We start from the raw sequence: 144,179 nt of genomic DNA on the forward strand, positions 1-144,179 counted from the left end.
TCTACTGAATTTCCTTTGGTTTGTGTCATAGGCCCGAAAAATTAAAAGATTTTTAAAGTGCAACCTTCTTTATCGACGTTGGAAAACCGTCAGATTTTTCGGTTACGCGTCACATTTTTCCGTTACGCGCCTTATCTTAATCAATCTATTTCATATTCAGATACCATACGCAATAAATTACAAAAATATATTATATATATTTGTAACGATTGCAATTAATGAAATTCTATAATAATCTTAGTAGTAATAAGGTAAAATGAAATAATTGTATTATTTGTATACGTATTTCTATCTTAATAAAAGTCTTTTGTTAAATTTTATCTAATTTAACTTTATTTAACCAATTTCTGTAATGTTGCATGTAGAAGATAATTTTTCGAAAAATAAGGTTATTAAAAATTTTCACTTCTTATGTGTGTACAACTAGTACACGCACACATTTTAATTTATTTGGTTACAGATAGTAACGGGAGAATTCGGTGCTAATATTCAAAAGGATAGTCGAAGTGTAAGTTAAATCAAATTTCTCTAAATCAATTTTGTCTTTGAGTTATTGAAACACATTTAGCTTTTGCAATCCTGTTCAGAGACTAGTTAATAATTAACTCCCATATGAATTCGCGCGTTCTTTCAATTCATACTAAATTATACATGGTACTAGCGGACACGACAAACGTATTCCTTTATAATATTTCAAGAATCAAGATATAAAACAAAGTATGAAATGAAAATACTGAATGCAGCGCCATCTGCCGGGCTGATTTGTGAATCTAAACCGTCCAGGGCTCCATCCAAATGCATCGAAAAAATCATTCAAATCGGTCCAGTCGTTTATGTGGAGTTCAGAGATAGAGACATGTACAGTAGATATAATTTTATATATGTAACCTATCTTATCTTTCTTAGACCAAACACAAGGTGTGCAAATTTGATTGAAAACGGTTAAGTAGTTTAGGAGTCCATAGCCGACAAACAATGTGACAGTTTTCCTGTCGCCCAAATGAATTGAAGTGAAGGTTATGTTGATGTCTCATCTCTATTCCAAAGACACTAGATCCGTCTTTCCGTTCGATCTATTATAAAGAAGATGAAACGCGCCATCTAGTTGTCTTTGCATGAGCCAAGGAAATTTATTATTAGTTTCGATTCACAGCATTTACTCTACAAGAAATATTCCGAGGACAAAACGTCTACAAAGTATGACAGTCTAGACAATAATGATATCTATCATATGGATACAAGCAATGCCTTTTCAGGTAATTCTCCAATCCCATAACTTATCTTACACCGGAACCTGTTTTATCCACAATCTCAAATAGAAAACAATCCGAGATTGTGGATTGTCAGACCGTGACAGTCGATCGATCTCCTATCTGCATCCAAATAACCAAACCCTACGAAGACAATCCATTTTTGGCGACATGAAAAAAAAGGTCGGATATTATATGCTCAGTTGCAATGTCATTTTCAAACAAAGATCCACAAATACCGATCCGACACCTACCATGGATAGATTGTATCGACAAATGGCTATCACAATGCGTCAATTGATTATTGGCACATTAATTATATTAATATTATTGGTTGCATTTTGTATATAATAACATTTAAATAATGTTAAATTAATAAATAATCTTTAGTACTATTTCTTTATTTATTATTTATTTATAGCCTTAATAATAATAATAATAATAATTTATTCATTGCACGAATATGGTACAAAATGTCAAGGTGGTACAATTGTCAGTCGTTCGCATATTCTGCCACACACAGTGGCGCGCAAATTTATCTTAGTTCGTACTAGTACGTATTCGTAGTAGTACCTTATATTAGAAATACAAAATACATTATTGTCTTTATTCATCATCAGCCCACCTATTAAATTGCCTAACTCTGTTCCTTGCCAACTCCTTATAGTATGTCCAGCCCATTTCCACTTTAGCCATTTCATTTTATAGGTAACGTCAGCAACCCCCGTGTTATTTCTTAAATTCTTGTTATTTATTTCGTCAATTCTACTTTTTTTTTATAATACTTATTTCCATGGTTCTCTGGGTTATGCTTAAAATTTCACAAACTGCATTTGTAAGTGCCCATGTTTGGCAGCCATATGTAAGAATTAATAGGAAATTGGTAGCCACATATATAGTTATTATATATTCAAACATATATGTAAATCATAAAATCTGTTTTCATTTCAGATGACATTGCACAAATGTCATATTTCGAAAATACCGAACACCAGTCTTTGATACCGGACAAAAGCAAAATATTGTCTCGAGACGGCATAGAATCGAATCAAAATGGGAAAAACAAAAGAAATAATTTAACACACGACGATCAATATGTTTTATATGAAATTGGAAACGCTGAACTTTGGTATAAATCTCAAATAGAAGTTTACGAGAAGATGACGTTGGAAGGGAAAATAATGTGGAATGATTTAACTAAACGCGAAATAGCAAGGTAATTTTTAATTAGCAATTGATGGAGACACTATCTCCACACTTGCAGTACAATAGCTGTCGAGCGACTAATTGATTTTTCTATCTACGTGTTTTCCTTCTTCGCTTTTCGCACGTAGATAGAAAAATCTAGTATACGCCCATGAAATAATCCCTAGAATCTTGAATTCAGATCACAAAATGGGAGTGGTACTTGTAAAATAAAACATTTGTTTCAGTGTTAGCACTTTATATCCTTCATGGAGAAACAATGATCTGAGTGTACGTTATCTCACCAAGGATGTCGTGAAAAGAGAAGATTTCGACTTGCCCTCAAGTGGACTGTGTTTGGTCCTACCATTAAACTATGCACGAGAAAATTTACTTCCAAAAGATATAAATATCAGTAAGTGACAAATTTCAATCCGTTAGTACGGTTTTTTTTTATAGAACGGGGCAAACGGGCAGGAATCTCACCTGATGTTAAGTGATACCGCCGCCCATGGACTCTTAATGCCAGAGGGCTCGCGAGTCCGTTGCCGGCCTTTTAAGAATTGGTAAATTAATTCATTTCTTTTTTACGGTTACATAGATCATTTTGAAAGCACGAGATAGAATCATTAATATTACCGCGTTAACCAATTTTGAGTTATCATGTTTTAAACTATTGCACATAGTCACTCCTATCACCTCCTGACGGAATACGTCGAAATACCAATTATCCTGTATAATATATTTTGCATCTCAGAAGACAAAGCCAGTGTGTGCGTCTGTAAATAAATTGTTGATATTACAGATAATAATGGCGAATTCATAATAGTACCAATCAGTGATGTTATAGTTGTCAAATCAAAACAAGACGGTTTGAAAGATTTAAATCTCACAGATATTAAAAGAAAACAGGTAATCTTACACATCTATGAGCAATCCTATCCTGCTTAATCCTAACTTCTGTAATTGTTATATTTTTTATTTTTATGTACCTAGGTAACACTAAAAATGTTTAGAATGAAAAACGGCTTAATGTAGAAAGATGCCAATACTTTTTTTTATTTATTAATTTTCTTTTCTTTTATTGTTTTTCGATGTAATCTCCGTTCATCACTGAGAATAGGGCCCATTCTTCCTTAGGAGTCTCTTCTATGGCATTTTCGAATGCCTTCACCGCATCTTGATGGCTCGTAAAGCGAATACCTCGAATTTTATCTTTAGTTCCTAGGAGTAAATGAAAGTCGCAGGCCGCCAGGTCAGGACTGTATGACTCATTATCCCGACACCTGCCATAGTCAAATATTCAACGGACCCTTTGCGGAGTGTGCTGAAGCATTGTTATGGTGCTGCTGCTCTCGATTTTTTCCCAAGACAACAGGCAAATAGCGATTGACTTACCAGTCTGCAGTAACTGTCCTTCTATCTTCTAGCACAACTGTCGCGAAATGACCCTCCCGACCAAAGAAGAGGCAATAATCTTTTTTCTTGACTTCTTCCGTTCTTTACCTTAGTTGGCCGATCGTTGAGCTGATTTTAGCTTTGTTTTTACTTAAGCCCACAACAAAAGTCATAATAAATCATTGACCAAAATTTTTTTGTGGTAGGTTCATTTTCACGTGTAACTAGTTTTAGATTAGCGGCCAATTCACACAAAAAAATGTATATACAACTACTAATTTAATATATAAAAACTATTTTTGGTGTAAAATGCTTTCAAGTTAATATTTTTAGCGTCACGTGGTTATAGAAACCGCGAGATCATTGATGATTGGCAATATGGCGGATCTTAATATAATGCAGCATGGAAATGAAAGATTTTTGAAATTACCACTAAAAACCGGTCATTGCACGCAAATGGATTTGGAAGTCAAGGCCGATGACAACAAACTTATAATTCCAGGGTTTGTATGCAGTGTTAAATTTGTAGTCTAAGATCCAATTCACAACAATGAAGTGCGAATACCGGAATTGTAATAATAGCTTTGGCATGTACGTAATTAATGTGTAGTTACGGTAACAAACCATCGTGATGAAAGCAGCATGTCACAACAACAACAGCTATGAAGAAAGCTGCAGCTCAGTTTCATCATCGGACGTCAAGGCAGAATACAGAATACCATCCGTATCTTATATATATATATATCTTGACGTCCGTCGTTCCACAACTAAGCGATACTTAAGACAATTTCTGCCATGCACCACCACGATGTGGAACCAATTTGAATTGAGGTCCTTCAAGAAAAGAGCGTACCGTAGCCTCCTGCTTGTCTGCCTCTTGTAACATAAAAAAAAGCTGATAAAGATCTATCTATACGTAAATTCAATCATAAAGCTTGCTATTTATATGCATATCTAATTTAAAGTTGTGAAGTAATTTAAAAAATATTTTCGTGTATATGTCAATGAAGTCCTCTTAAACGATTGGACAGATTGCAATGGATTTATTTATATGGGTTTGGGTATATAGAAAAATCTTTTTTGCATGTGTTCGTAATTGAACTTCTAAACGGCTAGACAGATTTTGATGAAATGTTTTGTGTGTTCAAGTGTCGATAATGCATTATTAGATTTTATTGCATGTAAGACATGCGTACACGACGTCTGTCGGATTCGCTAGTATTATATAATTTGCATGCGTTCTTGCGACGATTGACATTAGGTAATTTAGTCATAAAAATAATATTATAGATAAATTTCAATGGTAAAAAATTATAGGTCTTCCGCAAGATTGACATCTATTGTATCTGATACACGTGATGTGCGATCTGTCATTAACCTGCAAGTGACAAATACAGGATTAGCTGCAGCTTTTTTCAGGTGATTTTTGCCCCTCATTGTATTAAGTATATGAGGACACATTGCAAAAATAAAAAATGAAAATGAAATCACATTGACACAAAATTTTAGTCAAGTGTTACTATCAAATGCTTGACGTTTGATAGTTGACAAATGCTATTTTGAATTATTCACACATAGTGATCAATAGCGTCGCAAATTACGCATCAAAACACATTTCATTGATTCAATTATTAGATTAATATATTTTTTTAAATAAATGTATGTTCTTTATCCTTTTCATTTTGCAAGATTGTCTTTGTCCGGATTTTCTATTTCATGTGCATTTTCTATATGTTTGATAAGATTAGATAAATATTTCTTTTTTATTATATTTCTATAAGTGTCGTACCCCGTGAATGCACGCCGCGCATATCAGAAGGGTTTGAAGAGTCATCTAATACCAAAAAAACTTTAATCCCACCAATGCATACAAATATCTTCATTATGGAACTACCCTTAGAGATATCTCATGACGACTATCGTTGTTCAAGTAAGAAATTAATTTGTTTCTGTAACTGCATTAACAATTCCGATTTCAACATCGTTGTCAAACGATATTAGAAATGGCGTTTTGTTAAAGTCGATTTCATTTTTTTTTTCATTTTAATTAGGTACATTTTCTTTTCTAAGTGTTATTGAAAGTTGTCATACAGCTTAATTAAGTAATATTAACATTATTTGGCTTGGACAAATATTACCATTCATGAGGTCGTGTAGTTTGACAAAAAAAATTCGAATTCCTCAGCAATGGACATTTCAGTCAATTTACCCAGTGGCTGATTTACCAGCAGGCTGAGCAGGCAGGAGCCCAGGGTAGCATTTATGGGGCGTCAAGTTTGGAAACCGAAATTTTTCATTCGGTGTTGCTAAATCGCCGCTTCCCATACAAGAATATGCTTTTAAACATATTTAATATTATTTGTGCGGTTTTATTTACTTTATTTGGTTTATATTAATTATCAAATATTGTTGTTCATATTGATTTCAATCTAAGATTGTGGATTTGTTATTGGGTTCGGGCGTTATACATCGGTCCTGGTTGGAGGCTGCGAACTGCATTGTTTGTGCAATTTCATTAAAATTGTTGGATTGTAAAAATAATCCGTCATAATGTCATGTCCTAGCATGACATGTAGCGGCAAAATCTTCACAGCACCTTGAAAATATGTAATCCGCCACTGAATTTACTTAATAACCTTTCAATAACACTGTCTATTTATGTCATCGGTGTACCATGTGTTGTTAAATTTTAGTGGCATTACTCAATGGAGACGAAGTAGCCGTCGCAACAAGAGATGTGGCTGTTAAGAAAAATGATCGCTGTTTTTGTGTTTGGCATTGCGATTGCGTTTGTTTAGGTAATTATATTAAGCCATCCTTGCGAGATAAAATTATTAATATATATAATTAACTGTCTAGACTCTAGAGATTCAATCAACTGTCTGATTTAACTACTTTACTGCGACATATAGGTATAATACTGACTCTATAAACAGTGTTTGTGTGCTTCAATCAATTTAAATTTCTATGCAGATTATGGAAGAAGCTAAAAAACTTACACGTATTATATTAAACTGAAGAATTTATTTTGATGAATTAGAATTACTTACAATATACATTATAGGTTTAATCTATAACGTTATCAAAAAACATTTGAGTTATAATGTGATGATAAAAAAGTTAAATGAAAACGACAAATTTATTTTTTTGTGACATAGTGGGAAATTAAATTAAAATGTAAAAATGTTTTTGTTAAACATTTAATGACATGAAAACTAGAATTATATTACTTATTTAAAACAATTATTGATTGATTTTTGTGAATTGGAATATATGCTCTCAGGTGATGATCCAAAATTAATATGCCGAGACATGTCTCAAGTGGATGTTTTAGCAGCTGGTTTTTCTCCTCATGAAGGGAAAAGACACGTGCGGTCGGCCTGTTATCCCGATGATGTGACACTTAACATGTTTATTATTATTATTGGAGTTTTGTCTCTATTACTTCTGTTTGGTACGTTTCTAATAAGGGAGCGTTCACGTATTACGTAATGAATGTGGGAGGGGAACTGGGGGGGGTTATAATATTATTTTTGACTTTCCGATACTTTACTCCACATAAATGGCTTCAAGGAGTAATAAGTACCTGGGTGGTAACGAAACATTTAACTATTTGGTACAGAAGAATGTTACGACGCGTTACATGGGGGGGAGTCAAGAATCTCCAAAAATTTCGTGACGTAATATTTGAATGCTCCCTAATAGATTTCATTTTTTGTTACCATGGTAACGATGTTATGTCAAATATACAGTAAGCGTATTAACAGACACGGCACAGCCTTTTATATTCTATTTATTTATAAGGCTCTCCGAGCAGTATTTCATTATTATATGATTTATGACATTTTGAATTGTCAATTATTTAAAAAAAGAATTTGGTTTAATATAAAGAGGTTTTGTTTAAACTCGCGTATATCAAAGACAATAGACTAGAGCTTCTTTACAGGGTTATTAAAGGCTTGTGTTGGTATAATCCTGCCATGTGTTGGCTTAATGGGAATGGAGTATATACTAAAGATACCACGAAAGCTGGATCAGTACTATGAAAGTTCTTTGAGAGTTCGACCTGTGGTTTATGATAAGGAGGGGTGGCCTGTTCATCCAGACACCAAAAAGAGAACAGTGCGTCTTGTGAGCAAGTATGTTTATAAAAAGAGAGAAACTCTTCTTTTGGCATAAGATTTCTATTTACGTTATTACAAGATATTCTTTTTGGCTATAATTTACCTAGTATAATGGTAATACTGCTTTTTTTGGAAGATGCGACCCAAGTATATAATAATTCGAAGGAATATATACTATATTAAAAGAGTATTGACAATATTCTTAGTAGTTTAATGATGTGCCTATTGTATCTATACTTTAACTTTATATATTTATTAACATTTCGGTGCAAGTATACATAATTAAAATAATTAAATAAAAAGGAGAGAGTCCTGCCTGCGGAATTTAGATGGTGTCCAACCAAAGACTAGTCATAATAATAATTTCTCTCAATAGTTTTTCACTTATTCTAACAAAATCTAATTAATTGATATAAAAATGTTTATCGATATAAAGTAACCTTTGTAAGCCGTATCGCTAAACTTCTATTATTTTTCTTTATATAGGGGGTAAATGAGCCTACGGGACGCCCAAAAGGGGCAGTCATGGACACCCATTAAAGTGGGTGCATTTTTACATACGCGACTGAGTTGAGACTCCTGAATCATTAAGTTACGTTGTAAGCTCGCTGAGACGGAGATTTTAAATTAATTCTATTTCAGACCAATGGAGTTCATATTAAACGTAATAATGTTTATTACATTGCCGTGTATACTCTTATGGGACGCAGTAATGCAAATGATAAATAAATGTAAGACAGAGCAAAAATTTCGAGCTAAGTTCCAGAATACAAAGAAATGTTTTAGCAGTAGAGATATGCAGGTCAGTTTATCATTAGGATTACTCAATAGATTGGCTTGTGTTAAATTATTTTATTATATATATACGTGCACGAAACTCCAGGGAAAGGCAGTTGGCACAATCTTAAAAAATCCTTTTATAAATTCACTTGACAAAATATATTTGTATTGCTTGTTTTATTGGTTATACTTTTGGCACGATGGAGAAAAATGATGAGAGTGAATTTTTATGATGCGCGCGCACACCAACACCTAAATTCGACATCGTAAAGTTAGGTCTAGGTTATGGAAATCGATAACTGTGTTCAAGTTGTATATTCTAGTATTTTTATGTTTAGAACACGTGTTTCATAACAGTACAATTAAACAGTGTGAATAAATAAATATTATTTTGGTGTTTTTAAATCACTTTCATATACTATACAATATTTATTTAAATAAAATCTTTTTCATTAATTTTAGTATTTATCGTTAATCACTACTGCATTTTAGTTATTTTTTTCCATACGTTAAAGAAGTATAACTTCTAACGCGTGTACATAAGTACACACACTCTTTTTATTGTCCAGACAAGATTATATAGAAGTTTTCACTTGCTTTATGCTTTTCCGAACCTCTGAACCTACTTCTACTGACTTCCTCATTAAGAAGGATTCCAAATGTTCTAGAACATGGAGCCAAGATGGCGGAGACGTAAGGGTGACATGAGGAAATGGATGACACCTCAGGCTGAAGCACTAAGTGCAGACATATGGGATTACGGTCTATCTCCAACGGGCGAGAAGAATTGCGATTGTGTAAAATATTTCTTATACTAATTCGTATAGATTAAGTATTTATTAAATACACCAGTTGTTACCCAAAATTTATTTATGAATGTATCGCGTTCGCTAAAACGATATTTGTTAAATGTCATTTAACAGTCACAAATCCAATCCGTTAAAACGAAGGATGAAATTGACTCGACGATTCCTTTGAAGGAAACAAGAATCTTTCTTTCTTTTTTTTATCACTTAACATGGTGAGCCTCTTGCCTGTTTGCCTCCAATAGGTTTTCATTTATTTAACGTTATTGAATTATTACATATATAACAAAAGGTTAATTTAAGATTAGTCTAAGTGTAAGATTCTAAATTATTTTACAGAGAAAACCACTCCTCAACGACATCACCAGGAACAAGGAGAAGCAGCAAATACTCCACGATTCCGAACAAGACGACACTGCTTATGTCTTAACACAAATACAGAAGAGTAAAGAGTCATTGAGAAATTAGCTTAATTTTTAAAAATAAATGTTCTACACATATTTTGTTTTACTACAATAATTTTGAAGGGAAATGTTGACGAAGTAGATATTTAAGAACTACATATTTAAATTTTGAAACAGATACTTTTTGTCGCTTAAAGTCGGTCCTCAGGTGTACTCAGTTCTAGTTGGAATAGCAGGCCATCGCTATACTAAGTCTGTACGGAAAAAATCGTGGAATTTGAAGTATTGCTAAATTTTTAATTTGTCTAACATGCATATTATCTTTAGATATATTTGCAACAATCGAAAACCGTTATAATAATGAGTAATAAATTATTTAAAAACTCAAAATTAATTCATATAGGTAGTAATCGACAGAAAAGATGTTTAATTGATTCTAAATTTACATTAACTACCAGTTCGCAAGTCAAAGGCGCAGAGCGGGTAAAAAGAACCGGCAAAAAACTTTCCGCCACTCTTTTTAATCGCTAAGTTTTTAATACAAATTGTTTGAACTGGAGAAAATCAATCCCAAGGATTAGAATCATTTATCTATTCGTTACATTTATAAAAAAACCGGCTATTTGAAGTACCACCTAGTAAAATACGAACACGTGTTTTCATATATTTTATTCAGTTTACAAAACTAATAAGTTATCTATCGAACATTTTGTGATTTATAAAATTTGAACGCGTTGACGCAAGCTCTTATTGGCACACACAGAACGACACCAATAAGTGGCGCCAGGGCAAGATACATGAAGACCTGTGGCATCTCCGCTGAAGTTAATGCCGTGGCTTTCATCACCAACACCACCTGGAAATATATAAATAAAGCTACAGAATTCTGTGACAAAGCGTCGTTCAAGCACCAACTTCTGTTCAGGGTAAAAATGTTTTTTTATAAACTTTTTAATCTCCCTGAAGCTTCAGCACCGAGATCTTGATATACACATATGAATTTGCAAATGTCTATAGTGTCGAAGACAGCACAGCATTCAATAACCATTTTCTACTACTATTTTCTTGTGTAGCCAATTCCACATTTCAAGGATCGTCATGCTCACTTAAATGTCATTGCTTGTGGCGGCGTTTATGCGTCGGGTTGTCTCTCTCCCTAAAATATGGTAAGGCGGCCGATGGCTGGCCATGCGTCATACTCATGAACGGGTGCTACTTGTGGTGACTGGTCATACTTAGAATTCGTGTATGCGATGATATTAGTTGTTTCTAAAACGTATTTGCGTGTTGTTCTCACGAGTATGTAAGTGCATGCTCCTATTTCACCATGCCTCCTGCTGATAGTGGACAAATCTTTGTTTTTAATTTATTTTATTGTTCTTTATTACTCAAGATGTCATATGGAACATGGTGTAATGGTTGCAGCTCCTTACAAACGTTGTGTAAAAGAAAACACTTGGCGATTAAAAAGAGTGGCGGAGAGTTTATTGCCAGTTCTTCTCTTCCGCCACGTAAAATTAGAAGCTTTTAATGTTTTTTTTAATTGATTGCACCGTTATTTCAAATGTTGCAAGATTTTATTGTCAAAGATAATGTTAATAAAAACATGCATCTCCTAGCATTGGACCACTTCGATACCGGAATTCAAGAAATGAAATCGTAATGTTAGCAGTACATTGTGGATTCTATACTAAAGATACTTACAAACGTAATAAATGGTATAATTTGCCATTGGGCGTCGATTCTATTGGAACACACGTTCTCTTCAGTTGCAATATTCACATCCGATATGAAATCATGGCTCCGATACACATAGAGCATTGCAACTAACTCGAATAAACAAATCAGTGGCATCGTTAATCCAGTCATAATTGAATCTACACTTTCCAGTAGCGCTATGCCACCCTAGAAATAATTATTATGTTTAAAGAACTTTATTTCTCATTACAAATTATTACATTAAAATCTCAAACGAGCAACTTTGGGAGCGCTGCCGAGAAACCCATATCAAACCAGACCAAACCCGATGGAGACTCACTGTGGACGCCCTCTGCCCCATCTGGGGGTTATAGGATATTAACTAATTTCTCATTACAAAAGTATTTTATTTACATGAGAAACTTAATATGTAGGAGCGAGATACGGTCAAGTGGAAGGAGTTGGTACTGGGGAGCACCCGCCCAAAGGTGGGAACAGTACTCCATGTGGGGCCGAATTTGCACTTTATATAGTTGCAAGCGGTGGCCCGGAGTGAAGTACCGTCTGTCCTTGCTGAGCACACCGAGCTTTTTGAAGGCTAAATTAGCCTTTCCCTCCAAGTGACCGCGAAATTGAACGTCGTTCGATATGTCAACGCCAAGTATTCCACTGCTGGCTGCGGCTTTAAGAAGAGTTATTTCGAAGATATTTTCGATTATTACTATACTTTTAATCTCACATACTGGTACTTTTATTAAAATTCAAATCAATCTCTTAAAAGAGTACGGAGAGTTTTTTACGCCGCCTTTTTCTCTCGGCCAACACCCTCTGTCTTCTTTGCGAATGAGTAGGGATGCCAACAGGTTCGAATTTAATGACGTGGAATAATTGATACCTTGATGATCTTATGTTTCAAATAAACGTATTTCATTTCTTGAAATGTGTGTGTTTTAACTCACCGTGGTAGCATACAACAAGCTAAGACTCATACAACACAAAATTAGCGCAGCTACAACCACTTGCTCAGCAAACCTGTAAATTTTATTAAATTACATTAAAGTAATAATTGTTCTTACACTACTTACTACTTACACTTTTTGTGTGCCTAGTCTTAAGAAGAATACTTACACCAATTTCACTTTATATTCAAAGATTGTATGCAGAGCTGTTTTAAGTGATAAGTAGGCAACAGTCATATATGAAATTGCAAGACCACAAAATACCACCGTTGACCTAAAACAGAATCTAGTTATAAAAACTTCTAACAGTTATACAATCACTATGTATATGTGAAGTTGTGTGTCTGTGGGCACATGTTGCACTACGATGTACTTAAAAAAAATATGCACTATGGCCAGGAGTGGATTTAGGCTTTTTGGGCTGCAGCCCAGGGCCCCATGGATACAAAGGGCCTTGTTTTTTTTTTTTGGAATCTCGCTGTTGGCCTTAAGGGCCTTTACAGCTCAGTTCGGGCTGTTTGGCGAGCTTAGCTCAGCCGGTAAGGGTGGGACTCGCGCAAGTGCGTCTTCATAAAAAAATCTAATCATAAGGTTGGTATTCCTGAGATCAATCTGTTTGATGCACGTCTATCGAGCGAAACGGAGAATTCTCCATCGCATGTTTTCGGTTTTTTTTTGACGTGTGCGTCACAAATTCGCAATGTTCGTAATAGACGCACACACCCACAGCCCCTCAAATTCACGATCCACCCATGATCATGGCTATCATACTATTCAATCACCTTCCTAGACGGTATAGACAACTGCCCTTCAATAGAAAGGTGATGACATTTTTAAAGGCAATGCCTTTATAACGTGGAATAGTAAATTTTGACCATTATAAATAACTTAACTCTTCTTATTATTAAGACATTTGCATTTCTTTTTTAATATAGCTGATTGTGCGGTTTTAATAAAACTGAATCTGTCTTTGCAAATAAACGATTTATTATTATCATTAATAAAATAAAAGAAAGCATTTTATAACCTGAAATTCAGTGTTTACAATCGTCTCGAACTCCTATCCTTACATGACGACCCTGCCTATTTTTCGTGCGCGCGTGTGTCATCAAAGAAAAAAAATCGAAAATGCAATAAACAATTTAAGGAAAAAAATTAGAATGAAAAACGCTACAACACAACGCCAGAAAACTCCGACAATATTAAATTGGGTTCAAACAAAACCAATATTTTAATTGGTTCTTGATAATTATACAAAGCCCTATAATTATTACAGCCCTGCTAGCTATATTTTTCGTAGTGCGAAATCCTCCAATCCTTACAGTTAGTTAATCAGAAGATTTAGAGATTAACTTACATGAAATGCGAATAGTTATTAATTGATACGCATTTGGAATACATTGGTATTATCCATAAAGTGCCTGCAAAGAAAATTCTAATTAAGTCTTTGCGGTGCCGAAGTAGCTAGAGTAGCAAATGCTTCGGGCCCGCGAATTTAATGGCCCAATGCCTGTCTGACTATATGTGGGTATAATACATACGGGAAACGTTGGTATCAAAATCTACAATAATAAATTTAAATTGTACCAAATTTCCAAAATTTAACGCTGGTCACACCACATGTTAAGTGTTGTACTACTTGCACTTCACGCAAGTTGGCAACCCTGTAAAACTAATTGGGGAATTCCCTAACACTAAAAAAAAACTTTAAAAAGTACTTTTGATGTGAGCCTTGATTCAAGATTTTTACAATGAGTTTGACAAAATATTTAAAATTTATAAGAAAATGTTAGAGCAACATTCATTGTGAGTTCAAGTTATTATATAAAGATACTACTAAATACTTCACTTATTTGACTTGAACAATGCTCCTACATTGTATAAAATAAAAGTGTAGTGGTATAAAATAAAAAAATATATATCAGTGGCACGACCTTTTTATAACTGGGCCTCAGATTTCGGTAATTGTTTCATGATAAAAAAAAAATTATGTTACAGGTGGCAGACGGGCAGAAAGCTCACCTGATGTTAAGTGACACCGCCGCTCATGGACACTCGCACTGCCAGAAGGCTCGCAAGCGCCTTCTCATCTCGATAGGGCCTTAACATGTAGTGAACGTATTTAGAAATTACAACAATACCAAGCGGACGTTTTAGCAGATAAGCTAGACCTCTTGCATCGAGTGTCCATGGGCGGCGGCATCACCTAACATCAGGTGAGGTTCCTGCCCGTTTGCCCCCTGTTCTATAAAAAAAACTTACTCTCGTACATATTGTAGACAGCTTTGGTATTAGGCTGTATGTAGTCCACTAGTGCACATAGGGCGGCTCCACCCGTATTCAATCCTGTTAGAAGAAGCAAAAGTCCGCTGTGCCACACATTCTCACCGTTTAAATGTGGATCAATATGGCCGTTTGCTGAAAATATTTTACCTATTTAAAAAAACACACTAAGGGTCTGTTTCCCAATGTCCGGATAAGTTCCAAATAAGCTATTTATTACTTATTGGTAGGATAAACAGTATTTTTGAGTTTCACGACTGTCAGATAGCGCTATTCGTCATGAAATGCCAAGTATATAATTCGGAACTTTTTATATTTCGAATAATTTATGTGTTGCATAGTTATTTGGTACTTTATCCATACATTGTGAAACAGGCCCAAAGTATACATACAAACACATAGAACATATGACATACAAAAACAGGCATCAATTACAAGTGAGAACGTTTACGCCCGAACCCAATAATTCATCCACAGTCTCAGATTGTTTTCAATCAGACCATGACAATCGATCGATCTCCTATCTGCGTCCCAATAACCAAACCCTACGAAGACAATCCATTTTGGCGACGGATAGAATGTAAGCTCTTTGCTCTTTACACTCATATTTGATAAACAGTATAAAGTTAATAAAACCGTACAAATAATATTAAAAACATGTTCAAACATATCAAATAGCTTTTTGATTATTTTAAAAACTGGTGTTAGTTAAAATCTTCAGACAGGATATTGGCACACCACACCACATACACCGATCCGACCTCACACGGATAGCTTGTATCGACAGATGGCTATTTGTATCCGTCAATTGGTTATTGGCACACTTTTATTAATAGTTGGTTTAAGATGTCTACCTCAGATGGTCAAAAATGGATTGTGATACAATGGGTTTGGGCGTTAGTCGACTAATTTATGAAACCTAGCATTCTAGAACCTTCATTACCTCAATCACTGTTCCGCTATTTCATGTGGAATGATTTCGGTATGAATATAATGTAACCCAACTAACACTTAGATTTAAGTTATTAAGTTGTACTTACTAACATTGCTATGGAACCTTGTTTTCCGAAATAAACAATTAAATAAAAATTACCTATTGCATCATAATGAGGTATGAACGATAAATTACTATGTCGTATTAACTCCTCTATCCCTAATATGATGGACCTGGAGTAGTCCGCCCGTCGTAGTATATTCAGAAGGAACTGGTAGTGTATTTTTAGAAAAAGTATCGCTAATCGCTCATAGGTTGATTTCAAGGATTTTTATATCAGATATGTTTTTGCCTTTGCCTATTAATGGGGTCTGAGAGTGCCCTTTGTTTCCATGAGGCTCTGGGCTGCAGCCCAAAAAGACCTTGTTGATATACCCCTGCTGCGGGTCACAGTTCCTAAATCTAGACTTCCGTATCTCTCAAATTGTATTTAAGTCGAAACTAGCTCAGAACTGATAATTTAAAATTAACTAATTTTAGTTACCAGTTGTTTTAAATTATTTTTAAAACTAATTATTTAAAAATAATTTAAAACAACTGTTAATTTCCTAACTCTTATATACATGTATATGTATCGTAGTCATGTTTTGTTTTGTTATGCTTTGCTCTGTATCATAACTTTATTAGTGAAACCTATTGTGGATACATCCAATGTGTTTATTTTATGTTTTATTTTTAACTTTAATTTTAATGTAAAGATGTATCTGTTTGTTTCCAAATAAATAAATAAATAAATGGTTGATTGGCCTCCAATTTGCTTTCATCTTTGCTATTCTGGTTATAATATTTATAACAATTCGACTTAGGGTCCTTCAAGAAAAGAGCGTACCAATTCTTAAAAGGCCGGCAACGCACTCGCGAGCCCTCTGGCATTGAGAGTGTCCATGGGCGGCGGTATCGCTTAACATCAGGTGAGCCTCCTGCCCGTTTGCCCCCTGTTCTATAAATAAAAAAATAAAAAAAAATTACGCAATGATAGAGCAATCGATACGCAAATACTAACCGTAATGATTCAGTCCTTTTCCGTGAATCAATTCTGTTCCAGTACTTGCAGAGTGTATGTAAAGTGCTATTTCCAGTGCATCTGCAACACCCTGCAAACATTGAATTGGTTCATACCCCATAAGTTGAAATTCCGAGTCGAGAATTAGCTTCTTAGATTCCCGCCTACGTCCATTGCTTGCCAACGGCGCGGAACGAAAAGAAGCCGACGGTCCTTTTGCACCAGAAACTTCTACACCTTTGAGGCAACAACGCTAATACAATTAAATCATCATAAGCATCTGTCTTTGTCTATATCAAACCCACACATAGAGACTTCAATACGTCAATACACTATAAGCTGGATATGTCACTGTGATGCGTCGGTTTATCTCGTATATTTCCCGTTCCACAACTGTGCCTTTTTCCTCGCGAGCCCTCTGGCATTGAGAGTGTCCATGGGCGGCGGTATCACTTAATTTCAGGTGAGCCTCCTGCCCGTCTGCCCCCGGTTCTATAAAAAAAAGGCAGTTCTTGCCGCGCACCACCACTTACCAACTGCCCACTGAAGTATTTCCGAACCGATTCGACTTAGGGTCCCTTAAGAAAAGAGCGTTCCAATTCTTAAAAATCCGGCAACGCACTCGCGAGCCCTTTGCGTTGAGTGTTCATGGGCGGCGGTATCACTTCGCATAAAAAATCTAACCTTTCGTCGCCAGAAGCCTGTAACTCCTACGCAGCTGCTTCTAGAATCACATCAGCAAGTACACAGTAAATTTTAAAGCAAAAATTAAAATGATTAAAACTAACTGTCATAATTTCTTTCACGCCAATCCTGTAGACTTTGCGCAATGATTTCGGCATTGAAACCAAATGTATGAAAGCGGTGATGACCAACAAAACACTCCATATCCAAGGAATAGCCAGGAGCCAGGTGTACACATTGTTCCAGATTAACTAAAAAAGATTTCTAATTCAGAGATAGAATTATTAAGCAGTGGTTTAAGCCCACTAATTTAAGATTTGTCAGTCACCCTGGGGAGAAGAATGTGATGAAATAATATAATGAAAATGAAATAAGAATAATTGTCGTGTCTGTTGATACCTCATATAACAAATATCGCGAGTACAAAAATAATTCTGTTTGTTTCATAGAGAGATCTTTTTAGTGCAATTAGGGTTGAACAGCATCATATACATTGAAGCACGAAGTTTCACCCCTTAGGCATGGACATCTCCAGGTTCCGATGATTGTAGTCGTCGTTTCTTATAAAAACAGTAGATTGGAACTCCTTGCGCCATTTCTAGACAGTATATTATATATATATATATATATATATATATATATATATATATATATATACTATTTAAGCGCCGGTATACAGACATATCCTACACACGAAAAATAGGCAACATCTAACTATACATCAGGTGTGGTCAAACATTTGTCAAGATTTTTTTATTATTGATAAAAAAGAAGCACTCAACGTAATACTTATAGTCGCAAAAACTGATTGTATGAATAATAAAAAAAATTAAAAATTTATTTTTGTTTATTTTGTGGCCATTTCTTTTGTTCCTTTGATATATTGCTTAAGTTCTAATGTAGTTGATGTGTATGTGTGTGTTATATTTGTGATGTCATATTTTCATGTATTTTTAGGCAAACACATTGTTTTAAAATGTATATATAAATAAACTAAATACTTACTATTTTTAATGTGACAAGCACTTATACGCAAACAAGACTTACACGAAGAGATCATACAAATATTAATCAAATCAATTAATTAACAAAATAAAAAAATACAAAGAACCTAACAAAAATCGATTTTAATGTGTGAGGTAAGCAACTATGGATATTCATACCTAGCTGGTTATCTCGAATATGGCTGATGAGCTTTGATCAAAACTCTGTACTTTCCAAGTTCTGTACAAAAAAATGCAAAAACAGTCTGTGCAAAGAGAACTGTCACATATCTATCTAAGCATTATACATAATATAAATTAATAAAATTACATTCATTAGGTATTATATTAGTTCACATGATTCGATTCTCTTTCCGCAGACCTTAGCAAGAGTCAATACTTACTCGTCCATGAGAAACACGTTCCGCAATCAACAACGCCCACATTATTGTCCAGATAAATATTAAACTTAACACTAGAGGCATATTAAACTGTCCAAAATTATAATCCGTTCGATAAGACACGACTTCCACACTAAAAATGTTACATTCCAATCAGTCATTAAATTAGCAGAGCTTCGAAATTATAACTCGACATAAATTTAAAATAAAATAAAATACGTTTATTTTGGAACATAGGATCATCTAGGTATCACTTATTCCACGTCAATCAATTCGAACCTATAGGCATCCCTACTCATCGGCAAAGAAGACAGAGGGTGTTGGCAGAGAGAAAAAGACGGCGTAAAAAACTCTCGGTACTCTTAAAAAAAGCAAATCATCAAACAATTCTACAATATTTAAAACATATATAACAAATTTATAAAATAAATATATATATAAAGTCACTAAGCCTTTTTACACAGATTTTCTTTAATACATTTCTTAAATTTAATAAAAGGCAGAGATAAAAGAGCCTGTGGGATTTTATAAAAGAAGAGTATCCCCATTCCCAAAAAAGAATTACTAACTTCAGATAGTCTAGTACGGGGAAATTGCAGCCTGTGTTTGTTCCGAGTATTGACATTGTGCGTGTGTTCTATTCTAGTATACTTATTACTATATTATGCATAGTTATGAACGTCAACAGAATTAAATAATATGTTAAATTCTGTATTTGCTACGGATTAATGCTTGGAAAAGAAGCCACTAAAAGTGCATACATAATCCCCTACCACGCAAAATTTGCAAAGTTTCTTGCTAATATATACGTGGGTAACATTGAAAATGTTCAGAACTGGCCAGTTAGAAACATTGCTAATAATAAAAGATAATAAATAATGAAGAATAGACAGTTATGATTGTAATAGGTTGTAACGTTAACAAAAGAAGAAAATATATACATAATTATATCTATAATAGTACTAGCTGCCCCCGCGATCTTCGTTTCTCCTTAATGAGATTTTACTGAGCCTACCTGTTTAGTACATACCAAGATGGAACATTTTGCTATGCTATCCCAGAGACTGTTCGGAATGAAATCTTTCCAGGTTGTTCTGGAATTTTTTTCTCTCGATTCTCAGCCCTACCCAATATGCATACAAAATTTCATGAGAATCGGGAAAGCCGTTTCGTAGCAGTTTAACCACAAACCACACGAGAATTTTACATATAAGATATACATAAGGAATGTAAATAATAAAATGAATCTACAAAATTACGGCGAATTATTTTACAAAACTTACTAGAAAAAGTTATAAGCCGGTGTGCTGTATAACGTTGGGTATCCAGAATCATATTTCTCATTACACATTTGTATTTTATACGTTTCCTTTCTGTAGTCCTTTGGGAAACCGAGTCTGAAATTTATTTTATCTGTTATCATTGCATGTTGCACTAACTATTAGTGTCCGCGTATCCATGACCACTGGCGATAGAGGATAAACCACATTCTGTCATGCGGAGCGAATACACAATGGTACCACTGAAGCATCTTCTAGAATGATCTTGGCGATTAACGAGTGGCGGTAAATTTATTGGCTTAAGCGTGCGTTTCTCACTCTTGAGGTGTTATCGATCCCCGTTTGTGCATCAATGGACTTCGTGAGGAAACCGGTTTGCCTTATACCCAAATAGTCGGCGTGTGTTTGATTGACTTGTCTATTAGATTGCGGCTTCAGGTTGATTGACTTGTCTATTAGATTGACAAAAAAATTATCATGAAACATACAGAAATATGAGGCCAAAACCTAAAAAAATTAGCGCCACTGATTTACTTTTTTTTTCTTATCGTCCGTTCACCGTTCTCAACTGGTAAATGTAAATTCAGATATTAAATTTTTATGTACATGAGTATAAAAAGGAACACGGAGCTCAAAATAAATAATGAAATGAAGTACTTAGGTGCGATTCTGGATAGTAAACTGCTCTGGAACAAACACCTAAAATACAAACTAAACAAAGCTATAATATATACGATCGCCTTCTATCAATGCAAAAACCTAACTACCTATACAAAAGAATTAAATGACATTACAATTCTAATTTTAATTCCTGTTTAAGTAGATTTAAATTTAGTTACGTTGGTAAAATTGCTTAAACAGTAATCAAATCAAAACCTTTATTTATCCCATAAATGTTTTCAACATACAATTGTATGTTTATTTTTTAGACAAGCTTACTGATGTATCTATGCGACTCGATCAATCTCTGGCTGCCAAAAACTAGATAAATCGTCAACCATGTTAATCAAATCAAAATTCATTTATTCAATTTAGATGCGTCTTAGGGCATGCTTATGAATGTCAAAAACGTTAACAAAATTCGCGAAAGAGCAAAACTACGCCATCCGTTCGCAAAACTACCTTGCCTTGTTCTGAGAAGAACGGGCAAGAAACTCAGCAAGATTTAACTTTTACATAACAATAATTCAAAGGGAAATGTCATAAACCACAACGTCATTTAAGTTACTTAAGTAAAAAATAAAATAAGACACTGTAACGCATATTATTTGAAATGTACCTTAAAACAGAAAAATTTCTCCATCCAAAATCACTTGTGGGTATGTCATCAATATATCTTTCATTATAATCCTCATCGAATTCGCCAATAGAAAGGGAGAATCTAGACTGAAATTTGTAATTAATTTTATAATTTTACAAAACGAATATACATAAAATTTTATATATTTTACAAGTCTAGAAATACTTATGAATCCATTTTTTAAGTTTATTAATTTCATTTTCATGTCGGATATTTTATTTTAGACTTTTCAAAGAAATAGCAAGAAGATAGTCAACATCATAGGAGACCGAAGAGCTGGCAGCTACCTTGAACAAAGAATTTGTCTAGCTTTTCAAAGGGGGAACGCTGCCACTATCCTTTTAAGAATATTACTTATATTTTAAGGTAAGCTATTGTTTTATGTTTAATTAAATATATAAATTTCATTGCATTAATACATATATCTATTGTACATATAATTTTATAACCGAAGTTCCGTATTTACTTTTATCTTTGTTAAAATTTCAGCATTAGCATTTAGTACACTATTTTAACAAACCACCAACTTCTATTTGGTTTTAAAAGGTTTTACGTTCTGTTACGTTGCTGATTACAGCAACGTAACAGAACGTAAACGTTTAACATTAGTTAAAAAATAAATATAATTAATTGTACTTTTTAAGTCAAATTGTGATGATTGATATCCATGACAAATACATGAATAGGCTATATTGCTCTTAGAACTTAATTACTAACATCGATGAGAATATTGATATATTTTACAGAATGATTCATAATCCTGCATCATGAGCTCGCCCCACATACATACCTTGACTTTTACACAATTACACAACACTCTACGAACATTTACAAAAGGGACAATAAAATTGTCACTTTTTTAAATGGACGTACCTTATTGTAGGTAAATATGAGATATTCCATCTCTGGCTATATTTTCAATGTATTTATTTGTAATTATATATAATTTATGTTAGCTGTAGAATTCCGAAAGAAATAAACAATCTTCATACCGTAACTTTGTGAGGTGTAAGAGTCTGTTCAGTTTTAGTTATTTTGTGATTACTTGTGTATTTTATCCTTTTAGTTTGAAATCGTATGTTCTAATATAATTTAATTCGTGATGTCATATTTTCTTTCAGATTTTAATCACACATGTTTTAGGGCTTATAAATAATTTAATAGAATGAAGTTAGTCACGAAAAGATGGCGGCAATGATCAAGTCGAGAGAGCAAAACCATCTTTCCTCAACAATAAATTTAATATTATTTTAATATTAACATAACTGTAATTTAAAAAAGTGACATCTTTGATTTCATAAAAACATACAAACCTCTCTTGAACTCACGCTTGAGAGATCTTTAAGAATAGGATCGTACGCCTTCAAATCGAAGTCTCTGAAATAAGAGTACATATTAACAATAGGTAAATTTTTAATATATTCAGTAAGTTTTTTTTTCTGGTGATTGACTCAGTTTGATCTTACTTTTGTTTCTATCGTTTCCATGATGCCTACTTTGGAGATTGAGATTGGGAATAAAGACTGACAAAGTATTCTATTTATTCTATTATTCTAACAAACAAATGGTGCTATAAAATTTTGGGTTTTGGGGTTTTGTATCTATTTCGTGATTTTTCCAATAGCTTGACATACGGCTTTTTGGGTCTAAGACTTGTCGATTTTCACACATATGTATATAAAACAGAAAACAAGCAAGTGCATTAATAGACACAGATACATAAAAAAGTAACCAGAAATTTAACATTTAAAAACAAAAAATAATACTTAGAATTTAAAACTACTACTTAAACAAAATCAGAGTCTTCCCGCTTCTTAAAGTACTTCTTGAAATCTTTCATTTTGCGGTGGAAAAGATCAATATCCTGATAATGGATGTCATAGTTCGATAAAACCCGAAACATTGGCGAATTATGCAGGTAATTAGAGTTCGTACGAGGCACACGGAACAATCTTGTCACATACGGAGGAGGGATTTTAAAAGAAATTAACGATAGCAAATCTATCTACGTTGCGTTCACCACTATGTTAACATCTCCGCACCGAACAACTATAATGTGCACAATCCCCATTGGTGCCCCCCAGTGGTCTATTTTTGACGTATATTTTTTGTTATCACTTGTGGTTGATTCCTATGCACTAGACTGCTTTACTAATATATACCGTATATAATTAAAACAAACCTGCAATGTGAAAACGGTAACTTGGAATCGGAAATTGAATGAACGACATATATAGTTGATATCGCAGCAATTGCACAACAGTTGATTGCACGTACTAGAGTATTTAGACAAATCGCTATTCCGAGTCCTGAAAATTCATATTTATTCAAAAAAAATACAAATCAAATCAAAATGTATCTATTCATGTAGGTAACAATGTACGCTTATGAACGTCAAAAAAAGAAATATTAAATGAATTTAATTTATATTTACTGCCAGTTCTCAAATCAAGGGCGTAGAACGGAAGAGAAGAAATGGCAATAAACTCTCCGCCACACTTTTTAATCGCCAAGTTTTTTTTTACACAATGTTTTTAAGGAGCTGCAACCACTACACCATGTTTCATATTATGACATATTGAGTAATAAAGAATTAAAAAATAAATTAAAAACAAAGATTTGTCCTCTATCAGCAGGAGGCATGGTCATTGGCATACATCATTTACAATTTGAATCAGAGGCATACATCATTTACAATTTCTTAACGTACATAGTAATAATTAAAAAAGCGGTTGTCTGTAAAGTCGGTTTACTGACGATAGTTGAATGTGACAACGTCATAAGAAAATACTGATGGTATGGTTGCATTTTTCAAAAGTAATTTTTTTTTTGTTTGATAAATATTTTGTATGGAGGATATAGAAGGATAGAAGGATATGAAGAAAGTAAATGGAAATCACAATTAAATTAATCAAGTTACATTCATAAATAGATAAGCAATTGAATGCACTTTTAAGAGCGCACACACAAACATGCACGCAGATAACTCTACACAAAAATTATTAGCACAATGACGTATTTACGGTATTGGCTGTAGTTTAATGTTAAAAAAAAATTACCATCAAGTATTGGCAATATCCGAAACGCGCGTCCCGGACCACTGATGCTCCACTGCCCAAGATACACTTCAAAATGTCGCAAAGGATTCGCCAAGCCCGCAGTTGCAGTCACAAGGAACATTATGAATAGAACTGTGTATTTAAAGTTGATATGAAAAGCCGGGCTGTATAAAATAAACTGTTAATCACAGAAGGCGTTATCGCAAACGTCATAGTCTATACTTTATACTCTAATATATAAAATTCTTGTGTCACGGGGTTAGTAACCGAACTCCTCCGAAACGGCTCGACCGATTCTCATGAAATTTTGTGTGCGTATTGGGTAGGTCTGAGAATCGAACAACATCTATTTTTAGACAAAAATTTTCGTTTTTTTTTACGGTACACCATACAAAAATACATGCAACCCTAAATTTTCACCCCTCTACAATCACTTATGTTTTTTTTTGTTAATTATAAACTTTAATTTTTTGGCACAAAAACATGGCAAAACAACGTTTGCCGGGTCAGCTAGTAATATTATAAAGAGGAAAGATTTGTATGCTTGTAACAAAATGTCTCAAAAGTACTAGACCGAATAATTCTTTCGACATTTGAATACTACATTATCACTGATTATAGTAAGTACAGTTACAATAATGTTATACAAGGTGTAAAAAAATGTGCAAAATATCTTTCATCGCATGCGCTGCGAAAACTATTGATGATAACAAAAAAATGTTCCCAATATTAAAGAACATATATCTACAATGTTTAAAAAATGTCCATCCGTGCAAAGCCGGAACGGGCCGCTAGTAATGTAATTATCAGAATTGAATTTGTTTTATTTCATTAATTTTTGTAATTTTACAGTTAAAAATTGTAGTTTTACAGTTTGTTACATTTAAAAACAATTAACATAATACAGTAAATTATAAGGGATGCAACAGACGGCCTTATCACTAACAAGCGACCTCTACCAGGCAACCCTAGTAAGGGAAACTAAAAAAAAATGTAGGTAAAGTGGACGAAGTGCAAGAAAAAAAATTATAAAATCACTAACCTAAATCTCAAAAAATATAATAAGGTAATCTCACGGATTACAAAAGAATAAGAAATACAAGACGTACAAAAGTCACGATTGATAAATTATGGTTAAGAAGATTTTTAAAAGATGTTAGGCAGGTAGCCAATCGTATAGTCTGGCAGCCTATTACGCGATCTAATGGCGGAGATCCTAAACGAATTGCCTAAGAAGGATGAGCTGTGTGTGTTTTTTTTATTATAAAAATGACATACAAAACCCTCCAGTGAGTGCTGATGCAGCAACCCTACAATGCATAGTGAGGAAGGCTCCTAAAACTAGCGATCCGTATCGCAACCGATGTCTTCCAGTTGTTCCGAGAGAGTCTGTTCCCGCTGCGTTGTCCATACCAGGAATATGACTGGTCGATACCACAACAGACCACTGACTTTGCTAAAATAAATCATTAACATTACAGACCGTCGGATAGGAGTCGTTCAAGTATTACCTACATAAGCACTATCGAGGGGGGGGAGAGAGTATTTCTTTTTTAGAACAGGGCAGGAGGCTCATCTAAAGCTAAGTGGCACCGCCGCTAATGGACACTATCAATGCTCGAAAAGAGGGCTCGCGAGTGCGTTGCCGGCCTTTTGAGAATTGGTACGCTGTTCTCTTAAAGGACCCTAAGGCGAATTGGTTCGGAAATACTTCAGTGGGCAGCTGGTTCCACAAAGTGGTGGTGCGCGGCAAAAACTGCGGACGTCGAGGTGATACGGCTGGAATTTCGTATTCTGCACGACGTCTGATGATGAAACTCAGCTGCAGGTATTAATTCGAACAACTCCTCTGAATACTCTCCATGGTATTGCGGTAGAAGATGCAGAGTGACCCCACATCTCTACGCAACGTCAAAGGATCGGCCCGCTCGGAGAGGAATTGATTGACGACGATTTGAACCGGTCTTCGTTGAATACATTTGAATAGTGAGATTTTATGAGAGGTATTTTTGTGAGCTTTGCTTACTTCTGCTGACAAGAGGAGGGGGGGTGTATAAATTGCAGTAAAACTTCAACGGCCATACATCCGTTCATTTTAATAAATCAAATCAAAATATCTTTATTCATATAGGTAAACATGTACACTGATGAACGTCAAGAAAAACAAATTAAATTAATTGTAAATTTACATTTACCACCAGTTCGCAAGTCATGGGCGTAGAGCGGGCTAAGAAGAAATGGCAAGAAACTTTCCGCCACTCTTTTCAATCGCCAAGTTTTTAATACAAATTGTTTGAACTGGAGCAAATCAATCCCAAGGATTAGGATCATTTAAGTATTCGTCACATTTATAAAAGCCTTTATTAATTAATTTACTTTTAACAAGGGCTTCGAATTTATTTAGTGACAGTTCTCTAATTTCGCTTGGGAGTTTGTTGTAAAAACGAATACAATTTCCATATAAGGAGTGGTTTATCTTCTGGAGCCTGGTTGGTCGCACACTCAACTCAACTCAAAATAATGTGCGTATGCGTAATGTATGGGTAAAATGTGCAAAAAGTAAATAATTTGGTACTGTTGACGTAATCACCAAATAATAATATCAAGGCTTCCCCTCCCCTTTTAGTGCTTAACTAATACTTCCCCTGTTATCTCATTGGAATAAATCATTATTATTATGTTTGGTAACTATGTACTTTAGCTCAGATGGCGCCTAAGCCAAGTGAACTTCTTAAGAGCTATGTTGTAATTAATAATTATTATATATAAATAAATAAATACCGTGTCTCTATTATCATACATAAGTATCGTGTCACGTGAATTTGCGTTTCTGCTTCCCATGATTAACACTTTATTAATTTATATAATTTTGGAAATATTTACGAAAATATTTTGATCGAAATCAAAACTGTCACAAGTTTGTCAACTAGATTATAGATTCGACAATTAACAGAGTATTATGATTCCTCTGTAGTTTATATAGATGACCAAATTCGTATCACCTATTTGTATTTGTTTAAAAACTTATTTCTTGAAATAATTATAAATAACAATCTAAATTTATTTAAAAATCTCTTTTTTGATAATTTTTCTTCTGCCTCGTGATTAGCTACTTATACTAAGTAGGACCTGGATGACCAAGCTTAGCTCGGTATTTTTTTTTATAAATCGTGTTTTTTGGAAATTTTATTTAAGTACGAATTACATACTAATAAAATTATGAAATATGAATATAATTATCGAATAAAGATAATTATATTCATATTTAAGTTTTTATTTGACTGACATCTTTAAACGAGCAATTCTATGTTTAAGTTGATAAAACACAAATAAAATGACATTTTCTAGAAATGATTCCTAGCTAAATCGATTTATCGCCCCCGAAACCCTCTGTATACTAAATTTCATGAAAATCGTTGGAGCCGATTCCGAGATTCCAATTATATATATATACAAGAGTTCCAGCAGTTCGGCTATGGAATTCACTTCCCGTCACTATTCGCTTAGCTTCTCTATCTTATTTAAATTTCTGCTGTATAAACATTACCTGTCCACGTCATATCACTAACTATTAACTGACGTGAGACCGATCTTGAATGAGATTATCATGATTCATGTGCACTGTTTACTTTTTGTTTTGTTTTATGTAACTTGTATCAGTTTAGTTTATTTTAATTTCTTTTTGTTTCTGTTAAGTAATTTTTTTTTTTCCCCCTATTTTATTATATGTAATATACTCATAGTGGTTTTTTTCCTTTACTCACAGTGGTTGTCTGGAAGAAATCGCTCTAAAGCGATAAGGCCGCCAGTTGCTTGTCATTACATTATGTTTAATATTTTCCTTTTATGTAATGCAACGAAGTGTTAATAAATAAATAAATATAAACTTAGAAGCTTTTCATATACATTTCTGGTGACGAACATAAGTGTACATTGTGTTACCTAAATGAATAAATAATTCTGCTGCAACTGATTTACTTGTACTATTAAAAAAATCGTAAGTATATCGTCTATAGATTTTATATATCATATAGTATGGAGATGAATCTTGCATACTTGCACAGTTCCGACAAAAGACATTTAATTATCGTACTTAAATAAAAAATAAATCAGTGTCGCTACAGCCTCTTTAGGTCTTGGCCTCAGATTTCTGAATGTTTCATGATCATTTTTAAATCTAATAGGCAAGTAGGTTATGAGCCGTCAGTGCTTGATACACACGTCGTCGACTTTTTGGCTTAGACCAAAAAAGGAACAATAAAAAATATTCAATACATTTAACTAAGTAGTTAATTTTGCTGTGTTGTGTGATGCTTTAAAAGTGAGGGTTCGTACGGTAATGGAAGCAGTGTAGGGTCGTAGGTTCAATCCCCGGCTGTGCACCAATGGACTTCTTTCTATGTGCGCATTTAGCTCGAACGGTGAAGGAAAACATCTTAAGGAAACGGACTTTAACTGGTTGACAAATTCTATTTGTTATATTACTTTTTATAAATAAAACGATTTTTTTATAAATTAAATCAACTTTATTCACTTAATTCTATCTGTACATGGATTTTTCATTCTAAAAATATTAAAAGAACATTTCTCTATTTATTGAGTAGTCTTGTAAGGTCGTATTAAAAAAGTGGTAATTAAGAACATAAACGTAATTTTTTTTAAATATTCAATCTTTCGTATTATGTAATTAACTATATAGGTCCTTAGATGACGTCATTAAAGTTCTTAGTAAATTCTATCATTATTGTTATTAACTGGTAAGCCTGCTATAATCGTCGGACTATACAAATACTAAAACTCCAATTCTCTCAGTGCTGGTACTCTGTAAGCTTAATCGACGCCTTTTGATTTTTATACAGTTCATACAGAATACCAGTGCTACTAAGAGGCATTAAGTTGTTAGAAAATTTATTTTAATTTTCATACAAAATCCTTGGTGTACGTTGTTACGTACAGGTCGTTCAAATTTTACGTAAGCATTATAGGGGGGGAGGATTTTCTTATTTGGTGATTACGTCAACAGTAATTATTAACTTTTTTACACATATTACACACATACATTATCTATGCTTGAAAACGAATTATTAATTATTTTTGAGAATTCCTACAAAAAAATAATCCGTTAATGTACTGTTATTTGAGAGAACTTTTCTTACTTTAGCTGACAAATGGAGGGGGGGTGATGAGATAAATTGCAGTAAAACTGCTTACGTAATACTTGAACGGCCCCACTTCAACGTATACGTACGACCTTACTGCTTCCAGTAGGACAATTCTTATAACATAATCTAATACCGTCATCACTTTGCACGAATACGTAAAATCAAATATAGCAGCAGTGCAAATTTCATCGAAATTGGTTCAGTAAGGATGAGTATCCAATATGTAGTTTTATAATTTTTCTTATTTTTATTGATACAAACATTCAGCTCATGGGCACAAATGGCTACGTACGCACTATCATGAGAGCGCGTGCGCATGCCAAGAGGCCAGGGGCTAGGAGGGCGGAGGGGCAGAGGGAGGAGGGGCATCTTGCGGAAGGTTGAAGTTGATGAGCAGGTCACGCACCACAGGCCATAGGATGCACTCGCCGTGTGGCTGGTGGAACTCGGCGAACCTTAAAGAGGATTTTTAATGTTAGATTATGGATTGCAATATCGGCTACAGATTTATTTGCAGCCCTATATCCTATAATCAGGTATTTCAAAAGAGTACTAAGATTTTTTACGCCGGCTTTTTCTCTCGGCCTACACCCACCTCTTTGCCGAGTACGTATGTCCACCGATTCAAATTTTATGACGTGGAGTTACTGACAACTTATATTCCATAGTAAACATATTTTTTTACTGACTGTGGCACCTTTTGGAGTACCAGTTGGCTGGTACTTCAAATACTTGGGAATTAATTGTATGGTGTATGTTTTTTTAGTAATAATACTTTAAGAGAATCAAATAAAATGGTACGGACGGTTCTTGCGTACGTATATCTTGATAATTATGGAGTTTATGTAACTTTGGGCTGTAGGATATGCACTTATATATAGTGTACCAACATCTATATTCTAATATTTATATAATTAACCCATGGTCAATTTTAACGTATAAATTTGGGAGCTATGTATTTTTATTTTGAATTGTTTAGATTTTTGTGTCTCTCCCAACTCAAAGACAATATGGGCCGACAGAGCCATTTAATTGAAGCAATTTAAAATCAAATCATAAAGCTATATACAATGATACTCAAGAATGATTTAATTCTTACCCGTTTTTAAATCAAATAATGGGTGAGAAGAATTTTGTCTTTTAGTTTTTTATGCCTACTACATTTCTGAAATAAACACATTTTTTCTATTTACCTTTTAATATGCATATTAACAGCACTATGGTGTGGCTGTTGTGTGTCCCGCCTATCTGCTATTTGCATTGCATTCGATTGCACATCGTATACGAGTGGAAGTACTAGCTGAGTCTCGCCACGCGTTAGACATATCTATAACAAAAACATTTTCATCTGTGATTTGAATATTTAGTTTTTTTTTAAATCACCAACGAGGTCAACTACGTTTATATTAATATTACTGGCTGAAAAAAAGCCAACAAAAAGGAAACCCTATTATTATTAGGCTCAAATTCTTTAATTAAAAATGTTATTTCTTCATCTGTATTTCGCCTTCAACTTTGTTTTCATATTTTTATTTATTTATTTATTCACACTTCGCTACAAAGAAACACAAATAACACAATACATAAAATTTACAAGGGATGCAAAGGGCGACCTTATAGCTATATATATAGTAAGTAAATAAATACAAATTATGAGTGCAAGAAGTGCATAAATTCAAAAAGGCAGTAAAGATGCATGTTAGAATGAACACAGTTGACTGAAATTAAGACGGCTAATGGCGACGTGTATCTCGCTCGTATATACATATTAATATTAAGTTTCTCATGTAAATAAAATATATATTTTTTTGTAATGAGAAATAAAGTTCTTTAAACAATAACCAGAAGTTATATAAAAAAAATATTTATCTATAGAACCTTAATCTAGAGAAAAACAGGAAAAATAGAAAGAAAAGCTAATCTTACGGATTCATGGATAGCTAATAGCGATAAAATACAAAATAAAAGGAGATACCAGAATTATACAGGCCACGATTAATCAGGATATGATAAGGTTAGGAAATGTTTACATAGAAGTGTACCCTTATAACCTTTCATACCCTTATAACAAGCCTTAAACTTCAAATTTAATTCATTTATTCAACTGCAAACTTTTATAAACAATCGAATGTCTTTAAAGATTTACGGACGTCAGTGTAACGTGACGTCATAAAAAAACATTGTTGAAATGATTATTACTTTTATGGATAACATTGAATCATTTTAATGCATCATCACTTTTTTTATAGATACAAAGGAGTGAATCCTTGGACGCATTGACCACTAGAGTGAAAGTTGGATTGATGCGGCGTAAGCGTACAATGAGCGTACCGGGACAATAAGTAATACTTTTTCGTAAGTACAGCCGAAGTTCTTAAATTTATTAGACGTTATCATGTCAAAACAGAGTACACTGATAAATGGAATCATATTTAATGTTTCATCGCCATTTTGTATAGATGCAAAGAAGTCAATCCTCGGACGCATTGGCCAGTCGAGTGGAAGATGGATTGATGCGGCGTAAGCGTACAATGAGCGTACCGGGACAATAAGTAATACTTTTTCGTAAGTACAGCCGAAGTTCTTAAATTTATTAGACGTTATCATGTCAAAACAGAGTACACTGATAAATGGAATCATATTTAATGTTTCATCGCCATTTTGTATAGATGCAAAGAAGTCAATCCTCGGACGCATTGGCCAGTCGAGTGGAAGATGGATTGATGCGGCGTAAGCGTACAATAAGCGTACCGGGACAATGAGTAATGCATTTACGTGCGTACAACCGAAGTTCATAAATTTATTAGACGTTATAATGTCAAAACAGAGTACACTGGTTGCACCAGGCTACCACAAAGGTGTTTAAAGAGATTCTGGGAAAAAGGCCTCGAATTATAACTTTTGTTGTCGTAAAAGTTGTGATAACTAACGCAAGTATGCAACCGTAAAATATACATTTAAATATATTAGTATTATTTAATTAAAAAATTAAAAATATACATACAAAGAACAAAATCTTGTGCTTAGCCAGCAAGACCGCAGGCTGACCCGTGGGCACAATCTGTGGGCCATGGGGCGGGATGCGTAACGCCCACTGCAACTGCCACAATGCCGGGGCAATTGGGGCCATGTCTGCCCTCATCAGGGCAACCAGGGATGGCAACGCGGCTGCTGGCGCGCCCCAAACGCGACACCAGCCCTGAAGAGACGAAGCCCGATACGGAGCAATCGCTACGCGTTGTTCGAAGAATTTCTCCATTATCTGTAATTAGGGAAAATAGCGACGTTAAAAGAAAACAGAATGATTCTCTGCGGAAAGAGAACAGTCGTTGGATTTAAGATCACTACATTGACTAATGATCATGATACAGAATTCTGAGGCCTAGACCTAAAAAGGTAGCGAAACGTCCAAACGTGCGACGAAAATTATTAAATACTAGCAGACTCGGCCAAGCGTTGCTGTGGCTAAGGTTTTTGTTATATTACATAGTAGTAAATTAATCAAGGGAAACCGTAGGAGAACTTATGTGAAACGTTGGTACCACGACACGGACCTAAACTAAACTACCTTTAACTCAGCGCCATCTGTTAGAATTGTATCAAATAATAAACAAATGTTAATGTTATCGTAATTTTAGTAAGGATGCCTATTTTTTTTGAAAATGAAATATAGCCTATGTCACTCAGGAATGATGTAGCTTTCCAACATTGAAAGAATTTTTCAAATCTGCCAAGTAGTTTCGGAGCCTATTCAATTCATACAAACAAACAAAAAATCAAACCTTTCCTCTTTATAATATTAGTATAGATACCTGTAAGTCTTCAGCTGTCCAATTATCCTTATGATCCGGCTGTGGTGTGAGCTGAAGATGCAACGACTGCAAATGCTGCGGGTGCAAGGCGACCCTCGCAACCATACCGGCTGCCTCACAGCAGAATGTCACGCTCGTAGCCTCAACGGAGACCAGGGACAGCTGAATGGGAATAACTTGTTACGGTAGGCATAGAGTACAGACTATTTTCACTAAAGAAACCAAACTGTTTGGTAATGTACGCAGTATCTGTTTAAAGTGCTCCCCATATTGACGAATCAAATCATATTCACTCATTCATATAGTTATGAACTTCAATAAAGACATACACATTAAATGCTTCAAATTTTACATTAACTGCCAGTTCTTGAATTAAGGGCTATTTATTCGCCAACTTTTTGGTTTTACACAATGTTTGTAAGGAGCTGCAATCATTACACCATGTTCCACATGAGATCTTAAGTAATTAATAGTTAATTAATAATAAAAACAAAGATCTGTCCTCTACCGGCAGGTGGTATAACACACATACATCAATTATATTAGACACACATCATAACTACATAAGAAATCTATCAAAGGAAAAAATTAAAACAAACAAACCACAAAATATAAACTAAAAAGACAAAAAATAACAAAAATGGCCTAAACTAAATGAAAATATTAATTAAAATTCGAGCGTACTCCTCCCTTAAAGGCCGGCAACGCACCCACTAAAAATATAGCCCTATTATATTAAAAATACGTGTGGCACTCGGGGACTGCCGCGGTAAAGCTATTTCATGGCATTTTTTAGCAACTGATGCAAATATAATTATTTATTTATTTTTATGCAGTATTATTTCTCTGATAATAATTCAATATACCACTGTACAACATCTCACACACCCCTATATAGTCCGTCTCACTCTAACGGGTACCAGCTACACCGGCCGCACATGCTACGTCACCGATCAGTGTTAGGTTTTTTTCGTTACGGAATTTCTTGATTCGGTCGCCGCGCTCAAAGCCCGCGATAAAATCTATGCAATAGCTTAAAAAAATTACTTCACAACATCGATGAATTTAACACGAACTTAAATAACCAACTAGTTTTTTTTTTTATAGAACAGGGGGCAAACGGGCAGGAGGCTCACCTGATGTTAAGTGATACCGCCGCCCATGGACACCTTGTTGAACACAATGTTACAATACTCACATATTCCTCTTGTTGCACTACCCTCTGTAGCGCTCTTTTCAAATAAACGCAGGCCAGGAAACGTTGCAATGGCGCCAAAGCCGGCCCTGGCGGAGCCCCTGCAGGTGGTTCGCTGGGTGTGCACAGTGCTTCCAGTTTGCTACCTGCCATGGGCGTGGCTGTAGACCCCGCCCATTGGCGACTGCGGCTTGCCGTATTCGAAGTGGGTTGGGGCCCTATAAACACAATTATAGGAATACATATCTGTGGCCATAGGTTAGAATATGATAAATGCAATTAAATTAATAACAAATCTTGAAGGCACTATAGAATATGAATCAGTCGATATATTAATGAGTCATACTGAGAAAAATTAAAAAAAACTTATCATTGCCTGATCTATGACCACAGATATATGTTCTTGGATAGAGCATATGCTATATTCACTAAACAACCAGTGATGCTAACACTCGATGTAGAAAGAGAAATTGATGCACGGCAATTCATTGACAGCTGATGAAAAGTGAAGGAACGCGAATATATAAAAAAACAGTAAATCTCCAAAACGCTGTAATTGGAAAATCTAGCTCGATTTCGATGAAACAACTATTAACTACTAACTACTAACTAACTACTTACAGTCACATAAAAAAAAAGAGAAAAATTAAAGAAACAAGTTACACAATTTATCACCATTGTGTGCGCATGTGTTTGTATGAAATATAAATCAAATATCTCACAATAATTTTACCAGTTCTCGAGAGAACTGGATTCCAGAACTAGAACTATCGCCAAGTATTTCACGTGATTTTTTTTTTATTTTTTATTCCATATCGTTATTTTACCTTAACAGTTACTACTAATTCGACAGAACGTCAAAATAATACCCACACCAATTATCCTACATAAAAATCATTTAAAAAAATATATTTATATGCCTTAACAGTGTAAAGTCTATGTAACGAAAGTGAAGGGACTGTGCATTTTATGGCGTTATAGAGAGGTGTCGTTAAATGTAGAGAAGAAAAATCGGAATTGGAAAGAAAAAGTATATTTCAGACTAGTCTTAGTAGTCTGTTATTTTTGTCTGACGTCTTTTGCTGCACCAGTAATTTTGTTGTATTTTTTACGCTTTGCTTGTTACCTTTATGTTCCATGTGCCTCGGCGATGGATGATGTCCTGGCGAAGGGCGTGGCAGTGAGGGTGAGGCTGGCCACGCCGTGAAGGGAGAAGTGGGTTGGTGGGGAGACGCCGCAGGGGCGAGGGGGGAAGGCGCTAAGGGGGAGGCAGGGGACGCTACCACTGCTCCCCCTGGCGGTGATGTGAGGTTGAACGACGAACCCCCCATCTGATAGACAAGTTATAATTTTAAACAAGTTTATATATATGTTAATTATACGATAATTAATATGCACCACAATCATGGTATAGCCCCGTTATCAATTGACAGCCCTTTAAATATGTTAAAAAAACAGATATACTATATATGCTAGTGTCTTTAAGACAGATGTTTAAAAACCCTGTTAAAAGGCAAAAAAAAAACAAAAGTCAGACATTAGATTAGGGCTCTGACTTTTCAAGTTATGAATAAATAAGATATTTTATAATTTTAAAAAATATAGGCGCACGTGTTCGTGCTCATTAAAAAACCCTGCTTCAAAAGACTCGACATAAAAAGGGTGCTATTTAATTTGCTCGTGTCTGCGTCTTTGACTGCTGTTTCCCTTTCTTATTAAAAAACCACCGAATTCCAAAAAAAAATTTTTTTTTCTTTTTTTTTTTGTTGATAGAATTCCATATAAGGTTTGGAGCTCAATAAAAATTTCGGAACAAGAATAAGTCATATAACGAGTAATACCATTAATTAGCATTATTTATTAACCAAACGGAACGCAATTATTAAAATATATTCTTTAAATACATTTCAAATTACAAACCTTGCCTATTTATGTCGAAACAATGGTGTTACTATCTTATCTATTCAAAAGAGAATTTGCACCATGATATTTATTTATTTATTCACACTTCGTTGCAAAGAAACACTGGGCGACCTTATCGCTAACAAGCGATCTCTTCCAGGCAACCCTAAATTGGTATGTTATTTTATTCTTACGCATTGAATATAACTTCAAATAAATAAAAATATTGTATAAAACTTTAATGTCCACACAAGACGATATTATTTCTATCACATTCTGTATGCATCTTAATGAAATCAAAAATTCCGTAAGAAAAACTATTTGTTATTGTGTACGCGTCATATTTTTAAACTTCGATAAGCATAGAGAGTAGAGTAGAAAGAAAGAAAAAACTTTATTAGTAACAATTGTAACATAGAGAGTAGAGTAACATTTGTAACAGAAAAAATAATTTATGCTAAGGTAAATATTGTACCTGATGCTGTGCAGGCGACGCGGGGTGAGGCGTGACTGGCGCCGAATGAGGCGTATGGGGCTGAGGTGGCGTTAATGGTGCTTGGAAACGTAAACCACCTGGTAATGTTAATAATAATAATTAAAGGATCCCTTGAAATAGTATGACCATCCAATGAGGTGTAGGCACACTTCTATGTCTGTTTTTATATTACAAAGAGATGTTTTGGTAGACGTCAGCTACATGCCGGGTTCTGTACGATATTTTTATTATACATAGATAACTTGTCAAAATAATCATTTTTATATATATATATATATATATATATGTATATGTATAGTGTTCGTACCTACGATGTCAGTTGAGAAATACGCGTAAAAGAAAATCTTTGACAAATACTTTAAACTCAGAGATCATTTCATTCCGTTTCGAAGGACTAATATTCCAAGAATAGTTCAAGATAAGCTTTTTGTAATAAAAAAAATGTTATTTCTAAGTTAAGAGTTGTTGTCGAGAGATAAATCATAAATAAATGATTAGATTTACACTATTAAAGCGTTTATCACATTTATTTAGGACTAAACATAGTCAATGGGAGATTTTTAAATTGAGATTTAAATTAATCTTATGAGATTGAAACGAACTTTGTTGGACATAAACTAATATTCCAAAATTACCTGGAGGCATGGGTGACATAGGCGATAGAGGGTTATCCTCTTCCGCAAGCAATCTTGCACTGATGTTATCTTCAACGTATCGCGATAGGAAGGCCTGAAATCAAAATTGTGATTGAATATTTGTTGTATTTATGTTAAGAGTCCTCCCCCTTAATTTTTTTTTTAAATGTTAGATTTTTTTATGATACAGCATTAAAAAATATATACAACCCTAAATTTTCAACCCTCTACGATCTACCATAATTTTTATCTATACTAATATTATAAAGAGGAAAGGTTTGATTTTTTGTTTGTTTGTTTGTTTGTATGAATTGAATAGGCTCCGAAACTACTTGGCAGATTTGAAAAATTCTTTCACTGTTGGAAAGCTACATCATTCCTGAGTGACATAGGCTATATTTCATTTTCAAAAAAAATAGGCATCCTTACTAAAATTACGATAACGTAATCCAAGGTGTGAAAAAAATATCAAAAAACTACCTTACATCGCGTGCGCTGCGAAAACTATTGATGATAGAACAAAATGATATGCTACATTTTTTTAGAACACACCATTATGTACAAAAAATCAGCGGCAGCATATCTCTAACTATTACAGTCATGTCACAATAAGCGTTTTTTTATTGAAAAAAAGAAATTAAAATACCACCGCTACAAAAAGCTCTTTATTTGTACCTTGGTATTAACCCTTATCAAAATAAATGATGTATTATTTAAGACTGCTTCAATATCTTTATATTACTTTTTGAATTATTCGATTCTGACAATGCATTCAAAAGATATCACGAGTTAAAAAAATATCTTATATATATATATATAATGAAAATGGTCTTCGTTTGAGGCTCAATCACGCTTAAACCACTGATCGTATCGACATGAAACTACCACTATTCGATGCGAAATTTTTCCTAGATGGTTTATGGCTATTTGTTATTGTTTCTTACAAATAATATACATGGCAAAACAACGTTTGCAGCTAGTTTGTTAATAAAATACTTATGACTTGAACTCTGAGGTTTATATAAAGAAAAAATCACAGGAAATTCGAACAATCTCTGCATAGCAAAATGTTCCATGTTACATTTATGTATGTACTAAAAAAGTAGGCTGATTAAATCACATCAAGGAGAAATGAAGTTTGCGGTGGCAGCTAGTATCATATAATATATTCTACGTATACAAGTGTCTACGTAGAAAAAAAATAAAGACAATTCCACAACAAATAGATAAAATAATATGACAGTTTAGATACAGTATTATATTATATGTACATACCTTTAGACCTTGGGCGGGAGCAAACTCATCCACAGCGGGACTGCGATCGAATTTTGAGTAAGCGCCATCTCTTATCGTAACCATGTTACCACCACGTATACCAATTTCTAACGAATACGCCCCAGCGTATATTACACGAATCTGAAATTATATGTATATAAAACTGCATGATATTTAAGTACCGACTGCCAGGCTGATTTATAAATCTAATCCATGCACAACGTCACCCAATTGTATACAAATTTATTGAATTCGGTCCATCCATTTAAGAGGAGTTAAGTGACATACACAATACACTAGAATTGTATATATAAGATTAGGACACTCTCGATGCAAGAGGGCTCGCGAATGCGTTGCCGGCCTTTGAAGTACGCTCTTTTTTTCTTTTAGAATTACGAATTTTCTATATTATTTAGACATATTTACACCTCTACATACCTTTCTCCAAGAATGTGCGATCAAAGTAAACGTTGGTGTAGGCATGAGAGTCCGCACGTGATGCAGGCCCACTTGAGGCAACGTCGGGAGACGGCTGAGTGAGAGCAGAGGGGCGTATGTCTCACGAAGGACTACGCCCAATGAGAGAAGATCTTTGCTCCTGTTAATACATTAAATTCTCTTACTAGCTACGCCCCGTTAATTCGGTAATCAGTTTCTTTTATTTACTATTTCAACAGCTGTTAGCCTGTAGTTGTCCTGTTGTCTTTAATGATTAATTATAACTCTATAAAGAAATAAATATAAGGATTGATTAGTTTTAAAATATATACAAACACATTAACATAATATGTACAGTATGTTTTTTTCAAATTTTTTGAATAAGAAATAATAACCTAAAGGTTTTTTAAGAAACACACTATCATTTTCAAATCATTATGCACTCTGGCAATCAAAAAACAACGAACGCGTTAATACGTACGTAAGCTTACGTATACATGAACGTATGTATACGCGTTCACACATACCAGTTAACATAATGTTCCAAATGATGATGTAAGAGATGATGGGCGTTTGCTGCGGGCTGATGAGCTGGTGTTGCCACAGTATATCTCTGAGTTGGCGCATTCCACTGCAAAACTGCTGTCGCACGTTGACCCGGGCCAAAACCGAGTACGAGCGAACGGTACGTATATGAACGTATACATATGCCCTGCCATAGAGATTCGCGTTCTGGAATATAAGTTGACTTTTTAATAGACTTCAGACAGTCGACATCACTGAAAGCCTTGGAGTGATGTTTCAACAACACAACTGAACTCTAACAGTAAGGATGTTTTGTTTGAGATCGTTCGTACTCGTCAAACATACATACATACGTACACGCGTACCTAAACACATGCACACACACTAGATCACACGTCTTTAACACACAATATTAATCAAAATCATTTCAGCCATGTAGAAGGAGTTTAATAACGAACACACGCATAGATAGATTTTATATGAAGAGGTCAAAACAAGACAAAAACAATAGGTGACTTTGGAACGTAAAACAAATTATTATTCCTCGATAATTATGAACCGTACATCGTTTGTCAACCTAAGTTGTCTATCAGTGGCGCTACAACATTTTTAGGCCTGGGCCTCAGATTTCTGTAACTGTTCCATGATCATTTGTCAACCTAATAGATAAGTAGATGATCAGTCTTCTGTGTCTGACTCACGTCAACTTTTTGGGTCTAAGGCAAGCCGGTTTCCTTACATATCTTCATCGTTCAAGCGAATATTAAATACACATAGAAAGAAAGTCCACTGGTGCACAGCCAGGGATCGAACCTACCACCTCAGGGATGAAAATCGCACGCTCAAGCCTCTTTGCCAACAAAATACATAATAAATAAATTGTCTATGGTTCCTTTAATAATTACCTTGTACAGGCCTTAGCATATAGTCGTGTAGTAGTGTATGTAGATGTACAATGGCGGCCCAATCAGCCAGAAATGCCTCCGCAGTGCGGCCAGCATTAGTCCCAAGCTCGTACTGAAGGTATACGCAACGACGTTCACCTAAAAATGTAAATATGTAATAAAAAAAATGTGATGTGGTTTTATGAGACCACAATAACCACATATATATACATAATTAAATGTCTATAATGTGAAAAAAATTTTCACATTATAGACATTTAACTAAACATTTTTGGAATAATATCCGATTACGGGTATAAAATCACTTTATTAATCTTAATTGTATACTTGGAAAATTGGAATGATAATGGGACTAATAAAAGTAGAACTAAGTCTCCAACTAATATTTTTATTGAATTCTGTGTCTTAGAGAGTACGACATACATAATACTTAACAATTATTAAGATTATATACACATATTAAAATAGCGTGGAGCACTGGCACAAATGAATAATACAATACACTTTCTGCTGCTGCGGAAATATCCAGCATAAACGAAAAAGACGAACAATCTAATAGATAACGTCTTTTATCTATAGATATAATATGAAAAACAAAGCGATCTGTGCGCGTCCATTTATGGAAGTAGCAACGTACAACCGTACGTAGTAAACGTAGTTTGAACGCATATATTTATATAAAAACAATTGCTTAACTTTTCTGAACGTTGTAGAGGCCTTGTATCTATACTCGGATTTTAAATTCCATAGAATTCTGACAGCATTTTTTCACATGTCAGAGATTGCAAAAAGGAATTAGTAGACAGTGATGCCAGCTAAATAAATAAATTTAAGTATATTCGATATATTATTCGTGATATCGAAATATTTGTCATTTTTATATTAAGTCACTTGAGTAAGTAATATTTAGATTTTGGTGGGTATAACAAAAAACATAACATTTTATTTTTAATACCCTCAAATGGGTCAATTGTTTTATTTATTTTTTGGTGGAGTACTTTTTTAGTAGCAACACTTATGAATCAGAATTCTACAAATTGAAAAATCAGAGTATAGACAAGGTTTTGTTAAGGTCTGAATTTTTCATGTTTCTTAAAATCTTTTTACACAAAACGAACGCCTGTACTTTACTTTTGTAGGTACGCTGCTGATGCGGCAATTTATTATGTATTAATACACATTGATATTAATGCGGCACACAGTCCGCTCCCCACGATTGTGCTTAACACACGTGTGTGTTTTGTGTCAGTTTCAAGTAAAGTTTTGCACTATTGAACAGTCTTTATTTATCAATATATAGAACCTGGATGACCGAGCTTAGCTCGGTTTTTTTTTTATAAATCGTGTTTTTTGGAACATTTTATTGATGTACGAATTACATACTAATAAAATTATGAAATATGAATATAATTATCGAATAAAGATAATTATATTCATATTTAAGTTTTCATTTGACTGACATCTTTAAACGAGCAATTCTATGTTTAAGTTGATAAAACACAAATAAAATGACATTTTCTAGAAATTATTCCTAGCTAAATCGATTTATCTCCCCCGAAACCCTGTGTATACTAAATTTCATGAAAATCGTCGGAGCCGATTTCGAGATTCCAATTATATATATATACAAGAATTTCTCCTTTAAAGATATAAGATATATCTTAATATCCCCTAAACTCTTAACAGTGTTGCCATCTTGACACTCACCTTGTTCCTTAGCGCTCGGGGTCCGTACCGGCGATCCATGGAACACGATTTCTGCCGTCCAAACCCTAGCTTGGTTCTTCGTAGTCAGTCGTATTGTGGCCGCGAGAAGACGTGCACGTAACGCAGCGACCGCGTGCACGGGCGCGCCATCCGGTTTAGGTAGATCAACTATGCGCATCGCGAGGGCAGAACCACTCCATTCTGGTTGTACGCCACCGTGGGTTACGCCGCGATTTGCCAGCTAAAGGATTTACAAATATTCAAAATAAAAATAAATAAATAAAATACGTTTATTTTGGAACATAAGATCATCAAGGTATCACTTATTCCACGTCAATCAATTCGAACTTGTAGGCATCCCAACTCATCGGCAAAGACAGAGGGTGTAGGCCGAGAGAAAAAGCCGGCGTAAAAAACTCTCGGTACTCTTTTAAAAAAGCAAATCATCAAACAATATTTAAAACAAATATATCAAATTAATTAGAGGCAGCCTGCCCAGCACTAGTCCCAGGCCCTATTATCAACTAGATAATCATTCAGACTAGACTAGTAATGTAACAAACTAGAATCAATCCGCCATAAGGTAAAAATCATCATTTAAAACTATTTTGTAACAAGGAAATAAAGCAATTTTCATATTGCTTCAATATCTGATGTTGTTTCCTTTTTTTTCATAAATACACTTGAGATATTTTGATTATATCGAGCAAGAATCCTTTGGAATTCGTCAACTATGAATTGTGAAAAGCAAAGACAAAAATGCAATGATTTCGATTTTTTTTACACAGCTCAACTAATGTTAACTGATACATGGAAACATTGCCAGAGAACTTTGTGCGAATGTGTTGCTGGCCTTAATAGGTCCGCTCTTTTCTTATAGGAACCAATAGTTTATTGATATACGAACGAGTGTGGTGACTGGTACACTGGACCTTAAACTATTTTTAATTTAAATAAATCCTAAATTACTATCGAATTTCAGCAATAAATATTGCTGTTTTGAGAAGAATTTAGTCTAGCAAGGAAAGCTTTGACACAAAATTATTTCAACCATAATGAATGAAATGCATTGATAACCTTTCTTTTCTAATTAAATTCAGTTTTTTTTTCTTTTTTGTTATGCACTAAAAATGTTTGGAATGTTTACCTTCTTGATATAAAAAAAAGAACTATTTGTGAATTTGTAACTGGCCCACAATGTTATACATAATATATGTATATATGTTACAGTCACAGTGATTAAATAGATATTATACATAATGACTGGTCAGTATATATAATAACAAAATTGACTAGACAATATGATAAATTAATCACTTCATCCGGATATTATTCATAATAGCGGGTCAAAGTTAGCCAAAGTAATAAATACGGTCTAACTGACTATAATAATAATACTTATGACTCAGTTAATGAATGTTAGTTCATTTTAAATATTTTATTATTGTATTCTTCAACGATAGATACCAAATACTTGTATTAATCTGTTCTTTTTCGTTGTTTTTAACGGCTAGTAAGCTTTAAGTTTACTTTATAAAGTTTAATTAAATTATAACAATGTTAATAAATGTAGAATTATTATCTATGGCAATGTCATTTTAATTTTTAATAAAAACCTTAACAGTACCTACTTGTTTTATTACATTATCCAAGTATTTGAAGATATTATATAAAATTGCTAGTTAATGTGATTAATTCCGTGTCCATTATCACTTTATCTAAATTGAGGAGACATTATAAATAATGGCTAAATAATATACATAATATCCAGATTAATTACTTTGGATGTAACATATATATATATTTCTGTATTGTACTGTGAATCTTCTGAATAAATAAATAAATAGTTTAGCTAGTTTACCTCTCTAGCCAGATTGACGAACGGCACGCGTTCGTCCGCCGCTGCAACAACATGCGCGAGTTCGGGAAGGAAGTACGCCGGTTGACGTGCACGCACTGATCGCGTTGCTGCAATGGCTAGTTTACGCTTGCCTGGCTGCATACCTATATTTACAATCTTATCTTAGACAATATTAAATTCACCTGTTGCAAGGGTAACATAATTCATGATCACTGATAAAAATATGGTTCACCAGTCGTATATGAAATTGATTTAAAACACCAAAATAATATTTATTTATTCACACTGTTTAATTGTACTGTTACGAAACACGTGTTCTAAATATAAAAATACTAGAATATACAACTTGAACATAGTTATCGATTTCCATAACCTAGACCTAACTTTACGATGTCGAATTTAGGTGTTGGTTTGCGCGCGCATCGTAAACATTTACTCTCATCATTTTTCTCCATCGCGCCAAAAGAAGTATAACTTCAAAAAGCAAAGCTATATATATATATAACCTTTATAAAATATAAATATTTTTTTACCTGGCGTATCTAGGGGTGTGAATGGTCCATGTGTAAGCGTAAACGTATCAAGTTCAACCAGAGCATGTATCTTCAAATAGGACCTTGCAACTGTTGGCGACACATTACTGACACCAGACTGAAATAATTGTGACAAAATCCGACTTCATAAATACTAAAATAAATAAAAAAAATACTAGCTGACCTGGCAAACCTCGTTTTGCCATGTATTTGCCATCATTTATTGTAAAAAAAGGGGTTGATTGTAGAGGGTTGAAAATTAAGAGTTGTATGTACATATTTTTTAATACTGTTGATACAGTTGATAAAAAAATTAAAAATTATCTAAAAATTAAAAAAAAATAAGGGCTGGACTACCCTTAACATTACGGAGGATGAAAAATAGATATTGTCCGATTCTCAGACATACCCAATGTGCACACAAAATTTCATGAGAATCGGTCAAGCGGTTTCGGAGGAGTTTAACCACAAACACCGCGAATTCGCACACGAGAATTTTATATATAAGATAAAGATAGCTTGTAACATATACTGTAGATATTGCTTTATATGATGTGGAAAACTTTGATAAATAAAGGATATTTGACAGGATGACATACCTCATCTTCGCACTCATCTGGCGTACATCGCCTCGCACCAGCAAGATGAAACGATAACGAGACGCTACATGCGCTCCCACTATTCGTACTGGAACTGGTAGTCGCTGTACTGCCAGCTGCCACTTCCTTCATTTCTACAACCTTAAAACATACAGAGTTATTATAACACACTAGCGATCCGCCCCAGCTTCGCACGGGTGCAATGCTGATGAAAAGCTGGTTTTTATTATGTATTGTTATTTCCGTCGCTGGAAAGCTCCGATAATATACGCGACATATACCATATAGACATATACCAGCACGGACTTTTCTGTAGACCTTTTCAATGTGAACAATAATTAGTACATTATTTTGATAAAACTCGTAGGGTTCAGCCTGCGTTTGCAAAGTAAGCGGAAAAAATGTAATTATTTACGACATCCCATTAGAAACCTCAAAAATAACAGTACTTCTCCACTATTTAATGGGTGTTATTATACATATAAACCTTCCTTTTGAATCACTCTATCTATTAAAAAACCGCATCAAAATCCGTTGCGTAGTTTCAAAGATTTAAGCATACAAAGGGACAGAGAAAGCGACTTTGTTTTATACTATGTAATGATTAAAACTCCTACCAGAGGAAACTCAGAACAAGCTTATAATAATTTTAAATTCACATAATGCTAGTCAAGGCGACATTTTGGACACTAAGAGTTTCTTAGTTTTATATGCTATCGTTTTACGCCCCGAGAGTAAAGCCAGGCACTCTCTTTAGCATTAATTTAAGATTCTTTTGTCATGTTTATATTATTTTTAATTATCCCCCTTAACCGTACATATTGGTCCTTCGAGCCGGAAATCATTGTCGTTTAATGCTGTATAACATCTCTAAGTGCAATAGCGCACTAGCGGCATGGTCGTAACCGATATATTTTTTTGTGTCGAACGACATCGCTATCAGTGATTTCATCATAATGTATCTACCTCGATGGCCGATGCGACCAGGCCGCTAGTGATCTTGCCTTAAGACTGATTCAGATATATTATAACGTTGACTTTACAATTTTCAGAGTACTAAAGACCCATACTAATAACTATATATACACTTTTCAATTATTTTCCTTACCAATATGTGGTCTGTATGCCGATGCAATATTACGTAAAGACGATCAGATGAAAGCTTGTTCAACGGATGTTCGGGGCCATGCATTAATGGCAAGTGTTCGCAAACACTTGCCGGTAAATGTTGAAGGGTTTTTTCACAACGTCGTGCCACCAACCAAAACCTGTGATACAAGATTGAACATTATTTACAGATCTCTTTCTACCATAGGGTAATAACAATTGAAAAGAAAAAGACGCAACTATTTAGACGAGATTACATTAGCTCAAAGAACGCAATTACTGCTTAGTAAAAATTGAGTTAGTTTCTGGAACTGTCAATAACTTCAATTACTCTTGTTAACATATATGACACTTTAATTTGAATACATTTTATTTTGGTATTGAATTAGTGTAATTTTAAACCACTAGTTAAATTATTAATATTAACTGAATCAGTAAGGTTTGGATACTCGAAAAGGCGTTTCGAATTTAATTTCCGATAATTTAATCCTGAATGACACTTGAATAATCATCTCGAGAACATGTTGGTCGCTTTATTCGCCGAAACTACTCGATTCAGTTTATCAAATAAGAAATTAAAATATACACAATCCCCTTGTATCTATACTATATAAAATTATAAAGAGGAAAGGTTTGATTTTTTGTTTGTTTGTATGAATTGAATAGGCTCCGAAACTACTTGGCAGATTTGAAAAATTCTTTCACTGTTGGAAAGCTACATCATTCCTGAGTGACATAGGCTATATTTCATTTTCAAAAAAAATAGGCATCCTTACTAAAATTACGATAACATTAACATTTGTTTATTATTTGATACAATTCTAACAGATGGCGCTGAGTTAAAGGTAGTTTAGTTTAGGTCCGTGTCGTGGTACCACGTTTCACATAAGTTCTCCTACGGTTTCCCTTGATTAATTTACTACTATGTAATATAACAAAAACCTTAGCCACAGCAACGCTTGGCCGAGTCTGCTAGTGTTTTATATATGGCCTACCTCGTATCTAATGCTGCATTTATATACAGCCGTAGTGAGCAGGGAAGTTAGCAGGACGAGTGTCTTCGTGAGCGATAGTGCGCTAAAGCGATACTTCGTCGCGTTTACACACTCGCCCTGCCCACTTCCCTGACCACTACCCTGCCCACTACCCTGCCCACTACCCTGTCCACTTCCCTGCCCACTTCCCTGCCCACTACCCTGGCCACTACCCTGCCCACTACGACTGAATGTAAAATGATCTAAAACATTAATATTCATCATAAAAAACCTTACCTTAGCTGTGTAAGTAACGGCCTCAACGTTTTAAGATCAGCTGCACCCAAAGCGTTAGCCAATTCATTCATCTTGGGCGTAGCCGGATAAGCCGGAACCCGTGCTCGTAGTTTACCACCATGAGCCCCGACTGATACCAGTAATTGCTCAGCACGGAGACAAGGCGACACCACAGAACAAGCTAAGACACATGGCCAGCCTCCCACTGTACACTCCACCTATATATTATATACTTATAAATCTTTGACTGACATATAAAACCCGACCAAACATTACTATGATTATTGGATACGTCATTTACACTACGTTTATATTTTGTTCATATAAATTATTATTATTGTTCTAGTATAGACACGTATACGCGTATACGCGTATACGCGTCCATTAAAAATAAAGTGAAGTGAAGTGACACGTACGTACATACTCGTAACAAACGCAGGCTGCAATTTCCCCGTACTAGACTAAAGTTAGTAATTCTTTTATGGGAAAAGGGATACACATTTAATAAATTTAAGAAATCTATTTAAGAAAAGCTGGATAAACTGTGGCTTACTATAAAGTCAACGATTAATTATCTAGTTGATAAAAGATTCTGGGACTAGTGCTAGACAGGGTACTTCTAGATGATTTGCTTTATTGATTTGCTTCTTTGCCGAGGAGTAGGGATACCCATTCAAATTTAATGACGTGGAATAAGTGATAGCTGTCAATCTTATGTTCCATAATAAAAATATTTTATTTTTATTTTTTATTATATCATTGTTTCAATGTAATATCAATAATGTAATGGTTGCAGCTCATCACAAACATATTAGTTCAAGCGTCCTTTTGCCATATACATTGGGACTGGTCAATTGGAATTGGTGGTAGAAATGTAAAAAAAAAAACTTACCCCCAAATCGTTAAGAAGTACTTTTAAGTCGTTTAGGCGTTGTCGCGAACGAACATGCACCGTATGGGCCAATAGTCGTTCCATTGATGGGGCGTGGGGTGTCAACGCGGTCGCGACCCTCTCACCACCGGCCAACGCCGGGACGTGGCATACGCACAGGTTCTCCCCTTCAGCCCCAATTATTAAACGATATCCCAACTCACAACCGAGTTCCCTGTAACAAATATTATTTATAAAACCGACTTCAACGAAAATTTGCCCTCTAAAGTTCTAATATGTAACTACTAAACGAATACATCAACCAATAACGTGAATTGTGTCTCGATCTCCCTTTCTCACTCTCTCTCAATCGCTCTCTCCCTTTTTGACGAAAACGCTGCACATCTTCGTGACGTTGCATCCAAATTTCACTTCAAAAACTAATTAAAGAAACATAATTATCGATGCTCGCGCTAGTGTTAGCTTAGGTGACTGTTCCTATTATAATTGCTTGCCGTCCACTCCCTTGTTCTCGGTGCTACCCTATTTTTATTGTTAGTTATAATTAATTATTTAGTCAAATCTAGATAATATGTCAAAAATCGCAAATCTCAACTAAAGATTGCATAGTTCCCAGTTTACCTCATTATTAATGCTAAATCATATCATATCCTGATCAATCGTGACCTGTGTAATTCTTGTATCTCCTGTTCGTTTTGTAATTCTCTATTTGTAAGATTAGCTTTTTAGTTTTAGTTAGTTATTATAATATATATAGTTATTAATAGATTAAGGTTCTATATATTAATATAAATTTATTTTGTTTTTTATATAACTTCTGCACTTCTTGCACCCATCATTTTTTTTTTATTTATTTCTTTTCTTACTAGGGTTGCCTGGAAGAGATCGCTTGTTAGCGATAAGGTCGCCCGTTGCATCCCATGTAATTTATATATATTGTGTTATTTGTATTTCTTTAGCAACGAAGTGTAAATAAATAAATCTCGAAATATTATAACTTTAGTTTTTATCTGTTTTTTTCTCATAAGTTTTTTTTTATAAAAGCAATACGGCTTTTAATAAAACGTGTTAGTTATAAGTTTGTTACATTCCAGGAATTAATGTACACTGGACGTGTAGCACTTTTAATTTTTATCGAACATTGAATAAAGAATTGAATTAAAGAAAATTCCATACCTCCAATAGGAGACCTGTAACTTCTGCCCCGGTATATATTTATCCACTTGGAGATGCTTCGTTAGCCGGTCCCTACATAATCTCAATGTCTGAGTGTATAGCAATTCCAGTGATAGCGATCGGCAGAAGAATCTCAAAGCTGTAAGGGCACCATTAAGACCAGCTGCAGCTAATCGGGCTTGAGCAACACCTCGGAGCCATGTCAGTTGAGATGTGTGTACCAAGGGTTTGCCTTCTGAAAATTTAAATTAAAAAAAAAAAAAAAAATTTGTATCGCTACGAGGTTTTATCACCTCCTTTACAGGTCTAGGATATGCCGGTTTCCTTAAGCGTTCGAGGGAATTTTAAATGCGCACATAGAAAGACCATTGGTGCACAGCCGGAGATCGTACTTACGACCTTAAGGATGAGAGTCGCCGATAATTTAATTGGTATTAAATAATATTTTTTTTGATAATTTGAGGGACGTAATACGTAATCAATGTTAATATTTTTGGGAGAGTAAATAGGTACTATCAGTGTATGTATTGAGATCCACTATTGTGGACCCCCAAATTTTTTTTTCGCTGGCTTTGACCCTTCGCAGGTTGTCATAGACCCCTAAGGGTCGATATAGACTACTTTGGGAATCACTTTAGAACAACATACTGGTTATATTGACCAAAATCAAAGGTCCCATCTGATTTCTATTGTATTAGGTAATAATAGGTAATAATACAATCATTACTTAGTATAAATCTCAGCTGTTTACATATATACAAAGAACACGTCATTCTTCTCAGGTCCAACTCAATTATGTATTTTAATGCTATGGGCTCGACATTTTATTAGCTGACTTTCTAGAAGATACATATAACATGTATGTACTTGAAACATTAAGTTATGTAAGTATATACTCGCATATATATCCACTAAGTTGTATTTAAAAAAATTAGAACTTTAGTGAGCCCAAGATCTTTTTTAAATATTTTTTTAGAATTGATTTACTTGTTTAGTAAAAGAATAATATAGTACATTTGTATTTTAACTAGCGGAACCGACAGATGTTGTCTTTTTCACAAGTCTTACATAAAAATCTAATAATGTAAATCATTCTCCACAATGAAACACACGAATTTTCATAAAAATTTGTCCAGCCGTTTACGAGTTTCATTACAAACACAAGTACAGGAGATTTATATATATATATACCAGCTGATTATTTGCTGTATAAATAAGCACCATCTGCTGAGGCAATTTATGAATCTAAACCACCCAGGGCACCACCCGAATTCATAGACAAGAAATCATTCAAATCAGTCCAGCCAAGCAGAGTTGAGTGTCACAGACAAGTACAGTAGATTTGATAAAGATTCTGGTACATCTTTTAAATATATATATTAGTGTTATATATTACATAAATTCATTATATGGTATGCTTTGTGAACAATGAACAATAATAATTAAAATTATTAATTATCACACATGTATAAACCAGCGCACACACCTATATGTTTACTTTCTACTTGTGCAATAATAAAGTTACATTGCACAACTCATCTTAAGTAAAAAACAAATAAAAACTTGAATACTTACCCCCAGTTTCATTGTCTTGAATAAGAATAGCAATATCCAATAATCTCCAAGGTACATTAGGACCGTCACCCATTACTGTGAGGGATACACTAAACTCTTGACCTACTGAAAATGTTGCTCTGCCATTTTCAACCTACAAGTCATTAATATTATATTAATAAATAATTTATACTTTATTATTTAAGATTATTACTTTCGGAAGTCAAGTTAATCACATTATTGACTTTTTTATCATAAAAACTAGCCATACAATACCTTTAAATTTCTAACATCATTAGGTAAAGAAGCTGTGGTAAGCCTCTGTCGTACAATGTGTGCTAGTGATCTCAATGTTGATCTTTTTTCTCCAGCCGTTAGGCAAGGTGGCGGTACCAACCGCTCACGAATTACAGCTGGTAAACGACTGTAGGTTCCTAATGTAAGGACTTCTACTGCTGCTGCCATGTGGAATGTTGGTAACCTAATAATTTATTTATTTATTACAACACTTCCTTGCATTACATAAAAGGTAAAAAAAATATATTAAACATAATTCAATGAAAAGCAACTGGCGGCCTTATTGCTTTAGAGCGATTTCCTCCAGACAACCACTAATAATAAAATTAATTAATATAAAAAAGAAATCATATTTATAAAAGTGTTATATTTTTGTATTTATTATTGTTTAAATACAATGATATTTGGCTAAAATGTTTTAATTAACATAGGTAAGGCTCATAATTAATTTGAAAAGTCCTATTAATAAATTAACACACAAACCTTGCATGTACTAAAGTTTCCCTAGCTACACGGGCCAATACATCAGCAGTTTCAACAAAGAGTAAAGCTTGCTTGTCCAGGAATGCCATGATATGTGCAGACCGATCCACTTTAGTAGCACTACTGGCCCATTTTACAAGAGCCAGTAATCGAACAAAAAGTTGGCGTGTTCGAGCACTAAATTTGTAAATTTCTATCTTTCTCTCCATATCCGTTTTTCGTGGCAATCTAAACAGAATGAAATCATAAGAATAGTGTGGAAGTAGCTTAAACCTGAATATATATTTAAATCATCAACATAGTTTTATGCACTGAACTAATAAAAAACTACTTACAACTCTGCTAGCACTGACAACTCATCATACGTCCTTTGAACTATAAAATCTATGAGTAAACCAAGTGAAATAGAGCCGCCTCGAGGCCCTCCACCCTCTGTTCCTTGAGTGCATCCTTCTATTGATACAGGCACCATGATTGCTTAGTAGTCCACACTTTTATGAACCAGATATCAAAATTTTAACGCTTAATTGTAGTTTTCTCAGAAGATATTCATTTTCGCGCTGTACACGAAGCTGCAACGTACGAAACTAACTACTATTCATTAATAAGGGCCCATCATATAATTTCAATTTTATACATGTAACAGAAACACTAGACTATTTATTAAAATATTTAATGTTTAGATCAACGTTTACTATTACAAAATATCAATTAAATATTAGGATAACAGTTCAATTCTCAACAATTGAGCTGGGAAGTCGGAAGTCGGGACTCGGGAGAAATGTCAAAATTATTCCATTTCAAGCTTACAAGCTATGACAGCTGACAAGATCGCTGGCAGTTGCACTTTAAGAAAGAATACACATTTACGAGTTACTTAATTCAATTAAAAATTATTAATCTTTAAAAATAATTAATATAATTTAATAGGGAGAAAAATAATTAAAAACTATTTGTCTCTCGATTTTTAAAACAAAAAAAATATAAATTAAAAGCTGTTACCGTTGTCAGTAGTCAGAAGACAGAAACTAAAAAAATATTGATGACAAGTTTGAAGTTTCCCGATTTTATCAGTTTCCAAGTTTTACGACTTCATGAATGGCCTTGTAAAATAGAAAAAATACTTAGATACTTGCGCTTACTTATTTTTTGTTGTACCAAGCAGTACGTAATTTTTCTCGATGTCATAACAAATCAGCATAAATTTGTCGTTGTCATGAAGTTAGCATTTGTTTGAATCATATAAAGGTGTTCGTCGAAAAGTTTCCTTAACACTCAAGTGCGGCCTTTCAATACTGTTAATGAATATTTGTTTAACTATAAACAGGTTATGTTTTAATAGTAAAGTTAAAAATCTATGTGTTTCGCATCTTTACATTTATAATATATTTTTCGCGAGAATGGGTTTACTTACCGAGGGAAGTCCATTGACTTGGGAAGAAACGAAAGCTCTAGCAGAACATGTTCGGCAACACGGCGTAGAACAATTTATTAATTTGTATAAAAAACTAAGGGACCGAACCGGTGATGTGCTTAAATGGGGTGATGAAGTAAGTGAATGTTTATGTACTTATTTTTGTATTGTATTTGCTAGTAACTTATCATTAAATTAAATTGTAGGTTGAATACATCGTAGTGAAATTTGACGATGAAAATAAACGGGCTACAGTCAGCCTAAGAGCTGCTGAATTACTTCCTGAACTACAAAAGAAAGAACTTGAAGATCCTGAAAGTAATTATGATAATTATTTTTTATATACTTTATTTTAAAAATCTATTCATTGATCACCTAAAGTAATACTATTAGGTTCTTTTTAAATTTGAGGCAGTTGCAATTTATTTATTAATTATTGCTTATAAGTAATTACTCAATGCCCTTCATACTTCAATGGTTAAAAACCCCAACTTAGTATAACCATAACAAATTATTACATAATACATACACACACACATTCATTTCTTGGCTGTGGTATTTTAAACATTAAACACTTATAACATTTAATATAAATGCATGTAATAACTAATAAATGCCCAGATTTTTAAAACTACTACAAAGCAGTTGCAACAGTTGAAGCAATCCTTTATACTGCAAAACAAAAAGGAATCAATGTAATATTTGGTTAAATTTTCACACATTTATCTACTTTTAACCATTTTAATATTTCCGTAAAATTCTTTATAATAAACACCTGTTTATGATCACTTAGCAAAAACTGCAAGTCATGTCTAATCTACAAGGTCTTTGAAGAGTTGGAAATATATACATATAATGGTTAACCACAATATAACAATTTTAAAGATAGATTAAATATTTTACTACTAGAAATCTTGCCTTATATATTTTGGGAATGGGAAGTAGAAATAGTACTATTGCATTACCATACTGCATACCAAACTGCATTTCATTAGTGAGACAAACTAACATCATTTTTATTTTATGTAGATGCCAAATCTCTTTGGCGTCCAGAATATGGAGCATATATGATAGAAGGAACTCCAGGAAAACCATATGGAGGACTTCTAGCACATTTCAACATTGTGGAGGCAAATATGAAGTTTCGCAGAGCTGAAGCAAGTACTTTATTGAAAGATGGAGAAGTTATTATGAGTATTACTAATTTCCCAAGGTATGATAATAGTTTTGATCTATAGTGGAGAGAAAATAAACTATAATTTATGAAGCATTCAAACTCTTAGGCCAATGTTCAATACACATACCTTTATAAGAATCATTTCGTTTGTTTAATACAAAAAATAAAGACAAATCAGGGCTATATCATTGAAATTATATTTCTCAGGCTTCGGGCATGACTAGCTTGTTTTAGTCACAGTGTAATAGGTTACAAGAGCAGTGTTGGCCTAGTGGCTTCAGCGTCCGACTATCATACCTGAGGTCCTAGGTCCGATCCCCGGCTGTGCACCAATGGAGTTTCTTTCTATGTGCGCATTTAACATTTGCTCGAACGGTGAAGGAAAACATCGCGAGGAAACATGTCTTAGACCCAAAAAGTCGACGACGTGTGTCAGCCACTAGAGGCTCATCACCTACTTGCCTATTAGATTTAAAAATCATCATGAAACAGATTCAGAAATCTGAGGCCAAGACCTAAAGAGGTTGTAGCGCCACTGATTTATTTTTAATAGGTTTCAATCATTTGTAGGTTAGGCTGTCCAGGGTTCACAAGTCCGCCATACACACCGACACCAAACAGTGGTGTATCTTTGTCACGCTTCTTTCCTGATGAAGCGATATATCCTGGACATCCTCGTTTTAAGACATTGACTTCGAACATAAGGGAGAGACGAGGCGAAAAGATGGAAATCAATTTACCTAGTAAGTACATTGTTTTTGTTTTGATAAATGTATACTCTCCACCGAGTTGTTAAAAGCTAGATTAATCAATCTAATCTTTTTGTTAAATTACTTCGGAACAATAAAATACAATTAAAAATAATAGTGCGCTTTTTACATGAGTTCTACACAATTATTTTCTTCATATAAAATATAATTGCACCGAGTCATGTTATTATATTAGTAGTTATCATATTATTAGTTGAGTAACATAATATATGTTTAAGTTAATAATAATTAGACGCGCTTGAAGCTCAAACACAATTTGATAGAGATAATAGAGTTTATTGATTTTTTAGTGTTTATGGGTTTAAATTAGTCACTTTATTTTAGCAGATATAAGATTTAATATTTGTCACAATTTTCTAGTACTTAAAAAAAGCATGATGTTTTTAGAAATTATAAACTGTAACAAATATAAACGCGAATTTATAAAAATACTTTTCGAGAGCTTTAGTAAGAAAAGATATATAGAACATATATCGTTAAGGCCCAGTCGCAAAATTATCGCAAATTTGTTTGCGATATAATCATTATATTAATACAAATACAAAGCCATTACTACAAGCGGTTTATTTATTCAAGCTTACAAATTCAGACACAGATAGAATATTTGAATATTAAAATTCCAACATTGATATTGTACACAATCTATTTAATGTAATCTCAATAACTCGAATGTTAAGAGAAATATAAAAAAATCGAGTTAACTACATTTCGACTTTGACTTATAGAGCGCGGTTACTAAGTGTATTTTCCGATTTGTAAAATCGAATTTGAATTACAATTCAACTTTAGTTGTCTATATAATGTAGCTCACTAAAAACATCTTTGTTGTCTTGATTTAAACTATTTGTTACTTAGAATGTTTATGAGTCATTCATTGCACGTATAAAAGATAAAAACAGTATATTTAAAAAAAATATTTTCGAACATAAGATCATCATGGTATCACTTATTCCACGTCATTAAATTCGAGCCTGTTGGCATCCCTACTCATCGGCAAAGAAGGCAAAGGCAAAGTTGGCCGAGAGAAAAAGCCGGCGTAAAAAACTCTCGGTACTCTTAAAAAAAAAAGCATATCATCAAACAATATTTAAAACAAATAAAGCAAATTAATTAGAATTAGCCCTGCCCATTAGAAGCTCTGAACCCGAACATTCATTTTGGAATTTATTTCTATTATATCGTTTAAGTTCAAGTAAGACGTCAATATATTTTACTAACTACGTCTCCTTTTTAAAATTCAAGTATAAATATGTATTATCAATACTTCGTAGGGGAATAAAAGTTTTGTTCAACTTACAAAGTCCAAATAATTCGAGATAGGGTTCAGCGAAACAGAATAGTATTTTTTTGACTTAGCGGGATTTGAGTTGTAGAGATTCCATTGTAATGGTGAAATAAAATCAAATGAAATCAAAAATCATTAAGCATATATAATAATACATATGAACGTCAAAAAAAAAGAAATAAATTATAAGTTCGACTGCGTGATTGATTTTCAGCGTGTTGGTATTATGTTAATATTATTAAATTATATCAATTAAAATAATATTTTAATTATTAGCTTGTAATTAATCCCGTAATAAACTTTTAATTATTGAAGCAAACATTAGTTTATTCTGTATATTTAAAACTTTTGTCATAGGTAAACTATTTATGGTGTGTGTTGTAGTGAATAAATCAAAAATAGTATTTATCTTTGTGTGCCGCCAAATTTTAAATCGTTTAATATGTGCCGTAACAAAAAAAAATGTTGAGAATCACTGACCTAGAGTCACGTTTATATGGAATGTGTGTTAAAATATTTTTTTTTTCTTTTAGTTTACCGCGATGTTAATACCAAGATACCTGTAGATAATTACCACGAGCTTGATAAGGGATTTGCGAAGCCTGACTGCGTCTACATGGATGCGATGGGCATGGGTATGGGATGCTGTTGTCTTCAGTTGACATTTCAGGCGTGTTGTATTACTGAAGCGATTACGTTATACGATCAACTGGCACCACTTTGTCCTATAATGGTATGTCAATTATATATATATATTTAATTAACGAATTACATTATGTTTAATGCTGTGCCTATAAACACACACTTATATAAAAATAGATTTATCATTAATAAAAAGTTTAGCTATTTATTTTAAATGAAACGGCTTTGAACTATATATAAAATACCAATAATCAAAGAAAAGAAAAAAATTAAAATGAGATATCATAAACAATAAAGAGAAAATAATAATAATAAAACTCACTTGCGGTTCATTTCTAAAGCATGTGTTTGTGTCGCCGCAGAATTCCTTTGCCCCAGATCCTTCCTGTTCGTCCCTTCGTTCCTCAGTGCGTGGGTGATAATAAGTTCTTATTAGCGTTTTTACTTGATTAATCCAGCGAGTATGGGACTCCGAAGTCTGCCTGTCACAGTAATTTAAAATTTTCAGGATTACATTTCCAATAGTCTCTGGATGTAAAGTGTCAGAAGACGGGAGTTTTTTTACATTTATCGTTCAATTTATTGTAAACGAACACACTTCTAACTAATACACGATGCAAAAACACATTACATTCATGTGCAATGTAAAGTGTGCTCAACATTTAAATGATAAAATGAAAAATAGTTATACAATTAAAATAAAAGACTAGATTATGAAAAACAAGTATACAATCTAAAAATTTAATATATTACTACTACTACTAGAAATTGTTATTTGTGGGTGACAGTAATTAAGACAATTTACGTTTAAAAACAAAGTAATCGTAATTCTTAATCCGCCATCTTGTGTCAAGTTCCGATTTTGATAAACACCGCTATTTTTTTTAAATACAGCTTCAAATGTTCAGGGTTGATAATCGCTCAGATAAAATTTCATATTGATTGATAAGATAAAAGTATTTATATAATCAGCAGTTAAAATATTGACGATTCATTCTCATATGATCCAATGTTTAAATAACATTGAAAGTAACTAGAAATTTAATAATTAAATATTATGATTTTCATTGGAAACGGTAGAGGTGTCACGCTAACAAAGAAAATAAATTAACTAAAGCTGCTTCATAATATATTATAATAATGTTTATAGTGGTGCTGTTTTTTTTTTAATTTATTCAGAAAGTTGTCTATGGAAAAGTTCAAAAAATAAATAAATCAGTGGCGCTACAACCTCATTACGCCTTGGCCTCAGATGTCATTTTTAAATCTAATAGGCAAGTAGGTGATAAGCCTCCAGTGCCTGACGCACGTCGTTGACTTTTTGAGTCTAAGACATGTCAGTTTCCTCACGATGTTTTCCTTCACTTCGAGCAAATGTTAAATGCGCACATAGAAAAAAGTCCATTGGTGCCCAGCCGGGGATCGAACCTACGACCTCAGGTTTGAGAGTCACACGCTGAAGCCACTAGGAAACAGTCCAATGGCTGTGTTAAGAATATGAGCAATGCTCCGTAAAATGAGAATTTAAGTCTTGATACTACACTAATTAAAATACTTTTCCTTTCCTAAAATTGAAATAATCGGAATTAAAATGCTTACTTACATTGTTAAGTGTTTAATTATCAGTTAAAGATAACCTGTGATTCATTCAAATCCTTGTACTTTAGATAAAAACATTATCATACGTTATCAATAGGTATGTTATTTTTGATTTATAGATTCTAGTGAATATTGAAATTATCTAGGATAGATAACTTTACGGAAGGATAGTGGAACAGGTGGAGCAAGTGTGTACTCATTTACTTTAAGGCCGGCAACGCACTCGCGAGCCCTCTGGCGTTGAGAGTGTCCATGAGCGGTGGTATCACTTAACATCAGATGAGCCTCCTGCCCGTTTGCCCCCTGTTCTATAAAAAAAAATTACATTCAGCCGCGGTGAGCAGGGAAGTGGGCAGGACGAATGTGTAAACGGGATACTATCGACGAACATTGTTATAAGTATCGCGTTAACACACTCGTCCTGCCCACTGCGCCATAACGCTTGACAATCATATTACGTATAAGGCCAACCAAGAAAATGTGTGTATTTCATACACAATTTAAAAATAAATCTATTTAACGTAAGTGCTATGTGGAATTTATTAAAATCATTAATATGACAAATGGAAGAGACTAGCTGCCCACGAGAGAGGGCATCCTAAGGACTCTCTCTCTCGCTCTCTTTTATTTATACCACATTTTTATGTGGAGTAAAGTTTTTTCTTTCTTTTATGAGTTTGTATACTATTTTCTTGAATTACAGTTTTAAATGAATATATTGGTTACGAAGGGTAAACATTATGGTTTTAAAATAATTGTTGTTGAATCAAAACCTGTCACGATAGCATAGCTAATAAATCATACAAAATGAGGTGAATAAATAAATAAATTGTTTATTTGCATAGTACTAAATTCAGATTGAGTAATTATAAAAATGTCCACTCAGTCAGTTATATAAAAATTGGCAAGCAAATTACATATTAATTATCATGATGTCATAATAACAGTTAATAATTGTTTACCAAACTTCTAATGAATACTTTCTCATAAATCACCATGAAGTGAACACAATTCTGCTATTTCAGTGGTGCTAGAACTCTATATACTGGATTAGTTTCTTTGATGTGTCAGCCTTCTGTGCCAGACACATTCTTAAATTTTTGCGTTTAACGATGTTTCCCTTCATTTAAATCCAAATAACTCAAGTTTATCACCTCATCAAGGTCATAATTGTTAATACATGTTTCTCGAGTTTGATATTCTATAGAATCGTATATGTAATATTTGCGTTATCAATATGTTCTGTAATAAGTGTCGTAATCAGTGAGATACCTATAAATTCAATTCAACGATGATTTAAAAAAATGTTATCTATTAAATAATTTTCGTTCCGGAAAATTAAAAGATTTCCAACGTGACAGCACTGTTTTTTAATTTTTAGAACATATATATTGATATTACTATATCATATTGAATTTTGTCGGCTTGATTTTATTTTTAGATATGACTAGACGATGACTATGCACATTTTTCGCCTACAAGATCATCGCCATGTTTCGTCGCCTTAATAAACATCTATAAATAAATAAATCAGTGGCGCTACAACTTCTTTAAGTCTTGGCCTCAGATTTCTGAATCTGTTTCATGATCATTTTTTTAAAAAGAAATAAGCTTCAACGTGCGACTCTCTCATACCTGAGGTCGTAGGTTCGATCCCGGGCTGTGTACCAATGAACTTTCTTTCTATGTGCGCATTTAACATTTGCTCGAACGGTGAAGGAAAACATCGTGAGGAAACCGACTTGTCTTAGACAGTCAGTCAGTCAGTCATTGCCACACACAGACATTGCCTGACACAGACAATGTCTGTTAGGCAATGGAGGCTGATCACCTACTTACCTAATAAATTTAAAAATGATCATGAAACAGGTTCAGAAATCTGAGGCCAGGACCTAAAGAGGTTGTAGCGCCACTGATTTATTTATTTTACACTCTTCCATTGTATTTGTTGTTTTACATGAAACTGTTAAATTAATGGATAATTAAGCTAATCGGCTGCTAAATATATATCTACTAAAGCATTTTTTTCTTATTATTAATTTTAAACAAAGCTAAAACTTTTTGCTGTCCAATATTTTTTGTACGCACATTTTTAAGTCACAGCATATTACCCCCATATCCCTTAAAGACGTGACACCCGAATGCCGACTTGAGACTTCACGCTCTCAAAGAGTATTGTCTCTGGACGGTCTCTCTCAGTATCTCGACGAGAGAGAGATAATAAAGATTTTCTTTTTCTAGTTGGCCTTATCAGCGGCCTCGCCGGTCTACCGCGGTTTCCTCACAGATGTCGATTGTCGTTGGAACGTAATCTCTGGGTCAGTGGACTGTCGCACGCGGGAAGAGCGTGGCCTCGAACCGTTGAAGAATAACAAATTTCGCATACAGAAATCCAGATATGACTCGATTGATTCATATCTGTCAGCTGAGCATGAAAAGTGAGTAAATTGCAAAGTAATTCGTCGTAGAGGGCGTGAGATGCCCTTTAGATATTGCTATAATTTTAAGTCAATGCTACAAAAGGGATTTAAATACATACAATTACAGTCAAAATCATTTTTAATATTTTTTCACTCTACTCCACTGCCATCGTGTCCAGGGACTTTATACATCACTGCTACTGCTGAAATAGTGTATTGAAAGTGTTACGCGTCGGTAAATACGCCCCGACTACATCGGTAGAAATATTCTTATTAACAATATTCATGGGATACATACATATAATACATACATGCAATTCATCGCGAGACCCGCTTTTTCTGTCTTGTTTGCCGCCTTTATATATACAATGATTTTTTCACAGAACCGTTACAGGCACGGTCTGTGCTTCATTAACATGTCCTGTAGGCCGTTTCGGTCTACAGTCATCTAGATGTATTTGTTGCTCCAGGTCGTACCTGAACGAGTCAAAATCTGTTCTCTCGACTCATGTTTGGTCGTAAAGTAATTTCAAAAACAAAAGACTTTTATAATTTCATTTTCAGATACAATGATATACAAATAGTTCACGATCCGAAGATTTATCGTCGTCTGCGTGAAGGTGGAATTGATCATCCTCTAGCAATGCACGTAGCACATCTCTTTATACGAGATTCGGTTTCACTTTTCTCCGAAAAGGTTCATCAGGATGATGAAAATGACACAGATCACTTTGAGGTTAGTATTTATCTTATATCTTTAAACGAGCAATTCTTGTATATATATATAATTGGAATCTCGGGATCGGCTCCAACGATTTTCATGAAATTTAGTATACCGGGGGGTTTCGGGGGCGATAAATCGATAGAAAATAACAAAAAGGTGGTGTTTGAGTAGTCCCAATTCAAACTGAAAAATGTATCTTCCTGACATCTATCGGCGAATAATAATACTATTTTTTTGTTTAAATTGCTTTAACGACACAACAACACTGAAGCAATTGAGCATATATATTCTATACTGTTCATATTTCATCATTTTATTAGTATGTAATTCGTACTTAAATATAATTTCCAAAAAACACAATTTATAAAAAAATAAAAATACCGAGCAAAGCTATCCAGGTCCTGATACCATTGCAACAGACTCAATTGGTGGGACCTGTGCATGGAGTGGCACAGGACAGACAACCAAGGTCGTTATTGGCTGTTCTAGTATTACCTAAGCACTATAGGGGGGAGGGGGGATTTTTGATTTCCTAATTTGGTTATTACTTCAGCAGTGATTACATTTTTACACGTATTACCCAAACATTGTCTATGCTTGAAAATGAAATGCATTTTCGAGGATTAAGGAATTTTTTTTTTTTGGAAGATATGCTTTTGCTGATAAGAGAAAGAGGGGGAGGTAACTTGAATGGTCTCTTACTGAACTCATCTGATGGTAAGAGAATACCCGAGGCACAGTTGGTGGGATGGAGTTGTCCTTAAACCAAAAGGGGTTCGAAGTTGGACGCAAGAAGTAAATTGCCATGGAGAAATGTACTTGAGGAGAATAAAGCCCACAAAAAGCAAATCTTACTCTTTGTGTGCGTCTATATTCCCTTGAAACTCCCTGTACGTGCGCACGTACGTTCTTTTACGTGCGAATTTCGTGATGTAGCACGTAATGCATTCTTTATATTTTCTTATTAATACGAGTATTTAATATTGCAGAACATCCAATCAACCAATTGGCAGACTATGCGCTTTAAACCGCCCCCACCGAACTCCCGCATCGGGTGGAGAGTGGAATTCCGGCCTTGCGAAGCTCAGTTGACCGACTTTGAAAATGCGGCGTACGTCTGCTTTGTTGTACTGTTGACAAGGGTCATACTGTCCTATAGACTTAACTTTGTGATGCCTATAAGTAAGGTATGTATTGAAATGTTTATTCACAAATTTAATTAACCTATATCTATTTGCAACTCCAACTATGCACCAATGTGTGACACAATGTGTGCACAAATTTTATGTGTGATATGTGTGTATGTAATCTTGTATTGCCTTTAACAATAAAAGATCACCCACAGATGCACTTAAATGAGGCCCAGAATGATAATAGTTTGTATCACGATTTGTTTTATGCGTTTGTATAAACTATTATATTAGTAGCTTGTATATAAATTTAACTATCGGAACACAAACAGCAACGATAACATTAAAATTCCTAATGTTCTGATATAATTTATTTCGTTTTAAAAACAGTTTAATACTTATATATATGACAATACAGGATCAATCTCTAAATAAATATATTATGTATCGTTGCGTAAATTGTTATGTAATTAGTAGACTCATAATATTCAAAGGTGGATGAGAATATGCAACGCGCGCAACGACGTGGTGCGTGTACGCAACAGAAGTTTTGGTTCCGTAGGGACGTGCGCTCGCCCGACGTAGACGCGTACGCTGAGATGACAATCGATGAGATTGTCAATGGAAAGGTAATTTTATATTTCAACTCTACGACGATATTCATTCATAATTATTTGTGTAGTTAAATAAATAATTATAGTTTTAGTATAAGGGGCCGTTGATGTATTACATAAGCAAATTTACTGCTATATCCCCCCCCCCCCTTTCTCAAAAATAATAGTACATAAACGTATCAATTTCTTGAAGAGTCCTCGAAAATGCATTTCGTTTTCAAGCATAGACAATGTCTGGGTAATATGTATAAAAAGTAAATAAATACTGTTGACGTAATCACCAAATGAGAAATTCAAATCAAATCAAAATCCATTTATTCAATTTAGATGCGTCTTACAGCATGTTTATGAATGTCAAAAATGTTAACAAAATTCGGGAAAGAACAAAACTACCAGGACGCCTTGTTCTGAGAGAGTTAATTCCTATTATATTACCTAAAATATCTAAATAGAACAATAAACTAAAAATAAAATAGTCTTATTAAATATATATATATAATATAATATAGTATGGTGTAATGTAATATAATATTATGTAATATATAAATGTATATATAATATAATAAATAATGTATAAATATAAAAAGTAATTAACATAAACCATCAATGCCACATCTAGTAATAAATCCAATCCAAACACCTATGTTGTTGCTTGGTTGACCGTTTCGAATTTGTTGTGTCTACCTGCATTTTTGTTGCTGTATTAGTTTTGTGAATTTTTGTATAGGTACCTTCTGTGCGTTCTAGTAATAATTATTTAGTCTTGTAATGTTTTCTCAGTAAGCGAATTTTTTAATTCATATGAGAAATAAAGTTTATTCTAACCGTAACCGTAATTCAAACACACCTCCATAGTGCTTACATAATACTTGAACTGCCCCTAAATTGCAGATATTGTTGATATTGTCAATTTCATTAAAATGTAAGCATGATACAATACACCCAATCGTCTAACGATATTTGTTTGTATATCTTATAAGTTAATATCTTAAAAGAAAAAAGAACTTAGCGATTAAAAAGAGTGACGGAGAGTTTATTGCCAGTTCTTCTCTTCCGTTCTACGCCCTTGATTTGAGAACTATTATGAGATTTTTTTTTTGACGTTCATAAGTGTACATTATGTTACCAAATAAATGATTTTGAATTTATATATCTTCACATTCCGTCTTAGCACTAGGAGTGGTTATGATAAAGCAGTAAAGGACGGAGGAGGAGAAGTTTATTGTGTGGTATAATCAGCAAGACTTGCTTTTTCCGCCAGAGCAAACCTGTAGGCAGATGCTTGTTTTTTTTTTATAGAACAGGGGGCAAACGGGCAGGAGGCTCACTTGATGTTAAGTGATACCGCCGCCCGTTGTTGCCGTTGAAAAGGCGTTGCCGGCCTTTTAAGAATTTATCAATGATCACTTAATTCTCTATAGGATGGCGTATTCCCTGGTCTGATCCCGTTAATCGAGTCATACCTATCTGGTATGGATGTGGATGCAGACACACATTGTTCAGTACAGCAATACCTGAAGCTCATACAGCGGAGGGCGTCTGGTGAAATTTCAACTATGGCCACCTGGATCAGACAGTTTGTCACCTCACACCCGGAATACAAGTAAGAAATCTTTGCAGGCTGCCTCTGTTATGGCATCAGTCCAGTTTAGCCATTATTTGGTGGTCTTGGATTTTGTGGAGGATCTTTTCCTCTGCTATCAGGCATTTTCTCATTGCAGACTAATCATTACTCCCTAGATTTTGAATGCAGGACCTCATAGTAGAAATTGGCTTAAGACACGCTTATTCTAGCTTATATAATAAAATTAAATTATGTGTGATTCTTCGTCCCTTGTGTGTGTTCCTGTCTCTGCGTTTTCAAACCCGTGAGATGACGAAAGTTAATAATATTATCAGGCCAGGAGTAAGACAAATATTTTCTTTTCTAGAAAAGACTCGGTGGTGTCGGAGAAAATAAATTATGACCTCTTAAAAACTGCGCACGGAATTCAAACTGGGGCAATCCCGGCGCCAACATTACTTGGAGGAAGCAATGTTTCCAAAACCAATGATGACATTCCAACAGCATTCAAAGAATGTCCATAGATACTTAGATTTAGGAGTTGCCGCAAACTCTTAAAGTATTTCAGTGGTTCTCACGCGCAGTGTTTTCAGATTAGACAAAAAATTTCGTTACAAATAGTTTATGTAATAACAAGGAATATTTTATTTTTATCAATTCTGAGGGTAGAAAGAAGTACCCTCTCATTTCATACAAAAAGTTGTTTGACGTTTATTTTCCAATAGTTATTTTATATAAAACTGTACGTAACGGTTAATGATTTAATAATTAAAAAAATTAAATAGGTATATTAGAAAAATATTTTAATTTAAATATGTACTGTATTTTTATTATATAACTGTAATTTTGCTGGCAACATTACCCGATCTGGAAGCACTGCTACCAGTGCCTTCTCTTTTTTTTCCAAAAACTTTGATACTTTTTTATAATCTTGTCAATTGTCATATTGGTGAATATTAAATTATTTTAATATGTCTGACTATCCGAATTCTTATTTTCATAGAAACTAAATTAAATTTTTCTATTCGATTTCGACAAAACAGTGAGTTTGACAAATTAAACGAGATTTATAAGTGGTATGTGCAAACACAGAGATACTTTGCAATATGTGTGCGTAATATAAAATTGTGGTCACGTGATCATTTTCATTTAAATGGAATCATGCCAGGTAAAGATATGTCGCAGCCAACTAACTTAATTAGCCGTTTAATTAACAGCCTAGCCTTTTAACTAACGGCCTGAAAGATGTTCAGGTAGTTGATCAAACATTTAGGCGAATGACTTGGATCGATGATGTTTCCTTACTTGTCTAGCCTCTTGACTGTTCATTTAAATTTAATTCCACTTTCTGCCATTCTCAAACTCGAAACGAAACTTCAAACTATCTTTTGATTGACGCATCGCAATCGTTAATTAAGCTAGTTGACTGCTAATATTGAAATGAAACAAGCTAGTATGAAAAAGTAGTGGTCTGTGAGCGTTTTTGAAACTAAACGGAATCAGATATACATCGTACGAGACTAATACGTAGTAAAAATTATCGTATACGTATACTATAGTAAAGCAAAAGTTAGTTTTATACAAATATTGGACGTAATACTTTGTTAAACTCATTACAGGCTCGCTGGTTAAATACTACTTCTAGTTAACATAATTTTTAATGAATTTTAATTTTACATTTTTATTTAATGCATTTTTCCATTATTGAGATATTTTTAAAGCATTTTAAACAAATTGGTTGTGTGGTTGTGAGCAAACTATGAATTTTATGATGAACGTAATATTATTTTTATGAATATATTCTTAAAATTAGTTGTCATAGTTTAGATTTATTTATATGTTTGATGATAGATTCATTCGTTTCATACCAGGAACGTAATAATAATATTTTCCAGCGTGGACATTTCGTGGAGAAATTATTTTTTGTGTTTCCGTTGCAATTTTAATTGAGTGGATTATTGATTCAAGTTGAAATACAACTTTTCATCTCGAGTTTCTGCCTGCGCCGGTAATTAAGATTGTTTTTATCCCTATGGTATGAGACGGTGTGATAAAGACTCCTTCAATCGTAAAGCTATACTTAGATTATGTGAGGAATTTATTTACTTAACAGCGATAATCAGAGTCGTGCATTTATTATATAAAGTGAAATTTACTTTGAATACAATTTAAAACAGTTACCTAACATATTTTCATTGGTTCTATTTATCTTAATATAAAATTGTGTGTAATAATATTTTAAATATGACAGTTAAATAGCTTAATATTTAATGAACGACTCTGAGTACGTATGAAGACTGTGATAAATGTTATCTTTATGTCAACCTTTTGTCACATACTGAAACAAAACTTACGCAAAACCTTAACGCAATTTCTTACCGACATTTGATAAAACTTTCTTTAAAATTAAGCCCATGTTCAACGCGTTTATTATTTGAATATACTACAGAATATCACAATATAACTTTCAACAAAGTATCTTATATATAAAATTCTCGTGTCGCGGTGTTTGTGGTTAAACTCCTCCGGAACGGCTTGACTATTCTCATGAAATTTTGTGTGCATATTGGGTATGTCTGAGATTCGGACAACATCTGTTTTTCATCCCCCTAAATGTTAAGGGTAGTCCACCCCTAAATATTTCTTTAAATTTTTATTTTTTTAACAACAGCATTAAAAAATACATACAACCCTAAATTTTCAACCAATCAACCCTTATTTTTCATTATAAATGATATACATGGCAAAACGACGTTTGCTAGGTCAGCTAGTAGATGTTATTATTATTATTTTTTTTTTCAATTTATCCCTAATGGGAAAGGCAAAGGACTTTAGTCCATACAGCCAAGTCTTATTTTGGTAATAATTGAAAAGTTTTGGTAGTTTTAAAATAGATGTTATAATATTCATTGAAAGATATGTCATCTCTATGAAGTTTGTCAGCAAGGAGTTTCTATCACTATTTATTGCTAGATATAAATAGAGAGGGGGCTACTGATACACAGAAATTCAAGGCACTAAGATTCCTACGATGTCTATAGTCCGTGGCAATATGGCCGCCCATGTTTCATTTAATCACGTTACATTGACCTCAAAATTTTGAGATTAGATAAAGTCATTACTAGATTTGAACTGATTTTGTTACAGTTTTATTAACGTTTTCCTCAATATTAAAAACACAGATTTTGTGGTTCTAAAGAGTCGCTTCATGGCTTATATAAAACTGTTTTAATTTGAACTCAACTTGTATATAAATATTTTGTAACGATTAGTGTTGCTAACGCGGAGATATTTAGGGGGTAATCAAGATGCTCAGGGGGTTTTAATTGGGTTTGGAACGATTCCATACCATTTATAAGCCTCGAACCCAACCCAATATTAATTACAAACGTTTTCTTATTTTGTGATTACGTCAAGAATAATTATTTACTTTTTTACACATTACCCACACATTGTCTATGATTGATTCTCCCCCTTCTTGTCAGCCAATGGGACGACAAATTGCAGTAAATTTGCTTACGTAATACTTGACCCGCCCATTTAACTTAAATATCAAAAAGCTATAATACTCCACGAACGAGAATATTTTATACCATAAAAGTATGAAATTAGTCCTAACTCAATGTCCCCACATTAAGAATTATTGACATCACTTAACTATTCCTAGGATTATCGTATCCCTGATCCCTATCGTATCGTTGGGATTCTAAATTTATTTAATAGCATTTTTAATTTCAGTGCCCTTCTGTCAGGCGATTTTATTCTCCCCACTCATTCAACTAATAAAGACTGCATTTATTATTTTTTAATTTATTTAGATTTTATTAAATTTCAACTTTTGTTCCGGTAATATTTTACTCATATTTGTAAAGATTGCGTTAAGGTTTCGTTAAAGTATATATGTATACATGCAGCATTTAGATCTATTCACGATTCACATTGGGCTAAATCTATCAATGCTGTTTTCGTGTGACTTAGAACATTGTATACTTTTATATAGAACCCCCTTAAAACTAATTGCACCGTGTTAAGTACGTCTATCTCTCTTCATCACAGAGTAAAAGCAATGTCAGAAAGAGAAAGAGTGCAGTGGTTGGAGTGCAATTAGACTTTATAAAGATTTACTACAAAATATTGTTACAGCTGTTACCATTTAACTATGTAAACGTTTATTAGAAATAAAACTATATTATTAAATAAGAATCTTTTATTTAAAACTTATCAACTAGTTGTAAAATGTGTTGTTGTTCTTGCTGTCTCCATTCTTCGCTTCCGGCGTCGCCGAGGTTGCCAGCGTATTCTAAAAAAAATTAATATTCAGATTGGACTGTCATAAATATTTGGGAATTGCCACTGTCGAGGAAGACATTAAACGATCAACCGTGCATTACAAAATGAGACTTCAGCAACACGTCAACCCCCTACTTTACAATTACCTAATATTTATTTTTAAATATACCTAAACCTAACCTGCTAATTATTTAGAATAAAAATAACTTTGTCTCTCTATTACATGTATTTACTAGCATTGCCCATAGTGGTAAGTCTACTAAATCGGACCACAGATATATTTTTGTTATCAAAAAGTTTTATTTTGCTTAGTTCTTAAGTACCTCTTTTCAGATTAGATACACATACATTCATAATCTAATCAATATACAGATTTTACTTTACAACGAATAAACATAATACTTATATCAAATACATTTACAAATTAGTAATATCTACGTAGAATATCCGACATTAGTAAATTTAAAAATACTCTACATAGACAAATTCTTGATTTGAAATAGGTAATGAATTAGTTTTTTTTAATTAGTCCAGAAATGTTTAGCTTGATTATTGCAAATTGATAAAAACAAACAAAATGCAAAACTTTCTTGCACAATATTAGAAAAGATCTGTATTGGAGAACTTCACAACATTTGACGTAGTTTTATTCTGTGGCAGCGAAATATATTCATATTTTGGACATCGACTCAGCATAGGCTAACACACAATTGCCAATGGCTAAAACATTATTTTTATAGATATCAATGAGTTCTATAATACTGTATAACATTTGTTTTTGCATTTTTCCGCTATGTTAATCAGTATTAATTCAGATTTTTAATGAAATAATTGAAACCGTTCCAGTAGGTTTGTGTGAAAACATTAAACATATAAACAAAAACACAAATATTGCCTCTATAAAAAAATATCTTTGGGTATTAAAATAAATTGACAGACGCTGAGTCAACCTAGTGATAAGCATACATGCATGGTCATCAAAGTTATCTTACCCCTCATGACATGTCTTATTATCTTCAAAGAACCACCGCGGAGTGATAACACTCGCTGTACGCGTTGTTTTATCGATGCCGGCCCAGCTGTGCACACCTGGATATAAAAATAATTGGATTCAAATCAGACACAAAAAATTGGTTGCCTGTAAAGTCGGTATACGGGCGAAAGTTTTACGTGACAACGACTTTGAGTGGTAAAATAAATTTAATGTGAATATTCATTCGTATAGTAGGAAGAAGCATGAATCACTTTTTATGTTTGTCTCTCTCGCTCTTAGGCGGGCTAACCATGCCCGAGTGGAAGGGACGCGTGCCTCTCACTCGCTCTCATTGTGAGCGCATAACGTGAGCGGAGCATAACGCAGTTTCTTGTAGTGTCACCCGGCAAACCAATTTATAAGACGTTGTCACGTCAAAATTATTGAATAATCATTAAACGCAAGTAATTTTAATCAATTGCCTCAGATGTCTATCTGTTTCATGATAATATTTTTAATAGAATAGTGTCAAATCTCGACATTTTGGATATAAGACATGACGATTATCACATCATTTTATTCACAGTGCTAGTAGCCCTTAAAATAAATATAAAATAAAATATGAACAATGTTAAATTTATCAGAATATGGATATTTTCCACCTCACAAAAGATGTGAGGAAGTACTTGAAGAGGCAGGAAGACTTGTTAAAATAAATATTATTATTAATTATTATTTGTTGGTTCAAATGTACAGTTTTCTTTACTGTTTTTCAATCTCTTGTTTCAGATATATAGTTAATCTTTGTAATTTCTGTATTGTCTTTGTGTTTTGTTTTATAATATATATATATAAGCTGTAAAATTACTTATAAATAATGCAGTAAGGGAAAGAATTCCTGTCGACATGTCCTCTCCATAAGACCATAGAAGTACACCTAATGTGGTAATGTTGGAGACTGGGGCTGCGTTTGCCAAATAACACTGGGCGTGGTAAGCGATCATAAATGCTTGCAGTGCCTAGGGCGTGTACTCACACACTTAATATTACACACACACTTAATATTAATATTACACACATAATATTATTGCTTGTGAGACAGATAAATATGATTTATGAAGCCTCAGTATATAAAGCATAGACAATAACTCATTATAAAGTTGGTCTGAATTGCCGACTACATATTTTCACTCAATTCTTGTCCAAATTTTGCGCATTTCAAACTTACCTCCAATATTATCCTATCGATAAGCTGCAGTGTGAATAATCCACCAGACAATCTTTTCAAATACTGTGCATCGTCATCCAGTTCTTCTGCTTCTTGCTAGAACAAAACAGAGGCTATAAATTTTCTTGGCTAATCCAGTATCCGCCTTCATACAACGACATAAGCATTTATAATTTCCATATGGAGGCAGATAAAAGAATTGTGCTACGTCAGTCTCAAAAACTATTAAAAAAGAAGAAAAGAAGTAGAAGTTATACTTCTGCGGTGTATGAAAAAAAAAACTAAAATGCAGTAGTGATTAACCATATTAAAATTAATCAAAAAGATTTTATTTAAATAAATAAATAATTAGTAAATACTATCACCGTCGTATATGAAATTGATTTAAAAACACCAAAATAATGTTTATTTATTCACACTGTTTAATTGTACTGTTATGAAACACGTGTTCTAAATATAAAAATACTAGAATATACAACTTGAACATAGTTATCGATTTCCATGCCATCTAGACCTAACTTCATTCTGTTAATTTTGTGTCACGGTATCGTAAAATTTCACTCTAATCAATTTTTCATAACGCGCCTAAAGAAGTATAACTTCAAAAAGAGCATTTAGGTCTGGGCCTCAGATTTACTTAATCATTTTGCCATCATTTCATTTGTTTTATTTTCTTTTCTTACCTCAATATCCTTTTCAACCCGATCAACTTTATCCATGTATTTGAAGTGTAACTCCAAAAGTCTATCAACTTTCTCCAAATCATTTTCAGTGAACTTCGCCAGCAATCTCTGTCGCTGACTGCCTTGACAATTTTGTAGCATTGACGATATGATTGATACAACGTGTTCTGTAAATAATTAAATTCATAATCAATATATTTAATGTGACTAAAACATTCTTAAAAAAATATTTAAAAAACACAGGTAACATTTACCAATAATGGCTTTGTTTGTTCTTTCATGTTGAATATATATTTTGATCTACAAATCAATCAATCTTACAACTGTGCTTTGTAAAACTGTACTATATGTTTCTGTTTATATGTGTATTCCGTTTTGGCTTTTGTGTGTAATGTAATTGTTTGGATATTGTTTAATGATTAGCTGTAGGAATACTTAAATAAATAAAATAAAATAGTCAAATAATTCCTATGCTTTCGACAGAGTTAGCCATATTGTGTTATTAAAAAGACAGATACTATATAACATTTGTGGGGAATTACTAAAATTACATGCATCATATGTGATAGAAAGTCAGTTTAAACACTCAGATAGTGATACAGAACCGCGATCATAATTTTCTATCTCAGGTTTTTACAAGGTGCTCACAGTGGTCCAGTTTTATTTATGATGGTTGACTCATTTATCTACTCTCTCGTCTATTTATATCAAATTGTAACTAAGCTATGACGATGTGTCTCGTCGAGTTAGGCCCGTGTTAATTATAATACTGGTGACCGCTTTTTAAAGTCAAAAATTAAAAAAAAAAACGATTGTACTACAAAGTGCACGGTTATGGGCCAATAGGAAATAACTTATGTCTTCGTAGTATTAGTCAATTCATTGAACTAAAAATTTTTGAAATAATATTCCATTAAGAGTATAAAATCGCTTTATCAATCTTAATTTTATACTTAGGAAATTGGAATGATAATGGGACTAATAAAAGTAGACTAAGTCTCCAACTAATATTTTTATTGAATTCTGTGTCTTAGAGCGTACGACATGCATAATACTTAACAGTTATTTAGATTATATACACACACAAATAGCGTGGAGCACTGGCACAAATGAATAATAGTCTATACACTACACGGTCAGCTGCTGCGAACTATGTGCATGGCCTTGGCCGCTATGACGAGCGCCTATCACTTTATCCCTACTCCGCGGCCGACCGTCACGCGACATGCGCCACACAGACAGAAAAGTATGAGACGATATAATAAAAGTTTCACTTTAAAATCAATTTAAATTTTGCAGTATTTTTAAAGCATTAGTCAAAATATTTGATTGATTTTTATTTGAAAATTCAATGTCATAGATTGTATATATTGAACACATAAAACCTATAATATACCTTCATGTTGATCGACCGTTAGCAGTCTCTTCCTCTTTGGAGTTTTCATGAATAATGGAAATACTGTGCGTAAACCCAAAATGTCAACAAATTTATTACAATTGTCCTTCCCATCTGGACCAGCTAAAGCATGATCTAAAACTTTTAATGATCCATTTCTTGACATTTTCTTCTCTCTAGAAAAATACATAATTTTTTTTAATATAATTTACAATTTACAAATGATCCTACTAGCACTAATATCATTCCCGCTGATATTGTACTTAAACTTCGGTGCTATTATTTGTGTTAATAAAAGCAAATTGTTATGGGAAATCAATACTACACAATATACTACTCTCAGAAACTATTATTTAAGCTAATAAACACTTCTAAGTAATAGGTAATAATAATAATAATAATGTCCCTTAATTATTGCATATCTTATTCCATTTTTTAGTTTAGTTATACTATTGTTTTGTATGTATATGTCGCAGTAAAGTAGTTAAATCAGAGTTAATTTAATCTCTAGACAATTAATTAAAGATCAATATTCAATAAATAAATGGAATAAGTTATGCAGAAATCAAAGTACATCAAAAAGAAGCTATTGGATCCTTAATTAAAAATATCAATATGTTACCGTAACATCAAGTTCATTAGCTGGAGTCCCTCGCCTCGTAGGAAACGATCTCTATTGGCTGGCTCCATGAGCGCACAGCACAAGGAATCAAACATATTCTCCATAGCCTCTTGTTCCTCTGGACCGCTTGGGTCATGTCTTTTGTAAAACTGTAAGAGTTAATGGTAACAATTAAAACATAATATTATTTTATGTATTTATGGGGCAAACGGGCAGGAGGCTCACCTGATGTTAAGTGATACCGACACTCTCAACGCCAGAGGGCTCGCGAGTGCGTTGCCGGCCTGTTAAGAATTGGTACGCTCTTTTCTTGAAGGACCCTAAAACCCTATGTCCTACAAAACGGTTGTGGATGACACCGGTCAATACTGTTACATATTCCTAAGAGGTAATATAATGCGGAAATGTTAGAGAGGCTGGGGGCGGTTGCCAAATAACAATACTGGGCGTGGTAAGCGATCTCAATTGATGGCAGTGCCTCGGGCGTGTACGAACTTACGAAGAGAAGCACCCTTTACGCGTGTCTTGCGTACCCTAAATATTATTGTGTATGAGACAGATGTATTTAGTTGCACACTGGATGGATTCACAAGAATTACATTATTTATAATTAGTTTTAAAATTGTTTAGGTTTTTAAGTTTTTACTTGTTATGTGTGTTATTATTAAGTTACTGTATAAACAGGAAATATATAGTAAATGGTACAAGAAAAGTTTAGAAATAAACTTCATAAATAAACAAATGAAGCTTACTTATACACTTTCATAGCAAGGTAAGTAATAATAAAAATAATGTCACTTTAATTCTATATAAACAAATTACATATTCAATGGGTTAAAAAGCCCACTAAATAGGCACTTTTGAAAGTCAAAATAACAAATTTAGAAATATAACTCTTGTTGCCCCTTCCATAAGGTTTCATTTGAAGAAGAGAGATAAGAGAATGGGCAAGACACTCCATACTTACTCTTTTTCTTTTAGGTAGTATTAGTCTATAGTAGTTTTTGATATATTTAACATAATAAAACACTTAGAATTACGAACATATTGCACGTGCCGAGAGTAAACACAAATTATAGAGGGAGGAACTTTATGGTTAGGGCAGCAAACAAATTTAATAACTCAACGGTGGACATTGATATGTTCGCTTGGAGTGTGGAGGCAGCAAGGAGAGCTCTGGTACAAAATTATTTTAACCAGGATGAATGAAATGTATTGACTTCATTTTCATTTTCACTGTCAACAAATTAAATTCTGTTTTTCTGTTTATTGTTATTGTTTTGTTTAACACTAAAAATTTTTGAAATGTTTAGGTACCTTCTTGTTTTATATATTTATATAAAATGAACTATTTGTGAAGATTTATAATTGGCCCATGTTGTTATGTATATGTTCATCTATTTTTGTATTGTGCTGTGAATCTTCTTATGAATAAATAAATAAATATCCGTTTTGTATGTAGTATGGACTCCCTATTGGGTAAAGGCCTTACAGTAAAATCTTGTAAATCTTTGTAAATTGAGAAATAAATACTCACAGCTAACTGTTGTAATAGTACATCAATGCCATCAAGTTCTCCTAACAATTTTCTGTTCTCGGGTGTATTTTGCAGAAGAATTGACAAAATCTCTGTCGCATATAATTTATTGGCATCAAATGGCATTTTCATCTGAAAATATTATTATAGATTATATACATACAGTATATCACAAACATTTAAAAGAAAGTAAACATATTTTTGTTGTGAACACATAAAATATTTTATATAATCATTTTTCTACCTTCAATCTCTTAAGAATCCACTGAATGAAACCTTGCTTTGCAACTTCAACACATAATTCAGGACGAAACTCAGTTATATTTTCAACAATTCCTGCAATTAACACAATACATAATAGGTATCTACAGTATTTATTTTAAGTGTTTAGGGACCCTTTGTATTAAAAGTACCACAGATTAGAAAACACACAATTAAAGAAGCTGTTTCCATATAATAACATATTTTATGATGTACATTCAATGCTTGTATACATACCTAAAGTATTATGTACAGCATCTCTCTCATCAGGCACTAGTTCATCAAGACGAGCCAAATTATGTAAGAGTAGAGATGGACACTCTGCATCAGCTAAAGCATTGATTAACTCTTCTGCACCTTCCTCACTCTCATGCAATATATCAACATCCGTTAATTCCTAGAATTTTTATCACCTAATATTTATTTATTTATTTATTGGGAAACCAGACAGATACATCCTTATAATAAAAACAAAGTCAAAAATAAAACACAATACAAACATATTGGATGCATCCTCAACAGGTTACACTTATACAACCATAAAAATAACACATGACAACAACACACATAATAATAGTAGAGAGTTAAGACATTAAGAGCTGCTTTATTTTATTCTTAAACAAAGCAGTAGTGGAGTGCGAAAAAGGGTCAATGTTTTTGATTGAATCTAGAGAAGAACACATCCTGTGAAGAGGCTCGCGGAACCCAATGTTGGTTCTGGGAGTCTGAAAATTAAAAGTTCTATGTAAGCGTAGAGACCTGGCAGGAACATTAAATGGTATGAGTTCAAGAAGATCTGAACAACTTATTTCATTTACGCATATTTTTCTCACTGTGACACAATCTATTAGATTACGCCTAGTACTCAGAGAAGGTAATTTATATTTTTTTAAAAGTTCCTTGTAATTAGCCCTACCACTATTCATCCGATAATTTAAAATGCGTAAAAATTTCTTTTGTACAGCCTCCAGTTGTGCGACATATATAGCGTAATGCGGATTCCAGATGGGACAGGCGTACTCCAACTGGGATTGCACGAGCGTCTTATAAAGGTGGATGTATGTGGTTTTGTCTTTGAAGGGTCTGGTGACTCGTGTTATGAAACCTAACATGCGGTAGGCTTTATTAATAATTAAGCCTATGTGCTTATCTAGGGTTAATTTGGAGTCAAAAAGGACACCAAGATCCCTTACAGACCGCACACGTTCGAGGGCATGGTATCCAAGGGTGAAGTTGGCGGTGATTGTGTTATGTGTTTTTCTTGTAAACACGATATGCTGACACTTACTATATTTCAAGAATAATTTGTTTATTTGGCAGTAGTCATCAAGCCTATCGAGATCCTCCTGGATAAGTTTCACGTCAGAAAGTGTAACTACCTTTCTGTATAACTTTAAATCGTCTGCATAGAGCAAGTAATTGCAGTGTAAGAAACATTTGGATATGTCATTAATATATAAGGAAAAGAGCAACGGCCCAAGAATGGAGCCCTGGGGGACGCCGGATGTCACTACTATTTGAGAAGAAGTAAACCCATTTATAACCACCGATTGAGCACGATTATGTAGATATGCTGTAAACCATCTTAAAAGATTGCCCTTAATACCATTAAAAGACAGCTTTTGTAAAAGCATCATATGGTCAACTTTATCAAATGCCTTCTGAAAGTCTGTGTAGATTGTGTCTATCTGGTGGTTATTATCTAAACCGTTAAAAATATAATTACTGAAAACAAGGAGGTTTGAGAGAGTAGATTTACCAGCTGCGAATCCGTGCTGTTGGTCTATAATAACATGCCTTAGACTGGAATAAATGCGTTGGTGAACTAATCTTTCCAGAACTTTAGGGATTGCAGAGAGTATTGAAATCGGTCGGTAATTTTCGACATCGCTCCTTTCACCACCCTTAAAGATAGGCGTTATGTAAGATAATTTCCAGCAGTCAGGGAATGTGCCACTGGACATACACTTATTGAAAATAATCTGTAAGGGGGCACATAATGACCGATATGTACGCTTAAGAAAAACTGGTCTAATTTGATCTGGACCAGGACCTTTATTTGGATCAAGCAAAAATAATTCTTTGCTGATTTCATCTTTGTCGAAAAATAAATTATTCAGAAGGATCTGAGAGTTACTGGAAAGGCTCTAAATATTATAAAAATATACAACAGATATTGTGAAAACAAGTAGTTGCTACACACTTTTGGCATTAAATGTAATCGAATCTAAATATTGCACAATACCTGTAACAAATTCACAACTTTTGTTGACACATCAGTATTATCATGGGAGAGAAGTTCCAAGAGTGAATTTATGCATTTCAAGTCTACAAGTAGTGGATACTGGTCAGGTACTGTTGCAACTGCACTTAATTCTTGCAAAGCATCATATAGATCCAATTCACTGTCCATAAACTTCTCAGGCTGATCAGGAAATTTAATTCTCATTTCTCTGTTCCTTAAAGCTTTCTTTTCAAAATTTAGAACGAGTTTTTTCACTGCTGTTTCATCCAAGACTTCACCCTGGAAAAAAAAAGAATTATTGAAAAAACATATTGACTTCTTATGTCTTCATAGACTTTTGGGTAGCTTACCTCTGTAACAACATTTTCTACAAATTTTAATATATCTTCGCGTTCTTTGTCAGTTATGGTAGGTTCTTTGGGTAGAGTCTTTGCAGATCGTTCGAATTCAGCACCGACTGCTCGTCGACGTACTTTTTTTGAACGTACACTTTCCTCATCAGAATCTTCAAGTTCATCTTCATTAGGACGCTTAGGTGTTGGGGTAGGCTATGGGATAAATTAATATAAGTAAGTAACGAATGGATAAGACAACACAAATAAATAAACTAACCTTAAAAGACAATAGTTCACCGACGTCCATTTTAATCGCTGTTTATATTAAGTTGTAAAAAATATATATTCCCCAATGTAATACATGAATTATCAAAAATATTTCACAAATTCACAATATATTCCAAGTTAGACTGTTAGGCACGGTGGAATGTTTTCAGATTTACTGAAAATACAATATACATACTATAACTATTCAAAACTTTCAGTGATTGACAATTGGTATTTGTTTGGTATGGAATGGCGTGTCAAAATGTCATAAGTCACAACAACAGTTAGCACAGATAAATAGCTAGATAGGTCAAATGTTATATATAAAAGTTGGTAGATAATAACTGCTGACACGATGTTTTCCTTTTAGTTATGATTTAATACTGTATTTGTATACAAAACAACAACATAGGTAAAACTTTTGATATTGTCACATTCAAAATAAAAAGATTAAGTTTTCGAGTAGAGTATTTTGAAAGAATTTTTGATACACACAGACTACATTATTCGGCGAGATTATCCTTATTGTATTCTGTGCTTCAAATATTTCCCGCGCAAAAAAAATAAAGCTTGTAACAATGAAGAATTTAAAAGAAGACTTGTGAATGTTTCTATAATGGAACGATCCCTCCGTAAAAATTTAAGTTATTACAGTAAAACTAAAAAGGTTCTTTTTTACTTTTAATGCGTTTAATTCTTCATTTTTCCAGTGCTACAAATATATTATCCTTAAAACTTTGTTGTAGAAAACACAAATTCAAGATGTTACTGAAAAAGAAATATATAAACTTTTGCTTTTATTAAGAGACTGCGAAACCAACTTACGAACACAAATTATCTTGGCGTTGGGGTCTATTTTATTGAAGAATGTAAGTCTTTTAAGTACTGATTAAGAAGCTAGATTATAAAACAGCAAAATCAAATGTAGTCGACAAAGTATTATATTATACTACGTACTATTAGTATATACTACTACAAATGTGATAAATACTTAAATTACCCTAATCCTTGGGATTGATTTGCAATTTGTTCAAACAATTTTTATTAAAAACTTGGCGATTGAAAAGAGTGGCGGAAAGTTTCTTGCCAGTTCCTCTTGCCCGCTCTACGCCCTTGACTTGCGAACTGGTAGTAAATGTTAATTATACAATTAACTTTTATTTTTGATGTTCATAAGTGTACTTGTTTACCTACATAAATAAAGATATTTTGAGTTTACTACTACTACTTTGAATTAATCGCATTTCAAGTATCAGGTTTCTTGTCTCAGTTTTTACTTAAAATATAATGAGTCGTAGTATTGCTATCAGCTACTCTCAACCCTGAGCTTGAGTTTGAGGTGTAGGCTTCTTCCACCATTGACACTCCCATAGATACATAGAAGATCAATCAGTGCAATACGAACCTATGACTTAAAACTTCTCTTTGATTATAGTTTGATTATTTTTTTTTTAGAATAAACAAAGCGAAATAATTATAAAACATGATCCATTATATGAAACATTATTAAAATGTTTGAACAAAGGACAAGAAATCGGATTGACGCTTCAGTTTATATCAGCATTGCTATACATAGATTCGACAGAAGGACCGACAAGGCGAAAATCTTTATATAAATATGCCCAGAACATGATAAGGATTAGTGGTTGTCTTTCTGCTCTGCGCAGTCTATTTGTGTCTATGATGGTACGGTAATTTAATTATCAGATTTCGTTTGAAAAGTTACGGTTTACGATATTTATTTATAAGAGCACAAAATTTTCCTCACTTGAGAATATATACTAATACATATATACGCTTATTAATTATACATAAGACTTGTTAGATAAAAAATAACAATAACATTTTTTTTTGGAGAGAATTACCACCTCGATATAGAACCTCCCCTATACCTCTACATGGACAAGATTTTTTAATAATGTATATATATATATATGTCACAGCCAACAAACTAGCTGTTAAATTAACAGCCTAGCCGTTTAACTAACGGCCTGAAAGATATTTAGCCAGTTGATCAAACAGTTAGGAAAATGACTTGGATCGATGATTTTTCATTACTTGCCTAGACTGATGACTGTTAATTTAAATTACCTTCGACGAACGAAACTGTCAATATGGCGTCGGCAAAACACAACATTGATGGTGTTTTCCAAATTTTCATGAAAAACAACAAGTACCTACAATGGAAGAGTGTAGTGACAATAATAATGTAAATTTGACTGAAGCAATTTAATTTAAAAGAAAATTTTGTATGTCATATGTTAAATCTTAGTTATTTCTGCAAAATTATAACTCTATCCTATGAATAACCTAAGCCAGCCAATTTATTAAATGTCGTTAATAACGCTGCGGCTGAATATCTTTCGGGCCGTTAATTAAACGGCTAGGCAGTTAATTGAACGGCTAATTAAGCTAGTTGGCTGCGACATAATAACGTTATCTTTAGCAACGAGAGATTTGGATTGCATTGTGCCGTTGTCTCGCTGATGTCTGTCTTGGTTGCGCCTTGAACCAGACCTTTTGTTCGGATCTTATCCCTGTGGTATGACTTTTTTATAATTAAGTATATAATAAAATGTAGGTTTTTTTTTAATTTCCTTGTATACCATAAGAGGAGTAGATAAATGGAGCAAAGTTGTAACACTATGGCAACCAAAAGGCCAAAAAAGGGGTAGGCAATTTAAAAGATGAATCCATGAAATCATGGAAATGGTTGGAGAGACCTGAAAGAGTTAATGTACAATAAAGAAAAATAGAGGACAATGGGGGAGGCCTTTGCCTGTATATATTTTTTACTTCTGATATAAGACTATACATAAATAAATATATGTATATCAAAATACAAGATAAAAATACATATACCGAAATTAAGATATACTTCCTATTACGTTAGTTTTGTGACAATTTTCCCATGTATTATAGATACTAACGAACCATGTGCAATACTAAAAACATGCGTGCCAAGGAAAATTTAAAGAAAAATATGCGTCCAAAGTATGCATATCCGAAGGGAAACTTCTTTGTAAATTAATTATTACTAACGTAAAAGCCCGATAGATTGTTATATACCAGTATATAATCACTCCATGTATTTGCATTTGTATATTCACACTGCATACCTAATGAATATAAACAAAAAAAAAGTTAGGCCTGTTCCTCAACATAGGATGTAAATACTTTTCTCTCTTCTTTGTCTTCGTATAAAAATATCGCTAAAAGTTAATGGCGATTAAAGGCAGGACTCATTGTTAATCGTAAAACCGACGAATCTTAATGATGCGTCACATCCATTGCGATGGGGTGACAGTTTTTACCGATTTATTATAATAAATCGCATTCGAATATAGTCGGATTAAGTGGAGCATACACTAAAAAAATAAAACGTTTATTTTGGAACATAGGATCATGATGGTATCACTTATTCCACGTCATTAAATTCGAGCCTGTTGGCATCCCTACTCATCGGCAAAGATGCATAATCATCATCATAATAATTTCAAACGACTGATTCCGTTTTCCGACCCAGGACCGGAGTAATACAATACTCAAACAATAAACAAAGTTTCTTTGTGTATAATGATGTAAATAAAATATGACATAATAAAATCACTTGCCCAATTTGAACGCATGGCTTCAAATCTTTTCGCTGAGACCAAGAATCTTATCGCATTTGTTTTTAGTGCATATCGTATTGTCGTCGAGATACATTCGTGGTAGTCTTCCTACAAAGCTTGTTAGAGGGACACGAAAAAAACAATCGTTTGTTTCATCTAAACGATGGGATGTCGATATTTACAAGGTAAAATTTAGAATTAGTCCTATACCTTATATACCTACCAATTCGCTAACTTTACTAGATCTTCACTTTGCCTTTTTCCAAATAATAAAATCTAGAAATCGAACCTATGTTATTTATTTTATTTACTACAACATTATCCTAACTATGCCAATGCGATAATGTCGAGAATTATGTTATAAAATATAAAAAAGTGCATATATAATATTAAACACATAATATACACAATATCGCTACTGTGCATTCATTCAGAGTTCTTTAGGTTAAACGTATTTTTTGAAAAAAAAATTGAAAAAAAAAACTTCATGAGTAATGAAAGTACTTTAATTAAGAGTGCAATGGGATTACCAACAATAATTGTAGCATATTTTCAAAAATATTATTAATTTTTAACAGGGTATATATATACGAAACGAAATAAAGAAATCGAAACTACATGAACCAACTCCAAAATTTCATCAAAATCCGTCGTTTTATTTACGCACATGATATTATGTAAAGTAGATATGTGTATGATTCTGTTTTTAGTTGAATAAATTCTTTCACTAACCTAACCTAACTTAATTATAAATTTTAGGGAATCGATATATAATACGCAATATTTACAATTATTGAACATAGTACTAGAAAATGTAACAGAAGAGTTTGTTACAATATTAAAAAATAATTTGTTCTCGGAATTGTACCAGCTACGTTTGAAAACAAGCTCCGAGGTATGTTTGTTTGTTTAAGGATTTATAGCAATTAAATTATAAAGAAATATATATGCAGTATAACATATACTTAAAAACATAAAATATTTTTATTTGACAATATAAAAAGTGTTATTGTGTCACACAAAACAGTCGCGTTCAAAAAAAGTCCTGTTAAAAATAAAGTTTTAATGGAAAAATATAATATGTGTTATTCCACATATGAAACAGTCTAAGATACATTGGAATCGCCTTTGTCGCAGTAAAGTAGTTAAATCAGAGAGATAATTGAATCTCTAGACTATTTATCAACACGCTGGCTTTCGGTCAGACAGATAGTTAAACGTTGTCGACGCTGCTTTATTGAAATCAAAATACTAGCGACTACATTGAATACCGATCTTTAATTAATTGTCTAGAGATTCAATTAACTATCTGCTTTAACTATTTTACTGCGACAGCCTTTGTATTTTTTGAGAAATCCACGCATTTTTGCATACAGGTACCTACATAATAAATGATTATATGGTGAATATTTTTTCGTTTGTTGTAGTCTAAATTTTTTGCTTTTTTTCCTGTTTATGAAATAGTTTGCTTAATATCCCACTGTATATAAGAAGTAGTAACTTCTGGCTACTCAGAGATAGTATAATTTGATATAAAAAATTAACGAAAGTAATATATGAACTTTGTGAATTGAAACGAAAACTTTACAGTTACTTGTATTGCGCAGAGGCTGCTAAGAGAGAGAGAGATATATATATATATATATATATGTTTTATATTATTGTATATGTAGTGGAAAAACAATTGGTTTACGATAACTAAAACACTTTTTTATGTCTTGGACACAGATCACTCACTGTTTTTTTATTTATTTATAAGTATCTATTCTTCTGTATCATACTTGCCATAACTCACAGATATCCAGATTGAACATTCTGATAAACGAGCTAGGATTGTATATCTATAGTCCCTCACGATTTGTTACATTTCCTTTAGTATTTATAATTTATGAATCTATGTATTTTTCGTTCTCTTCGTGTGTTATTCACACACACGTATCACATTAAATTTTGATTTTTATTTTGCTTATGTACCTATCAGTGTGCCAAGCGTTAGCAAGCATACATAAATAAATAAGTATATTTTTCTACTCATAGTAGAAGAAAATATTTATGCCTCTAACGAAAAATTATCAATCAAAGGAATATTATGTATTCTTTGAATTTTACAGATATCACAATGGGCGTCCATAATATTGTATACATACGAAAAAGGTATTTATTCTCGTTTAACATAGTACTTATATACACATTTTTATTTTTATTCACAGAACACTAATCAATTAGTAATAATTCTTAAAGCTTTCAATAAATATAATAGTGGTTTTTTTCCTTTACTAACAGTGGTTGTCTGGAAGAAATCGCTCTAAAGCGATAAGGCCGCCAGTTGCTTGTCATTAAATTATGTTTAATATTTTCCTTTTATGTAATGCAACGAAGTGTTAGTAAATAATAAATTAGTAAATCGACTATATCAATTAACATTAGATGATCTTGCACCTTTGCCGTCTGTAATAAAAAACAATGTTATAAAAAAAAGAAGTGGCCTGACAATTTCTATCATATAGCAATTATGCCACAGCCATCATACCACGGGAAACAAATGAACAACGGCATATCCAGGGGGGGGGGGTCATGACCCCCTGAGCTTGTTCCAGGACTTAGGTGGATCACCATTAAACATAATGATTTTATTTTAATATTTTGTCCCTATCCAGATTTTATGTACCTAGTTACATATTTTAAATATTTATTTAATTTAGGGCCTGTTTCACAATGTATGGATAAAGTGCCAAATAGCTATGCAACACATAAATTATTCGAAAGATAAAAGTTACAAATAAGATACTTCGAATTTCATGACGTTTAGCTATCTGACAGTCGTGAAACGCAAAAATATCTACTATTTATCATACCAATAAGTAACAAATAGCTTATTTGGAACTTATCCGGACATTGTGAAACAGGCCCTTAATATTATATAATAACGTTGTATAATGACAAACGTATAAGTTCCCGGCAACGCACTCTGGCATTGAGAGTGTCCATGGGCGGCGGTATCACTTAATTTCAGGTGAGCCTCCTGCCCGTTTGCCCCCTGTTCTATAAAAAAAAATACGACTGGATCCACCCTTGCTTAGAATTATGTTTTTACTTTTTTATCTATTTTTTTAATTCGTATATAATATCTATAGTTTATGCATAAAAATACTAACAAAAAATTTAGCTTTAGGTAAATACAGGGATAAACTTAAATGGGAGAATGTATCAACCCGGAATGAAGCAACGAAATCCTGTACAATTATTCATGATTTAAATGATGAACAAGATAGCGATAACACAGATGAACTGTTAAAAAATGTGTTCAGAGAAGTCGCAAATTATAATTACTACGAAAGACGAAATAATAATTTACGAAAATCCAATAATATCCCTCAAGCATTTTTCGCAAATAGGATAAAGAATCCAAAACCAAAAAAATCTATAGATCTTTCATTTTCTTGTCTTGTAAAATCATCTGTACACGAAAATTCATTTTTTCCCTATAAAAATGACGATAGTCTGATAAATAAATCGTCACCTATAAAAACCGACAATACATATGAATATACAAAATTTAATGATAGTGGTAATAATTTTAATCCCATAACCACATCCACGCCCAAAGATCGAACACTGTCAACAATAAAAAAAACAGACGAAAAAAGAAAAATTACTAAACGTACTAAAAAAAACAAACCAAATAAAGTCGATCGTTCGCTTGGTACAAAATTTCTCAACGTTGTCAATAGTTCGTGTACTACAATTATTAAAAGCATAAAAAATGTGTTCACACGAAACACATCAGTGAAACAAAACGCAAATGAAACATGCGGAAGTTTCACGGAATATATGAGAATTAGAGATCAATATTTAAATATAAGTAAAAGTTCGTCAGATGTAAAATCTTGTATGACCTGCAATGATACACAGCTACTTAAAGAAAAATTGCTATCTGATGATCGCTTGAAAGTTACCGTAAAGAAGCTAAAACATGGCATTAACTTGTTCGGCTGCGATTTCAAGGTATTTTATAAATTGGCAAGCGACTGTTTGTAGTATATTTATATTTTGTTTGTATTGAAAAATGAATGACAGTACTATGGTATCCATTAGTACTGATTGAACGACTACCTTAAGGTTGAAATTCAAATTCATTCATTCATTCATTCATTTAGGTAACACAGTGTACACTTATGAACGTCAACAAAGAAAAATATAGTATTGTCTTTGATTAACAGAGCTTTTTCACATTCAAAGAAAACACCTTTTAAAATTTTAAAAATACATATCTTCAATCCGGTAATAAAGTGTTTTCTTTAAAAGACATACATATCAATTGCTTCTAATTTTACATTTACTGCCAGTTCTCAAATCAAGGGCGTAGAACGGAAGAGAAGAGCTGGCAATAAACTCTCCGCCACTCTTTTTAATCGCAAAGATTTTGTTTTACACATTGTTTGTGCTAGGAGCTGCAACCATTACACCATGTTCCAAATGAGATCTTAAGTACATATTTAGTAGTTAATTAATAATCTATAAATAAATAAAAACTAAGATTTGTCGTCTATCAGCAGTAGGCATAATGAAATAGGAGCACGCACTTACATTCTCGTGGAAACAACACTAATGTTAATAATACATATTTGTTAAAAAAAGCCATTTTTAATAAAAACCATTTTATTTACAACTACCCTCTTATTTACAGAAAATATCTAAAACATTTTGGCCACACGAACAATGCATGACACCGGCTGTACTTTATAATTTATACCGGAAGCTCATAGTAAAATAAATAATTAAAGAATCTGTGTTTTTGTTCTACCCTCATATCAGAGTCTGCTGTAAGCCGATTCATGTCGAACCATGTCTCGAGTTATATCGTCTACGGTGGGTGTTCCTGAAAAATGCAAGATTTAGGTCAAATATAGAAACGTCTTGTCTATGCTATATAATATGGCGACTACCTTCAAATATTCATATAGATATTCAAGTTTTTACGACCCTGAAACATTATACAATAAACAATTTTATGTGTATATATATTGTAAATAAAAATGGGTGTCTATGCGACTCCTGTCTTTTTGGGCGTCCCGCAGGCTCGTTTGCAATTATTAATTGCAATTGTTATGTAAAAAATATATAACCAATGTAGCCGGGGCGTATTTCCTGACGCGTAGCACGTCATTCGTGAAATAGTGTATTGGAAGCAAGGACATGTATAATTTTGTGAGATAAAAAGTCACTGGATATGATGACAGGGGAGTAAATAAATAAAAAAAATTCTAAATGTTAAATTGTTTTGATAGATTATTAGTTTGCAATTATTTCTACCATGCTAATTTGGATGATGAACTATCTTTATAAGAAAACATTAAAGCTAAGTAATACCCGCTATTTGTAATGTATATTCCAACTCCTTCCTTAAAATACCGAGCATTTTTCTAACACCCGCCTCTCCTCCTACTGTTAGCCCCCACAGCGCCGGTCGTCCTACAAAGACCTAGAAATACAAATAAACAATATTTTTGTAAAATCCGCACAAAATAACTACGCAAACAAATCCCAAAAATCTCTAGCAATGGCGGATTTACCAGCAGGCTGACTAGGTCCAGCCTAGGATGGCACATTTTTTAGGCGGCAAATTGCAGGAGTAAATTTTTTTTTTCACCTTTAAGAGTGCGTCCATATCGGCGCACGAATAAAATTGCACAAGCGCGGCTCATTCGCCAGATGTGGACGCACCCTTAGAAATCAAATAGATTTTGACGTTTTCTGATGTTTTACAGATATAAGTTTTGCTAATGATTGTCACTTGTCATTGTACATTTGGTATAGCTAACTTCCTATATAATATGATCTAGAAAAATCTACTGCTGTGTATACTATGTATACTTATGTGTAATAGTGTAATAGAATATTATGTATAATCCGAATTTGTAGGAAAAACAAAATTTATTACCATTTTAGCACCAAGTGCCAGGGCTTTATATATATCTGTGCCACTCGATACACCTCCATCAAGGTATACTTCGACGTTGTAATTCTTCACTGCTTCTATCACTTCTGGAAGCGCCTCAATCTAAAAATACAAGGATTAGTTTAAGACTCTAATTTTTATTTAATTGTCGTTTTATCTAATAACTCATTCTTCTCTTTATTCATATTAATTTAACGTGGCAAAAGTTACGAATCATATAATAGTATCTTTAATCCTGTGTCTTTAAAAAATGTCTTTGAATTAGTCTTGTATGGTGTACCTAATCTTTTAATATGGTGGCCTCCGGTCTAAATTAAAAACTGTTTAGAAATATTATTAAACTGCATGTGAGCACATAATAGTCAATAGCATATACCCAAAACTTAGTTATGATGGTAATACCACTTTATACATTAAAATACAAAAGAAAAAAAAAGTAAAAAAAGCTAAGACATAAACGGACTAACTTCTACAAGCAGAATTATCCAGAATTCGCAGTATAGTTTTTTACATAACTCCATTTTTATTGACAAGTCTAATTTTATAATTCATTTATCTGTACCGTACTCAAAATGCTACTTCAGACACCATCAGGATACCATACCGTAGCAGGGACTCCATCAAGCTGCCTGGCGCCATGATTGGAGACCAGAATTCCAGAGCAACCGGCTTCAACAGCTTTAACGGCGTCATCACCACGTAATATTCCTTTAGCGACGATGGGCAATTTTGTAATGCTGCAGAAAATATATAAAAAATATGTTAAGAAAATAAGTCTCAATCGACCAAAGGAAAGGAAGAGATTGCCGTCAACTATTTTTTTGTTCTAAACAGTTCTGTTCGTATAAAATCTTTGATTCAGCTCAGACTGCTAACAGTCTTGATCAGTGTCAGGCTGCCAAATTCCAATAGAGAGACATTCTGGGCTTAAAAGCTAATGAGAGCTTATGGTTATAGCAAGAGCTAAGTCAAATTTTTACTATTATTTGATTCATTTAATGTGAATCAGAACACTTAATCTCCGAAGCTTCCCCAGCTTTATAAAACAGGGCGGAATGGCGCGTTGTGAATCGCAAATCCGCATTGTTCGTGGCCATGGAGGATCGTGGTTTCAACGGATGATCGCATGGTAGTATGCGGACAATTCAAATTATGCCTCGGCCGATTGCATGTGGCCTTAGGTTTAGTGGGTATGCACAGCATCGAATCCCAGATCTTCACCATATGCCGTGGGAGGGTATGCGTAATTGGCATCATGAGAAACAAATCCAGTGTTTTTAATACATATGTCTTCACTAAGACACCATGGAACATTACGATATAGTCACTATTACTGGTACAGCCCCCTGGCAGCCGTAAGTCCATACAGGTTTCAGGACTTGTTTGTAGATCAATAATTTATTTTGTAACCAATTTTAAAGGAGATATTACACAACAATTTAGTGTAACGGAGATCCAATTCTTACCGTTTCTTCTTGAGTTTGGTGTTCACCGTCATACCTAGGTACTTATCAATATATACTGGCAGGTGTTACAAATTATCTATCACAAAAATTCTTTCTGGATGTAAATCCAGTGAGTTTGATTTTTTTTTCTGGTAAAATAAGTATAGCTATCACCGATTGGAGAACAGTAGGTAGATAGGTTATTGAACATATTCGATATGCCAATTGAGTAAGCGCAATAAAATTAGCTTAGTGGCCAACTTGTAAAATGTAAATCTACCTTTTCAGCCATTTAACTTCGTCCCAAGTTAATGTTTTGTCAAATAAGTTGTTAACGTAATGACTTAAGCCGCTACCTTCTCCTGTGCTGTGAATCTTCGTCGATAAATGTCCTTCAAAATTGGCTAATCTGGAAAGATTTTATGAGAAACAGTTGTCAAAATTAGGCAAATATGTTAACGGAATTTGGTTTATATAAAAGTGCTCTTGAGCCAAAAAAAATTATTCATTGGATTATTATAGAACATTCTAGTATCTAGGTGTAAAGTAATATAATTTTCTGTAGTTATATATTTCTATAGTGGATCAGTTTTCTACTAGATTTGATGGTTACAAACTAACTGGACGGATTCTTGTATATAGCCACCAATCCATTTTTTTTCTAAATAAACTAACTGAATGACAAAGACATTACCAGGTTTAATACAGCCGGCGATGTCTTTGTCGTTTAGTTGGTACATACATATGTATTAAGTTTAACATATGCATAAGACTCGAAACTCGTATTGTTTTGATATTATGACTCTAAGTTCTATTCTTATACTCAAAAATCGACATAACAATAAAAAAATAACAAATATTAAATATACAGTAAATTACCACGCATTAGGAATCGAAAAGCTACGTTAAATTATACATAATACTTACTTTAAGTGACGAGGTAGTGTGAATTTATTTCTAACATCAGCCCTTCTTAAACCGAATATCGGAGTATCGACAGTTAGAGCGATTGCTTTAAATCCAGCCTTTTCAGCTCTCATCACAAGTCGCTTAGTGACTTCCCTGAAAAGTAAATTATTTAACAGACTCGTAAATTACCAAACAATAATCAATAATTAAATTATTTCGTTTCGTCACAACATTTTGTAATTCTTTTCTCGGTAAAAGCACACGCGGGGAGAAGAGGGAACGAAAGAGCGGACCAGTTGGCCAAAGAAGCCACTAACACAAAGCGGAGGCCAGTCTACGACCGCTGCCCGCTATCATACATTAAAAAATTAATACGCGCAGGCACGGTGCGGGAATGGGTCAAGAGACAGTCCGAAGAAACAACCGGGGCGACAACTAGGATGTTCTTGCCCGACCCAGAAGCTGCGTACAAAATCGCAAGGACCAAAGGGTTTAACCCTATAATGACCCAAATTTTGACAGGGCATGGAGCCTTCGCGGAATACCTCCACCGTTTCAAAATAAAAACGAGTCCCGCATGTGAATGCGACGAAAACACAATACAAACGGTGGAGCATCTCCTAGTGGAGTGCCCCATATTCACCATTCAAAGGTACGATCTGGAGCAGACCGTGGGGATGCGGATGACACGCAATGTGCTGCCCGACATCCTTGCGGGGCACAGGACGGCCCTGGAAAAATTTTGCGAGCGGATTCTGCGGAGGACGGGAATATTCAACGGCGCCCGGAATATTGCTACGCCCTGTAATTAATTCAAAATGACCAAAATGCTAAATTTTTATGAAAGTATGTAAAGTGAATGTAAATAAACAAAGAAAATAAATATACAATTTAAATAAAGAAAACTACTACACTATACTAGGAAATGTAAAATGTTAAGTAAATGTGAATGCATAAAGCTGCTGTAAGAAACACAATATAATATAACATAACAATATTAAAATAAAAATAAAAAATTGAATGAACAAAATAAATACAGCAAAAAAGGACCCTGATAAGCAAAAGTCAGGGGTGGGTTCGCAGCTCCAAAAAAAAAAAAAAAAAAAAATCTAATATGTAAATAAATAATACTGTTTAAGGAAATTCAAGTTATTGATAGAATTAGTAAACCATTGTGCAAACCTAATCAAATTAAAATTGTAATGTGTATACATATTATATTATCTACGCTTCCTTTATACTAGCTACGCACATATATTTCTTAGATCCATTTACTAATTAAAAAGTAATGTTTTTAATTTTTATTTACCATGCCATTTACAAAGTATTACATATACATGTTTGTCAAATGTATAAAATAACATTATACCGAACTATTATGAGAATTATAAGAAATTTCATATTTTTTACCTGTCGTTATAAATGTACAGTTGAAACCATTTTACAGCATTAGGACCGGCCTCAGCCACTTCTTCAATGGAGCTAGTTGATATTGTACTCAGAGTATATATAACACCTTCGGCTTGTGCAGCTAAAATAAAAATTTGGCTATAATTAAGATTAATCTGGTACTACGATAGGGTAAAATATACATAGCTACTCATCAATTGAACAAGACTATGATTTGTATATATATTATCTATCTAAATAAAAATAAATTGCAAAATATGTCGTTGAACGCAAACATGGAAGACGACTAGACCAACTCAATGTACCTATTACTTAAACTCTGTTCATAATAAATGGGAAAGAAAGCGCATTATAATAACGAATAAGCCCGAATGTGCTGTTTTGAGACATTGGGTTCATATACATGCTCATGTACCGGGTGTCTCTAATCAACGTAGACTAATGAATTAAATATCTTTAATAATTTTACTAACATAGTTATAAGTTTTACTATACTAACAACATATGGACTTATTAATTGGTCTGAAATAAATGATTTTATTTATTTTATTATATATTTACGTCATACATCAAAAACCGGAAATAATATTTCCAATTTATTAAAGTGAAACTTCTAATGCGACTAGGTTGCGTTAAATGTTTAACGCTCCTGGGGATGGGAATAGAAAGAGATAGAGACAATGAACATTACTTTTGTCGTTAATCACATTACGAAGTTTCACTTGTTCTGCGTGGAAGGACTCCACGCACTATTTTTTTTATTTAAAAATTATTGGTTTTGTCCTGTGTGTGACTAACATCTATATCCTTCCAGCAGGTAGATCATCAGTTTCCTCACGATGTCTTTTCTTCAGCATATTAGCAAAAAATAAATTGCGCATTGTACAGACGACGTTGAGTTGTGAACTATGACTGCTGATTGGCTATATATGAACTACTAGCAGACTCGGCCAAGCGTTGCTGTGGCTAAGGTTTTTGTTATATTACATAGTAGTAAACTATTCAAGGGAAACGGTAGGAGAACTTATGTGGAACGTTGGTACTTTTAACACAGCGCCATCTGTTAGTTTCAAATGATCAACAAATATTTGGAACTGTACCCGACATCTGTTACAATATTTTGGAGTTAACAGATGATTGTGACTGTCAATTAATTATGGACAAATAATTTGCAATTTTAAAAAAAATTACGACAATAATTAAAGATCTAAGCTATCCTATCTCTTAAGTTGGACCAGACTGCCAATGTGCCGATTTAATTTAAAATCGGTTAAGTAGTTTAGGAGTCCATCGCGGACAAACATCGTGACAGGAGATTTATATATATTAAGATAACCTTTAACATTAGCTGTCTCCCCATCAGGATGTGCCATACGCTGCATTGCGGTCGGTGATATTCCCACTGGCATTGAGACTCTCTCTCCTAAAATAGTTGTCTGCAGATCGAAGTGCGTTATACCAACGAGACATTTTGGTCTTATACGGAGTCTAAAAATGATAGTTATTATTGTATGTAGACTTGTGTTTTTTAAAATAATCGTGTCTAGTGCAAGCCTTGATTATCGGTTTGTCTCCTGAAGTAATTAGTTTTCGTAGAGTTGGGTAGTAGAGTTTTTAATGCATTATGGATTACAAGATAAATGACGATCAGGCTGATGCTACTTAATACCAGCTTTGCATTTAATATATAACCGGAGACAATAAAATTTAATATAAACTATGTAATTAAATATATATCAATTAAAAGTCCTCATCTAAAGATTGCATTGTTCCCAGTTTACCTTATTATTAATGTTAAACTTCGAAAAATTATAACTTTAGTTTTCATCTGATTTTTGAAAAGAGCAATATGGCTTTTCAAAAACTTGTTTAGCTTTACGTTTGTTACATTAGTAACTGATGCACACTGGACATGTAGCACAATTTAAAGAATTCTTTAAATTTTAATTGATAATCCGCGGTTTATCCACTTATAAGACTATCAAATGAAAAAAAAATTGATAAAAAAGTGGTGTGCCGTTATTTAATCAATTACCATCTAAAATTCGCAATATTATTATTATTTCAAAATATTGAAATTGCTTAAAATATATATGTTAGAATGGATATGGTAGACTAAAATTGGGACGGCTAATGGCGACGTGTATGTCGCTCGTATGTATATTAATTTCTCATGTAAAAACATTTTTGTAACGAGAAATAAAGTTCTTTAAACATTAAGAATTACTTACTCAACCTTTTGGGAAGCAATAATTTTACTTTTAGATAAAAAGAAAATATTAGACAGTCTTTATTCAGATTTCAGAGGATTTAATGGTTTATTACATAATTACCTTTGAAAGGCGTTTTTATTTTCTCCTAACGTAAATTCATCTGTCGCACCACTTTTATAATAATCCTTGGCAGCCTTCGGGAGTAATGCAGTGGCTGCATCTTCCAAATCTTTAATACTAATATATTTTTCCATTTCAGAAATGGACTATTTACTTTAAGATGTTTAACTTAAGTGACGCATTTATAGCGATAAGGCCATTAATTACTTATCAAACAAATAGGTCAAAAGTCGTTATTTCGATAGGAAAAATTGCAAACTAAAATCGTAATCATTACATAACTCTTGTATAATAATTAGAACGTAATGAGAATAGTAGATTGAATGTTCTGTATTGCAAGGTTGATGCATGTTGTGTGGCTTTATAAAACCACGGTAAAAGTGAAACTTTTTTTCACATATAGACATTTAACTAAACATTTTTGGAATATTCCATTAAGGGTATAAAATCGCTTTATCAATCTTAATTTTATCCTTGGAAAATTGGAATGATAATGGTACTAATAAAAGTAGACTAAGTCTCCAACTAATATTTTAAGATTATCATATGATTGGAATCTCTTCGAAGTGGCAGTGTTCGAAGTGGCTGGCTAATTGTGGTCCCTCCCGCTCCCAAATTAGGCCATTAGATACCCAAAATATAGAGATTGTTGAAGACTTGATGTCTTTAGTGACCTTCCACATTTCACATCCACAAATCAAGATTCGACTTTAGATCCAAACATTTGAATCTTGCAATAATATTTCAAATGGGTTAAAATAAAAAACACGTAATAAATTTCAAAATTTATTTTTCGATTTTAATAATATTTGTATGAATGCCAACGCATCCTTGATGTCACATGCTTTTCCTTAAATATTTGCCATAGAAACGTTACTATATAAAACTCAACCGATCTTATAACAAATCTATTAAATACAATATTACATAAGCACACCATGCTTATTTAAGTCCATTTTAGGAATACTTAAGTTTAAAATAATCATGATGGCTGTTTTACAGTTGACGTGAAATCGCTGTGAAACAAAATGTTAATAGAGACGCGCCGTATAACCGAGTAACCGGTTATCCGGTTACCCGAGTATTGCCCGGTTTTATAGCCTGAAGCGAGTGGTGTAATTTAATGTATTATATGCAAGAAACACGTTGATTCTAATCGACTCATGTATAGATATTTACATAATTACCAGACTAATCTAGTTAAGTTTATTTACGAGTAAAGATTAGCCGAGTTATCCGATCAAGTGTACCGAGCAATGGCGCATCCCTATATGGTTCCGTATTTACATTGGCAGTATAAATCGTACGCACTTTTCATCACCTATCTAACCCTAATCGATCACATTTTAAATTTTGTTAAAATAACGCGAATATAAAAGATACAAAACATTACTGTCACTAAGCTATGAGAAAGAGGGCCGATATAACCCATAAACCCATCTTTGGTAATCAATCCATGCACCATTCACGTTCCTTCATAAACTAAGCGATTAATTTTCAAAATCCTTAATCTAGCGAAGCGAAAATAAATGTTCTACAAAGTGTGCAAGATGAGCAAAAATTAATTCAGACTTCATACACTGAAAAAAGAAACTCAAAATGCATATCCGTTTACTGTTAAGTCCTCGATTTCCCAGATATCGAGTGAATCCGGAAACTTTTCTATACAGAAAAAAAATATACAATCTTCACGAAATATAAAAATAAATAACATATATTACAAGCAGAACAGTGGCAACATTTGTTAGACTAGTGATTTAAATACTATATCTACATTTACTAAACACGTGTTAATAAGTTAGCGATAGATTCACGATTACCGCATTGTAGAGTTCGTCTTAGGCCACTACACAATCGCGATCGCGCGTAAACTCAACATTAAATATCGCTTTTGTTATTCAGTTAATGTTAACCGGCGTTATTGGTGCTAATTCCGCATTAATTAATGTAGGTTAAAAGAGATCCTAAACTCATAACTATTAACTGAACAGTTACTTCTGTTATTAATAGTTCGGTGTCTAATAGACTTCCTACATAAATATGATGGAAACTTCATATTGACTTGACAAGAAAGTCTGTATACGTACAAATATACGTTTAAAAACTTGTAGCGTACAAGTATACGTTTAAATATCCGTAAAAATAGTTTTGTTATGCTTCTTTAATAGACTTCCTACATAAATATGATGGAAACTTAATATTGACTTAACAAGACTGTATACGTACAAGTATACGTTTAAAAACTTGTAACGTACAAGTATACGCTTAAATACCATCCGTAAAAATAGTTTAGTTATACTTCTTTATAATTACCACAATTATTTAATAATATATAATTAAAATACGCCTCGCTTATAATAAAACGCATAATAATTTACTTATCAACTAATTTAGCATTGTAATACTATAATTTTGTTCGCGAAACCAAATAACATTGCTATGAATGTATGAACCAAAAAAAACTAATTTTAATAACACAATATGCCTTGTACTGTAGAATAAATATTTTTGTTAATACTTTAACTCGCGTATATTAAATAAATAAATATTAAACGATTCGATTTTAAATTCTTAAGTCTTGCTTCGTTGAAATGACTCAAAAAATTACCGGCCAAGCCGATAACACTAATTAAGGAAAATGTTTTAATACGACCATGTTTAATACAATTACGACTTAACCAACAAATCGTTTCCAGCTATCTTTATAATTGATATTCTATAGTATAGCAACTTGAACGACGATCGATTATTACCAGAAAATTTGTTTAGTAATTAAAAGTACCAACTAGAAAACTGTTTGAATTTTGATATTTAGATTTATTATTATTCGCGGCGTGAAACAAGACTAAACCAAATCGACTTTTGCGCATGTGCTTAATACGTTTCCATCACTGTTATTCGTAGATATACCTTTACTTAACGAATATGAAATTAATTTAACACTTCTATATCAATAGAAATATTATTGTTTGTTTGTCATTAGCTTTGTAATTCAAGATTTTTGTTCTGATCACCTACTTGTCAAGTAATTGACAAAACAAAAAGCAGTAGCGCCAACATTTGAGGTCTGGGCCTCAGATGTCAGCATGTTTCGCGATCATTTGATTTTTAAATAGGTATGTAGGTGATCAGCCCTATGTGTCCGACTTTTGAAGTCTAAAATATACCGGTTTTCTTCAATGTTCGTGTGTTAAATGCGATAACATTAATATTGATACGGAAATTAAAAAAAAAACTTAAAATTAAGCGATTTAAGTGTCGAGTATCAAAATATTCTTAACAAATGCCCTTCAAGACGAACTTTACACGTTCATAACATCACAGAACAAATAGAGCGATGCGCGTGCTCACCATAATCTTCTCTAGTCTATGATTCAGAGACAAGTCCAAGTACGAACAACGACAACGTCAAATGGGAACTGTCATTTTTGACAGATCCGACAGTTCGACATTCAAAATTCGAACGAATTCTTTAAGCTCAACTAATCACGTACCACTATCTATATGGCAGTACTCAAGACTAGATTGTCTCACGCGACAACTTCAATTTTATAAGGCCGTCAGCGCACCCGCGTCACTAATATACCACATGCGATTATCACCTTACAGCTAAACGTATTACATTTCATAATTGAATTTCTATAAATTTTGCATACATACATACTTTAAAAATATTTAAGAAATTTTAAAAATGAGATTTTTTTAATACAGACAGACATTTCATATCACAAAATAACTAAAATTCTTCACCAAACTGTTCACTGAAAGTTGTCAATACAAAGCAACGCGCATCGCAAACAAAAAAATCGCTAAACGGGTAATGGGGAAATTCCATGAGCCAACAATAATACATTATAAACGCACCTTAACACGAAGCAACAAAGACAATCAAAATATCAAACAAAGTCCTATCGCTGATGGTGAGTGTATGGGGGACTAGTTCAATGAGGGGGCAGAGGGTCAGGGGGCGCGAGGACCAGCGGAGGCCGTCGGTCTTCGGGCTCTTCCTCCCCGCTTTCGCCCCCTTCGGCTGAGCCCCCAGAGTTGACGGAGCCGTCTCGGTCACGGCTCTCCTCTTCATCGTCTTCCTCTTCGGGGCACAGTTGGTAGGCTCTGAAAGATTGTTAATTTTAATTGTTATATTATTACAAAATAAATAAATATACGTCATCAACATCTATCAATGCTCAGACTAAATTTTAATTCTGTATAAAAAAAATCAGTGGCGCTACAACATCTTTAGGTCTTGACCTCAGATTTCTGAATCTGTTTCATGATCATTTTTTGAATCTAATAGGCAAGTAGGTGATCAGCCTCCAGTGCCTGACACACGTCGACTTTTTGGGTCTAAGACATGTCGGTTTCCTCACGATGTTTTCCTTCACCGTTCGAGCAAATGTTAAATGCGCACATAGAAAGAAAGTCCGTTGGTGCACAGCCGGGGATCGAACCTACGACCTCAGGTATGAGAGACGTACGCTGAAGACACTAGGCCAACACTGCTCTTTTTTAATTCTGTATAAATACTCCACAACACAAGTGTTGCTACTAAATAAGTTCTCCAATGAAAAATGACATTTTTTGTTTTACCTACAAAAACGAAAATCTAATTATTTACGTACTCTAGTGAGATAATACAAAATTAACAACTATTTCAATATCACGAACAATATATCGGATTAACTTCAATCATTTTATTTTATTCTTTAGCTGGCATCACTTCCCATTATTCCAGGTTAAGTAAATGTTATCTTAACTTGTACGTTTGTTACTGTTTGTTATGAAAAGGGACGTAATTATCACTCGCCATAAATACACTTTACATGTGGAGCACCGCACTTAATAAAATACATGCACTAATAAATAAAATGTATATAAAGAGTCAGGTTTTCAGACGAGTATTGAAATTGAAAAATATGCCCGGCCAAAAAGGTTTGCCATATCTGACATGTAACAAATTAAAGCTGTCAGAATTCTACGGAATGAAAAATCGGAGTAAGATTAGGACGGCTGATTGCGACGTGTATCTCGTTCGTATATTAAGCTTCGCATGTAAATAAAAATATTGCTTTTGTAATAAGAAATAAAGTTCTTTAAACATAAAACATTACATTTTTTATTGTTATTGCGCGGAGTGCGGCGGTACACTATAGAACTTTCCTGTGCACAAATCCCACTCGTCCAATAAAGACTTAGACCAAAAAGTCGACAAGCTGTCAAGTTTGGTCAAGGTCCAAGGCAGCTAGGCACAAGAGGCTGATCACCGATTTGTCTATTAACAAAATATAAAGTAATTTGGTCCCAAAATTGCTGCAATACTCACTTTTCTAACGTCTTCCTCGCGGAATTGCTGCGTTCGAGGAAGTACCCACTAGAGGTCTCATTAGATGTTCCGGGTGGTGACCATGTGCCATACGAGCCATATCCAGATCCATACTGCAAAGAGATGGTCATATTAGGCCCTTCCTGCTATGAATGACAAACATAAAAAAAAACACATTTCGTAATCAAATTTTTTGACTATTATTTATTGACATGATTTTAAAACCCATTTCAGCTGATTAGTTAGTACCTAAACTCAAACTCCAGATTATTGGTTAGTACCTAAACTCAAAATAACTTTATTCATATTCTCCTTCGCCTTATGCAGTATTAGAACTGCTTTTGAGACCCATGATTTAAATAGCTACACGTTACTCATTCACTCACCTACTCACTCACTCATTCACTCTCTCACACACTTACTCATGCAGACAATCAGGTGTGATGATAACGGTTTAACAAGTAAAAAATAAAAAGGAAATGAACTGGTTAAATTAATTATTATTTTAAGTAATTAACTTTGTTATGGAAGAGCTGGGAACCCTAACACAGGTATATTTACTTAAAAGGGTTCCCAAATCTTACACTATGAAAAGAAAGATGTACCAACTTAAATGAATAAAGACTTATTATTATTATTATTATTATAAATGAATAAAGACTTATTATTATTATTATAAATGAATAAAGACTTATTATTATTATTATAGCTAAACGAGTATACTTATGAACGTCAACAGAAAAGACGTGCAATTGTTTCTCAATTTACATTTACTACCAGTTCGCAAGTCAAGGCCGTAGAGCGGGCAAGAAGAAATTGTAATTTTAATTAGGTTCGATGTTAGCTTTCAAAATTCAAACAACTGTGAACACGTACACAAACGTCGATATTTTTACGTGTTAATTGTGATTATTAGACAGAATTAGGATTTGGTCTAAGAGCCCGTGGGAGGTCGTCCCTCACCGATCTGATAACCAGATGAGACGTATTTTTTATTAAATATTTTTTATAAACAAATATGCCATAAATTGCTTGCCTATCGAAAAGTGGTACTGGCTATTTTTAATTAAATTAACTTTTATCGATTTTTTTTCATCACCTTCATCCTTTTGATAACCAAATTAAATTTATTTGACTGATAGTTTTTGATACACAGAATATGTATCTCTCCTACTAATTAGACAGATGAAGACGTATATTTGCTGGTACGTCAACATCGATTAAACTAATTTGTATAACGTGTCTGAGACGTATAAAATTCAATTTTTTTTAATAATGGCTTTTCGAAAAATGTATGATTGTGAGCATATGTTGCGATCAAGGTGTAGGCAATTAAAAATAATCAGTAACTAATATTTTATTGATCGCGGGAACAATTGGCGCCATGTACGATGATTTTCTTATTTGGTGATTACGTCAACAGTAATTATTTACTTCTTTACACATACTACCCACATATTGTCCATGCTTGATACAAATTGCATTTTCGAGGATTCCTACAAAAACTAATACTACTACTAACTAATTTACAATTACTACAATTGTAATTGCTAATTATGAATTATTTAGTGTTAATTGCTTTTACTAATACATTTTTATATTTATATTATATTTTTATTAAGAGCTTTGCTTACGTAATACTTATACGGCCCCTAACTCATATTTAAACTTAATAACACTTTTATATACAGTCAAATATCAAAGAAGCTGTGATACGTCTACTTTTTAACAGCCGCGTATTTTTGTAACGAATAAATTATCTCGTTTATCATTCTTTTTTTGCTTGAAAGGAAATTTAGCCTAATTTTTAAACATACCCGATCCAGTTCATCCTGAAGCCAGGCGAGCAACTGCCTCCACCTGCGTCGAGGCTCCGCCTGCGAATGTATGGCGCGTATCGCGAGTGGCGTACGACACATCACCCCAACGAGCAATTTCACGCACGCGTACGTACGCTTCTGGTAATGGCCGCGTGCACGTAGACCTGTCTCTAGGAGACCTTGACGCTCCTCTGACACGCCCTAAAATGTTTTATTGCCAATTAAATCTGTATATTGTAAAGTTTAATTTATTATAGAATTTCCATATAAAATATGCTAATTAAGAATATATCTCGATTTCTCTCCTCTACCATTGTTGTAAATAAAAAAATGCGACCCACTCCTATATACCTAAGGCTAAAGATTACTTTATTCTTCATTTGCCTTATATCTTGATTTTTTGTTAAGAATAATTCAGATTTTAATTATTTTGTATGGCTTATATGAAATCACAAACTCTAAATGTTGTTTATATAATTATTTCTTACGCCTTACATTCGTCCTTTTCATTTTTCATAAATAAATTCTCTTAAAGAGCATGGAGACTCTACTAACAAATAAATACCAATTATCTTATATCTTTAAACGAGCAATTCTTGTATATATATATATATATATATATATATGTATATATATATATATATATAATTGGAATCTCGGAATCGGCTCCAACGATTTTAATGAAATTTAGTATACGGGGTGTTTTGGGGGCGATACATCGATCTAGCCAGGAATCATTTCTAGAAAATTTCATTTTATTCGTAAAAAAACCAGTTAAATTTTTTTTTATTATTCTGTCGGTAAGATCGAAAAATACTATTCATATTTCATCATTCTATTAGTATTTAATTCGTACTTAAATATAATTTAGAAAAAACACGATTTCTAAAAAAAAAAAAAATACCGATCAAAGCTCGGTCATCCAGGTCCTAAATACCTTAATGGCGTTGTGGATACGATGCTGCTGCCAGCTGTCTTCCATCAGCAATAGGGCGGTGAGGGCATCGCAGTGCCTCCTCAGCTCGTGGCAGTAGGCGCAGGCCATCTGCCAGAGGAGCTCCGACAGGGCAGCCCTTGACCAGGCCGCGTGTTCCCAGCACAGGAACTGAATCAATCTGATACCTTCTTCGCAGCCACAGCACTCCTCGCTGAGTTTCTTCATGTATGCACTGGCATATATAAATAGATTTTTTTTATAAAAATACGGAACAAGCGAAAAAGCATTGTTCAAAATTAATATGTTATAATTTTCATTAGATCAGTGTTAGCCTAGAGGCTTCAGCGTGCGACTCTCATACCTGAGGACTTTCTTTCTACATGCGTATTTAACATTTGCTCGAACGGTGAAGGAAAACATCGTGAGGAAACCGATATGTTTTAGACCCAAAAAGTCGACGACGTGTGTCAGGCACTGGAGGCCGATCACCTACTTGCCTATTAGATTTAAAAATTGATCATGAAACAGATTCAGAAATCTGAGGCCAGGACCTAAAGAGGTTGTAGCGCCACTGATTTATTTATTTTTATTTTCATTAGATATATTAGAAAAGAATTTCCTACCCACGAAAATGTCTCATATATATTAAAAATATAAACAAAGCAATCATCAAAAACATTTTAAGCCAAAATAATATGTTTGGCAAATTATTTCTGCAAACTTAAAAAAAAAATATATTTTTATATTTGTTCGATTACTAATTTTTTTTTTAATCTTACTTACGCAGTCTTATTATAGAGTACATCTGCTGCGGCAGGTGAGAGCGCAGGGCGAGGGCCCGCGGGCGGAGGCTCCGCGTACGGGTTCGCCAAGGGCAACGCCCCTTCGGCCGCACTTGCCGATTGGCAACGACTGCTTACGTCACAGCAGCGCACTAACGCACAGACCACCTGAAACATTTCAGAAGAAAATTATAATAAAACGAAGAGCTAGCCTTGTATTTCTATATATTTTCTAAACCAAAAAGTTGTGACAACGTCTAATAAATCGATGAACGCCCGCTCATCTAAATTTACAGCTTAGAACTCGCACCGCGCGATGTTATGGCTTCTCTGTGCGTAGAATGTGTACTCTGACAGAGACTATGTCCAAAAAACTAGAAACGTTTGTGATGTGGGTTTATCGATGTATGCCTAAAATATCTTGGACAGACCGCATACGAAATATAACCGTGCTAGACAGAATGCAGAAGAACAAGTGCTTATGACGGTTAAGAAAAGGAAACTTCGTATTAATGGACACGTTTTACGTAAAATCAAAAAATACGAGCCCCTTCAACTCAAATCATACAAGGCAAAGTAGGAGGAAACATGGCCGCAGACGCACGCCCTGGTTGAAAAACTTGAGACAATGGTTTGGTCAAAGCACCTAGTCATTGTTTTGAAGTTCGGCATCCAAAATTAATTATAATTACTTTATTTTATTCTTCATCTGGCATCACTGCGTACTAATTCCAGATTAAGTCAACCTTTTTAATAAAATAAAATGTTATATTTATTTGTACGTTTTTACCGTCTGTGATAAACCTATCACCCGCCGTTAAACTTATTTTAATGTGGATCACCGTACTAAATAAAATGGATTTACTAACAAATAAAATGTATGAATAGACTCAAATGTCTCTTGTATTGAAATTGAAAAATGTGTCCGGCTAAAAAGGTTTGCCATCTGTGACATGTCAAAAAATAAGAGCTGTCAGAATTCTACGGAATTAAAAATCGGAGTGTAATGTGTTTATATACATAATAATAGTTTTTTTATACTACTATAAATACAATAATTAACATACCTGGTGCACTTTAGCCGACTCGGGATATTGATATTTTCCAAGTGACGCATACGAATCGTCGATGCACACAGACAAGACAATATCCAAAATTTTCAGCTGAAACAATACAAATACATTTCAGGAATTGAAAGTTAATTAAAAATGGCCACAAGGCCATTTATCGAAGGGCATTTTAATAATGCTAAAACTGATTTTTTATTTAAAAGTAATTATACACATACACACGACTAAATAAAGAAAATATACCATATACGAAACAACATAAGTCATTTAAGTATAGTAATAGCTATAAAAAAGAAAACTAAAATTAAACTTTTCTTTCATTTTCGAATAAAAATTCAGAGTATAGCAAGAAACTCTCTGCCATTATTATAATCGCTAAGTTTTGTGTCATACAAATTGCTTAAACTGGAGCAAATCATTTCCAAGGATTAGGATCATTTTTTTTTATTCATGTAGGAAACATAATGTACACTTATGAACATCAAAAAAGAAATATAAATTGAAAGCTTTTAATTTTACATTTACTGCCAGTTCTCAAGAATCAAGAGAGAACAACGGAAGAGAAGAACTGGCAATAAACTCTCGGCCACTCTTTTTACTTATTTTAATATTGGCAGCAGGAGGCATGTTGAAATAGGAGCACGCACCTACATACTCGTAAGAATAACACGCAAATACATAGAAGAAAAAACTAACATCACCGCATACACGAATTCAAGTACGACCAGTCACCACAAGTAGCACCCGTTCACGAGTATGACGCATGGTCAGTCATCGGCCCCCTCGCCATATTTTAGGTAGAGAGACTAACCGACGCATGGACACCACCACAAGCAATAACATTTAAGCTATCATAAACATATAATAAGGGGCCGTTCATAAAATACGTCACACTGAAATCAGCTTTTTTTGACCCCCTGCCCCCCCATTGTCACGCTGTGTCACACTTTTGGTGACCCCCCCTAGAAATATTTCGTCACAAAAACTAAGACATCCCCCCCCCCCTACTGAGTATTATAAATTCTAGAGAAATAGTATTTTCATTTGTTACTGAATCGAGAGCGCAGGGTACGTGGAAACGTTACTCAAGTATTGGAAAAACAAAGAAACCCGTTGTGAGCGCTCATGTCATGTAATAAACGGCGAACGTCACGCTGCCCTATACCCCCCCTCCCCCCTTGTCACACTCGGCCAGCCCCCCCCCCCCCCCCCTTGTATGCGAACGTAGTTTATGAACGGCCCCTAAGCTAATCTATAAACGTATACATACCCGTAACAGCTGATATTTCTCTTGCAAGCCCAGCATAGCGTACGCGTGGAATAGGTTAAATAGCAAAGGCAGATGCGGCGGCAGTCGGTGCGTATGCGCATCTGGCGCTGCCAGTGCACGCGTGCAACATAATACTTGATCGGACAGACTTGTCACTTCTTCGCGGCTACACCATGAGCTGTAGCCATTGTTCACTGGAAGAAATATATTTTTATGAGTATATTACAAGTGCGTTACTCTATAGTACGGACGCGGAGCACGAAGAATTTCGTACCCCTCATCTTATGTCTTTGTCGCTCGCGCATAAACATATTGCCGTTGCGCTCACACAGATGCAATGACCGCCGTATTCAGAGATTGTAAACCTTTTAGTCATAACCATAAAGACATATATATGTTATAGTATAGTATATAAGTAGTAACGTATCTGGCGAAACATCTGATAGTTCATCAGAAATAGATGCCTCTGACTAAAATTAAATGTTTTTTTTAAGAGTATTTCTGTTTTTTTTTACCAAATCTTAGTCGCAATCATAACTTTTCCTTTATATAAATCCATCAAGCCGTTTAGTCTAAATAAAAATCAAAGCAACCGTTTTTAATATTCGTACTTATAAAAAAAATGTTTTTAACCACTGGCAGTAGGCCCAAAGGTCATTGTACGAAATTCTTCGTGCTCCGCGTCCGTACTATAACACTAAGTCGTTAGAAGAATTGCATCAAAGATAAACTGAACTGCAATGTCACAAAATCCTATCGACGACAGGGCAGACATGACTGATCTGATAAAATGGAAGTTATCAATGAAACAGGTGCAATCAAGGACCATTGTATAGTTGTACCGCCATGATATTGTTATTATTTTACAATTGGCGTAGCCACCTTGGGTGGCACACAGTGCGGAAGTTGGTGGCGTCACACAATCAAAAGTAAATACAATATATTATATAATTTTCATGATATAGGATATGAATCATTTATTAAAAGATCGCGAGTATGGGACTGGACCCCACGAAAGCGTCAGGCTCTTTTGCGGAAATTCCCGAATTCTACATAGAGCTAAGCTAGTGGAGGAATCCCTGGAAAATAAATTTTGAAGTGAAACTTCTTTAGAATCGTTGTGATTTCAAACCGGATGCAACGAAAAAGCGACAGTAAAAAGAGACAGAAACATTAATTCATATGATTTAACGTGGGAGAAAATGAGATAGATAAACTTCTTTCGAATCGTCGTGATTTCAAACCGGATGCAGCGGTAAAGAGAGACAGAAACATCAATTCATCATATGATTTAACGTGGGAGAAAATGAGATAGGAGGCATTATACAGCCTCTATTTACAGCCGCTTTTTTTTTATCGAATTCCAAACTTTCGTTGTTTTAGTTTTTGTCAAATTAAAGATTTATATTAAACTTATAAATTAAAATGTATAATTAAAATATACTGTTTTTAAAGAACACACACATTTAGATAGTGGAAAATGATTAATTTATATTTGTTTTTGAAGGTTTCACTTCTACCATGTGTGAATTGCACAAATGGTTTTTATGCTAGCGATTTTTTTGTTTGTTTGTTTGTTCATTATGCTTAAAGTTGAGAGATCGGGTGTGGTGTCACTCCAAAAAAGGTGACTCCCGGTGCCCTTTATATTATTATCTTTATATACGCCAGGAGTATACTTAACACTAAACAGCTGAAAATGCTTGGTAAATCCTAATCTCTCGAACTACTCGTGCAAGTAGAAAAAAACTTTTTGCGTCAGATCATTGAGGTCTAGCTTTTGTTACTGTTAATTGTCAAAAACTGTAACGGAATTCTTTTTAAAATCTGCATCAGGAAATCGTTAGTGCAGGAAGGCCTATGACCTTAAAGGCCGCCAACACGCCTTCTTCGGCAATGTGAGTGTCCATGGGCGGTATCACTTAACAGCAGATGAGCCTTACTATTAAATAAATAAGAAAGGAAAATACCTGGCGGATCTTGCGTGGAGAAGTGGGCCAGGAATACGATAATCTTCATGAATACTATTCGGACATCGCTTGTGGGACACGAGAGGAGATAGTCGCCTAATCTGAAAATATATAAGAGAGCTATTTTTAAAAAATAAGCCGATTAGGATATTTATTAATTTGTATTGTTTTCTATTGGACTCGATTTTCTATAACTATTTGAACTTATCTATTTAATATCATAAATAAATTTTCTTTTACACTTAACGGACTACGCAACCGAGTGTTGTGTTTGACTCTTATGCACTTGTGGCATCGTACCTCCTAAATGAATAGACAAATTAAGATGCAGTTTTAACCATTTATGAAGATATGTTAAGACGTTTTAATATATGGTTAGCTCGGTCTGTAATACCTATTGTTTATTTATGTTCTGTAAGAGTGGCGGAAAGTTTCTTGCCAGTTCTTCTTACCCGCTCTACGCCCTTGACTTGCGAACTGGTTGTAAATGTAAATTTACAATTAATTTAATTTTTACATGCTTACCTATATGAATAAAGATGTTTGAGTTTTGAGTTTTAAGCAGTTTGCAGTGTTGACCTAGTGGCTACAGCGTGCCAATCTCATCCTGAGTTACATTCTATGTGCGCATTTAAAATTCGCTCGAACGCGCGTGTGTCAGGCATTTCAGCCCGATCACCTACTTGCCTATTAGCTAAATCTATAGCTATAAAGCTTAAAAAGCTTCCTGGCAATTTTGGAGATTCTTGACTAAACCCCCCCCCCCCCTCACATGAAGGGTGCCGTAAAGTTTTAGTTCTATACCCAATATTAAAACCCAGACTCTTTATATCTAAAATGTGATGGTCACTTTGTTTTATCTGGTGTAAGGTACTGGAAAGTCCAAAATATATTAACAAAATACCCGCATCGTAACGTTTGACCCCAAACCCCACTTCCCCAAATACGCTCCCTTACCTGTGTGTATGTTTGAAGAGATCTGTGGCAAACCAAGCCCGGACTGCCTGAGAGCACCTCAGATGTTGACAAATTATATCGTGCCTGTAAAAATACAGATATAAAATTTAAATTAATAATACAACTTCTCATACATAACAATAACTTATTATAATATTAAGGAGATAAAGACTCTAAGCCAAAGACAGTCTCTAATAATAAATAAAAATAATAATAAATCAGTGGCGCTACAACCTCTTTAGGTCTTGGCCTCAGATTTCTGAATATATTGTATATATAATAAGACAAGAGCAATGTTGACCTAGTGGCATCAGCGTGCGACTCCCATACCTGAGGTCGTAGGTTCGATCCCAGGCTGTGCACCAATGGACTTTCTATGTGCGCATTTAAATTTGCTCGAACGGCGAAGAAAAACATCGTGTTGAAACCGACATGTCTTAGTTTCTAATAGATAAAATAAAACCTATGCTAAGTAAGACAGATGACTCGAACGCTATTTATCGCTCAGTTTGCGGTAACCATAATCATTTACTCAAAAGTATGTTTTATGTTAGTTACGCTAGAAGATTAGTACATTGTTTTTCGGAAATATTTTTTTATGTCATCAATGCCACTACAGCTAGAAGGTAGAATCTCTTTCCAGCAGTAAGTCTGCTTGTTTCATATATATAATTAACTCGATTAATTTTTAAATAAATATTTTATTATTTTATGACAGATGTTTTATTTTACTCACCAATCCGTCGCTGGACCCCGTAGACTTTTCTTCGTGTGAAAGCCAATTTGAAAGAGAAACTTGGTGGCCAACTGCACTGCCAGCATTGACATCTCTTCGTGTTCTGGACCCTGAAAAAAAATCAAAGCTTCGTTACAATTATTTATTTATTATTTATTAACACTTCGTTGCATTACATAAAAGGAAAATATCAAACATAATTTAATTAAAAGCAACTGGCGGCCTTATCGCTTTAGAGCGATTTCTTCCAGACAACCACTGTGAGTAAAGGAAAAAAACCCCTGTGATTATATTGCATAAGGTAGGCAAGAAGTGCAAAAATACATATTACAAATACAATAAGAAGGAAAAAACATACTTCACAGATACAAAAAGAAATCAAAATAAACTAAACTGATATAGGATACATATCAATCTAATTCAAGATCGGTCTCATGTCAATTATATTGAGTTTTATGAAAAGAACATTGTTTTTGAGAGACTAGAGTATTCCATTAGCGCAGCTAATAAATGGACTACAATCTTAACTTTAAATAACAGGGGGCAAACGGGCAGGAGGCATACCTAATGTTAAGTGATACCGTCGCCCATGGACACTCTCAATGCCAGAGGGCTCGCGAATGCTGGCCTTTTAAGCAGGACGTTCTTTTCTTGAAGGACCCTAAGTCGAAAACATATTTTGATAGTCATATAACGCCTTATGCACATTAATTCTTGAAAGGCCGGCAACGCACTTCCGAGCCTTCTGGCAATGTAAGTATCCATGGGCGGTATCACTTATACATATAAAAAAAATATTTTCTTATTTGCTTTCTCTCATATTTATATATCTATCATATTTTGCTGACTAATTAAAGCAAGTTATTAAAATATAAATATTTAAGGATTGAATTAAACACAGCATGGAAATATTTCCAAACCAAATCGATAAAGGGTGCACCTATAAAAAGCCGTACCAAATAAAAAAAATCGGCAACACACTCGCGAACCTGACAATGTAGCCGTAGCCGTATCACTCAAGATCATAATATAAAAAATAATCACCCAAACAGCGCTCTGCGATCCTGGGTGCAGCCTCATACAACACAATTTCTTCATAAAATTGAAGTGCTCCAAACTGAATTGGTCCTGGTTGTGACAAAAGGCAATGTTGCTGCGACGCACCGAGTTCCATATCGGTTTCGGTATTGTACTTTCTCTGTAACAAAAGTTGATTACAAAATTAAATTGTCTATTTACCCCCCTCCCCCTTCTCTCTCTCTTTCCTCCTGTTAGCAAAAGTAAGCAGAAACAATACTACATAAACGAATTTTTTTTTTCGTTTTCAAGATGACGCATGTGGGTAATATGTTAAAAAAGTTAATAATGACTATTGACGTAATCACAAGATAAGAAAATCATAGACACCTTTACGTATACGTATTCCATTATTAAAATAATATTTTTTATATTAAATATTAAAATAGTATTTTGTCTCTTAATACGATATCGTATTCTACAGTAAACTGGGCCTTGCAGCTTCAGCGTGCGATATAATTTTCTCAAAATATATATTACTATTTGTATTAAAATTAATTGTTCCTAAAATTAAAGAAAACCCAGCTAAGTGTAAATGTTATACATTATACAATTTATACGGTATAATTATAGATATAAGGCGTAAATTAGATCATCATTTTGATGGTACCTGTTTTGTATTTTTTTGCTTTACTAAATACTGACTAATTCGATATATGTAACGTGTTATTTTGAGTTTTTTTTGTTAATTATTTTGCATTTATTGCACTCCATCCTCTGTTGGTATTTATTTTTCTTTATTCACGTTAGGGTTTCCTGGAAGAAACCGTTTGTAAGCGATAAGGCCGCCCGTTGCCTTGTTTTTTTTATATGTTTTTGAATAAGGTGATAAAGTATAAAAATAAATAATAAAAAAATGGCTTAATCTCGACACTAGTCCATACTTACTTCAGAGTCATACTCTTCATAGTTTGTTCCAATGAGGTGTTGATCGTATCCTTTCGTGTGTAAAACAACATGTAGGCGTTCCACCATCTCTTTTGGCGTTTGTATGATATCCTTTTGACCGATGAATCAAATATCTATAAACAAAAAAAAATATTACAAGCTTCTGTCACTGTGTGTTATCTATACACACACACACACTACAATGAACCGCTGACTGACGCGATCCCCTCAACCAAAAATTAATGGGGCGCGTCTTCGGAAATTTCACTATCTTTATTAATAATTCTGTGTAAGCAGATGAAGTACATTACCTGTTTATTTATAAATCGCATCGTGCTTTAGAAAGAGACACTCGCTTTGTTGTAGAGCGTCATCTCTGTCACACGAAACTAACAGTTCGGTATCTATTAGGATTAACAAGAGACGGCGCTATACGAAGTAAGCTGACTATCTCTTTCTAAAGCACGATGCGACTTATACATGGCCGGGTACTGTAGAAGCATTTCCGAACGATTTTAGGTTCCTCCAAGGAAGAGAGCGTACCACTTCCTATCACAACAATCCACCTATGAGCCGTTTGTTTTAAAAAAAATTAGCAATATTTACCTCGCCCATGTATTCTCCTCCAAAGCATTGCGACTTCATCTCTTCATCATCATGCATGGCACACTCCGATACCTCCCCATCATCTAACTTCACCCACCTTCCAGCCGAACCTGTGTCCCTGGAATCAACATAGGCACATTAACAATGACTATTTGGACTATTTCCTAAACCGGCATAAAAGAGATTTATGACACCACCTCCCTCCCTATTTATTACTATTATTAAAGCTTTATTAATAATAAAAAATAGGGTGGGAATAGGCAACGCACTCGCGAGCCCACTGGCATTGAGAGTGTCCATGGGCGGCGGTATCACTTAACATCAGGTGAGCCTCCTGCCCGTTTGCCCCGTTCTATTTGCCGATGAGTAGGGATGCCTACAAGTTCGAATTGATTGACGTGGAATAAGTGATACCTAGATGATCTTATGTTCCAAAATAAACGTATTTTATTTTTTTTTATTTTTTTTATAAAAAAAATCTATACAACAATTGGTTACTTTAAATTCCTTAATAGTAGTCTCAATTATGTTAGTATAACTTAAAAAAAAATAAGTTAATTTATTTTTATTGTTTAGTGGTCTTGTTTTTGAATGACCCCCCCCTTTAGGGTAAATAGCCTCGTCCATATTTTTCCATTCTCTTTGTCTAGAGAAACATTCATCTAGATTTTCTCCGCTAGTTCCATGCCATCTGTCCATCTTTTCTTTTGTCGTCCCATACATCTCTTTCCAGTAGGTCCAGTCCATTTCGTTATTTTTAGTGACCACCTTTTTCCCGCTCTCTAGCAATATGACCTGCCCATTTCCATTTAAGCCTTACATCGTGTTCAATTGCATCTATATGGTATATACTATTAATAATCACTACATAGTATAAAACAAAGTCGCTTTCTCTGCCCCTATGTCCCTTTGTATGCTTAAATCTTTGAAACTACGCAACGAATTTTGATGCGTTTTTTTTTAATAGATACAGTGATTCAAGAGGAAGGTTTATATGTATAATAACATCCATTAAATAGTGGAGAAGTACTGTTATTTTTGAGGTTTCTAATTTGATGTCGTAAATAATTACATTTTTTCCGCTTACATTGCAAACGCAGGTTGAATCCTACGAGTTTTATCAAAATAATGCACTAAGTATTGTACACATTGAAAAGGTCTACATAACAGTCCGTGATGGTATATGTCTATCTCTTATGGATAACCCACATTTTTATATACAACGTTCAAAGTTTTTCTGTAGTGTATTTAGTATCAGCATTGCACCCGTGCGAAGCCGGGGCGGGTCGCTAGTAATTCAATAGTATAAAACATAACGAAATCAAACACATACCTCAATAACACATAGGAGAAGTAATGGCCACCAGATGCCTGACCGGAGTGAACAACAATGCCGGTCAATTCGTACTCCGTGCACCGCGGGTCCTTTTCAGAATCCTCACCTCCTTCCCATATGGTCTCTCCCTCCGCCTTTGCCAGACCCCAGGCTGCAAGAAATTCTAAATTACTAAACCTTTTTAAAACTACATGTCAACACTGTTTCGACTAGAACTCACAGAACACAGAAAGGTTTGAAACGAATGTTATCAGTAACTACTGGTACGATTACCAAATTTCTCGATTTTTTTCTAAAAAAAAAGAAAACACTTTTAAAAGAAGACTGGAAACAAATGTAAGCTTTGTTTCTAAATAAAAATTTCTCTTTAAAATATTTCACAGTTTTAACAAAAATAATAAATCGGAACTTTGCCTAAAGGGACTCCTTTTAATAATATATTTTAATTATTAAATTTTAAGGTTAGTGGTTATTTTTGGTTATTAAAATCTAATTTTGGTTTTTAAAATCTTGTCAAAGAGATTATATTGAATATACCTTACCTGTATACGGTTCGACGTCAAGATCGCGCGGAAACTCGAAGTAATCGTTGAACTTAATTGCACACACCCTTTCAAAGTCGTATTCAAATCGCTTAAGCTGTATGACTAGAACCGGTGGAAGTTTATTTAAACATAATCTTTTCACTGTCACCACCTGAAAGACAAAATTACCATTTTGATAATGACGAAAACCGAATAAATTGCACATCAAATATCATTTATTCATATAGCTAACATACACTCATGAACGTCAAAATATAAACAGTCTTTAAAATCAAGTTTTTAGTTTTAAAAGAAGTCTCTTTATAACAAACTGTGTTATGTTAATGAAACAAGAGACACTCTAAAAGGTGCAATTAGAAACTCCGTACAGTATTAGACTGAAATTTCAAGAACCAAAAAAATGAATTATACTAAGCTACTAGCAAACAGATATTTAGTCAATTTCGAAATAAATTCGTCTAATTGCAGTCCTTTAACTCAAGTTTTTAGTTTTAGCAGATTTTTGCAAAAATAAACATCGTCTCTTTCTAACAAGTTGTGTTTAGTCTGATGAAACAAGACAGACTAAAAGGTGCAATAAGAAACTCCGTATAGAATTAAGACTGAAATTTCAAAAACGAAGTAAATGAATTTAACTAAGCTACTAGCTACCAGCAGTCAATTTCGTAATTAATTTAAATGGAGTAATTTGACACATAATGCAATGCATGTAAAATTTAATTTATATCCTTTGTATTTTAATAATATAATAGCTAGATCCATTCGTACGATGTATGATTTTATTAATTACAAGGTTTAATTTTTTTTAGATTTACGTATTGTTTAAGTTGCTACACTTTATCGTTATCATATTGTCTTGAGTTGACATAATGAAGACTTAAATGATGTATTTGTTTTATTTACAAAATATATGGAATCATCAAAAAAAGAAAGTGATTTTTCAAAACTTATATACAAAATATATTAAATCTCATATTAATAAAAATAAATAATAAATTAACAAAAGACAGATAAAGACAGTTTCTTAAGGCAGTTTTTGCCTCGCAGCACCACTATGTGAATCCCCACTGAAAACTTTCCAAACCAATTCGACTTAAGGTCCTATAAGAAACGAGCGTACTAATTTTAAAAAGGTCGGCAACGCATTTTCGAGCCTTCTGCCGATGTGACTATGGGACCGTTCAAGTATTACATAAGCAAGTTTACTGCAAATTAATCCCCCCCTCCTAAGTCTTTCGTAACCTTCAGCCCCTGTCCATGGGCCTCCTCTTACATGAAAAAAAATGGCAACGAATCAAGAAATAAATCAAGTGCTAGAAAATCAATAACATACCTTCTTGCTACATTTATCACAATGATACGCGTCAGCGCCCTCCAGCAATTCGCCGCGTACGTACGCCTCCAACGACTCTTGCAGCCGCGACATATTCCGTATATCCAATGAGACCACACTAAATGGCTCCTCCTTGCAATATCTAGAAAATATTAAACAATAAAACTACTATTTGCTGCCCTATTATTAATTCAAACAATAAATGTATGTATCAGGAATTAAAACTGTAAACCCAAAAGTAATACACAACAATAAAAGGTATATAATACTCCTCAATAGAGGAGGATATATTTATTTATCTAGGAAATTTTGTCTTTATACTTATATTTTTACATTATTAACATTCAAATATTGTTTCCCATTTGCTCGCACGGTAAACAAAAGCTTAAAGAAACCGACATGCCTTACACCCAAAAAGTCTACATGTGTCAGGCACAGAAGACTGATCACCACTTTTCTTTAAGAAAAAAACATATCACGGTGTATCAAAAAGTGATACTCTTTTTTAATAAAATCCCGTACTCTTTTTTTAAAAAAAGAGGCTCTTTTATCTCTGCCTTTTATTAAATTTAAGAAATGTATTAAAGAAAAGCTGTGTAAAAAGGCTTACTATAAAGTTAGCGATTATCTAATTGATAAAAGGGCCTGGGACTAGTGGGCACTACTTCTAATTAATTTGCTATATTTGTTTTAAAGTAATTGTTGTTTGATGATTTCCATTTTTACTCGGCCTACAATGTCTGTCTTCTTTGTAGAAGTAATGGGGATGCCTACGGGTTCAAATTTAATGGTACCTGTATCTTATGTTCCATAATAAACGTATTTTATTTTTATGTTATTTTACCTGTGCGGGCAACCTTTGCAAATCTTCTGGTCTGAGAAAGTGCCACCCATAGTTTTAGCCATCAACTGCTCTTGTCCCAACGATTTCAGGGCTTCATCCAAAGACTCGACCAGAGACATGAAGAATTCCACGGCATCTTGCTGCTCGCGTAGATTCACTGGTTCACCTTGTAATCTAAAGAAATATAGATTTTATAAAGTGATTTCACGATACTGTAAGAAATATACGTTTATTTATAAGGTGATTTTGCGGTACTGTGAAAGGAAATTGTCTAAGCTACTGAACAATTAAAAATAAAACACTAGTACAATTACGTCTGCAAAAACTACTAAAGGCCGATAACGCACTCAAGAGCCGTCTGGCATTGTGCCTATGGGCGGTGGTATCAGTTAACATCAGATTAGATTCTTGTACGTTCTAAACATTTTTATTAATGTCTTTTATATAACTCTTACACATTTAAAGAAAACACTTTTTAACGGATTGAAGCTATGTATTATTATAAACCTATAATTATTTAAGATTTGCTACAGCTGTGATACTTTTTGACATTCAACACCTTTTGTCTTCAATCACCGTGACCACGCACGCTGTAAAGCACGCGAAACGTCGGTTAAATTTAAAATTATGTTTAAATAATTATAAGTTTACAATAATACATAGCTTCAATCCGTAAAAAAAGTGTTTTCTTTAAACATTTTTATTATTTAAAAAAATACATTTTTTTTAAAGGAATCTTTAGTTCCCTTTCAGCGCCTGACTGCTTAACTCGCGTTTTTCCGCAACTAGTCTCCTGAGTAACTCCTATCTTGGCTTGGCCGTCACATTGGTAACGTTGATTGAATCATGGTCGCAGAATAGTTAAATACGGAAATTAGTACAAATGTTTCTTTTGTTAATTTATAAAACTTTTTCCATAGAACTGTGTGCTAGTGCTCCCTCGGGATTTCTTAGCTTTATAAGCGTGGCGATTTCCAAAATCGTCGTAGTTACTTCCCGAGAGAAAAGCCAGACGTACTCTTTTTGATTGTTACATAGCAATTAACATTACATTATCTGGCTTATATTCTATCGTCGTACGCGAGTACTTAATATAGAGTAAAACAAATATATTCTATTACTAAAAGCTAAATTAAATATAACTATGCGAACAAAAATTGGCACATACCTGAAGTGAGCCCAAAGTCCTCTCGGGACATAATACTGAACTTTGCTGTAGTGCAAATGTGCGAATATCGCCTGAACCTGCTTCAGTATAGTGATGTTGTACTCGGCGCTATTCTGGTAAAAATCATTTTAAATATATACAACTCTGATGAGTTTTTCATCAGGTACTCCTACAGTGAAGGCATGAAGTAACCCGCCATCTCTCAAAAGCAAATATAGTATATATATATATAGCAGACAGGCTGATCACATATAATAAAAATGACTTCAAACCGTAATATGGATGACACGTGTCAGACACAGACGATCACCTAGCAAGCGCGTTGAACGCTTAGAACGCATAAAAACCGTGAGTGTGTGTGTCCACAAATAAATAAATGATTGACAGGATATTGAAGAGGCCTTAGCCAAAAAAGGCCACACAGTTACAATAGAAGAGGATTGTAATGGAAATGTGTTTAAATTTAAAAGTATCTGAATTAAAGGCTATTATTTTTAAAAGAAAAACGCATGGATAATATGAGCAATTTAAGGACAACAATATAGTAAGTACCTAAGAGAAGAAGGAGAAGAGGGTGCCCTTAAAAAAGGTTGATAGAAGAAGATATAGAATCGATAACAGATACTGAAATGCAGATACTGTCAAAACCGTTTACGACAACATACCGGTTATTTTTTTTTTATAGAACAGGGGGCAAACGGGCAGGAGGCTCACCTGATGTTAAGTAATACCGCCGCCATTTATTTTATTTTATTTATATTGACCGAAATCAAAGGTCCCAGCTGAATTCTATTGTATTAGATTCTTGATAATGTCATTGGCTGTTGACTATCGGTTCTTAGGACCACAAACTTAAGATGTAGATTTGTAAAGATTAGAAATAGACGGGCTTTATTATTTACACTAATATTATAAAGAGGAAAACTTTGTTTGTTTGTTTAATTGATTGTAATGAATAGGCTCATAAACTACTGGACCGATTTTAAAAATTCTTTCACTATTCGAAAGCTAAATTATCCACGAGTAATATAGGCTATATTTAATTTTGAACAAAAATAGGGTTCCATAAGATATAAGGGTTTTTCGGACACAAGGTGTAAAAAATCAACCAAAAAGTTACTTATTTTGCGTACCCTGCCTAAACTATTAAAGATAGACAGAAGAACCATAAAATGTTCTAAGTAATAAATGATATACATGGCAAAACTACTTTTGTCAGGTCAGCTAGTCTCTTATAATTCAAGAACTCAATTGAAAATAATATTTTCCTTACCTCAATATTATTTTCCATCATATTAAGATGCATATTCTCGCCAGAGAAGTCATCGTTAGGATCCGTTGCCGCTCCTGGAATATATTTCTATATTACTATAAAATTATTTTGAATTAAATAAATTATCTAAAATAAAGTAAATTAAATAAATAAAGGGTAAGTTCGTTTAAATAAACTGAACAGAAAACTGTGGAGTCGACTCAGTTCAATTTTTTTTTCCGTACGGCTTGATACCTTGTTGCTATTGTGTAGAGATTTGGGGTCTCTGGGTCATCTACCATGGAGAGTGTTCAGAGTTGTTCGGACTAATACCTGCAGCTGAGTTAGGTTTAAAGACATTTATTCTCATAATAGACATTAGTCACTTACATGAGAACACTTATATGCTAACGTTACAATTTAAAAAAAAAAGGAATTTTTTAGAACTTGGATGAACTTTCATTTCCGTAGATTAGGATCAGTAAATAGATGGTCTTTTAATCTTAATTTATATATTGCTAGGCTGCCTGCACTTTTTACATTTTTTGGGAGTCTATCACACCGCAGTACTCCCCCAACGCTCAATGTTTTTTTGCCGTAATTGGTTCTATACTTAGAACTTTTGATGAGTTTCATCATCAGACGTCAAGGCAGAATACAAAATACCATCTGTATCATTTTGACGTACGTCGTTCCACAACTGAGCGTTTCTTTAGCCAATTTCTGAGTGGAACCCATCTGCCGACTATATTTCCGAACGTAGACTTAAGGTCCTTCAATTAAAGAGCGTACCGATACTTAAAAGGTCGTCATCGCACTTTATCATTGAGAGTGTCCATGGGCGGCGGTATCACTTAACATCAGGTGAGCCTCCTGCCCGTTTGCCCCCTCTTTTATAAAAAAAAATAAACTTGCGAGCCTTCTAGCAATATGTCCATGGCGGTAGCACTTGACAATAGATGAGCTTCCGTTTGCCCATGGTCCAGAAAAGAGAATGTACCTTGTACAGTGAGTAGTGAATCCCGTACAGCGCGTACGCAGTACAATTGTTGCAAAACCGAGTTCATGTAGCAAGTGGCGCCAGCATTTTTCAATCCCACCAAACCCGCGCAGGGGCGTGGTCCAACACACGGCATATACTCCCATTCAGCGAGCGGCATGTTCCTATCTGTACAATATTTATATTAAAACGAATTTCATAAAAATCCGTCAATGAATAAATTCCACACAATTAAAATTCATAGTTTTAGTTTTGGTAAAAAAAAACTTTTTTTTTGTGTTAACTTTATTTTATAAAAGCAACCAGGATTTAATGTAAGTTTATATGGAAATAAAAATAATAAAGATAAAAAAATCTGCGGGGCTTTAGATTTATTTACATATACAGTGTAAACTCCATGTAACGTCACTCGATTTAACGACACAATCGCTAAATCAATTGACTTGGTTTAGCTTGTCTACCATACAATGATGCACTCTACATAGCATCACACACAATCTAAATAACGAAATTTCCTTTATCACCAAGATGCCTCAATATCACAAGATATGAAAAAATAAGTAAAAAAATACAACAAAATTACTAGTGCAGCAAAAGACTTCAGACATAAATAACAGACAGACAGTGTTCAAATAAGATTATTTTTGTGTACAGAACTACTAACACTTGTCTGAAATATACTTTTTCTTCTTCTTCTAACTCTGATTTTTCTTCTCTCTATTTAACGACACCTCTCTATAATATAATGGCATAAAATGCACAGGCAAGGTAGTTTTGCGAACGGATGGCGTAGTTTTGCTCTTTCGCGAATTTTGTTAACATTTTTTGACATCCATAAACATGCCCTAAGTCGCATCTTAATTGAATAAATAAATTTTGATTTTGATTTTTTCTAGACTCTAAGGGCCTGTTTCACAATGTCCGGATAAGTTTCAAATAAGCTATTTATTGCTTATTGGTAGGATAAATAGTATTTTTGCATTTCACGACTGTCAGATAGCGCTATACCTCATGAAATGCGAAGTATCTTATTCGGAACTTTTATCTTTCGAATAATTTATGTGTTGCATAGCTATTTGACACTTTATCCATACATTGTGAAACAGGCCCTAAATGTTAAATGAAAAATACTTTGACTTCTGAATTAAAAAACTACATACCGCTATAGAACATTAAATGCAATAGATTAGCCAAGGCCGCCATATTGGGCAGGCATCCATGCACAAGGGATAACAGCAAGTCCGTGGCTGCAGCCACTGAGCCGGCGGTACGGCAAAGTGGTGTTGGAATGTCTTCACCGCTACCCTCTCCTCTGTCGTATTCGGACATTCGACACCACGCCCATGAGTATGGCCATAGAAATTCAGTAACCACTTCCTGTAAATTAACTTTAGTTACATACGAGTTATCGCGTATATAGGGTTAGTTTAAGGAAATAAAAAAAAAAACATAAATAAATAATAAACTTTATCAAAATAAACTAAACTTTATCGAAAAGACCTGAATTAATGTAGACTTAACAAGATATAAATAAATAAATAAATCAGTGGTGCTACAACCTCTTTAGGTCTTGGCCTCAGATTTCTGAATCTGTTTCATGATCATTTTTTTTTAATCTAATAGGCAAGTAGTTGATCAGCCTCCAGTGCCTGACACGTCGTCGACTTTTTGGATCTAAGACATGTCGGTTTCCTCACGATGTTTTCCTTCACCGTTCGAGCAAATGTTAAATGCGCACATAGAAAGAAAGTCCATTGGTACACAGCCCGGGATCGAAACTACGACCTCAGGTATGAGAGACGCACGCTGAAGCCACTAGGATAACACTGTTCTCTTAACAAGATATATAATATATAGAGAGTTTTGGGAGACTCCGCTCGCATTAATAATGGCCGATGGACAAATCGGGTAACCAGATGGAAAGGTCTACAAGGGTAAAGAAAGAGGTCACCCCTTGCACATTGGGATGATGTACTTAAAGAAGGTGGGAAAGAGTGGGGGAACTCTGCTCAATTTTATTTATTTATTAACATAAAAAAATAAATAAAATAAAAAACTCAATGGCGCTACAACCTTTTTAGGTCTGAGCCTCAAATTTCTATATGTATATCATGATCAGCATAGCTAGTAGGTGATCAAACTCCTATACCTGACCGACGCCCTCGAATCGGGACTTAACTTCCTCACAATGTTTTCCTTCACCGTTCAAATGTTAAATGGGCACATAGAAAGTCCATTGGTGGTTTGAACCTTCGACCTCAGACACGCACGCTAAATCCACTAAGCCACAATGCTCTCTAAGGCTCAATAATTATAGAGAAAGTTTAAATAGAAATTACCTTTAACAATCCCGAATCCTTGTGGTCCGGATGCGCGCCATATTGGAATTTCACCTGAGCAGGAACATGTGTGAAGAGCTCCTTCGTCAAATTTAAATGACCCTCCAGCAATGTGTCGTCTAAGGTTTCGGGATTATCGCGTAATACCCGCAGCCATGCCACCTGAGAAAAAATCATTTTTTTTAAATGGCTTTAATTTGTGCCAACTGAGCACTAGGTACTTCGCCAGTGTCGTGTAGAAAATCAATTGCACATATACCAGAAAAATACCTAAAGTAATTGAGGACACAATAATAGTTATTAAACCTATGTTTCTGCTTGGTTGACCGTTTCGAGTCTGTTGTGTCTACCTGCATTTATGTTACTGTATTTGTTTTGTGAATTTTTGTATAGGTACCTTCTGTGCGTTCTAGTAATAATTATTTAGTCTTGTAATGTTTTTTTCTCAGTAAGCGAATTTTTTAATTCATATGAGAAATAAAGTTATTTTAACCGTTAAATTCAAATTCAAAAATCATTGAGAGTGTCCATGGGCGGCGGTATCACTTAACATCAGGTGAGCCTCCTGCCCGTTTGCCCCCTGTTCTAAAAAAGCTGGCAAACTGTTCATAGATTAACGGACTTTTTATATTGTCCGATGATGGAATTGGCAAAAGTTTTATTACTTGTAAGTGTCCATATTGGTCAGTTTTTAACTTCTTACTTTAACTTCTTTGCATATATGTTTTTTTTTCATGTGTGAATCTTTTGTTGGTTATGCATTCTAATTTAGGGTCATTGGTTAAGACAGCATTGTGTTTTTGCAAATAAATGAATATAAATTATCCAGAAGATACAGTAGTTGCAAGTCACTCGTTCTCCTCTTGTAGTCCAACCCCAATTGTTTTCAATACAATTGAATCTAACATTTAAGGTTTAATCACTCAAATTTCCATTCCAATATATCAAATATCCTTTATCATAATTACCGAACATTTAGCTCAACAAACAACAAACAAACAAAATATCTTTATTCATCTCGGGTAAACAAGTACACTGATGAACGTCAAAAAAATTTAATTGTAAATTTACATTTACTTTTAGTTCGCAAGTGGTGTAGAGCGGGCAAGAACTGGCAAGAAACTTTCCGAAACTCTTATAATCGCTAAGATTTTAATACAATAGCAAATCAATCCCAAGGATTAGTACAATTTAATATTTGTCACATTTATAAAAACCTTTATTAATTAATTTACTTATAAACGCCATAACCACGAGTAATATAAAATAACTACTTACTTCAGTAGCAAGATCCTCCAAAGTTTTAGCGGTGGGTCCGGCCAAGGCAACCAGACGGCACAAGAGCTGAAGAAACTGATGGGCGTTTCTCGAATGTTCAGTGAGGCGTGGCAAATTGGCCGCTCCCCCCGCACCCCCCAGGGCCAACAGCGCCCCCCTCGCCCCTCCCCCGCCGCCCCATCCGCACATAGACAGCAATTGTTCTGCGCACGATACTCGTACCTAGGAAAATATAAAATTTTCTTCAGTTAAGAGTTAAGTTCTATGGACTAAAGGAGAAATTTGGAACAGTGATGGAAGAGCAAGAGAGTATAAATGTATAATTTTTAAAATAAATATGTTATCTATATGTATAAATTGGTGTTTAGTTAAAAAGAGAACTATACTATAGATTTTTAATTCCGTAGAATTCTGACAGCTATCATTTTGACACGTCAGAGATTACAAACACGTTTGGCCGGACACATTTTTCAATATCAATACGAGTCTGGACATCTGAGTTTATGCATACATTTGTTTGTTATTGAATGTATCCATTTCATTTAGTGCGGAACTCCACATTAAAAGTGGTTTTACGTAGAATGTTACTTACGTCCCTTTTCATAACGTCGTTAATAACAAATTCCTAGTTACGTACTTTGAACCTTACTTTGTTAACTAATTATTATAATATAAATATAATATCGACTCTTCTGTCTTCGGTGGACCGAGAAAATCTGATTCGTATTTCGTCGTCGCAAAAATTGTTTTTTAAATAAACAAGTTTTATTCGCAATTTAAACAGAGAAAAGTCTTTGTAAACACAAAATATTTATTGATAGAGATCTGATTGATTTCTATATATAATTTAGTACGTAATATATAAATTTTTATACAAACTTATATACCTGAGCACTCGGGCAGTCAATCATCAAGTACAAAGCCGTGTCCTGCCACCACGACTCATGCAGCAGATCTTCCAGATGTCCACCTCCAAAGGCCATACATATCGTCACAACTTCCATACACTCTCGGACCACTAGAAAAAAGATAAATCGGTAATAAATTATTATAAAATTACAATAAAAATTTACATCACCAAAAATAGCGAAATATGTGTAAACTTAATTATCTGAATATAATCTTATATCTATCATTTAATGAGCAATTCTTGTATATATATATATATATATATATAATTGGAATCTCGGAATCGGCTTCAACGATTTTCATGAAATTTAGTATACAGAGGGTTTCGAGGGCGATAATTCGATTTAGCTAGGAATCATTTCTAGAAAATGTCATTTTATTTGTGTTTTATCAACTTAAACATAGAATTGTTGGTTTAAAGATGTCAGTCAAATAAAAACTTAAATATGAATATAATTATCTTTATTCGATAATTATATTAGTATGTAATTCGTACTTAAATAAAATTTCCAAAAAACACGATTTATTAAAAAAAAATACCGAGCTAAGCTCGGTCATCCAGGTCCTATTAATATTTTGTGATTTTGTTATATTATTATATTTTGTTATTTGTTCTCAAGTTTTACCTAAGGGATGGGGAGGTCTATAGTTGGGAGGGGGCGTAATAAAAATAATACGTTTGTTTACTATTTTTAAGAGCTTTGCAATCTGAAATAAATGACTACTATTTGCTAAGGCATGATTTAGATTTTCAACTGAAAAGACTTATAGTATTAAATATAACATGTCGTGCGTAAGTACGTATTACAATACGTACGTATACGCACAGACGCCCAAATTCAAATAGCTGGAGTATACATACCAGAATTCTTTATTAGGTCTAGATCCCATTGTCTAATGCTCAATTTGGTGGCAAGATAAAATAGTGATGTTGCTTAACATAATAACTCTAAGCTACAGTATGTTTTACGTATGTTATAAAGCATGGCCAGTGTTTTACTTGATATTGATGAAAATCATAAATTTTACACGGAGATGAAAGCAAAAATTAAACCAATTAAAATTCGACGTGAAAATTGTACGATGTTAATTAATTAATTATGAAACATACTAACAAAAAAAACTATACAAATAAAAATAACATCTTTCATTTCTTATTTATTTTAAAAAAATCACAATTGCGGCTAGCAATCTGCTAAGTATGAATTAAAGCTTTTGTTATATTAGTAAGTAAATCAATGTAGCTTTTTATCGATTCTAACTATCGAAACTTCCCCGATACTAAGCGATAGATAACGGGGTTTATTTATTACATAACACACAAATTAAAAACAATTGAACACGTACGTGTGACGTCATCAGAGTGCACCAATCCGGTGACTTCCAAGGGTTGTGCCACAGAGTATGTGAGTGCGTACAACGCCCGTACCGTCGCTGCTGTTGGCACTCGCCACCATACAAGTGACGATACCGAATCGCTGTCTTCACCACTTGTTACCACCTGTATTCAAAAGTTAGTAAATTTAACTATAAGTTGTTTACACAAATAACCAATACAGTATAAGTTATTATAACGACATCAAAAGGTCGTAAAAATCGATACGCAGAAGACGTTGTTATTAAAAACCTAATGCAATAGAATTCAGCCGGAACCATTGGTTTTGGTCAATATAACCGGTATGTTGTTCTAAACGATGTCGTCGTAAACGGTTTTTGCTCAGCTTAATTGGAGCGTAACTTTAAAAAAAAACAGTTTAACTCTTAGTTATATTTATCATCAGTTAGTTTTTGATAACCTTTTTTGTGTTTGTTTGTTTTCGCTGGGTTTTCACATATAAGTCCGTCCAACAGACCTTTTTTATGTGAAATTTTACTATTTGAAATAACGATATAAGGGAGCGTTCAAGTATCGCGTTAGGCAATATTTGGAGATTCTTGACACACACACAACACACACAACACACACACACACCACCCCCCCCCCCCCTGGTAACGCGCCGTAACATTTTTCGTTACGTAATACTTGAATGCTCCCTAAAGACAAAAATCTGAATAGATAAAATCTGAATTAAAGAATATATATATTTTAGTACTAACAGATGAAACTTACCTGCTCTGCAAGTGTACTGGCGAGTTTCTCAGCAATCGCTTTAACAATTATCTCGCAATTTTGATTTGGGACTGACTGCAATGCCTCGCGTAGTATTGTCACATCCATTCTGAAAAATATTGGCAATCCTACAGGGACGCATCGGATTTGGGTTTTCAAGAGTGATTACGGCCTTGCCTGATATATTCCTCCTATCGTAATTAAGATATAAATGACTGTTCGGAGCTTAGTCAAGATACTATATTTGCCGACACGAATAATAATATAATTTTTAAACAAATAAATATAAATTTAGTTTTCGACCTTCTACGTACTCTACTGTTATGCCATCTTGACTAAGCTACCTGTATTTGAAAATATTCATTAATTTAGACATACAGGAGTCATGATTAGTCTCGGCCCTGAATTTTACTAGAAACTTCTACATAGATATTGCGAATTTAAGTAGTAACCAAGCTGACTTAGCTACACAGACATAAGAAAAAATATTTTAGGCAATGCTTAATCCAAAATCAATATCGCCATATATTTAATTAATCTATATACCTTTGTATTAGGTTCTACTTTACAATGCAATTTAATTTTGAACCTAAGGGACAGTCACACAAGTCAGTTGTATCGAAACTTACCTAAAGTCCTTATCAAGCGCCGCTTCTGTTCCATCTGGTGCCAGAATTTCGAAGAGGTGTCCCAGAGTGTACAGAGCCAACTTCGCCAGTCTTACCAGAGCTAGATATCCGACTCTATAAAAACATACCAAGTGTAAAAGTATTCTAATAATAATTCTGTAGGAAACTATTTAATTTTATATATTTTAATTATACAAAGTTAAGTAGTTTCATTGTAATAGAAAAGATTACATATAACATAATTAATAAAAAAACAATCTGCATATTGTCAAACAAATATGAGAAGCAGTATAAAACATATAAATAATAATACATTTTATATAATAATCAATAGATAATTTAATAATTCATTAATGATTAAACTAACAGAATTTTTTTGAGGTTTTAGCATTCATAACGTCCCTTCCAAATTACTACGCGCACGTACGTAACATAACGTATGCACATGTAAGAACGTAGACGTATATGCACCGAACCTTTAGTTTCTATCCTCTATCTAACCGTTAGTTTTAATCTAATTAACTGAACTGCCTTTGAATAAAAATAGAAATATACTATGGTAATATATCATAAGGATATAGAAATTTCGTCTGCAATTAAAAATAAGTGTAGTTAAATTGTAGAACAGCACTTCTTTATATTTCAAAGGCGGAAAGAAAAAATGTAATTCAAAAACTAATTAAACGCTAAACTTTAACCCTACTGCTTTGTCTCTATCTCTCACTTTGTATACAAGAGAGACAAAATATTCAACGACAAAATTCTTATTCTACCAAACCTACCTTCTGGTATGAGGTGCGGCACCCTTCAGAAATTCCCCATTAGACAGACATTGGACTAACAGTGGGGCCTTCTTCACACAGGCCAACTGAAAACTTCTGTTTCGCTCCAGTCTCGTATCGGACGACGGCATTACCATACTGTACAAGACCTGCAAGGATAATCACATACTGGGGATAAAGTGCCAATTCACGAGCGCATGTGAAGCTTACTGATATGTTGCCGGGTTTTAAGGTATGGTTATACTAAAATCCATGCGTCGGGTTGTCTCTCTCCCTAAAATATGGCGAGGGGGCCGATGACTGACCATGCGTCATACTCGTGAACGGGTGCTACTTGTGGTGACTGGTCGTAGTTGAATTCGTGTATGCGGTGACTTTATGTATTTGCGTGTTGTTCTCACGAGTATATAAGTGCGTGCTCCTACTGCACCATGCCCACTACTGATAGAGGACAGATCTTTTTATATTTATTTTATTATTCTTTATTACTCAAGATGTCATATGGAACATGGTGTAATGGTTGCAGCTCCTTACAAACGTTGTGTAAAAGAAAAAACTTGGCGATTAAAGAGTGGCGGAGAGTTTATTGCCAGTTCTTCTCTTCCGTTCTACGCCCTCGATTTGAGAACTGACAGTAAATGTAAATTAGAAGCATTTCTATATATAATATACATTTCTGTTTTTGACGTTCATAAGAATACATTATACTATCTAAATAATTTTGAAAAAGACTTAATCTAGATTACAATACATTTAAATATTAGGTGCTGTATTAAAAATCTATTTAATTATTTAACATACCTCTATATTATAAGCAACGGTGGGAGGAGATGGTCCGTACAATATATCTTTCAGTTTGGAGTCGTCTCGAGACAAGAGTGCCTCTGTTAGTTTCTCTACCTGTAACAAATATCAAAATAATTTAAATACAACTAAATCTAAACTCATATAAGCCTAGATAAAAGTAAAGATAACGCTCTCATATCATTATCAATAGTTATTGTTATTTTCATTCATTTCCTTGTATCAAAAGCAACTTCACTTCACGCCCACGAACCAAGGATGCACGCACACGTGCACGTGTGTGTGCACGTGTGTGCTAAACAGTGGTACGTGAAACAAATGAAACACAAACAACACAAGAACAGAGTATTCTCTTTAATAGAGTCTGTATTGTTGGACAATTTCTTATGTTAAATATCCTTTTTAGTAAATAAAATGAGACTTAAATTACTTAACTAAAGTTAGGCTAGATCGTAATGTTAAACTTAAGCGTACGTCTTTGGGGCCGATCAATTATTACGTAAGCACTATAGGGGGAGGGGAGTCTTTGATTTTTTTATTTCTTCATAATTTAAATAAAGTGCTAATATTGCACACAAATAAACTCATAGATTCTAGACAGCAGCATAGACACTTTTCTATGCTTAATATTAGCGATATGCATTTTGGAGGATTTCTACAAAAAAATAATAGATTTCTTAAAATGGGGGGGGGGGGATACATTGCAGTAAATCTGCTTACGTAATACTTGAACGGCCCCAAAGACGTACACTTAAGTTTAAAGCCGATGAAAGGATGCCATATAGAAGTGACCTTGGACATAAAGAACTGAGCTTTGGATGTACTTACAGTAAGCTTATGAGGTGGGCATATTTGTGACAACAAATGCGCTGCCTCAGTCAATGGAGCGTGCCCCTTTGTGATGCCGATGTGTTCCAACTCCAGAATGAACGGGAGGTACCAGGTTCCTTGTGCGAATAACTGGAATTGAAAAATAAATTAAAATTAAAATAATAATAATAGGTGGAATTAGTCGGCAAACAACAAACTGATGATACTGACATGACAAACAAATTTAGCCTACAGTGGATAAAAGGAGACAGTAGAAATGATTTTCCATCTCGGCAATGATGCTGCAGACGAGCCTACAAAGAGTCTCTGGAATGATGAGGACTGTCTCTTCCCTGGCCTTTCTCTAACATGCGAAACTAGTCTCCAAATATCCACTCAACTCTGTGTGGATTGCAGACAGTTCCAAATAGCTCTGCAGCCAGTTAACTACAGCGAACTTTTACAGTTAACTTTTAACAGAACTAATCTCAAATGAAACGGGAAACTCAGTCCGTCAATCATGACCTTAGTCTTGAGACGTCATCTCTTGGGGGTTTCAGAAATTAAACTGTTTGCCAAATTAATTTTTTTCTGCTATGTATACAGATATACCTGTGAAAGGGACGACTTAACCTGTGAAGGGCTACTGAAGAAAGGATAACAATGATGAGTTTACAAATAATGTTGCTATTATGTATTGATAAAAATAACACTATAGCGCTTAATTCCTTAGATTTATATATGTGTTGGTGTTTTTTTTTTAAAACAAGTACATATGTGCCTGACTAAGGAAGTGGATTTTTCGATTTAAACTCATGTTCTTTAGTAAGTTTAATAAATTAAGCTTAATAAATTTAAGAAATGTATTAAAGAAAATCTGTGTAAAAAGGCTTAGTGACTTTATATATATATATATATATATATATTTATTTTATAAATTTGTTATATTTGTTTTAAATATTGTAGAATTGTTTGATTATTTGTTTTCTTCTTTTAAAAGAGTACCGAGAGTTTTTTACGCCGGCTTTTTCTCTCGGCCTACACCCTCTGTCTTTGCCGATGAGTTGGGATGCCTACAAGTTCGAATTGATTGACGTGGAATAAGTGATACCTTGATGATCATATGTATCAAAATCAACGTAATTTATTTTTATTTATTTTATTTTATTTTAAGACTAAATTTCTCTGTTTGCAAACCTAGCTAATTAATTCCAACTATCAGCTATAAAAAGCATACTCACAACTCCCGGTAGTGCGTGCTCCGCAGTGGGTGGCAGCGGTGGGGACGTTGCACTACTATCGCTACTCGATTCATTTGACGAACCGCATCCCCCACTGCCGCATACCTGCCCATCGTAAACCTACAAAAATATTAACCTTTAATATAAATCTTTCACTTCATAATGACAGTACATCTGATAGTATACAAAGTCAGTGTTATCTGTGTTTATTTATTTATTTATTTATTCGGTAACCAAACAGAAACATCCTTATAATAAAAACAAAGTCAAAAATAAAACACAAAACAAACACACTGGATGCATCCACAATAGGTTACACTTATACAACCATATGATACAAAAAAAAATGGCAACAACACACATAATAATAGAGTTAAGATATTAGGTGTATATAATATTACAATGCGTTACGGACAAAAGTAACTCGAAAATTAATTTATTTATTTATAAAACCACTCCTGCCTTAACTTAGTACAACTTAGTTGAACAAAAAGTGAATAAACTTTACAGACGAAACAAAAACACGTACATGTAATTTCATAATAAAAAAATACAGAAAATTAACGAACTACTATAGACACTATCAAATTATACTGAATATAAGTATATATATAAATAATATATAGACTTTGGCCAGTTTACTCAAAAATTAACTAAATATTAATCAAAATATTTTTACACGTCGGTCACGTGACACAAATCGATCACAGATTAAATAATTAAAAATCAATATTTTTCGCTTGACTACGTGAAGTAAATTAACTTTACCATGACCACGTTTATTATTAGTTATAATTATCGTTATTTTTCAAGTGATAACTCCTAATCCAATAAAAGTAAAGATCTTCGTTACGTAACGCGTTACGTTCAACGTGGTACGTATCAATCAGCCATGCTTTCCTAAATCGTAAAACTTTGTGTTATTACTATGACCCTATAATTTATATTATAATAAAATTTGTAGTGATAAGAATTTATGAGTTAAAAATATTTACTAAATACGTTACGTTACTAACTTAACTCTCTCCATAGTTGTTTATCATTTAAAAAAATTCGCAATATTGGAGTGTTTGACAAATTCAAAAAGGCAGTAAAGATGCATGTTACAATGAACACAGTTGACTGAAATTAAAACGGCTTATGGCGACGTGTATCTCGCTCGTATATATACATATTAATATTAAGTTTGTCATGTAAATAAAATATATATTTTTTGTAACGAGAAAGTTCTTTAAACAAAAAAATAAACTGTAGAATTGTATGTATGAATGTATGTATCAAATGTATCGAAAAACTTCATCACTCTATCAAGTCTTTTGGCCCCTACTAAGAGGAAATTTTGTACAATCACAAACTACTGCAATTATTATCATTAATAAAGAAAACTGACCTTAGCAACCAATATGGTTTTGTCCCTTAAATGTATTTGTGAGAGAATCTTCCGGTCATGACTCGAGTCCAAAAGTTCTCCATTTACATATAATTCTACCTTATTTATATACATTTCTAGTTTAATACTGCTCTCTGACGAGCACTTTAACCTGAAAAAATAAGTTTAGTTCCTTTAATACTACTACTTTTAGGTCTGGGCCTCAAATTTGTATATCTGTTTCATGATCAGTACTATATTAACAGTAAACTTTGGACCATGGAAGAAATATGTAAATTAAACCATAGCTTACTTATAAAGCAAGATTAATTCATTTGTGTATGGACTATAATGTAAACATAACAAATGTATCTAATTCTTATTAAATCATTAAAAAATTGAATACTAGAATAATAGTCTATGTTGTGCAAAGACAATATAGAACAGAAACTAAATGCGTCCCGCATCTGATGTTAAGTGATACCGTCGGCCTTTGATTGCCGAAGGGCTCGCGAGTGTGTTGCCGATGTTATAACAATTGTAATAGGCTTCTCTTGAAGGACCCTAAGTCGAATTCGTTTGGAAACACTTAAGTGGGTCGCTTACACAGTGCTTTTTTTCATAGAATAGGGGGCAAACGGGCAGGAGGCTCACCTAATGTTAAGTGATACCGCCGCCCATGGACACTCAATACCAGAGGTCTCGCGAGTGCGGCCTTTTAAGAATTTGTATGCTCTTTTCTTGTAGGACCCTAAGTCGAATTGGTTCGGAAATACTTCAGTGGGCAGGTGGTTCCACAAAAAACTTGGCTATTAAAAAGAGTGGCGGAGAGTTTATTGCCAGTTCTTCTCTTCCGTTCTATTCATTTAATATTTCTTTTTTTTTGACGTTCATAAGTGTACATTGTTGCCTACATGAATAAATAAATTTTGATTTGATTTGATTTGGTGGTGGTGCGCGGCAAAAACTGCCTAGAAAAACGCGCAGTTGTGGAACTATGGAACGACAGCCACTGAAGTGGAATTTCATATGCCTCGACCCATGATATTGTCTTCTCAATAGATTAGACTGTGACCACTCCACCAGCCACCACCATAGCAATACCCATAGCCATAGCGATAGCAATCAACTTACCGCCTTTGCACAGCCACACGCAACGAATGCAGCGTCTCGTTCGAGTGTGAAAACAGTTCGATATCATCGATCTGCCTTTGGCCCGTTTGAAAGTTGAATCTCACTATAATTGTACACTGGCGCCCTCTGCCCGATCTGTATATCGGCAATATCTGGCGATCGGCGGAGAACTTTCGATCACATTCGTTTATATATTCTTGTATGGCACGAATCACTCTACACATTTTTGTACAACACTCCGACGCGTCTGAAAAACAAAACATTCAATCAAATATCTGTCCTGTTCTGTCCTGTGTTGAAAAAGAGTGGCGGAGAGTTTATTGCCAGTTCGCCTCTTCCGTTCTACGGCCTTGATTTGAGAACTGGCAGTAAATGTAATTAGAAGCATTAAATGTATATTACTTTTTTGACGTTCATAAGTGTACATTATGTTACCTATATGAATAAATGATTTTTGACTTTGACTTGACTTGTGTCCAAAATACAATAGTATAGAAAATCGACGTAATATATCGAATTTTCTAAAAGGAATGAAAGACAGGGTAGCTGGATAATAAATTGGATTACGATAGCAAAATATATTAGGTGGAAAATATCCCTCTCCCGGATAGGAGCTGCATCTTAGAGTAGTTAAAATTGTATATATATCTTTATATTTGTTGAGGGGCCGTTCATAAAATACGTTCGCATACAAGGGGGGGGGAGGGGTCTGGCTGAGTGTGACAAGGGGGGAGGGGGGGTATAGGGCAGCGTGACGTTCGCCGTTTATTATTTTTTGACATGAGCGCTAGCTCTGTGGCGCGACTCTAGCGGCGTTGCGATCCGTCACAACGGGTTTCTTTGTTTTTCCAATACTTGAGAGAGTAACGTTTAAATCCTTGGACTTGTGAATAATAGAAATATTATTTATTATTTATGTGTTCGTTATGAAATATATTTATTAATTTATTTAAATTTTATTATAATAACTACATAAATGTTTTTAATTTTCAGAATTTGTCTACTATCATTTAGAATTTATCATTCTCAGCAGGGGGGGGTCTTAGCTTTTGTGACGAAATATATCTAGGGGGGGGTCACAAAAAGTGTGACACAGCGTGACAATGGGGGGGAGGGGGTCAAAAAAAGCTGATTTTAGTGTGACGTATTTTATGAACGGCCCCTGAATATAACTTAAAATAACTTTATTTATATAGGTAAACAAGTACGCTTATGAACGTCAAGAGAAAATAAAACTGTGTGTCTTTGAAAGTGCGATATACATAATACTTAACAATTATTTAGATTATATACACATATTAAAATAGCGTGGAGCACTGGCACAAATGAATAATAGTCTATACACTAAGTACAGGGTTACAGGGCTGCTGAGAACTATGTGCGCCGCCATATTGGCCTTGGCTGCTTTGACGAGCGCCTTTCACTTTATCCCTACTCCGCGGCCGACCGTCACGCGACATGCGCCACATTGACCAAAAAGTTTGAGACGATGTAATAAAAGTACTTCACACTTTAAAAAATGTAACTTCAGAATATAAAATAAAAAAAGGCATTATATATTATATCTATGTATAAAAAATACATCTTATTAGTTAATTTGCCTTCGGACTCTTAACTCGTTTCAGATATGATTTATCAATAGGCTACATTTTTCAATACAAAATTAATTAAATAATTTTTAAGAAGAATTAATAATAATAACATTGTAGTACTATTTTAATTAACAGGATTAATGCATGTTTACCAATGTTTAATATAAACAGACTGCCTTTGTCAATATTCCTAAATTTTGTCTAAATTCTTCATATATTTAAGGCAATATTAAAAAAAATCATCTTGAAGCTAAAGTGGAAATCAAGCCTGGATAATTATATAATTACTAGCTGACCTGGCAAACGTCTTTTTGCCATGTATATAATTTATAATAAAAAATAGGGGTTGATCGTAAAGGGTTAAAAATTTGGGGTTGTATGTTATTTTTAATGTTGTTAATACAGTTGATAAAAAAATAAAAATTACATAAAATATTTAGGTCCCCTAACATTTAGGGGGATGAAAAATAGATGTTGTCCGATTCTCAGACATACCCAATATGCACACAAAATTTCATGAGAATCGGTCAAGCCGTTTCGGAGGAGTTTAATCACAAACACCGCGATACGAGAATTTTATATATAAGATTAATATAATCAAACTAGCTGACCCGGTAAACGTTGTTTTGCCATGTTTTAAAACATGATTGTAGAGGGGTGAAAACTTAGGGTTGCATGTATTTTTGTATGGTGTATCGTAAAAAAAAAAACGAAAAGTTTTGTCTAAAAAATAAATAAAAAAATTTAGATGAATTTTATATATAAGGTTAATATAATCAAATAAGCCTAATAAAAATCAGTACCTTCATCGACCATTTCGCTATGCAGCCTCTGCGTACGCGCACAGCACTGTGTGAGAAACGCCTCGTGCTGTTGAGCGGGCGATAGGGACGGGCCCGTGCACGTGCACGTCTCACGGAGCAACTCTATACCACGACTCGATATCTCATCGTCACACTCTGTTATCACCTGGAATTAAATATTTTTTATTCATTAATATATTGCTTCTCTATATATGTCATGACTGCGAATCACATAATATTAATAATATATCTTTAAACGAGCAATTCTTGTATATATATATATATAATTGGAATCTCGAAATCGGCTCCAACGATTTTCATGAAATTTAGTATACAGAGGGTTTCGGGGGCGATAAATCAATTTAGCTAGGAATCATTTCTAGAAAATGTCATTTTATTTGTGTTTTATCAACTTAAACATAGAATTGCTCGTTTAAAGATGTCAGTCAAATAAAAACTTAAATATGAATATAATTATCTTTATTCGATAATTATATTTATATTTCATAATTTTATTAGTATGTAATTCGTAATTAAATACAATTTACAAAGAACACGATTTATAAAAAAAAATACCGAGCTTAGCTCGGTCATCCAGGTCCTAATATATTAAATGAATAATGACTGTATTTGTTTCTTAACTGGGTAAATATAATACTTCAGTTACATGGGAACTGAACATAAGACTAATTTAACCTAGTCCTGAAAGGCCGGCAACGCACTTGCAAGCCTTTGGCAATTGGAGTGCCCATGAGCGGCGGTATCAGAGAACAAACGTGAACGTCTTACCCGTCTGCCTCCTATTACATAAAAAAATAACAGTCTGACACAAAACGTTGGCAGTTTTTGAAGATTATATAGATTATATATTTATCTAGTTTTTGTTATATATTTATGTAATTAATGATAATTAACAACGCAACTTAAAAAATATGTGCGTACAAAATACACATGTCAGAAGTGACACTTCTTTATAAATTAATTATTACTAAGGTGAAATGGCGCCAATATTTCGAATTTAATTTTTTTAAATAATTTCCTGGGGCTTTAATAAATTTTTATACAGAGGTTATGTACTATTAGAAAATTCATTTTCGTATATAACAGAACTTATGACTGGATAATCTAAATGATAATCAACTAATTAAAAGAATATCTATTATCTTCCGTATTGTATGGAACTTACTCTCCACAGATAATCCAATCCAATGAGATCTGGATCGTTTAGCAGGAACCCCCGCCGTCTCGCCTTCAATTTACCCTCCTTTGAATTCACGGCTTTGAAAAATCTGTAATAACATTAGTAACCTTAATTACTAATTTAATTAATTAATGTATGTATATATGTGTGTATGTATATATATATTTTTAAAGAAAAACACTTTTTTAACGGATTATAGATATGTATTATTATATTTTTAGATTTTAAGATTATTAGAGAAATTGCTCACGGTGTCCTCCATCTGTGTTTCTGCAAAAACCCTACATCTTTTAGTCGATACCAACTCCGGGGAAATAAATATAGATAACACAACATTTTCTGCAGCTGTAATACTTTTTTGACATTTAACACCTTTGTCTTCAGTCACCGTGACCACGCACGCTGTAAAGCACGCGAAACGTCGGTTTAAATTTAAAATTATGTACAAATAATTATAAGTTTAAATATAATAATACATATCTATAATCCGTTAAAAAAGTGTTTTTCTTTAAATGTGTAAAAGTTATGGAAATAAAAGACAATACTATATATATTTTTTCTTTTCTTTTTTTTGTCATTCAGATTGATGTGTATGTTGTTTAGTTGATATTTAGTGTAAATGCTGTGTACAGATATAATTGGAAATTAGATTTTCAAATGTTGTTTAGTGTGTAATAATTGTATGTATGTAATCAATCTGTTTTCTGTTTTTGTACCTAAATTTAAAAATAAATAAAATAAATAAACATAAGCGAAATCCTATAAAAGTTTTGGTAGTGACAACATCAGGTGATCTGAATTCAATTAAAAATAGACGTATTTCTTATATAATTATAGATAGTTTAAAAAACTGTATCTATGGTTTCACAGCTGTAGTATAAAGTCCGATATTTTTTGTCCGTTTTTTAAAGTTTGTTTTAAGTTATTAACATATGATACGAAGTTATCTTGGTCATCTAGTCAATCAATAGTTATCTAAAATTAATGTTGGAAATTAGCTTAAGGTGGCCTAGCAAGGCCTGCGATCTCAACTGTGCACGTTAAATGCGTACGTTGAATAAAAAAGCATCATTAAATCCAAAATTCAACGGACGCTGAAAGTTGATCACACCAAATGTCTATTAAGAAAAACATCTGTTTGATTCACAAACCAAAAACTTTGCGAATAAATTTAGTTTATTTATTCAGAAAAAGATTCACAGCACAATATAAAAATAGATGAATATATACATAACAATATGGGCCAATTATAAATCTTCACATATAGTTCATTATATATATATATAACAAGAAGCTAACTAAACATTTCAAAAATTTTTAGTGTTAAATTGAGGATAGAAATAAAAACCTACCTCTCAAAGCACTTTATCCCCGAGTGAGTCAAAAGATTTGGTAGCAACGTCATTATGTTTTGCCGAAAAAAATGTAAATTTATATTTGGATCCAAATCTGGTTCCTCGCCCATTAGTTTACTGAACCAGCGAAAACACGCCTCACGGTCGCCGATGTGCGCCGGCTTTTCGGCTAGACACACCCAAATCTGTTTAGCCTGAAAATAATGTAAACGATGTATTAATTTGTATTTGATTAGTAGATTCATTCTACTAGGAAAGTTTTGGGAATAATTCCTAGCTGAATATCTGAGATGAAATGTTCTATTTACTTTATCTGTGGACTTTGACAACTGACAGATGACGTGACATAAGCCAAGTTATATTACCTGTTCAGCGCATAGCCAAAGTTGTCCATCCTTCAAGAGAAACCGTAGAAAACTGAGACGTTCGTGTACTTGCGCGGCGTGAGGATATCTTCCATCTGGCAACCAATTGTCCCAATCCAGTTCACTATCCGCTGAAAAAGCATACAAAAAAATAAGGGTTGATCGTAGAGGGGTGAAAATTTAGGGTTGCATGTATTTTTGTATGGTGTATCGTGAAAAAATGAAAACGAACGAAATTTTGTCTAAAAAAAATTTAGGGGTGGACCTTTAACATTTAGGAGGATGAAAAATAGATGTTGTCCGATTCTGAGACCTATCCGATATGCACACAAAATTTCATGAGATTCGGGAAAGCCGTTTCGGAGGAGTTTAACCACAAACACCGCGACACGAGAATTTTATATATAAGATTATCAATAATTTTTGTATGAAAACCAAAAGAGCGACGCGTGGCCGTATTTGGAACTAAACGAAAGTACGAACGTACAAAAAATATCGTTTGAATAATATATATAAACATACATTATGAAGAGATACTTATCAGTTGTGAAACACTTTAAAAACTCTTACCTTTAAAGAAAAACACTTTTTTACGGATTATAGTTATGTATTATTGTATTTAAACTTATAATTATAATTTTTTAAAATTAATTATGTAAATACAATAATACATAACTATAATCCGTAAAAAAGTGTTTTTCTTTAAATGTGTAAAAGTTATGTTAATAAAAGACAATACTATGTGAAACTCTTACCCGTCATCTTCTCCCGCACCATGTCCATATAATGTGTGAGCGAATCTGTGACCAAAATAACAAGGGAATGTTGCGTCTGTAGTCGATCTATTAACTCCTGCCGCGTCACATGAGGCCTCACGCCCGCATTCCCACCGGATTCGTACAGACAACATATGTCACGCATCATTTTTAATGCTGGCAACACCCACTTCTCGTTGCTCTTCAGTTCCTCCACACATCTGGAAATATCTAACTTTTTAATTCATGGTCATTTGTCTATGTCATAGGTTTTTAATCAAAGTATCTACTTTTAACTAAAACTCATTTCTAGATAAACAACTATTTGTGTGTTTGTGTGTGTGTGTGTGTGTATTCTGTTAATTCTTTTACTGAGGTCCGACGAAGTATTACAAAGACTGAGCCCCTAAAACAAACTAAATACACACGGTTATATTTTTTAGGTTTTATGTTACTAGCGACCCGCCCCGGCTTCGCACGGGTGTAATGCTGATACTAAATACACTACAGAAAATCTGTGAACGTTGTATATAAAAATGTGGGTTATCCATAAGAGAAAGACATATACCATCACGGACTTTTCTGTAGACCTTTTCAATGTGTACAATACTTAGTACATTATTTTGATAAAACTCGTAGGGTTCAGCCTGCGTTTGCAATGTAAGCGGAAAAAATTTAATTATTTACGACATCACATTAGTAACCTCAAAAATAACAGTACTTCTCCACTATTTAATGGGTGTTATTTTACATATACACCTTCCTCTTGGAATCACTCTATCTATTAAAAAACCGCATCAAAATCCGTTGCGCAGTTTCAAAGATTTAAGCATACAAAGGGACATAGGGACAGAGAAAGCGACTTTGTTTTATAATATGTAGTGATTTAGTAAAACAAAAAACTTTTATTATTTTCCCCGATGACCCAGGAACTGTTAATTTTGGTCCTTCGAGCCGGATCTGAATCACTTATGGATTTACGTCCTAGACTATACTCACTTGTTTAACCAAAGCGTTTTCTGCGCATCGCGATCTTGACTACAACTATAGTCGAGTATTTTGATGAAATTTGCCAAAGTGGAATCGAGAATTTCTGTGCAGACATCGTCAGAGTGCGCCAAATTCCAAAACAGTACTAACACCTAGAAAAAGACAAACATGTCTTGAATTTGCATTACAATGAATACGAAATGTCTTGTGTGATAATTGAAATTATTAAAGCATTTATTATTTAACTGCATTGCAATAAAAACTAGATCGGATTTAACACTTTTACATACTTTATTCGCCATAACACCATCCTTATCGTCCTCAGCCAGCCTCCTTATCACTTCTAATAATTTATCACTTTGTTTCTTACTCGATGTAGACCAACTGGCCTGAAAACCAGAATCGTTTTAATTCTTATATCCCTAGACAGTTACGAAAGTAGCTTATTAGAATTTTGTTTTTTTCTATTACTCTCTCTCTTTCTCTCGCACAGAACACTACATAATATAAAGTTAGTATAATAATATAAAGTAATCTATTTTAGAACGTCAATAAAGCTATAAATCTAATTAAAAAACTGTCAAAACATTTTTTCTTACTTTGACATTTTTGACATGTTTGACAGCGCTCAAGACGGCTGTATCTTGAGATACGAAATTCAATGTGGACCTAATATTAGCACATACAATTTAAACATAGATCGAAAAGTCTAATTAGTTAAGTACATGTTCTTGAAGCCATACAACAAACATACCTTAAAACAATCAAAAAGATGATCCAACTGGTCAGGCGTAAAGTCCCAAGCCAACTTAGCCAATAAATCGTGAAGATTTTTAACAATCGCCTCATGTTTCCCGTGCTGGGCCTTCCATATTGCGTCTAGGTCTTCTCTTGTGAGGGAATTCTCTTTAATCATAAACCTAAGCATTTTCTCCAACCGTTCAACATATTGGGGCTGGTGTAAGGAATCCCGTAATACTATATCAACTACTCCATTTTCTCTTATCCACGTCTGAAAAGAGTTATAAATTATATATTATATTATACAAATCATTGGGTCCATGGGGCCTGGATGGAATATTTACAGATTCGGTGAATAATTTGGAACGTCCAAATCTGTACGTATACGATCCTAACGAACATTATTCTATGTTCTATCTATGCAATGAATCCCAATGAGCCATGAAAGAATAATTTAAGATTCCTAAGGTCACAGGATTGTCAAAAAATTCGTCGAGAAAATAGTCTTTTGTCAAGAAATACATAGATGGCGCACATAGATTCATAGCATACATAGATGTCTTAAGAAATTAATTTGTATTAAATAATAAAAACTAAATACATAATTAAGAAGAATAGGTAGCAATGGAAATAAGTAAACTTAAAGTAGTAGAAATGGGCGAGGCCTGTGGCAACAGGAGCAGTGAAGTGGAGAAAAGAGGAAGAAAATTTTGAAGGTGGATGGGGCAGATTAAGAAAACCGCAGGTAAGAAAACAGAGTGGCACCGGGCAAACAGAAATTACATGATTTGAAGAAAGCTTTCGTCAAAAAAGGCCACTTAGAAATATCAATGTATTTAAATGTAAATTTTGAGATTATTATAATATATAAAGTAATAACATAAAACAATAAAAAACTCGGGTAATCGTATTGATCGTCGTATACAATTCTAATAATATGGAAAAACGCAAGGTTTTAAACCTGATAAATTGAAATAAAAGAACACACTTACCGTTATAACAGCCGGCGTCAACCATTCCGGCTTAGGCTGTTGGCACATCGTACTTATAAGTTGATTTATTTCATTCAACGCGGACATTTTCCCATTAAACGACGACATTTGTAATAACCGCAGTATCATCTTCAGCCGGAACATTTCCAAAGCTAAAAAACAAATTTAATTATTAATATTTCTAGCTACTGATGTAGACTAGTAGTTGGAAACCGGTCGGCCTAAGTAACGCAAGTTTGTGTGTGTGTGCGGGGGTGTGTGGTTGTGTGTGAGTGTGTGTGGGTGAGTGTGTGTGGGTGAGTGTGTGTGGGGGTTGTACTGCAGCTGATAGCCAGTAATTTGCAGGAGTTGGTACAAGATAGGCGCTGGAAGTTCTTCGTTTTAGCAGGCTTGTGTCTTACATTTTGGGTCACAGAAGGGAAGTGAGCTACTCATAATAATAATTTAAAAACCAACATACATATTAAAACCAGTTATTGAATAAAAAATATAGAAGCTTTCGAAAATATTTTCTATAAAAATTATACAAAACTTTCGAGTGTAATGACTAAGAGCCTGTTTCACAATGTCCGAAATAAGCTATTTATTACTTATTGGTAGGATAAACAGTATTTTTGCGTTTCACGACTGTCAGATAGCGCTATTCGTCATGAAACGCGAAATTTTCATTCGGAACTTTTATCTTTCGAATAATTTAAGTGTATATAGCATAGGTATTTGGTACTTTATCCATACATTAAAATTGTTTACAATTTATGTAACTACTATTATTTGTTCTTGTGTGAACAAATGTTCTAAGTTTAACGACGTACAGATGGAAGATGGTACATTGTTTGGTTGTACATAAAAAAATTTACAAATGTATGTGTTAAAGAATCGAAATGAAAAATCTTACCATCGGTTGTTGTTTACCCGCACAAACAAAGATTTTTAATTCACATATTTGAAGCGGTTAACTTAACAAAATATCAAACAAAGTCATACACTTTGTTATACCACCTTTGACACCAATACATACTTTTCTTGGCAGATAGCTAAAATTGGTACAACCATTTTGGTGCGTATGTATTTATTTATATTATAAGCATAGCTCTTAAACGCATGTCGTTTTCAAGCATTGACAATGTGTGGATTATATATGTCAAAAAGTAAATAAATAAATTCAAGGAATCTCCACCCACTGCTACATAATACATAAATGTCCCTAAAAGAGTATTCTCTTGGCGCTTAATAATTATTTCCGTTGTGTTGAATTATTCGGTACGATGGCCCACATTGTAGTAGCATAGGAGCGGTATATTACCACGCCCCTATGCAACTACAGGGTAGGCTTACGACCTTAAATCTTCGATTTTCTTGCTTCGATGTACCTAAAAACTCTTAATTAGGCAATACAAACTACATTATAAAAATACACTACACTAAAATAGTCTGTCATCTCTTTCTATGACATAGGGTTTACGCCGAGAAGAAAGAAAAGCGACAACCTAATTGATGAAGTTTTTTAGCATGTAACTGGTAAAATGTTCTTAGCATGTAATGGGTGAGTTCTTAGCATGTAATTGGTGAGTTATTAGCATGTAATTGGTTAAGTGTTTTAGCATGTAATTTGTGAAGTGTTTTCGCATGTAATAGGTGAAGTGTTAATATGTAACTGAGCATGTACTTACATTTAAGTAGGCTGTGATAGTTCGGTGTCCTTACAGAAACATATTTGCATGCCTTTATCAAACACGATACTGTATCAGTCTTGTTCTCGCTCCCTCGCGCTTCGCGTTTCAACTCGTCATCAGTCAGACTTTCT

General features: G+C 33.8%; 8 protein-coding genes and 1 non-coding gene across 9 annotated transcripts in view; 3 read left to right on the forward strand and 6 right to left on the reverse strand.

The window, feature by feature from the left end:
- Positions 1–8,617: 8,617 nt before the first annotated feature.
- Positions 8,618–9,994, forward strand: LOC110997312. Its single transcript, XR_006750992.1, has 3 exons — positions 8,618–8,759; positions 9,406–9,534; positions 9,883–9,994. It is a non-coding gene; the product is annotated as an uncharacterized LOC110997312 (transcript).
- Positions 9,995–10,644: 650 nt separating this feature from the next.
- Positions 10,645–20,332, reverse strand: LOC110997314. Its single transcript, XM_045633473.1, has 10 exons — positions 20,236–20,332; positions 18,956–19,085; positions 17,673–17,819; positions 16,885–16,975; positions 14,867–15,022; positions 13,962–14,025; positions 12,774–12,878; positions 12,605–12,677; positions 11,652–11,852; positions 10,645–10,803 (listed from the first exon to the last, which is right to left on the reverse strand). The coding sequence occupies exons 1-10, from the start codon at positions 20,301–20,303 to the stop codon at positions 10,645–10,647; spliced, it is 1,194 nt and encodes a 397-aa protein (XP_045489429.1). The 5' UTR covers positions 20,304–20,332.
- Positions 20,333–23,533: 3,201 nt separating this feature from the next.
- On the reverse strand, positions 23,534–27,460 carry LOC110996420. The gene is made up of 5 exons (XM_045633311.1): positions 27,373–27,460; positions 25,870–26,047; positions 24,592–24,723; positions 23,715–23,841; positions 23,534–23,537 (listed from the first exon to the last, which is right to left on the reverse strand). The coding sequence occupies exons 1-5, from the start codon at positions 27,430–27,432 to the stop codon at positions 23,534–23,536; spliced, it is 501 nt and encodes a 166-aa protein (XP_045489267.1). The 5' UTR covers positions 27,433–27,460.
- A 1,640-nt stretch (positions 27,461–29,100) lies between these two features.
- On the reverse strand, positions 29,101–53,300 carry LOC110996411 (mediator of RNA polymerase II transcription subunit 14). The gene is made up of 24 exons (XM_045633553.1): positions 52,752–53,300; positions 52,417–52,644; positions 51,913–52,117; positions 51,658–51,790; positions 50,083–50,317; positions 48,907–49,120; positions 48,015–48,232; positions 46,745–46,904; positions 45,637–45,777; positions 45,038–45,155; positions 44,505–44,647; positions 42,644–42,884; positions 40,937–41,074; positions 40,034–40,238; positions 39,507–39,666; positions 39,069–39,209; positions 37,794–37,887; positions 37,138–37,235; positions 35,887–36,091; positions 34,764–34,978; positions 33,566–33,727; positions 32,758–33,015; positions 30,947–31,080; positions 29,101–30,208 (listed from the first exon to the last, which is right to left on the reverse strand). Exons 1-24 carry the CDS (start codon positions 52,886–52,888, stop codon positions 30,088–30,090), a joined length of 4,104 nt encoding a protein of 1,367 aa, XP_045489509.1. The 5' UTR covers positions 52,889–53,300; the 3' UTR covers positions 29,101–30,087.
- A 132-nt stretch (positions 53,301–53,432) lies between these two features.
- LOC110996419 (glutamate--cysteine ligase catalytic subunit) lies at positions 53,433–67,110 on the forward strand. The gene is made up of 11 exons (XM_022264069.2): positions 53,433–53,966; positions 54,037–54,148; positions 54,860–55,043; positions 55,578–55,750; positions 57,596–57,795; positions 61,545–61,741; positions 62,288–62,459; positions 63,437–63,634; positions 64,072–64,206; positions 65,613–65,794; positions 66,123–67,110. Exons 1-11 carry the CDS (start codon positions 53,718–53,720, stop codon positions 66,277–66,279), a joined length of 1,959 nt encoding a protein of 652 aa, XP_022119761.2. The 5' UTR covers positions 53,433–53,717; the 3' UTR covers positions 66,280–67,110.
- Positions 67,111–69,947: 2,837 nt separating this feature from the next.
- LOC110996416 (beta-catenin-like protein 1) lies at positions 69,948–79,802 on the reverse strand. The gene is made up of 12 exons (XM_045633413.1): positions 79,603–79,802; positions 79,341–79,538; positions 78,991–79,269; positions 76,983–77,142; positions 76,729–76,820; positions 76,485–76,616; positions 74,948–75,096; positions 74,326–74,501; positions 72,930–73,096; positions 72,247–72,342; positions 71,038–71,134; positions 69,948–70,055 (listed from the first exon to the last, which is right to left on the reverse strand). Exons 1-12 carry the CDS (start codon positions 79,630–79,632, stop codon positions 69,967–69,969), a joined length of 1,665 nt encoding a protein of 554 aa, XP_045489369.1. The 5' UTR covers positions 79,633–79,802; the 3' UTR covers positions 69,948–69,966.
- A 2,552-nt stretch (positions 79,803–82,354) lies between these two features.
- LOC110996413 lies at positions 82,355–87,980 on the forward strand. The gene is made up of 5 exons (XM_045633312.1): positions 82,355–82,373; positions 83,295–83,391; positions 83,966–84,101; positions 86,855–87,211; positions 87,894–87,980. Exons 1-5 carry the CDS (start codon positions 82,355–82,357, stop codon positions 87,978–87,980), a joined length of 696 nt encoding a protein of 231 aa, XP_045489268.1.
- Positions 87,849–95,440, reverse strand: LOC110996418 (hydroxyacid oxidase 1). The gene is made up of 9 exons (XM_022264068.2): positions 95,263–95,440; positions 94,266–94,417; positions 92,930–93,050; positions 91,538–91,672; positions 90,891–91,019; positions 89,770–89,902; positions 89,148–89,267; positions 88,577–88,688; positions 87,849–88,085 (listed from the first exon to the last, which is right to left on the reverse strand). Exons 1-9 carry the CDS (start codon positions 95,394–95,396, stop codon positions 88,018–88,020), a joined length of 1,104 nt encoding a protein of 367 aa, XP_022119760.2. The 5' UTR covers positions 95,397–95,440; the 3' UTR covers positions 87,849–88,017.
- Positions 95,441–96,035: 595 nt separating this feature from the next.
- The window catches only part of LOC110996430 (probable ubiquitin carboxyl-terminal hydrolase FAF), a 53,742-nt gene continuing 5,598 nt past the window's right edge, over positions 96,036–144,179 (reverse strand). The window contains exons 8-50 of the mRNA XM_045633300.1: positions 144,046–144,179; positions 142,376–142,527; positions 141,397–141,654; positions 140,933–141,031; positions 140,652–140,794; positions 139,653–139,873; positions 138,898–139,028; positions 138,530–138,726; positions 137,163–137,265; positions 135,977–136,142; positions 133,582–133,828; positions 132,469–132,619; positions 131,079–131,198; positions 129,856–129,987; positions 129,025–129,123; positions 128,224–128,372; positions 127,442–127,555; positions 126,813–126,921; positions 126,050–126,203; positions 124,681–124,811; positions 123,794–124,015; positions 122,516–122,677; positions 121,337–121,553; positions 120,177–120,344; positions 119,198–119,271; positions 117,925–118,037; positions 116,757–116,930; positions 115,913–116,054; positions 114,577–114,730; positions 114,032–114,185; positions 112,699–112,816; positions 112,093–112,226; positions 111,172–111,325; positions 110,128–110,237; positions 109,392–109,475; positions 108,435–108,535; positions 106,465–106,658; positions 105,192–105,287; positions 104,126–104,292; positions 103,343–103,574; positions 102,403–102,606; positions 100,586–100,698; positions 96,036–99,375 (exon numbers count right to left, since the gene is read on the reverse strand). The exon at positions 144,046–144,179 is cut by the window's right edge and continues 20 nt beyond it. Of these exons, the coding sequence (XP_045489256.1) occupies positions 99,204–99,375; positions 100,586–100,698; positions 102,403–102,606; positions 103,343–103,574; positions 104,126–104,292; positions 105,192–105,287; positions 106,465–106,658; positions 108,435–108,535; positions 109,392–109,475; positions 110,128–110,237; positions 111,172–111,325; positions 112,093–112,226; positions 112,699–112,816; positions 114,032–114,185; positions 114,577–114,730; positions 115,913–116,054; positions 116,757–116,930; positions 117,925–118,037; positions 119,198–119,271; positions 120,177–120,344; positions 121,337–121,553; positions 122,516–122,677; positions 123,794–124,015; positions 124,681–124,811; positions 126,050–126,203; positions 126,813–126,921; positions 127,442–127,555; positions 128,224–128,372; positions 129,025–129,123; positions 129,856–129,987; positions 131,079–131,198; positions 132,469–132,619; positions 133,582–133,828; positions 135,977–136,142; positions 137,163–137,265; positions 138,530–138,726; positions 138,898–139,028; positions 139,653–139,873; positions 140,652–140,794; positions 140,933–141,031; positions 141,397–141,654; positions 142,376–142,527; positions 144,046–144,179 (6,469 nt within the window). The 3' untranslated portion in view covers positions 96,036–99,203. The remainder of the gene's footprint in view (positions 99,376–100,585; positions 100,699–102,402; positions 102,607–103,342; positions 103,575–104,125; positions 104,293–105,191; positions 105,288–106,464; positions 106,659–108,434; positions 108,536–109,391; positions 109,476–110,127; positions 110,238–111,171; positions 111,326–112,092; positions 112,227–112,698; positions 112,817–114,031; positions 114,186–114,576; positions 114,731–115,912; positions 116,055–116,756; positions 116,931–117,924; positions 118,038–119,197; positions 119,272–120,176; positions 120,345–121,336; positions 121,554–122,515; positions 122,678–123,793; positions 124,016–124,680; positions 124,812–126,049; positions 126,204–126,812; positions 126,922–127,441; positions 127,556–128,223; positions 128,373–129,024; positions 129,124–129,855; positions 129,988–131,078; positions 131,199–132,468; positions 132,620–133,581; positions 133,829–135,976; positions 136,143–137,162; positions 137,266–138,529; positions 138,727–138,897; positions 139,029–139,652; positions 139,874–140,651; positions 140,795–140,932; positions 141,032–141,396; positions 141,655–142,375; positions 142,528–144,045) is intronic.

This window comes from Pieris rapae, chromosome 23 (assembly GCF_905147795.1).
Source record: "Pieris rapae chromosome 23, ilPieRapa1.1, whole genome shotgun sequence".
Taxonomy (NCBI): domain Eukaryota; kingdom Metazoa; phylum Arthropoda; class Insecta; order Lepidoptera; family Pieridae; genus Pieris; species Pieris rapae.

Excerpts from the sequence above, each read along its gene's own strand:
- LOC110997314 (XM_045633473.1), bottom strand. The coding sequence starts at position 20,303 with ATGTGTAATGAGAAATATGATTCTGGATACCCAACGTTATACAGCACA. Across the intron at positions 16,976-17,672 it reads GCGTGAAAGAAATTATGACA|GGTGTTGCAGATGCACTGGA; the intron begins GTTAGTTTTAAT and ends CAATGTTTGCAG. Across the intron at positions 14,026-14,866 it reads TGTCTACAATATGTACGAGA|GCACTTTATGGATAATACCA; the intron begins GTAAGTTTTTTT and ends TTTTCTTTGCAG.
- LOC110996420 (XM_045633311.1), bottom strand. The coding sequence starts at position 27,432 with ATGGGAAGCAGAAACGCAAATTCACGTGACACGATACTTATGTATGAT. Across the intron at positions 24,724-25,869 it reads AGCACTCACTGGAGGGTTTT|TTCTATTCATAATGTTCCTT; the intron begins GTATGTCATTTT and ends TTAAATACACAG. Across the intron at positions 23,842-24,591 it reads GATATTGCCAATACTTGATG|GACTCGGAATAGCGATTTGT; the intron begins GTAATTTTTTTT and ends ATGAATTTTCAG.
- LOC110996411 (XM_045633553.1), bottom strand. The coding sequence starts at position 52,888 with ATGGTGCCTGTATCAATAGAAGGATGCACTCAAGGAACAGAGGGTGGA. Across the intron at positions 39,210-39,506 it reads TCGCACATTCTTGGAGAAAG|ATTCGTGTAATATACGCTGG; the intron begins GTATGTAGAGGT and ends ATATAATTTCAG. Across the intron at positions 34,979-35,886 it reads GAGGCACATGGAACATAAAG|GGCCCCAACCCACTTCGAAT; the intron begins GTAACAAGCAAA and ends TTGTGTTTATAG.
- LOC110996419 (XM_022264069.2), top strand. The coding sequence starts at position 53,718 with ATGAATATTTGTTTAACTATAAACAGGTTATGTTTTAATAGTAAAGTT. Across the intron at positions 55,044-55,577 it reads AGTATTACTAATTTCCCAAG|GTTAGGCTGTCCAGGGTTCA; the intron begins GTATGATAATAG and ends AATCATTTGTAG. Across the intron at positions 64,207-65,612 it reads ATGAGATTGTCAATGGAAAG|GATGGCGTATTCCCTGGTCT; the intron begins GTAATTTTATAT and ends AATTCTCTATAG.
- LOC110996416 (XM_045633413.1), bottom strand. The coding sequence starts at position 79,632 with ATGGACGTCGGTGAACTATTGTCTTTTAAG. Across the intron at positions 75,097-76,484 it reads TACTATTACAACAGTTAGCT|TTTTACAAAAGACATGACCC; the intron begins GTGAGTATTTAT and ends TAACTCTTACAG. Across the intron at positions 71,135-72,246 it reads TCGATAGGATAATATTGGAG|GTGTGCACAGCTGGGCCGGC; the intron begins GTAAGTTTGAAA and ends TTTTATATCCAG.
- LOC110996413 (XM_045633312.1), top strand. Across the intron at positions 83,392-83,965 it reads GGGATGTCGATATTTACAAG|GGAATCGATATATAATACGC; the intron begins GTAAAATTTAGA and ends TATAAATTTTAG. Across the intron at positions 87,212-87,893 it reads TGTTCGGCTGCGATTTCAAG|AAAATATCTAAAACATTTTG; the intron begins GTATTTTATAAA and ends TCTTATTTACAG.
- LOC110996418 (XM_022264068.2), bottom strand. The coding sequence starts at position 95,396 with ATGGAAAAATATATTAGTATTAAAGATTTGGAAGATGCAGCCACTGCA. Across the intron at positions 93,051-94,265 it reads GGAGACAGCTAATGTTAAAG|CTGCACAAGCCGAAGGTGTT; the intron begins GTTATCTTAATA and ends TTTTTATTTTAG. Across the intron at positions 89,903-90,890 it reads GAAGTTAAATGGCTGAAAAG|CATTACAAAATTGCCCATCG; the intron begins GTAGATTTACAT and ends TATTTTCTGCAG.